Consider the following 113,357-nt stretch of genomic DNA (forward strand, 5'->3'; position numbering starts at 1 on the left):
TCTGAGCCCACGCAGCCGCCCAGAGCCTCCTCCCTCGGCCGCCGCACCCGCAGGACCTGGGGTCCTCTGGGAGGGGCGGGGCGGGGCGGGGCCAGGTGCGCGGCGCCCCGCCCCGGAGGCGGGGCCTCACCTGCGGCCGGCAGGTAGGCGGCTGCCTGGTAACCCGGCCTGGCCCGGGAGGCGCGCAGGTAACCGCGCCGCGCTAGCGACCGAGGGACGCAGCAGGGCGGCCGCCGGCCCGAAGGAGGCCGTGGAGGTGCCCCCGGCCGCTCGCCATGGCCGACAGACGCCTCTCCAAGTTCCTGCAGAAACTCGCCTTCTTGGGCGCCGACCGCAAGTACGAGGTGCTGGAGAGGAGCGAGGAGGAAGCCTTGGTGAGTCCGGGCGCCCCCTGCCCTCCACCGTAATCCCCCAGGACCCCACCTGAGCGGCCTGGGCTCGCCCCGCTGCTGGCCGCCCGGCTGCCCGCAGAGCTGCACCAGCTCGGATGTCCGCTGGCGCCGCGTTTAACCCTCGCTCACAGACGGGAAACTGAGGCCGGCAGCGGCGCTGGACGCTCCTTGGGCGGCCAGGAAGTGCCTGGCTGGGGATTTAGCCTGTTTCCCTGGCTGCAGCGGAGGTGAGAAAAACAGGGTTGCTCCAGCCTCGTAGGGGTAGTAGCAGGAGTCAAGGCTGGAGTCGAGGGGCCGCCAGCTCGGCTGCCCACATCACCAGTGCGCGTTGAAAACCCATGCCGAGTAGTGGCCTGAGACGGCCGGGCAGGGCCCTCTGGAGTAAACCAGCAGGATTCCAGGGACAAGGCGAGGACGGCGTCAGGACAGCCGCCCTGTTGCTCCGGGGAGCGGGCAGGGGTGACCCCACCGCGTCCGTCAGGTCAGCACGCAGGGGCAGGACGCCCTCGTGCAGGGGCTCCGGCCCCAGGGGGGATTGCAGATAAATCAGTGGTTCACAAATGCACTGGTTGAGGTCGGGTCCTGGGGTTGCTCTGGGGACATGGCGCCCTGCCGTGGCCCCTTGAGCAGCAAGGGCAAACTTTTTAGACTTGGGTTTTGTTTTTTTAAAATGCGAAACAAAAAGCCATTCAGAAAGACTTAGAGTCTTGTTCTCACGGAGAACAGCAACAGTTGCAACACTTGAGTGGCATGGTTGTTAAATACTTGTCCCTGGGAAGCCAGAGACACTCAGCTAAGTGGAGAGTTGGGGGTCGGGGCAGCAGGCGGCAGGCGCGTGGAGCTCGCAGGTCCCGGGCCATGTCTGTGTCGGCAGCGCCGTGTGTGACCACGCGGGGGCTGCAGCTGGCGTGGGTCGTGGGAGACCGGGGCACTGCCGCTGCTCTGCCCTCTGCCCAGTGTCTGAAGTGACTTGGCCACCACCGGTCACCCTTCCTGCTTTGCCTGTTTTTGTTTTTTTTTCTCTTTCCATCTCTGGAGTTGTGCATCAGACTGGATACTTTACAGTCGCTCCAGATGTGTCGTTGGTACAGCCAGGTTGTAGGCAGGTGCGCCGCTCAGGTGTGAGGGTGGCGGAACCGGCGCTCTGCCGTCGGCGCAGGTGGAGCTCATTCCTGCAGCCTTCCCGGAGCGCTCGCAAGGTCTCAGGTCTCCACCTGTCTGCAGGTACGCTCTTCCACCTGGCTGGGGACTCGGACTTTCCCAGCAGCCCCCTGGAGGGCCGAGTGAGCCGTGGGCCGTGTGATGACTTAGTGTGGGAGGGCTGCAGAATCGAGGTGTGCGGTCTTCAAGCCCAGGTGAACGGGGAGGACAGCCCAGAGGGGCACCTGCTCCTGCCAGGTCAGCCCTCAGCCCAAACCCTTCCTTTGCATCTTTTGATGTGAGTCCTTTTAAAAACTCTGTGTTTCTGGAAAGTTCTAAAGAGAGGCAGCGTTGGAGGAGGCGAGCTTCCCACCCACTGTGCCCAGGGGCCCCAGACATGGCAGGCGGAATTCTGGAGAACTTCCGGCTCATCTCACAGGGGAGCTTCGTTGGCCTTGTCTGAGCAGTGCGGGGCGGGGGCTCGCAGGTGGGGCCACTTCCGTTTGCTCAGTGAGGGTTGGCGGCCAGGTGCTGAGGATACAGGAGTGTGTACCAAACAAAGTTCACCGGTGGCTAACAGTCATCAACAGGACACAGGTAGTTTATTTTAAGGTTTATTTTATTTGAAAGGCAGAGTTATTTATAGAAGGGGAGAGACTGAAAGATCTGACTGCTGGTTCACTCCCCAAATGGCTGCGATGGTTGGAGCTGGGCCAGGCTGAAGCCGGGAGCCAGGAGCGCCATCCGGTTCTCCCACGTGGGTGGCAGAGGTCCAAGTGCTTGGGCCGTCTGCTGCTGCCTCTCCAGGGGCGTTGACACGGAGCGGGGTCAGAGCAGAATGAGCAGGACTCGAGCCAGCGCTCTGCTACTGGGCACCAGAGTCGCAGGTGCCAGCTTAGCCCCTGGGCCACGTCGCTGGCCCGGAGACGTTTAATATGTGATGCAGTGGTCTTCGGTGTGACGGAAATGAAGACCAGAGTGACCGGGCAGGAGACAGGTGGCTGGGGTGCAGATGGGCTGGCTCCCGAGGGCTCGGGTGGCCGTGGCAGAGCTGGGGTACAGCGAGGATGCTGTCAGAGTGGCAGGTGAGGAAGTTGATGCTGGGCAACAGGCAGGGGTCGGCAGAGAGCTCTAGGCAGACAGAGCAAGGGGTGGGGGCTGGGGAGGTGGCCACAGCGGCTACTCCCTGAGTGTGGCTTAGCTGGGTGCTCGGAGCTCAGGGTCTTGGGAGGTTGTAGCCGGGTGATGCACTGGGGCTGCGGTCTCACCTGAAGACGCAGGGGGGCGGGAGGGGACGGGTGACCTGCAGCTTCACTCTTGGGGGGTGCCCACAGGCCTGGGTCTCCAGCTGCGTGGGGGTCTCTGCAGGGCGAACCATCCCAGAGAGACCCCGAGAGAGCTCGCCAGGGAAGACGGGGCACCACGGGGTTTGAGTCCCCATCCCACGCAGTTGTCCATCGAAGCGTGGAGGCAGCCAGCGCAAAGCCCACTCAGGGACCTCGGAGATCGTGCAGCGTGCTCCGAGCCACCTGCTGGGGTCAGGCGTGGAATAGCACGGCATTGGATGGTGGTCTGAGGGCCACAGACGTGACCAAAGGACGTGTCCAGTGTCGGGAGAGTCAGAGCGCTGGTTTACTTACCAGATGCCTGCGACAGCCAGGGCTGGGCCAGGCTGAAGTCACAGAAGTCGGAGCCTGGGTCCCCCACGGGGGTGGCAGGAACCCGGCCGCCCGAGCCTTACCACTGCTCCCTGGGTCCTGCATCGGCGTAGACAGAGCCCAGGCAGCAGGGTATGGGACGTGGGCATGCAGCTGGCATCTCAACAGCCTACACGCTGGCTTCCAGAAGCAAGGATTTTCAAACAGGGAGTGAGGTGTTGGAAGAAGAACCGCCAGCGAGCTGCCTGTCGCTAGCGGAGACATCTCCACACCACAGGCTCCTCTGCGGGCCCTGTTTGCATCCTACGCGTTTGTGGTCACCGGGTCGCGGCCCCCGGCGCGGTCCTGCCCCCTTCCTCTGCACCTTCCCGGGGGGTGTGGTTTATGAGTCCAGTGGACGGCCCGGGCTGCCCAGGTGCGAATTCTGGTTCTGCCACCTGCCAGCTGGGAGGCCGCGGGCGCTTCCTTGGTTTTCGCACACCTCTGTGTGCTCATGTGTACAATGGGCAGTGTGTGTGTGCCCAGGAGGCGGAGGCGGTGGGATGGACAGGTTGCGGGTGTGTGGGGCACGCGGCGCCTGGTCTCGGCCGTCCGTGCCCCTGGGTGGTCAGCGAGGATCCTGTGCACAGCCTGGAGGTGGTGACGCTGTGGACATGCACACGAGGACCCAGCCTGTGGCTCGGACTCCATGCTTTCCTGACAGAAGCCATCGCACACGCGGCAGAGTCGAGGGGCTGAGCTCAGCCCGGTGCCCTGATTCCGCTGTTGCCCCCGTTGGCTTTGTGAGCTGCAGCGTGAAGCAAGAGCTGGGGCTAGGAGTCTTCGCAGTGTGCAAGGGAAAATTCCAGAAAGACCTCCTTTGTCAACCACGCTTTTATTCTGGGAATAAATATTCCCACAGCGCCCGGTGCAGGAGGAGCCCCTCGGCTGACCCACTCCACAGACGCCCGCCGGGGCCGGGGCTGGGCCAGGCCGAAGAGGGATGACTCTGTGCAGGCCTCCCAGTGGGTGACAGGGACCCAACCACTTGGGCCTAGCAGAGAACGGGATCAGAAGAGGAGCAGCTGAGACTTGAACCGGCGCCCACGTGGGTTGCCGGCACCGCAGCCAGTGGCTTTACTCCACCACAGCTCTGGCCCCATAAGTGTGATTTTTTTTTTTTTAATTAAGAATCCAGCCCTGGCTAGTTTTCTGACCTTGGGTCATGTGCTAGGCTCTGTGGCCGCAGCCAGTGTTCAAGTGGTGGCTGCAGAGCCAGCTGTGCAAGTAGCAGGGCTCGTAGCAAGGCGGCCCCTTCTCGAAGCTCACCGAGAGCTCGGAACAGTGCCAGCAGGCGCCGGCTGAGGCCCGGGCCCATTTAAGCCGGACCAGGAGGGGTCACTGCCGGGCAGTCCGTGGCTGGAGGGACGCCAAGGTCTCCTTGCCTGGGTTCTCCTGTGCCCCTCCCTGTGGGCCATGCCTCTGACCTTCAGGGACTTGGGCTGGTTCTTGGTTTAGAGCAGCCGCCTGCAGGGGGTCTGGGGACGTGTGACAGTGTTGCAGCAAGCTCCCAGGCGCACCTGCTGCTCTCCTGTCTGCCAGACCCTGCTGTAGGCACAGGAGAGTGTGCTGAGCACCCGTCCTGCTGGGTGGAGCTTGCTGTCTGGGGGGGAGGCACACGTCCGCCATGTAATTAGCCCTGTGAGTTAACTGTCACACACTGACGTAAGCCTCATGTCGGAGAGGAGCTGCGCTCAGCCTGGGTCGGGGGACTGCTGGGTGACGTCCAGATGCAGTCCGGGAAGCCTCCCTGGGCGAGGTGGCAGGGCCTCAGAGAAGCGAGAGCCACTCAGCTGCAGCAGCTCCTGTGTTCGTTTTTGTGTTCTCCCTCGGTCACGTTTCACACATGCCCCGGAGCCCGCGGCAGGTTTTGGCGAGGACGAGCTGGCCGCCTCCCCTTGGCTCTGGGCAGTGCCCATCTCCTGGGGGAAATCTGTCGATCCCTCGGCAGCACAGGGTCTGCACAGTTGCAGCCCCTCCCCCGGGCCCAGCAGAGCAGGTGTGGTGCCTCCCGCCCCCGCCCCACCCCTGCCGGACCCTGCGTCGTGCAAGGATTCCGTGCTGTTGGCGCGCTCGATTTGCTTCCGTTTCTGTCCTTGGCGTGTGTCGACTTTCCCAGAAACAGCCAGTAATAAGCGCCAGTACAGCGTTCCTCCTGCTGCCCCCAGCCTCGGACCGTGTTGGTTTTTTTTTTTCCTGCTTGGCTGAGGTCCTGTTCGCGTCCTACGCGTTTGTGGTCACCGGGTTGCGGCCCCCGGCGCGGTCCTGCCCCCTTCCTCTGCACCTTCCCGGAGGGTGTGGTTTATGAGAGTCCAGTGGACAGCCCGGGCTGCCCAGGTGCGAATTCTGGTTCTGCCACCTGCCAGCTGGGAGGCCGCGGGCGCTTCCTTGGTTTTCGCACACCTCTGTGTGCTCATGTGTACAATGGGCAGTGTGTGTGTGCCCAGGAGGCGGAGGCGGTGGGATGGACAGGTCGCGGGTGTGTGGGGCACGCGGCGCCTGGTCTCGGCCGTCTGTGCCCCTGGGTGGTCAGCGAGGATCCTGTGCACAGCCGGGCCCCTGTGGGCCCTGTGGATCCAGCGCGTTCTTGAGTGGCTGCCTTGACGCTCCGTGCGTGTTCTCTGCAGACAGGTTCAGGTGGCTCCTAGAGCTGTGTCCCAGCGACCCTCTATGCTGGACGGCGTCCTCGTGGATCCGTGAAACCCCTGGGAGGGCGCGGCCCGGAGCGTTCAGGCCCTCGGTGCACAGCTCCGCCGGGGGCTCCACCGGGGGCTCAGGCCCGGTCTGCTGAGCGCTCTCTGCCCCTTCCTGCCGTTTGCTCGGTGTTGAAATGCCAGTTACCGCTGTGCCACATGCATCTCCTACAGATACTGTGTTTGTGTGGGAGGCAGGGAGCGCAGAGGGCAGAGAGCGCTTCCATCCACGGTTCACTCCCCAGGTGCCCACAGCAGCCGGGGCTGGGCCAGGCTGGAGCCAGGAGCGGGACTGAGTCTGGGTCTCCGGTGTGGGTGGCAGGGACCCGCGTTCTTGAGCCATCGCCGCCCCCCACGATGCACCTTTAAGACGAAGCTGGAATCCGGGAGAGAGCCAGGACTTGAGCCAGGCACTGCCGGGGCTACATGCACGTCCCAGGAAGCAGCCTCCACGCAGTCCCCAACTCCTCCCTCCTGGCCTCGGGAGGGGCAGCCGGGAGCCTGCAGCCGGCACAGTGCACGGTGTGGTGCTGCCCTGGAGCCACTGTCACCTTGAGCTCAGCTCGGGGACCCTCTGCTCCCCGCCCCCAAACCAAGCCCCACTGCTGCCCAGCTCCATCTGAGAGGCGGGGAGGTGGGCCATGGAGATAGCACCCCCCACCTTGGAATCCTAAAGCTCTCAGCTCTCGGGCCTCAGTTTGTGCATCCAAGAAAATGGGCACAGCACCTGTCGAGTCGGGTTTTGGGTCAGATTGAGGAGCCGACGTCCACGGGAGGATGAGCAGTGTGCCTGGGCCATGGCCGGTGCTCTGCAAATGCGGATGGAGCCTGCACATAGGCGCGACCCTGAGAGAGGGTGCAGTGGAACCGCCGGGGAGAGCCTCGCTCCACGCTGCCCCCTAGCTGCTCGCGCTGTGCCATTGGCGTGTTGGCGGCACCTGCTTGGGCAGGCATGGCAGGCACCTGCTCTGTCACCCCGGGTGCTTCTGCGTCTGCCTGGAGCTCAGGACAGCCTTTCCCAGCTGCAGCAGGGACCCCTGCATCAGGAAAACAGTGCCCCCCCCCCAATCTCACCATCACCCACGGCCTCTGCTCGGAAGTCGCCCTCTGCTGGCTACGGCCGCGATCAGGACACCCCGGCCTCTGGCGGTCAGGTGCCCCGTCTCCCTATCTGTAGAGCCCCCAGCGTTTTGGGGGAACCCAGGCTCACAATTTACAGACGGTCCCTCTGCTTGTTTTGGGCCCAGGCTTCCTCTGGGTGCACTCAGGCTGTGCCCGGCTGCCGGGAACCTGGCGAAGTGACACCGTGTCCCCCCGGGGCATCCTGGCAGGACCACTGCCTCAGAGCCGGCTCTGCCCGCCGTGGCTGTGCGGTGTTTTATGGAGGGACGCGTCGCCACTGCGTCCACACCCACTTCTCGCCCTCTCCACGCCGCGTTTGCCTGCCGAGTAGTCGCTTGCAGCCCCTCCCATCTCCGCACTTGTGCGGTGCTACTGTGCTGGGGGTGGGGAGCTTTCTCCTCCCTCCTGTCATTCATTCGTTCCTTCAGTGTGGACACGCGGCGTCCTGCTGCGTGGGTGTGTGGAGCTCTGGCATCCGTGCTGCTGCTCCGGTCGTCTCCTGCCACGCGGGCAGCCTCTGGGCTGGCGCCAGCGTCCTGGTGGGTGCCGGCACCTGGGAGCGCCCCCTCCCTATGAGCTGAGCGGTGCTCCCAGCCTCGTCCTGCGCTTTCTCTGTGGCCTCCCTAGGCAGGACCCTCACTCTCAAGGGCAGAGCCGCGTTCCCAAGCCAGGTGCTGGCGCTGGGTACGCTCCCGGCTCCTGGTGCCACGGCTCCAGGCCCCTCGGGCTGGCATGTGCACGCTGTGAGGTCTCCCCTGGGCCTTGTATCTGCCTCCCTCTGTGTGGGGATCTCTGGATGCCAGCACAGTGACCCCCAGGGTCCCTAGCGCCCCGTGTGACTCCCTACACCGGCCATGTGGCACCGGCTGCCATCGGCTCCAGGGTGTTTCCTTCTTGCTCAGCCCCCATGAGCACCCAGGCTCCTGACTGCCAGCTGCCGCGGCCCCCACCCCGCCCAGCTGTCTGCTCTTGGCCCTGCCTGCCCTGAGTCACGCCCACGCCCCGTGGACGGCTCTGTGCCGGCCAAGCTTCTTTGTTCTGTGGTCACACGGCTGCACACACGGGGTCTTCGGAAAGTTCGTGGACTAAGTGGGCTCTGCGGAACTCTCCGTGGGTTTTAAAAAAGTCACACCCAAATAAACTTAATTTGTTCTTCCATTTTCCCGTGAACTTTTTAAAGTGCCCTTGTACACACACAGAGAGACACACAGAGACAAACACAGACACACATAAATACACACATACTTGCACCCACAGACACACATGTACGCACAGACACCCACTGACACCCACGCACACACATGCAGACACAGGCATACAGACACAGACACTCACGGACACAGACACTCACAGACCTGCACACACAGACACCCCTAGGTGTGATTTCTGGGACTGGACAACGGCTTTGAAGCCCCCAGGCCTGAGGCTGAAGCTGCAGGTCCCCCTCCCAGCGCCCCTAGGGCCCAGACACAGGACCGCCCAAGGGCACACAGCTGGGGTGGGGGCGTGAAGCAGAACCAGGGCCCAGCACCAGCGGACTGGGCCCGTGACGCCCCCTGTCTCCCATCACCTGCCTTTCGGATTTTTCTTTCGCAGTTCAGAAACGCTGGGCGGGAACAGCACTGTGGTAGGGTAGGGTTAGCCGCCACTCGGGGCGTCCGCGGCACGGATCGGGAGTGCCGGTTCCGTTAGCTGGGAAGGTTTCATCGCCTGATGTTGTCAGGCGGGGTGACCCGTGTGGCACTGAGCAGAGAGGATTCTCCCGGGAGCGCTCCCTGGGGAGGCTGAGGCCGCTGTGAAGTCCCAGGTGCGGGCGGGGCTCTGCCCTGTAGAAGCCAGGGCTGCTTCCGAGGTGGGCGGGTCGTCCCCAGGCCCCTGGACACACACGGGCCGACTTCTGACTTCCTGCCTCGCAGCCCACGAGCCAGCTGCCCCCTTCCGGTACAGCTTCCTGTGAGCGCACATCCTGGGAGGCCCTGCATGGCTGCCCGGGCTCGTGGGTCCCTGCCCCCACGCAGGAGACCTGGACGGAGATCCCGGCTGCTGGCTTGGCTGGCCCAGTGTTGGGGCCATCTGGGGAGTGAACCAGTGGATGGAAGGTTTCTCTCTCTCTCTCTCTCTCTCTCTCTCTGTCTCCTTCAAATCAGTCAGTCTTCAGAAAACCAAGCCCCACCGGGGGAGCCCCCTGACCACGTGCCCGTTCTTCCCTCCGCCTGCCCGTGGGGTCCTCAGCTGTCGGTGGGTGACGAATCCCCCAGGCCCCCACTGTGCTCGGAGCCGCAGTCCACCCCATGGTGCCCTCCCAGGTCCCTGAACCCCGCTGCATTCTGGGCCTTTGGGGCTCCCTCCCTGGAGGATTGTCCTCCTCCGGACCAGTCCGCCGTGGTCCCCTTGGTTGGGACGCTGCTCCCCTTCCACACTGGCTCGGGCCCAGCCTCGGCCAGGGCGGGGTCTCCCTCAGTAGCTCAGGCTCCGGATCCAGGCAGGCATCACATGGCTTCTCCCGCGGTCTCTGTCCTCAGCCACGTGGCTGCTGGCTGCCCGGTTTCTGGTGGGTGCTGCTAGAAGTGCACCTTGCTCCAGCGAGCCCGGCCACTGCCCTCCCTGTCATGTTGCCTGTCTGTTTGCTGGCCACAGTGGTCTCTTGTTTGTGATCCCGCCAGTGGGCTAATGGCCAACAGTGTCCACTGTCCCAGAACACACATGTGCCCCAGGAGCCGGCGGGTCCACTCTGGGTAGGTATTGGCCTCATGTCTGCCACAGGGCTACACGGCCCTGGCCATGGCCAAGGCCAGCTGGCCACTGCCTCGGTGCCGGCCACGCGCAGACAGCTCACAGCACGTCATGCAGCAGGTGCGGGGACGCTAGGTGGCAGGATCGCCAGGTGGCGAGGACGGATGGTGAAGTGTGGTCGCTCGTGTTTGAGACGTGAGTCTCCCTGAGGTGACACTGATCAGGTGGAACCAGACCTGAGCGTACGCACGCGCGGCTTCACTCGTGCCGGCTCCTGTGCCAGGCAGACGGATCCGTGAGGGCGGAGTGGCAGCGACAGGGAGCGTCCACGCTGGAGTCGAAAGTCCTCTGGGTGGTGGCCACCCAGTGTCCACAGATGTCGCTGGGGACACGCTTGGATGTGTGTGCGTGTGTATGTTGTTTCACATATGAACGTGTTCCACGCAGGTGCAGAGAAAGCTTTCCCGCTCGCTCAGGGCAGCACGGCGCCCCCGTCAATCCACGCCCCCTTTCACAGTGGGCGTGGGTGTTCCCCGGTGACTGCAAACGATGGCCTCAACAGATGGCTGCTGCAGCCAGCTCAGCTAAAATGTCGCTAGAACTGAGCGTTTGCAACTTGGATGGTGGCAGGTGGCCCAGCAGCTGGTGGGGGGGTTACAGAGCAGGGGAGCCGCCCCAGGAGGAAGGTAGAGTGGGGCCTGAGGCCTCGGAAGAGCTCGTCTCCTGTTTCGGGTGTGTGTTCCTGCCTTCCGGCAGGTCGGAGTTACCAGCTGTTCCCTTCCCAGGAACTCCTGGTCCAAAGCCTTCTGATGATGTAGTTAGAGAGACCGAGATCTCCCGCCTGCTGGTTCAGTCCCCCGATGCCTGTGGCCGCTGGGAGCCAGGAACTCCATCAACTCCATCCAGGTCTCCCATGTGGGCGGCGGGGACCCAGGTACTTCTGTCAGCCGCCACCTCCTGGAGTGCGCATGACCAGGAAGCTGGGTCAGAGGCAGAGTCGGGACTTGAATCCAGGGACTCCGCTATGGGCTGCAGCCTGTGTCTTAACTGCTACGCCCAACACCCAGCCCTGCCCGTTTCTTAAAAAGATGAGCTGGTGGCATTGTTCCTTCGTTGCGGGTGAGAGCCCCTCGTGTATTTGGGACGTCCCCCGGGTACCCCCTATGGGGGCCACAGGAGTCCTCCTGCTGTGGCTTTATCTGTGGACCCCACAGCCAGGGCCTCCCGCCCTGCCCCAGCCGACCCCGTGTCATTTTGGGCTGTTGTCACCCTATCTTGCCCTCCACGGCGTCCGGCTTCTGTCTTGTGTTCAAAGTCCCTTCTCGCTCTGAGATTTTCTTCAGGCGTAGTCCGTGGTTCTGGAACCTCTGTGGTCTCCAGCACGCTCTGTTGTTGGCAGAGACCTGCTGGTGGGATTCGCTGACCTGGCCGGGGCTGTGTCTGCTCCCCCAGGCACTGGCACAGTTCTTGGCATGCGGGGAGGGGTTGTTTGGGGGGAAAGGGGATGGGGTGAACCAACACGGGGTGCTTCTGTGTGAGGGGACCCTGCAGGCTTGGTCTGCACGTCTCTCCCAGGCCAGGCGTCCTCAGCTCAGCTCTGGGTGAGCCTAACACACACTGGCAGCTTCTACAACTCCCGATGGCCGGGCCCAGCTCCTGGGCTTGTGGGAAGCTCCCAGGCCTCCTGGGAAGAGGCCGTAGCAGGTGCATTTTTCCAAGGAGCCAGCAGCAGTGTGGGCTGCACGGGAACCCCTGGAGAACATGCTAGAACAAGTTCAGCCCCCTCGGGGCCTCTGACATGTGGGGTCCATTTGTGGCCCGAGGGCCTGCATTTCCGGACTCTTCCGGGCGGTGCTGGCCCGAGGACCACACTCTGAGACCCACCGGGCTGGGGTGACAGCAGACAGCTGGGAGGCCGTCTGTGGGGGGAGGGAGGGAGGAGGTGCACTGGTGGCCCTGGTCACCTGCGTTCTCAGATCTTCCCTCCTGCGTGAAGCACACCAGGTTGTGCTTGTGTCGCTTTGAGTCTGGCATTGACCTGACAATGGCGCCTGCCGTTCCTAGAAAGTTCTAGGGAGGTCGGCGCTGCATGGTCCACATGGCCCCTGGCTTCCTCGCTGCCTCGTGTGCCCTGAAACCCGGGGCGTGCGGAGTTCGCAGACGGGCACGGTCGTGCCCTGCAGGCCTGGCCTCCACCCCTCTGGGTACCCGCCCGGTGCTGCCCTCAGGGGCTGGCTCCCTGCTCCTGGGGCCCCTGTGCTGAGCCGGGCGCCCCTCCCGTGGGGTTTGCTGCACCTGCTGGGGGTTCTGTTGCCTGTGAGCTTCAGATCACAAGGAGCAGCTTCCCAGAACACACGAGTCACACGCCACCTTGCACACTCCCGTGCCCCAAGAAACCAGTCGTTACCTGGGAGTCACACGCAAGCTTGCACACTCCTGTGCCCTGAGAAGCCAGTCATTACCTGGGAGTCAGCCTTGCACACTCCCATGCCCCAGGAAACCAGTCGTTACCTGGAGTGCAGGGCACCTGGGCACCTGTGTGTTTGCTCTCCAGGCCCCCAGGGGTCTCTGCTGGAGGACGAGGACCCCTCCCCTCGGCCACCCAAGCCTCTCAGCTCCTTGGCGCATGTCTGGGGTTGGAGCGCCCTGAGCCCCCTCACCCCCAGGGCATCCGTTGATCCTGGGAAGGGGGGAACCCCGGTGGTCTGGACTCCCAGAGGCAGGGGAGTGGCCCCATTGATGCTTTCTTCTTGTATTTTGTTGTTGTGGTGGTGGTAAAACACGCGTAATAAACCGAGCACCGCCAGCTTCTCGGGGGCGTCTTCACCTTCCCGGCTGAAGCCTGCCTCCTGCAATGCTGATGCCTCCCGTCCGCCAGCCCCTGGGGTCCCCCAGCCCCCTTGGTGTCTGGGGGCCTGGCCCTCACAGTGTAAGACCCCTTAAGCAGGCGTCCCACAAACCGGACCCCAGAAACACAAACTCCACTCCAATCGATGCAAAAGGCAAGAGGGAAGTTTATTACATTTGCAAATGGGCCGTCTCAGCAGCACCCTCTGGTAGGGTGCAGAGAGAGAGCGCGGCCCCGAACAATAGCTTTACAGAGTATTTAAAGCTAAAAACCACAACATTAGCATACTTAATTGTGTTACAATCCTATTGGGCAAGCTACAGGTTACTAGCATTTTATTGGGTAAGTTAATGGTTGCTAGGTAAGGGGCTTGGGATGGGGGTCGCGGGCAGTTTCTTGTTACCAGCTGAAGCAAGCAAGGACGAGGATGGCAGTAGAACAGTAAAACCTTAGTATGTCACAAGATAAGGGGTTGGAGACTTTTCGTTCTTCTTTGTTCTCTATAAATAACACATGTTTTACAAGCTTAGCCATTATACAGAAGCAAAAAAAATAGTTCCCCCATCTTGTCTCTTGATTAGCCCTTACAGTCACAGAACCTTATTGTAACTCTTTTCCGGACTCCTGCAAGTGTTATCGCGTGAGACCGTTACACAGACACAGAGCAGTTTCACAAGGCAGTTTCCCAAGGTTATTCTGCAGGCAGGTGGAGACACAGTTATCTTAAGGAATGGCTACTGTCAGCAGCCAAACTTTTTAACCCTTGCTAAAATTATTTTAATATTTACTTTTAGCAGGGGTCTTATAACAGCACCCCCCATAAGGGGGATCCCGGAGGCCTGGGCTCGTGCTGAGGTGGCCGCTTCACTTGGCCTGAGGTCACCTTCAGGTCCATCATGCGGCGGCCTCTTCCCGTTCAGGGCTGCGTAATATTCCACCGCGCGTGCACTACGCGTGTTGCCTATCCATTCATATTGCATGGCCTTCTCCACAAAACTGAAACGTGGAGACGTTACTTGCAAATGCAGATCCGGGAGGTTTTTGGAAAGAGCGCGCACACTTTCCCGCCGGGACGTGGATGCTTGGCGACACACCGAGGATGCAAACACTCTGGCGTCTTTGGGACTCGGTGGGAGGCCCACCCTCGGGGAGCAGCTGGGGGAAGATGGGTCCCCAGTGTGTCCGGGCTGGAGGGTGGCTGGTGCTGCCTGGGTCTGCGACAGCCAGGCCCTCCTGGAACCGTCCGCCTCCTTGGGGCTGCTGGTACTTTCCGGAACGTTTCCTGAACATGCCTGCCGTGTGCAAGGTACAGGCACCCAGCGGCTTTTCTCTTAATCCTGAAAACGCCTGGGAGGCTGGGCTGCCGTGCCTGGTCCCAGGCTCGCCGGGCCCGCAGCAGGATGGAGCCCAGGTCTGTGGCCCTGGCCCCTGGGCTCGCACTCTGCACCTTCCTGCTCTGGAGTCTAAGCGTGGCTCTCCCTCTCCCCGTGACAGCAGCCGAGGCTGAGGCCTGGCCCAGCCGGCGCTGACTCCCCCTGGGTCTGGACCTCACACGCAGCAGGTCTCTCGGTCTGAGGTGGACGTCGCTGTCACCACACGGGCATGCAGGTGGTGTGGCTGGGCTGGCGCTGGGCGGTGTTGGGCGGCGCTGGTGAGCGTGGGCTGAGGCCTGTGTGCGGAGTTTGTGACAGCCACCCAGCCGAGGGAGTGGGGTGGCCGTCCTGAGAGCAACGGGGGGCTCACCAGGGGGCTTCAGGCATGTGTGTATGTATGTGTACATGTGTGTGTTCGTGTGTACACATGTGACACGTGTGACACGTGTGTGTGTGTGCATGCTGGGGGGGCTGGCCCTACCTGTCTCAGACTTGGGTGGAGTCGTGCCCAGGACGGAAGGCCCCGACCGTGAACCCCTCGGGGCTGGGCTGTCCCGGTGCTGTTTGTGGCCTGGGTCTGTGGTGTGAGCCACCGTCCAGTGATGTATTTGGAACAAGGCAGCCGGATCGTAAAAAACGGGAAAAGGAGATCTGGCTGTGTCCTGCGCTTTCTCTTTAAGTTGACAAAGCGCGTGGTGGCGTTGAGAGGGAGCGCCCAGCAGACAGGATGGGCGAGCCTGGAGTGACCTGAGAGGGTGTGGGCACAGCGGGACCCAGCCCCGGGGGCAGCGGCGAGCAGAACCTTGCTCAGCGGAGGCTCTGGGCCAGGGGCGTGGCTGACGAGAGCAGGAAGGGGGCTCGCTTTCTACCTTCCTGCTAAAGGAAACCATTGAGCAACACCTGTGCCTCCTGCCGCCTCCCGCTTCCCAGCAAGCTGCCGGAAACGGAAGATGCTTATCAGTCCTGGGTATCTGAGTACTGGGAAAAGTACCTGGAGTTCTCCTGGTGCCGAGGTCTGTGTTAGCTCAGCCTCTCGGAGCGTCCGGGTGTGGCTTCCCTCCAGGGGTGTGGGGCTCGGCACAGGACGCCCTGCCCCCCACACAGGGCCATGCCCTCTGCCCACAGGGCTCCTCCCTGCACCCACCTTGGTTATTTGAGATGGCCTAGAACAGGGGTGTGATACCACCTGTCAACAGCAGGGGCCGCTCTCCAAAGGTCAAGCCTCTATTTCACTAAGAATCCCCGAAGTGCAGGGTTCTGACAACACACAGCGCCGCCTGCTCCGTGGCCTGGCAGGTCTGGGTCTGCTCAGTGAGTTTGCTGCACAGTGGAAGCGTCCACAGTAGCCCAGACTGGAAGCTGCCTCAGCGCCCTCGGGCAGGAGGACGGAGAAATTAGTTGCGAGGCGCTCGTGCAGGGGGCACCGGGCAGCCCCCATGCCAATTAGGGAGCCTTGCGCCTGCACCTCAGGCGTGGACCTCCCAGCAGTGAGTGGGACAAGCGAGAGATGCAGAATTGTGTGTGTCACCATCTTGGTCCCGTGTAAACCTGACAGCAGTGGGGGTGGGAACCACGCCCCTCAGCGTGGTGGCGCGGGGAGCTTCCCGGCAGTGTGAGGTCTCTCTCGGGCTACAGCTGCACGTCAGCTGCGACCATGGGAGCTGTGCACCTCCCACGTGGCGCTTCCTGCGTGTCTTACGTCCCAAAGGTGCACCTGTTCCAAGCTCCGACTCGCCCCTCCCCTTTCCGCAGATCGATGGATACTCTGAGCTGCGAGCCGTTGAGAAGGAGAAGGCCGTGGTCGCCCTGCCACCTGGGGAGGCGTGCAAGTGCCACCGAGAGGACCTGGCCCGGGCGTTTGACGTGAGAATCCACACCTGCTGCCAGCGAGGCCGGGGTTTTAGGATCGGGAGGAGGCAACGCCCCGCCCCGAGGCTGCTTCATGCATGTGCTGTGGCTTTGTTGTTGTCACCGGGAAATGGCACTGACAGTGAAGTTTCTGATTCCCGGGGGAATCTCCCCCGCACTGTTGTGCCTGCAGCCACCCTCACGCCGCAGGAACCCCGCATCCACACGCGTGTGCTGTTCCTCATGGCGAGGGCAGTGAAGTGCAGGCGCCCACCGAGTTGGATCTGATTTCCGTGTCCCACACTGGGCCATCCGCTGCCAGCGACTTTGCTTTTATGACCCCTGGCGTGGCAGTTACTGAAAATCAAATCCCCAGCAATTTTTAAACAATGTTTATTTTGTTTGTTTGAAAGGCAGAGTGGTGAGGCAGGGGCGGGGCCAGGGAGAGGGAGAGGGAGAGGGAGAGGGAGAGGGAGAGGGAGAGGGAGAGGGAGGGGGAGGTCTTCCATCCGCTGGTTCACTCCTCCGATGGCCGCAACAGCCAGGGCTGGGCCAGGTTGAAGCCTGGAGCTCCATCTGGGTCTCCCACGTGGGTGGCAGGGCCCCAAGCTTGGGCTATCGTCCCTGCTTCCCAGGTGCCTTAGCGGGGAGCTGGGTCAGGATCGGAGCGGCTGGGACTAGAACTGGTGCTCCAGTGTGGGACGCCAGCTCACAGGTGGCTGCTTAACCGGCTGCACCGCAACACCGGCCCTTCCAAAAAGGTTTGCAGGGACTTGGAATTCCCGGCAATGCAAGGGGAAAAACCCCATCCCATGAAGCACCCGTGGACATTGCCTGCTTTGATTTTAATTTACTTAGAAAGCTGGACAGATTGACCCGTGTGTGTCTGTGTGTGTGTGTGCAAGAGCACATGTGTGCACATGCGTGTGGGCACTTAGAACCCTCCAGGCTCAGGAGGAGCGAATAGAAAGGTGCTGGCACCAGGATCTCGGGGAAGCAGGAGTCGGTGCCTCAGGCCGGTCTTGCCTTGAGAGTCCACGGAGTTGCTGTCCGACTTGTGGGCATTCAGAGACGGGGCGGGAACGCTTGTTCCCTGCCTGGGAGATGACCTGGTCTTGCTTCCCTGTTTGGAAGAGTCCAGAAGTCAGGCCAGCGTTCCCCGGCGCCTGCCGCTGACTTGGGGAAAGCCGGATGGTGGCGCTTGTCTCGGGCGCCTGGCCCAGCGCCGGCCCCGCTCACAGTGGCAGCCGCTGCGGTTTCTCAGCCCAGGCCTGCTCCGCCCTGCCGGACAGCCGGCTCTGACGGACACCGCCACATCTTCCCCTCCTGTAAAACCCCGCCCCCGCCTCATCCGGCCCCAGCCTGGAAGTGGACTCGGACACGCGCGTCCTCCTGTGGCTGTTGTATGTGACGTCCTGTGCTCCCGCTTTGCCCGTGCCTGGCACGGCTCGGAATCTGCCTCCTCCTGGGGGCCGAGGGCCGTCCCAGGGCACCGATGCCCCCCCCCCCCCCCCCGCCCAGTGCACTCCCTGCCCGGGGCTTGCCTGGCGAGGTCTCAGAGCCCCACTTTCAGTCCCTAATGGTGCAGCCCCAGCGTTGTTCTCTGTTTAATTTTTTGAGGCGCTGCTGGACCTTTTTACATCCTCAAGGCCTAAGTAAAGAAAAAAAGGGGCCAGCGCTGTGGCGTAGCGGGTGAAGCCACCGCCTGCAGTGCCGCCATCCGTGTGGGCGCTGGCTTGAGTCCCGGCTGCTCCACTTCCAGTCCAGCTCCCTGCTGATGCTCCTGGGAAAGCGGTGGGAGACGGCCCAAGTGCTGGGCCCTGCCACTCACAAGGGAGACCTGGGTAGAGCTCCAGGCTCCTGGCTTCAGCCTGGTCCAGCCCCAGCCAATCTGGCCACTGGGGAGTGACCCGGCGGATGGAAGATCTCTGACTTTCCTGTCTCTCTCTCTCTCTCTCTCTCTCTCTCTCTCTCTAACTCTGCCTTTCCAATAAGTTAATCTGGGGAGGGTGGGAAATGTGTGGTCCTGCATTCCCAGAATTCCGTACTGCAGGTCCACGTGGTGGCCGCCTTAGCGGCTCTGACTGTGGAGAGGCCGTGGGGTCTAAGTCAGAGCTGGCTGCTCTTTTCCCTCCCCCCGCCCCATCTGCCCCAGGGATGTGACCCTGTCGCCGATCCGTGGTGGGCGCGCCTGGTCCCCTGCAGCGGCTGCCTGAGTGGGAATCGGCGACTCGGGCGCCTGCTCCTGGCAGGTGCACCCTGAGCTGGCGCCTGCCCGTGTTCCACCAGGTGGACTTGCGCACTGGGCTGTCCGAGTCCTCGGTGACGCAGCGCAGGCTGGTCCACGGCTGGAACGAGTTTGTCGCCGACAACACCGAACCCATGTGGAAGAAATACCTGGAGCAGGTAAGACCACAGGTGTCGTCGTTGGCATTACCCAGCGGCCGCCAGGAAGAGCAGGGCGGCACTCGCTCTTTCAATATTGACCGAGGGTGTCGTGGGGCAGGTGCGCTGGAGACACAGAGGCTGCCTCCCTCTTCCTGCCAGAGAGAGGAGCCAGGCGCGGGCCGCCCTGGTGACTCAGGGCGCTCGCCACGCGCCCGGCACATTGCCACGTGGTCAGTCAGTGGAGAAGCGTTAACCTTGGCCGGCTCCTACTCCACATCTGCCCGTGAGGAGGAAGCAGGGCATGGAAACGCCTCCCCGGGTGCCCCGGTGCTGCCTGGGCTCCTGATGCCGGCTGCCCTGCCCGCCTGGGTTTCAGGCGAACGAGAAGTGCGTTGTGAGGATGAGTACGGCCCGGTGCTGCCCCGGCATTCAGACTGAGTGCGTCCTGGGTGTTGACTGCAGCCCACGCCCCAGGTCAGGCAGCAGCAGGTGACAGCGCCGGGTGGCGGGCTACAGCCCCCGCCTCCCTTGCACAGCCCGGGGCGCGGCATGCTGTGGAGTGGGCAGCGGACACATCCACTGCCTGGAAGCCGTGCGGAGGAGGAGGGATGGGGCAGTCCCACCCACATGTCAGCACCCCGCCCCGCCCAGGGCCAGTTCACACAGAGAAGTCGCTGGGCAGAATTTCCCGCGTGTAGAGTGCCACGGTTTCCTACCCTGGCTGCCATCCCTCTGTGCCTCTGGCATGCTCCGGTCTCCAGCTGCCTTTCTGTTGACTCCCGGGGTACACTTGGCTGATTGGCCTGTCAGGGACCCATCACCACCCTGCTGAAGCATCCTCTCTGTCCAGTCTCCCTGGTCTCCCTGTCGTCCCTACCCCTCTCTCCTCGGAACCAGCGCCCTGGGGCCTTCTAGAACCAGCGTAGGCATCCAGGCGCATAGGGGGCCCTGGCTGGCCTTGTGGCTTCCTGAAACCCAGTGTTGGGCACAGCCAGTGGAGGCTCCAGCTCTGAGGCCCAGCCCCGCCCCTCACCCTGGATGTCCCCTCCCCCTGCCACCCTTGGTCCTGTTGGAGCTGCTCTGGGGCCTCCCTGTGTGCTGAGGGTTCTTGTCCAGCCCCCAGCCACCGCCTCCCCAGAAGCGCATTCTCCCCAGTGTCTTGTGAGCGGGGGCGAGTTGGTTTGCCTGATGCCTTGTGGGTTTAGCAGGATCGGAAGGGTGCCCCTGGTGGCTGGATCTCCTGGTGCAGGTGTGGACAGGGCTCTGGTCTGCACTGCTCAGCTACTTCCCGGCACTCGGGCCCCTGCCCTGTGCTGGGGGTCCTGACTCTGTGGCTGGCTTGTCCTGTGGTGGCTTGCCACCCGCCCGCGGCGGCCTTACCATCTGCTTCCTGGGTTACCTTCAGGAATGCCACCTCACTCTGAGCCTCAGTCTCGCTCCCCCCCCACACACACACACATACTGCCCGGGTTAGGGTCCGGTGGCCCAGCTGTGTGACCCCGGTGAGGAGCTGACACCCTGGAGCTCAGAGTTTTCTGACCGGCACGTGAGACCAGCAGGTGGCGCTGCTGGAAGCTTGCTCTGCGGAGGACGCTTGGCACCCATGCGGTGCTTAGCCAGCGCCGGCCCCTCCCGCCGTCACCCCCAGTGCCTGCCCTGGGTCCTTGGTGGCGTGCAGCCGCAGGATCTCAGCTTTGGACCCTGCTGACCCGAATGAGGATCTGCGGGCAAAGCTGCCGGCGTCTCGCTCAGCCTTCAGCGGGAGGAGTCGGCGTCCCCGTGGCTCCAGTCTCTTCTCCCGCCTGGCCCCGCGGCTGCTGTGGAGTTTGCACAGCGCAGCCCCTGCTTAGGATCAGGGTGCGAGCACACACGCACACGCACACGATGCAGTGGAGACTCTGAGACGTTGTATCCTAAGCGCTCTCACACGGCAGCTCGCAGACAACTCCAGGGTTGGCCGGTGGTCTCCTTGCCCGTGGGAGCCCCTGCCCTCACGGAGAAGCCCTTGGCGTCCCTGGACCAGCTCTGTCCTGGGGGCTCAGGTGCAGGTTTCAGGGTGGGGCTCTCCTGCAGCCCCCTGGGGTCGACTTCCCCCCCTCCTGTGTCTCACACCCCCCAGGCCTGGCTCCCAACAAGCCAGCTTTGAGCTATGGCTCCTTCTGCATGTGTGACGACTCCCATCCCACTGCCTCTGGCCCCGGAAGGGCGCAGGTGGGAAAAGGCCCCAGGGGACGGGCTGCTGTGTCTCGAACCCTGACACGGCCGCCATCCTCCACTGACGGTGTTCATCTAGTGCCTTCCATGTGCTCCTGGCGCCCACCGACCAAGCACCTGCTGTGTGCCGGCCTGCGCGAGCTGCTTCCCCGTCGTTAGGGCACTGATTGCTCACAAAGGCTTGGAGAAGCTGGGGTCTCCGAGAGCTTTCACAATGCTGGAGACGGAACTGGGATCCCGGTTCCTGAGCTCCTGCCCGTGTGCCCCACGGTGAGGCCAGGACCCCAGGACAGCCACGGTGCGTGTCCTTGGGAAGGTTTAGTTCCAGCCGTCAGGGGAGAGACGTTGACGGAACGTGGCAGAGGTGTAGCTCAGAAGTAGAGCCGCCTCTGGGCTGCTGGGTCTTAGCCGGAGCGACGGCTGTGGCGAACTTGGGGCCAGCGGGTGAGCGCCACGGAGCGCGTGTCCGTCGTTCGTGTGCTGTTTCCTGAGCAGCGTGGTCACGCATCTGACCACATTTCCCTCTTTGCCTTGGTTGCTGGGAAGCTCAGAGCCCCCCACGCAGCCCTGCTTGAAACAGCTGTGACTCGTCTGTTGATACTTTGATTCCGTCCCTCATCCCAACCGATCCGGGTGGGCGCTCCCTGATCCTCCTCCCGTGTGCCCCTCCTTTCAGTTCCCTGTCACTTGAACCGCCAGCAAGTGTGTGTGTGGAATGAACAGGCAGGTGGAGAAAACAAGGCCGTAGACCTCGTTTGCCTCGTTTGGGGGAAGTCGTCCTAAGGGGGGAAACTCGGAGGCCCCGGGGCTGCTGCGGGAGCAGGGGTGTGTCCATGTTTGTGTGGTTGCAGTGCACACGGTTTGAGGGGCCAGCATGGGGAGAGTGAGCCCCGCCTGGGTGGGGCCAGGGCCGGCCTCCCCAGGCGACCTGAGCCGGAGCACATGCAGGTGTGGCCTGGTGGAAGGTCAGTGTCCTGGTGGGAACAGTGCCAGGATGACCGCGGGAGGCGTTGACCCCCTGCGTGAGGACCCACGCCCTGCTTGTCGCCTTGCAGTTTAAGAACCCCCTGATCCTGCTCCTGCTGGGCTCCACCTTGGTGAGCGTCGTCACGGGGGAGTACGAGGACGCCGTGAGCATCGCCCTGGTGAGTGCCCGGGGCTGCCCGTGCCTCTGCTCGCTGCTGCTGTGCCAGGAACAGAGTTCGCTGTAGGGGGAGAAAATGTAGCACTGTGGGGCCGGCGTGGTGGCTCACTTGGTCAATCCTCTGCCTGTGGCGCTGGCATCCCATATGGGCACCGGATTCTGTCCCGGTTGCTCCTCTTGAGTCCAGCTCTCTGCTGTGGCCTGGGAAGGCAGTGGAGGATGGCCCTGCACCCGCATGTGAGACCAGGAGGAAGCGCCTGGCTCCTGGCTTCGGATTGGCGCAGCACTGGCCATAGCGGCCATTTGGGGAGTGAACCAACGGAAGGAAGACCTTTCTCTCTGTCTCTCTCTCTCTTACTAATTCCGCTTGTGAAAAGAAAAAAAAAAAAAAAAAGAAAATGTAGCGCTGAGACAGAAAGTGCGTCCTTGGTGATTGCTGACTGGACCCGAGAGGTGGTGGGACTGAGAGGTCTTGGTCCAGCGCCTCCCTCCCCAGATGCCCACGATAGCCAAGACTGGGCCAGGCCGAACCCAAGAGCTGGCAGCTCACCCTGGTCTCCCACGTGGGTGGCAGCGTCTCGGGCACGGGAAGCCGGCTTGCTGTGCCGGCCGGAGGCAGCGCGGCTGCTGCTCTCGGGGACACCGCTGGCTTCTGCTTGGCTGCACGCAGAGTTGCAGCGAGTTCCTTTCCGGCTCCCGGGACGCGGCGGGCTGTGGTGCGCTGTGCAGATGCACGTGGCGGAGCCCGAGGTCCTTAATGCCTCGCCCAGGGAAAACCCCTCAGCTGGAATGCCCCCATAAGACAGTGACGGCCTTTGGGGCGGCGTTTGGCCTCGCGGTGAAGCACCAAGTCTCCTGGGTTTGAGTCCCAGCTCCGCTGCCCGCTCCAGCTTCCTGCTGTGAGCAGGCTGGGACGCAGCGGCCATGGCTCACGCTGCGGGTGGCTTGGGTGGAGTTTCCTGCTTTGAGCCGGCCCAGCCCTGGCTGCTGGAAGCACCTGGGGTGTGAACCCACAGGCAGGAGCGCGCTCAGTCCTGGCTGGCTCGCGCTCTGCCTCTCAAATGAGCTCATTGACGTGCACAATGCAGTGGAATCTGACAGCCGCTTCTAAAACCCCATCACCCCAGAAGGGAACCCCGTGCCTGTGCAACAGCGGGCGGCCCCCGGCACCCCCATGTCGCCCTCTGCCTGGGACCTGCCTGCTCTGGGAGGTACAGCACGGGGCTCCCAGGGCCCGGCTTCCTCTGAGCACCTGCCGGCGGCTGTGTCCCCTGTGCCCTCCCCTGTCTCGCTGAGCCCCGTGCTCATTCCACACAGCGGGGCTCGCAGCTTCTGCTCCGGGGGTGATGCAGGGGCTGCCTCTGCTGAAGCCGGGTGACACTGCCTGCGAGGGGTTGAGGGCACGCGGCTGATACAAGGACGTGTGTGCACCACACAACGCCACGTGTGCCTGCACGGAAACGGCTCGGCCGGCGCCCACACGTGCGTCTCTGGGGAGGGGAACCTGGGCTGGATTTTCTGCCCCCGGCCTTGGCTGCTTTCAGAGCATCTGTGCCGTGTGCTGCTGTTGCGTGGAGAAGGGAGACAGACCCTCTCACAGGTGCACCCGCCCCCTCCCCAGGCCGTGCTCATCGTGGTCACCGTGGGCTTCATCCAGGTGTGTATTCCCTGGGGTCCCGGGCATGGGAGCTTTGGGGAGCACCCGCCCAGAACCCTGTGTCTGCTGTGCTTCCGCCAGGAGTACCGGTCGGAGAAGTCCCTGGAGGAGCTGAGCAAGCTGGTCCCCCCGGAGTGCAACTGGTAAGGCGCAGCCCCTGGGCTCCCGTGTTCTCCAGACGTGGGCGAGGGTTTGGCTGGAGGGCTGTCCTGGGCGGTGTGCGCACAGGAGTCCCGATTCCTCCTGGTCTCTGAGGGGTCACTCGGTGCTGTGAGTCCTCGGGCCGCCGCTCACCCTCTCTGGGCCTCCATTCTGTCAGCAGGGTCTACATCAGGGCATGGGGTCAGGGGGAGCAGAGCTTCCCGTGGGTCCTCAGAGGGTGTGCTCGGAAGAGGGGCGGAGCCAGGGGTGGCAGGGGCGGAGCCCAGGTCACCAGCAGGTGCCAAGAGAAAGCCGCCAGCAACAACAGCCCGCCCCGCCCCCCCCCCCCCCCAGTGCCGGCTGAGGTGGTCTCCGGCTGGGCTGCCTTTCCCAAGGACGCACTGCTTCAGATAAAGCGACGGGCGGACCCCGCGTCGTGGCCCTCTGAGGGGTGGGAGGGCCGGCGACTCCCCGCAGTCTGCCTGAGGCGCCCCCAGCCCGTGCTGTGCAGGGGGCAGGGGCACAGGGACAGGAAGTGCTGTCCTCAGGGAATCCCAGCCTGGAGGGGCTGTGTGCATGTGTATATGTGTGTCTGTGCTTTTGTGTCTGTGTACGTGTGTATATCTGTGTCTCTGCTTGTGTGTGCACGTGTCTGTGTATCTGCGTGTACACGTGTGTCTATGTGTCTGTGCATCTGTGTGTGTGTCTTTGTGTGTCTGTGTGTTATATATCTGTATATCTCTGTGTTCTGCACAGAGGGGTCTTTGCTCCCGCGTGGCTGCACGTGTGCACACGCTTGGCGGCAGCCTGGGACTGGTGCAGGACCGCGCATGCACGCACAGGTCTGGTGATGCTTTCTCCACACGTGCGCTGAGCCTTCGGCCGTCCTGCGGGGTTCACACCGCCGCCGCGCACAGGCAAACGGGGACCGCGGCCGAGGCGTTCGTAGGCAGGCGGGGACGACCGCACCCCGTCTCCAGGGCCGGCGGCTGGGTCCCGTCTGACTTGGGGAGGCCTCCACCCGGCGGCTTGGTCCCGTCTGTCCTGGGGAGGCCTCCACCGCAGCCTGTCTTGTCGCTGCTGGGGAGGGAGCGGCCCGTGCTGAGCTCCCTGGTTGGGTGGGAGGCGGCAGCTTGACGGACGTGGCCTGAGGAGCCCACCTGCGGCTGCAGTACCGCGCCGGGCCTCGCGGGGGCGCTGTCTGAATCGCTCGTGTCCCCCGGAGCGCCTGCGAAGGAATCACCTGGGTTTGCAGAACTGGGGTGGGCAGCACGCAGAGCTCGGGCCCTGCCACTCCCTGCCGCCCCCACCCTCTTCGGGGTCATCGGCGGGAACCCGGGGAGGTTGGACCCCTGGACCAGTGGGGAAGCTTTGGCCACCTGCAGACTGGAGGTGGTTTTGGGATGCGGCAGGTGCATGAAATCCAAAACTTAAAGCCGCACAAAACTCAGAACGAACAGACCTGACCCCAGCCGGCGGCCAGTGCCGCGAGACAGTGGGGCTCCTGCCTGACATTTCGGCAGGAGCTGAACGTGGAGTGTGTCTGTGACAGGAGCGCTAAGAAAGGGCTAAGGTAATGCAAGATGGCGCCCAGGGCCCGCTCCCATCGCCCCGTACCCTGCCGCCCTCAGCTCGGCGGCTTAGTTCTCTGGTGGCTCCCCTCCCGGTCCCCCGATGGCTGCCACAGCTGCGCGTATCCCAGCCAAACCTGCAGAGAGCCTGCAGAAGAAGTGTGCGTGTGCGCGGACAGCGTGAGGAGACCTTTGTCACACGCCCGCATCTCATAGGCCCACGCTTAGGCCCATCACAGGCGGAGGGCGGGACCATGCTGGTGGTCTTCTCCGGACACGACCACTGCCTGCTGACCCGCGGCTGTGGGTTCAAGGTGGACGCCCGACCGAGGCCGTGTTCCATGGAGGAGGAAGGGAGTGTCCACTCTGGCACTGCAGAGACCCTGAGGCCGGAGGGGGCGGCACGTGGGGTGGGGCAGTGGCAGGAGGCCGGCCCCGCCCTGCAGCGGAGCCTTGGGGTTTGGCTCCAAGGTCACAGAAATCCACCAGGGTCTGCAGTGGCTGAGGCTTGATGTGCTCTGGGTCCTGGCCGCTCGGGCAAGGTGAATCCAAGGAGCCGGCAGGGTCGCAGAAGTCCAGCGGGCATGGACAGGCTGGCACAGAGCCCGTGCCGCTGGGCAGGCTCGAGGGCAGAGGGGTTGCCTTCAGAAAGGGCGTGCCGGCCTTCCTGGGCGTTCCAGACCTGGCAGGCTCTGTCCCCCGGCTTCTGCGGATGGCTCTGCACCCCAGGGCTGCTCCCTGCCACTCCCTTAGGGCCGTCAGAGCCACTGACCTAGGCCTGCAGAAACTTCCAGAAGGCGTGTGGCCCAGCCTTGTGTGCCCAGGCCGGGGACACAGCCTAGCCCTGCTTGTCAGATGAGGCCCAGGTCGCACGCTTACCCTGAGGTCTTGTAGAATGTGTGCGTTGACAAGTAACCCACCCGTGACAGCACAGGGGCTTGTTGGTGATTGCGAGGAAGCAGCGTGTTTTATCTGCGCCCGGGTTTATCCCAGTGCGTAAAGTGGAGGTCAACAGGGCTGCTTTTGCCTTCCATGCCTTCCGGTGCAGCCTAAGAGAGGGGAAGCTCCAGCACCTGCTGGCGCGAGACCTGGTTCCTGGCGACATCGTGTCTCTCTCCGTCGGAGACCGGATCCCTGCGGACATCCGACTCACAGAGGTGAGTGGCCGGGCTGGGTGGGGGCAGGATGTGCACACGGTGCTGGGCTCACTGCAGGTACGCATGGGCACACACGCATGTAAGCATGCACACATATGTGCACACACACGCGCACATACATACACACAGAGTGGCCAGGAAGTTGGCCAGAGCGCTGGATTCACACGTGCAGCCCTTACACAGCATTTCGCACGATTGATTCTTGTGTTCACCGGAAGCCCAGCAGATCTGAGTGTGTGTGTAGAGTGGGTCGCGGCAGCCCCTCAGGCCGGGGGTTCCGTGGCCCAGTTAGCCAGGTCCGGCGGGGCCGTGTGTGACAGTGATCTGCTCTGTGCGCCTTTCCAAGAACACAGCAGTGTCGCTCGGATGCTTAGTGCCGGCCGGCTGAGCCCGGTTCTCCCGCCCGATCAGTGCGGAGGTGAGCCAGGACTGCGGGTCTCTGCTGTGGTGCTCAGGTGATGGCACGGCAGGGGGAGGCAGAGGCGGGGGCCCGAGGGCCGGCGGCGTGCAAACCTGACATCCAAGCCCCAGTCCCGGCTGGCATGTGTCCGCCCGGCCCCTGCCTCCCAGTGTGGGGCGCGTGGACGCAGCTGTGGAGATCCACCTCTGGAGGAAGGCTGGGCAGCCGGCCTGAGGGTCCCCAGGCCTCTGTGGGAAGCCGGGCTCTGCCTGGTCGGGGTTGGGGGTGGTTCTGCAGGCCCAGGCTGCGCTCCAGATGCCGGGTGGGCGGCCGGAGTGATGCAGGCTATGGAGGTAGAGAGGCGGCAGTGCCCCGGGGCCGAGCCTCAGCCTGGGCTTGAGCCCTGGGTCCATCGCTCACTCTGTGGCCTGGGGTGGGTCACTTGTCCCCTGGGTGCCCCAGCTGCTTCATCTGTAAAGTGGAGGTGACAGTGCCCACGGGGAGCTGGTAAGGATTAAACGGCTGCTTGTGTGCCGAGTGCTCAGACCAGCTCCCGGCCTGGTGGGGACGGCGAGTGCCCAGTGTCACGGCCACGGCGTGTGCAGGGCTCTGAGGATCCCCGGTTGGGTGTCCTGGCCCTGCGTCTCCGAGGGCGCGGCTGGGGCAGGGGCTGGCCTGGCGCGAGAGCAGCGGTACAGCCCCGGGTCGCTCCCTTGCAGCCTGCACAGGCTTCCCGTGCCCTCGGCTGCGGTGACGCTGGCGGCGCCCTGGGTGAGGGTTGCACGCATGTGCGGCTTCCCTCCCGTGACTGCAAATGCCGCTGAGTGGTTGCACCTTTGTTTGTGCCCAGGACCCCTGGTCCCTGTTAGGCTCTGGGGCCCAGAGCTCCCTGTGTCCCTTTTAAAACCTCTCGGGTCCAGGAAGCGGCAGATTCGCAGGAAATCTTAAAGTCATCGCCGATGTCCTCAGGGGGGTTGGGCAAGTCAGGAAACATTGTTTTCTCGGCCAGACAGCGGCCTGGCACTGCCATCCTGAAATACCACGCCCTACCGTCCCTGAAGTCCAAGGGGAATCGAGCTGGGGCTGTCGGGGCTGCAGGAAATGCTTTGTCTCGGAGCTGAAGAGGGGTCTGTGCCTCCGCCTCCCTCTGCACGGTGCAGAAAATGCTGGCAGCCCCCACAGGGCGGGGAGTGAGGACCACGGAATGTGCCTAGGGCGAGCCCAGCCCGGGCCTGGCGCTCACAGGCTGATCTCCACACCGGCGCCTCCCTCCTCCTGCCTGGTGGCAGCTCTGGTGCTGCACGGCCCCAGGTGGCTGCTCAGTGACCGAGGCCCAGGCAGGGTCGGCCGGCATCCCCGAGCCGGTCCACGGTGGTGAAGGGGAAGGCGTGGGTGCCGAGAGGCAGACTCCAGAGCGACCCTGGCTGTAGCAGGTGAACTGGGCGTAGACTGATGAGGATGTGGGAAGACGGTGTGAGAGTCTGTGGTTCTCGAGAAGGCCCACACATCGGAAGGTTTGTTCTTTAAAAAAAGATTCATTTATTTATTTGAAAGGCAGGGTGACAGAGGGAGACAGGGATATATAAAGAGACATCTTCCATCTCCTGGTTCACTCCCCAGCTGGCCACAATGGCTCCATCCGCGTCCCCCACGTGGGTAGTGGGGGCCCGAGCACTGGGAACATCTCCTCTGCCTTCCCGGGAGCATTAGCAGGGAGCTGGATGGGAAGTGGCGCAGCCGGGACTGGACCCGGCCCTGCGATCTGGGTGCCAGTGTGGAAAGCAGCCGCTTAGCCAGCTGCACCACGGCGCTGGCCCCAGAAACCAGTCCTGGCGCTCGTTCCGTGATGGCAATGCGGTCCTTGTTTGGTGCCCACAAAAGCTGCCAATGCTCGAGTTCTGTGGCTGAGAGCCCACGCCCGCGGTCTTCCCCCCTCGCCGAGCCAGGTCACCGACCTCCTGGTGGACGAATCCAGCCTCACCGGCGAAGCCGAGCCCTGCAGTAAGACGGACGGCCCCTTGGTGGGCGGGGGCGACCTCAGCTCCCTCAGCAACATCGTCTTCATGGGGACCCTGGTGCAGTACGGGAAGGGCCAGGTGAGCGGGGCGGGGGCTCCCGGGGGTCTGGGCTGCCCGCCGCCTGCAGGCTCCCAGCCCTCAGACCTTGCGCCTGTCTGTGCCGAGCAGGGCGTGGTGATCGGAACGGGCGAGAAGTCTCAGTTCGGAGAAGTGTTCAAGATGATGCAGGCTGAGGAGGTGAGAGCCCGGGGGTCTGAGATCTCCTAGGCCGCGGTCCATCCCCACCCGGCCCACCCCCGTGTTTGCACGCGTGTACTCCGTAAGCCTAGGCTGTTGCTGTCAGCATTTCTCAGTGTCTCATAGAGGCGCAACCCCGGGACAGCAGCACACAGGCACCTCGGGCGTGGCAGTCGGCACTCGGCCTGCTGGTGGCCCCTCACACCGAGCGGGGGGGGGGGGGCATGGCTGGGCTCTTGTCTCACAGGCCCCTCCCCCTCCCCTTCCAGACACCCAAGACCCCTCTTCAGAAAAGCATGGACAGGCTGGGCAAGCAGCTCACCCTCTTCTCGTTCGCCATCATTGGTGAGTGGCCGGCTTCCCGTGGGCTGTGCGGATGGCGGGGAGCCCTGTGCTGGGGCCGCTGCTCCGCTGCGTGAGGAGTGGGGTTGGGGCAGGAGGCTCTGACAGCCGTCGGGGGGCTCTGAGTGAGCCCAGCTGCTGTGAGCAGCAGGCAGTCCCCGCCCTGCGGGGGCTTCCCACAGGACCGCATGCACCTTGCTCACCCCACATCCCGTATGGGATGACGGCATTGCAGGTGGCGGCTTTGCCCACGGTGCCACCACGCTGGCCCCAGCACAGCCTCGAAGACCTCGGGTTGACCTGGGAGCCAGGGCTCTTGACTGTGGAGAGCTGGCGTCGGCCTTGCTGCGCTGGCCCAACCCGGCTGCCACTTCCCACAGTTCCCGCCTCTCATCTCCTTCCCGAAGTTTAGCCCTGGATTTATTGCCCAGTGTTTGCTGAAACGTGAGGTTTAAGCTCTCTGCCCTACCCGGTCCTGGGACAGCACGGGAAGCGGCTCCTCGGAACCCACCCTGCTGGACACAGCTGGTGCAGTCAGTCCAACAAGAGGAGCCCTGCTCTCTCTTACTCTCTGTGATGGATTGCTGATGTCTGCCACGGACGCAAGAGGGCAGTGGCCATGCCTGGCTGCTCATTCACTGTGGTTGGGGCAGCACTGGCGGTGGAAAGAGCCCTGCCTGCCGTGGCCTCCTCTGTGTCCTGGAGCAGGGCCCGCACTGGTGGCTCCCAGCTCATGCCTGGTCCCCAGCCTGGCTTTATATGGCTGACAAGCCAAGAACACTTCTTACTTTTTTTTTTTTAATGGCTTTTTTAAAAACCAATGAGGGTAGTATTCACGTGAAACTTAACCTGAAATTCAGGTACCAGTGTGCGTGAGCTGCGTGTCCCTGTGACACAGGCCTGCCCGTAGCCGTGTCAGCTGCTTTGGAGCTCCAAGGCCGAGTGACACCAGGGAGCAGGGGCCCCAGAGCTGGCACTGGTCGTCCACCACGTGGGCCGGCACCCAGCGGGCTGCTCACCTCTGCCGCGGGCCACTGGGGTTGCTGGAAGGAGGCGGCGCTGTCCTAACTCTGAAACGAGAGCCTGCAGCCCAGGGAGTGTCAGGCCCGTCCGCAGGCCACTTCCCTCCGCGGTGTGAGCCCTGAGGCCTCAGGCTGACCGGGAGTATGGCCAGGGCGAGGCCCAGCCGCACCCCGAAGCCCCCGTGGCAACATTGCAGCACCTGCTCTGAGGGCACATCCCAGCCCAATCCGTCCTGGGGAGGCGCACAGCGCTGGCCCCCCTTTCAGCCTGGCCCCTCGCAGGCGCCCGGGTGGACGGACAGGGCATGGACTTAGGCGGATCCTGTGAGTGGGCCCAGCACCCCACTGCCATGAGGCCGTGGGGGGTGTGGTCCCACTGCCCCGCCCCCAGTTCTCGGGCCCCTCCTCTAACCTGTGTTGTCTGCGTTCACAAGGTTTGCAGCCAAGATTTCATTTGACGGCTGAGTTCTGCGTTGATCACAGTATGCCAATAAGTGAACTAACGGATCAGATATTGTGGCGCCCCCTGGCTGCACACGCCTGCACACGCACCTACACCCACAGGTTCCCCGCAAGGCAGAGCTGCTCTTTTCTGTGTTTGTTTTTAAAGATTTATTTATTTGAAAGAGTTACAGAGAGAGGGAGAGACAGAGAGTTCTTCCATCCACCGGTTCACTCCCCAGGTGGCTGCAGTAGCCAGGACTGGGCCAGGTTGAAGCCAGAAATCTAACTCCATGCGGGTCTCCCACATGGCCACAGGGCCCAAGCACTTGGGCCATCTTCCACTGCTTTCCCAGGCCACAGCAGGGAGCTGGATAAGAAGTGGAGCACGTGGGACTCGAACCAGTGCCCACATGGGATGCTGGTGTGGCCGCTGGCGGCTTTACCCACTGTGCCACGGCAGCGGCCCCATAGCAAATGTGCAGCCTCAGCCCCCTGCCCTCACTCTCGCTGCTTCTGGCAGCGTCGGCAGCCCTGGTTAAGGACTGGGAGTTACAGTTAAGGACTGTGGCACTTCAAACCGTGGGACAGCCCTGGTGATGCCCATTTCACAGATGAGAACATGGAGGCCGCCGGGTGGCCCCGGCATGTGTCCACAGCACTGGGTCATCTCGTGAACTTTCAGGGTCCCAGCACAGTTAGGGCCACTGTCGTCTCAAGGGTCCCTGCGCAACCGCTCCTGGGTACCTGGTGTTTGGTAGACATTTGGTAAATGATTGTTGACAGAGAAAATGCAACACTTGGGAGCACACTAGGCTAAAAGGATTTGAGTGGCAGCTGTCATTGGCCTCATCAGATATGGGGGGGGGGGCTGGTTCCACGGCAGATGGTGACAATTTGGGAATAATACATAAACCCCGGCTGTGAACTGAACTGGGGGCCAGCACTGTGGCGTAGTGGGCTAAGCCTCTGCCTGCAGGCTCAGAATCCCCACGGGTGCTGGTTCGTGTCCCAGCTGCTCCTCTTCTGATCCAGCTCCCTGCTGTGGCCTGGGAAAGCAGAGGAAGATGGCCCAAGTGCTTGGGCCCCTGCACTCATGTGGGAGACCCAGAGGAAGCTCCTGGCTTTGGATCAGCCAAGCTCTGGCCATGGCAGCCATTTGGGGAGTGACCTAGCGGAGGGAAGACCTTTCTCTCTGTCTCTCCCTCTCTCTGCACTCTGCCTCTCAAATAAATGAAATCTTTTTTTTTTTTTTTTTTTTTTTTTTTTTTGACAGGCAGAGTGGACAGTGAGAGAGAGACAGAGAGAAAGGTCTTCCTTTTGCCGTTGGTTCACCCTCCAATGGCCGCCGTGGTAGCACGCTGCGGCCGGCGCACCGCGCTGATCCGATGGCAGGAGCCAGGTGCTTCTCCTGGTCTCCCATGGGGTGCAGGGCCCAAGGGCTTGGGCCATCCTCCACTGCACTCCTGGGCCACAGCAGAGAGCTGGCCTGGAAGAGGGGCAACCGGGACAGGATCGGTGCCCCGACCGGGACTAGAACCTGGGGTGCCGGCGCCGCGAGGCGGAGGATTAGCCTAGTGAGCCGCGGCGCCGGCAGTAAATGAAATCTTTAAAAATATGTAAAGAAATAAGCCGAATTTGGACACAGCTTTAACCTTGCCTGGAAAGCAAGGCCAGGGGTTTTCTTACGGCTCTAGAAGCGTCTTTCCTAAGAAGAAAAGAGCAGTGGGGGGCGCCCTAGGTCTGTGTAGGCCCGTCCTCCTTTCCTGCAGGGGCATCGCCTGTCAGGGCCACGGCACTGCCGGGGCCTGGCTGAGCCTCGCGTCTCCCCCAGGTCTCATCGTGCTCGTGGGCTGGTTGCAGGGGAAGCAGCTGCTCAGCGTGTTCACCATCGGGGTCAGGTAAGGGTGCGTGGCCGGGCCTCACCGTCACCGTCGCCGCAAGCCCTGCAGGGGCCGTGGGGGGGGAAGATGGCGGAAGACACCCAGAGCGCCCCCCCACAGCCAGGGGTCTGAGCAGTCAGTTACTGAATGAATGAAGGCAAGCGGCTGGGAGTCCCCTCTGCCCTGTTGGCCTGCGGGTTTGGCTCTTTCTGGCTAAGAGCCTGGGCCCCCAGCGCACCTGTCCCTGCCGCCTGCTAGCTAAGTGCTGCTTGCGTTAGGCCCGGCTGCACGCCCTGACGACCGGGTTGTCACCTGATTGTCACTGCCGAGAGCCGCTCTCCAAAACAGGTCCCATCTGCACGAGCCAGTGGCTGGGACGGGGCTGTGTCTTGCGGGGCAAGGGGGATACAGTGCAACCCCGAAGCTGCCGTGAGAGGTGGGGCCTGGAAGGCAGGCAGAGTTGAGGTCCAGGAGGTGTGAACCGGTGCATTAGCACAGAGCTGGATCGGAAGTGGCACAGCCAGGATTCGAACCGGCACCCAGATGGGATGCCAGCGTTGTGAGAGGTAGCTTAACTCACTCCACCGCAGCACCAGCCCAGGGCTGTCCCACTTCTAAGATGGGCAGTGCGGGCTGGCCATTGCATCGAGGTGGATGCAGGAGAGATGGGAGCCCTGGAAGGAAGGAAGGAGCCGGCGGACAGGCGTGGGCACCGCAGCAGGAGAGGTCCGCGGTGGCAGAGTGACCTCCTGCACAAGGAGACCACCAGCGAGCCGGCTCTCAGCATGAGGGTCCCCGGGGGAGGGCATTAAACACACGTGGCCAGCTCCTGCCCCAGGGACTCAGGTGGGGGGGTGGGGCTAAGACTGTGTTTCTAAGATGCTCCCAGGGCCACTGATGGGAGCAGTGCCAGGAGCAAGCACACCCTGAACCCTGAGGCTGCCCCAGCGCGAGGCGGGCAGGAACAGAACTAGGGAGGACCCGAGGCAGGCGGACGGCTCGCTCAGGTGGGGGAGGGACCTGAGACAGGCGGATGGCTCGCTGGGGCGGGGGACCTGAGGCAGCTAGATGGCTCGCTCAGGTCGGGAGGGACCTGAGACAGGTGGACCGCTCGCTTGAGGTGTGGGGGGGACCCAAGACAGGTGATGGCTCGCTCAGGTGATGGGACCCGAGAGAGGTGGACAGCATGCTTGGGTGGGGAGAGACCTGAGACAGGCAGATGGCTCACTTGGGTGAGGGGGCGGGAGGACCCGAGACAGGTGTGGCAGTGCGGAGTGAACCTGGAACCTCGGGGAGACACCCAGAGGAAGCCGAGCTCTCGGAAGCCGGAATGTGGGAAAACCTCCCTGAAGTAACACCTGTGTCCCCTCTTGCAGCACGTGACGAGTTCCACAGGCAAGGGAGGGCTGACTATGTGCAGAATAAAGAGCGAGACCTCTCTACCTCCCGCCCTCCCCCATGCTAGCTGTCTCCTGTCCTGACGTTCCTTTTCATCCGCTCTCCCCACTTGACCCGTGGCACACTTGCCCTTGAAAGAAAATACGTGCTCCGTTGAGTTGTTCCAGTTTTTGTCAGGTTAAAGTCACCCCGAAACTGGGGAATCAGAAGGTAGGAATGGCAGGATGGCCAGGAAGATTTTCTAAAATAACTAAAATGAGGGGATTTTTCTTTTTGAAGATTTGTTTATTTGAAAGGTAGAGTTGCAAAGAGAGGGAGAGACAAAGAGGTCTTTCATCCACTGGTTTGCTTCCCAAATGACTGCAATGGCTGAAGCCAGGAGCTTCTTCCGGGTCTCCCACGAGGGTGCAGGGGCCCAAGGACTTGGCCATCTCCCACTGCTTTCCCAGGCGCATTAGCAAGGAGCAGATTGGAAGTGGAGCAGCCGGGATTCCACCCAGGGCCCATACGGGATGCTGGTGCCACAGGTGGCCGCTTAGCACACTCTGCCACAGTGCCAGCCCCGAGAGGATTGTTCTTTTAGAAACTTTGTCCTAATTCCCTGTGATACTGACGATGATCCAAGGGATTTTCCTGGTCATTGGGGATCGGTTTTTACTGCTGTGAGCATAAGGAGGTGCCTGCGGGAGGGGGTACGTGCCCACCCCACACCCCGCGTGTTTGCCAAGCGCATCTGGCCAACCTGTGCCATAAAGCCACGCAGAGGCCTGGAAGCCGGGGACGGCCCCTTGGCCAAACTCTGTAACCTCGGCTTCTAGAGCTCGTCTGCGTGTCCGTGGTCCCGGAGCAAGGCTCAGCATCTGGGCATGGGGTTTCTTCTGGTTCCGAGACGCGCGATCCTGGTCACCTCGTGACTCCTCTGGAATCAGGCTGTGCCCGTGAGCGACGTGGCAGGCAAGCGTGGCACCGCGGGCGAAGTGGCCGTGGTCGTTGGTTGTGTTCTTTCTCAGCGCTGTGCTAAGCGGTGGCGGCTTCCCTGGCCTGCACCCCTGTCTTTGTTGGTCCTGGGGATAGTTACTGAATGCCGACAGCGCCTGGCTGGGTGTCCGAGTGCCCAGGGGCCCCGCGGGGAGCTGTGGCCAGGAAGCAGTAGTCTGAGCTGTGCCACTACTAAAATAATTGGAGTTCGCGTGTGAGAGGTGCTGGGTTTCTGGTTCCTCTGGGTCTCCAAGGAGTGGGGCTCCCCTCTGTGCTGTGGGTGGGGCCTGGGCACAGCCCCGCCCCAGGGCCTTGTGCCGGGCAGGCTTGGTTCTCTGGGACACATCTCGTGGGGCTGCCAGGGTCCCCGTGCACAGCTGGGAGTGGCCCCAGGAGCGGGGGCGGCGTGAGGCCCCTTCTAGCCTCCCAAACAGGTGATCTGTAGAGAGCAAAGTTCTGTGCAGTGAAAACACTGGAGGTTTGGCACCCCCAGACCTGGGCGTGGCCACAGGTCAGAGGCTCGCTGGGGAGCGGGGGTCCAGCAACCTCCCCCCTGCCCACACCTCTCTTCCGGTCCCTGTGTCGCCGGCCAAAGTTTAGGTTCCTTTGGTTTGAGAGAATTCGCGTGCCTCCGACTTGAAGCCTCAGGTGAGCGGTTCTGAGTGTATCCACGGCCTACACGACTTTCGGCTTCGAAGCCTCTTCTTGTTCCCTCTAGAAGAAGCCCCACCCTCTTCCGCGGCAACCCCGTCTACGTGGCTGAGGTCGGGGTCCCACACTGGTGCTGGTGCTCTTGGCCCTGCTTTGTCTCACTCGGCGTCGCGTCTCCAAGGCTCCTCCGTGCCGTGGCGGGTGTCCACGCTTCTGCCCTTTCCACGGCCACGTGATGCGCCGCTGGATGCCTGGCCGCACGTGGCTCAGCCGTGCGTGCACTGATGGACATTTGAGTGCCAGGGGTTTCTTTAAAGAACATTGAAAGGCGATTTTGAGGCACGGAGAAGAGTAGAGAGCGCAGCACAGTGATCGTCCACGTGGTGGACCGCCGTGCTGCAAGCCCCACAGGTCAGCTCACGGCCACGCTGTGTCATCACAGGGACCACGGCCACTCTTGTGACATCACAGGGGTCAGCTTGCACCCCACCCCCATCACTGCAGAGCAGACCCCTGGCCCCGCCCCACCACTTCAGCCACAGCGAGGTCTCAGCCAGAGCTGAGAGGCAGGAGGCCCCTGCTCACCCCACCTCCTGGGATACCCTCCACCCCGGTTCCCAGCCTCGAGAGAGCCTCCCTGGCTTGGCCTGGGTCACCTGTTCTCCTCCAGGCCTTTTCACGTGTTTTTGTGTGTGTGTGTGGGGGGTGTCCTGAAGTACAGGAGGAGCTGGAGGCTGTCGCCCAGGACAGACCACGGGCAGCTGTGCCGATTCCCTCCCTCCTCATTCGTGTCTACGTCTGCTCACGGGAGCATCTGAGCCGGAGACCCCCCTCCCGCTGACCTCCCTCTTTCTGGAAGTTGCTTTCATAGGGCCCAGGCCTTCTGTCTAACAAATGGGAGCGACGGAAACTCCACTTCCAGCAGCAAAACACAGGCGCTAGTTCCCACTGGGTTGTGAATGCCTGGGGGAGGGTCTACGGGGGGGGCAGGTGTACCCCAGGCGGGTGCTGATGGGGGAGGCAGGTGCACCCCAGGCGAGTGCTGATGGGGGAGGCAGGTGCACCCCAGGTGGGTGCTGATGGGGGAGGCAGGTGCACCCCAGGTGGGTACTGACCGGGGAGGCAGGTACACTGCAGATAGGTACTGACTGGGGAGGCAGGTACACCACAGGTGGGTGCTTGCCAGGGAGGCAGGTGCGCCGCAGGTAGGTACTGACCAGGCAGGCAGGTGCGCCACAGGTAGGGGCTCACCAGGGAGGCAGGTGCACTGCAGATAGATACTGACCAGGCAGGCAGGTGTGCCACAGGTAGGGGCTCCCCAAGGAGGCAGGTGCACTGCAGGTGGGCTGTGCAGCCTGGAAGGGGGATACTGGGGGTGCAGCAACATGCTTCACCCCATCGTCCCCGAGTCCATGGTCACGGGGCCCCTCTGACCTCCCCCAGCCTGGCCGTGGCAGCCATTCCTGAGGGTCTGCCCATCGTCGTGACGGTCACCCTGGTCCTGGGAGTGCTGCGGATGGCCAAGCAGAGGGTCATCGTGAAGAAGCTGCCCATCGTGGAGACTTTGGGTAGGGCCCTGCCGAGGGGGCTGCATGGGGGTCCAGGGGCCAGCCTGGGGGTGGCAGTGACCGCCCCCTCTGCCTCCCCCGCCAGGTTGCTGCAGCGTCATCTGCTCTGACAAGACGGGGACCCTGACAGCCAATGAGATGACCGTGACGCAGCTGGTCACCTCCGACGGGCTCCACGCCGAGGCCGGTAGCAAGCGTGTTTGTGAGGGTCGGCCCAGGGGCACCTGCAGAGCCTCTGCTTGCTGGGTGATGAGGAATTAGCTGGGTGGTTGCCCCCCATTACCTGCACAGGGCACAGGGTCCTGCTGGCTTCTGCCCCCCCCCCCCGCCCCATTACCTGCACAGGTCACAGGGTCCTGCTGGCTTCTGCCCCCCCCCCCCCGCCCCATTACCTGCACAGGGCACAGGGTCCCGCTGGCTTCTGCCCCCCCCCCGCCCCATTACCTGCACAGGGCACAGGGTCCTGCTGGCTTCTGCCCCCCCCCCGCCCCATTACCTGCACAGGGCACAGGGTCCTGCTGGCTTCTGGCCCCACCCCACCCCCGTTACCTGCACAGGGCACAGGGTCCTGCTGGCTTCTGCCCCCCCCCCCATTACCTGCACAGGGCACAGGGTCCCGCTGGCTTCTGGCCCCCCCCCCCGCCCCATTACCTGCACAGGGCACAGGGTCCCGCTGGCTTCTGCCCCCCCCACCCCGTTACCTGCACAGGGCACAGGGTCCTGCTGGCTTCTGCTCCCCCCCCCGCCCCATTACCTGCACAGGGCACAGGGTCCCGCTGGCTTCTGGCCCCACCCCCCCATTACCTGCACAGGGCACAGGGTCCCGCTGGCTTCTGCCCCCCCCACCCCATTACCTGCACAGGGCACAGGGTCCCGCTGGCTTCTGGCCCCACCCCCGTTACCTGCCGGTGCTGAACACATGGCACAATTGGAGGGCTCACAGCGCCCCCTCTGCTCCGGGGTGACTTGACCGTGACCTCCCTCTGCATCATTGAGCTGCTGAGTGGTTTTCTGTCCTGGTTGGTTTTTCCCCACCAAACTTTCCGGAGTGAGGGGCCAGCAGACGATGGCCCTGGGCCGGTGCTTATTTGTGGAAACTGCATCTTGTGGGCGCCCTGTGTGGACGCATGGCCGGGGCTGCTTCCCTCTGCTGCTGCGGGGTTGAGCGTCACGGCCCACAGGGGCTGCTCCTGTCTGCCTGCCTCCTGGCTCTGTGAGCAAACGCCGGCCCCACCCTGCTCTGGGACTCTTCCAGGCCGGGTCCTGCTGCTCAAGGCCGCCTGTGCTGCCTGCAATGTCCCGTGGAGTGACCTTGCTGCCGCTCACCAGCGGCCCCTGCTGGCCAGTGAGGGACCCTCCCTGGGCGACGCCTCTGAGCCTCCCAGGCGGGAGGTTGTGGGCCCCACGCGTTGCTGGCTGCTGGTGACCCCGTTTCTCCCACGTGCTCTGCAGGTCAGCGGTGTTGGGTACAGTGGCAAAGGGACCGTCTGTCTTGTACCGTCCAAGGAAGTACTCAAGGAATTTTCCAACATCTCCGTGGGAAGACTGGTGGAGGTAAGTGTGCAGTGCACCATGGGAGGAGGTAGGGCTCCCGCCGGGGTCGCAGGGAGACGCAGTCGGACCCCCTGGACCTGGGCAAGGACTGGACCACCCCCAGAGTTAGGGTGTCAGCGCTGGCTCGTGGCCCCTAAACAGGTGGGAGGGTGGGGGTAGGAGGGGAGCCAGGGCCCCTCTGTCCTCGTCACCACCTGCTGCGGGTGCTGCCGAGTCACCTGCTCAGGAGCTAGGGGACCATGATGGACACTTTTTGTGTGAGCTCCGCCCCCTCCACCCACCCCTGCAGCTCACCAGGGCCCTCCCTTCTGGGCCCCGCCTCTCAGGGCCACTGCACACCCCCAATGCTGCAGGTCAAGATGCAGGGGCTGGGAGAAGGGGTGTGAGTGCCCGCGCCCACCCAGCCAGGGTAGGAGGAAGCTGGAGCCCCCGTTCTCTCACTGTCGCTGTTTTTCATTTTCTGAATGTTGATGGTTAATTGAGATGCACCTTGCGCATCTCAAAACTAGACTGCGCCCTTTTTGAAGTCTGCGGTTGGGAGGGGGGGTTTAGCACAGTCGCCACACGGTGCAGCTAGCACCGCTCTCCGACTCTGGGGGGCTCTGTCCCAGGTGGAGACCCCACCCCACCCCCACACCCAGAACCCCGGCGCAGCTGCCCACAGCCCGAGTGGGAAGTAACTCCCTGCTTCCCGCGGGCACCACGGCTGTCCTCGGTCCCCGGGCCCAGCTCGACAAGCAGGCCCGGCCTATAGATCTGACTTTCCCTGCGCCCCGCGGGCTGCCAGCTCCCCATGCTAACTGCACACGCACTTGGAACATCCCTCCTGCAGGCCGGCTGTGTCGCCAACAACGCCGTCATCAGGGAAAACTGTGTCCTCGGGCAGCCCACGGAGGGTGCCTTGCTGGCCCTGGCCGCAAAGGTAGGGGAGCCGGGGCCTGTGCGGGGTGTGGGGAGTAGGCCGGAAGCTCCCAGCTGAGCCCAGAGAAGGGCGCCCAGGGTGCTCTGTGCTCCCGGAGGCTCTGCAGGGCTCTGCCCCCTGGACCCGGGTTCCAGAAGAATCCCCGGCAGGTATGGGGGAGACAGACGAGGGCACCTGTCCTCACCTGTCCCGAGGACCTGGCTCCTTTGGCACATCGGATGCCTTCCAGCTCTGTGGCCCTGCACCCAGGGCTGGCACCGGCAGGTGGGCGCCCCGTGGTGGGGGCCAGCTACGCTTACAGGAAGAAGGGGTGGGCAGACACTGGGGCGGGGGAACGCAGGGGAGAGAGGGAGAGAGGAGGCAGGGGAGGCACCTTAGGAAGCTCGGTGTCTGTCCACACTGCACCTGTTTCTGTGGCCGGCCTGACACAGACCCTCCTTCAGCCAGGCCTGTGGGCTCCAGAATGCTGGGCTGGGGTGGGGGGTGGCTCAGCTCCCCCTGCCTGGCCCCGCCCCACCCGTCATCCCCGCTGCCCAGTGATTGGTCTCTGGCGCAGCTCCCTCCCCGCCCATTCTCAGGGTCGACCGAAGCCCGGCTCGGGTGCTCGTGCTGAGTTACCTGAGCGCTGGCCAGCGCCCAGCCCAGCGCCCGCCTCGCTCTGTGCTGTGAGCCCTGTGTCCTCTGCCCGGCCACCTCCAGCTCCCTTCAAGTTCACTTCACTGTCCCCTGTCCCTGTTGGAATCAAACCCTTGATTGAGGCCTGGATTCACCTCTGGGCAGTCCTGGGGACCCTCAGGGGAGCCATCGCCGCCAGCCAGGCCACACACAGGTCGTCACCCCGCCCGAACCCCAACAACACTGTGGTGTGTGTGTGTGTGTGTGTGTAACACGTGAGCGTGAGCCAGGCTCGTGTGCACTGCGCCGTCCGGCTACCTGTGGGCACCACGTAGAATGGCAGGTCTCAGGTACAGTGTGTCACTGTGACCTCAGCCCCTGCCCCCAGACCCCAGCGCCCGCCTTGTGCATCACTTCCTCACTTCTGCTCGCTCTGCTGTCCTGGGGCCCTGGGCTCACCTGGCCCTTGGCCCTGGCTCCCTCACCAGACCCCGCCTCCTTCAGCCCCGCCTCCCAGAAGCAGGTGCCGGGTGGGTGGGGACAACGGGGTCGCCCCCCTACTAAGTCCTCACAGGGCACACAGGGCGGGTGCCCCAGAGCGAGGACACAGGAGCAGTCCTTACGGCAGGTTCCTTTCCCTCTGCTGCCTGGAGCTGGGGCAGTGTGCATAGAGCCGACGGCCCCCTGTGTGAGCGCCCCGGGCGAGCCCCACTCAGCGCCCGCCCATGCCCGTGGGGCACCGCTGGCCCTGCGCGTGCGGCAGGATCGCTGCCCTGCCTCGGCCGGCACGCAGCCTGAGAGCACACTTGGAGCCCCGAGCCCTGTGTGCTGTGTGCGTCCGGTGTCCGTCCTGAGGTGCTGGGCTGTACCTGTTGGGATCAGATCGGTGATGGCCGCCGTGACAGACGGGCACTGCGGTGTCTGCTTCTCACCCGTCCTCTGTGGCCCTCAGGCAGGGCCAGGGCTCAGCCTGTCCTACCTCTGCCCCCCATGCTGCTGCCCCCAGGGTGGCCGAGCTGGCACGCCACGCACGGGGGCTGGGGTGACTGCACTCAATGAACCGTGGTGCTGTGGCCAGAGTCACCGTCCGGGCGTGGGCGGGGCCGAGCTCCTGTCCGCTCCTGGTTGTTGGGGGTGCAGCCCAATCCCCTCCTCCTGCTGCAGGGCCAGGCTCGGTCTCCATGTGATGTCTCCCCCTTCTGATGCCTAGGCATTGTGTTAGTGCCCCCTGGTGACTCCATTGTGACCCCAGGGTGACCCCATGACCTCTGTGAAGACCAGGGCTGGGGTTAGGACTTCAGCATGCAAGTGTCTGTGTGGTAGCGCAGCTCAGCTCCCGGCACCCCTGCAGGGCTCTGCTGGACCTGTTGTCCTACCCGCCCCTGGGAACCTCTCATAGCAAGGTGCATGCTGTGTGCGTGCTGTGTGCACAGCACAGGTACATGTGTGTGTGCGTGCTGTGTGCATCCCACAGGTACATTCTGTATGAGTGTGTGTGTGTACAGACTTGTTGTTGACATGTAAGGTTCTCAGAAAGTTCATGGAAAATTCATAGTGTGAAAAAACTGCATGGATTTCAAACCATTTTTGCACTGAATAAATGCATCTCTTCAATTTTTATTTTTAAAGAATTTATGTGCAAGGCAGAGACAGACGTCTCCCACCCACTCGTTTGCTTCCCAGATGCCTGCAGCAGCCAGCCCAGGCCAGGCCAGGTTGAGGCCATGAGCCGGGAGCTCAATCCAGGGCCCCACATACTTGAGCCCTGCAGCCTCTTAGGGTGTGTGTGAGCAGGAAGCTGCATTGGAAGTGGAGCTGGGACTTGAACCAGGTGCTCTTGTGTGGGGTGCAAGCATCAGCTGCTGTACCCGACACCTGCACCCGGCACCCTCACCCGACACCTGTACCCAGCCCCCTCACCCGACACCTGCACCCGGCACCCTCACCCGACACCTGTACTCAGAACCAGCATCTGCACCCAGCACCCGATACCTGCACCCAGCACCTGTCCCCAGCCTCCTCACTGAGTCTTCCTGAGGCACCCTTGTCCGCACAGGATGGTTTCTTGCTCCCTGGAGGCCGTGGGCTGGGTTAGGGCCGGCGACAGTCACGGAAATGGAAGGTCTGAGCTGTTGAGCAGGTGGCCCAGCAGCTGGGAAGGAGCAGAGGCCGGGCCTGGCCAGGTGCCCGGGCTGTGGCCAGCGGGAGCCCCTTGCTGCCCCGGGGTTTCTGTGGACACCTGCCGTCTCCCCCTGCAGACAGCGTACCGCTGTGTGTCACCACGCGACCGTCAGGTCGCAGCCACAGCAGAGACCGTCACTCCGCCCCTCCGCCCCTTGCTCTTTCTGGGCGGGGCATTGGAAAACGGACGGCCTTCTGCTCCAGTGAGCTTGGGTGTCCCGGCCACTGGAGACGGTGTCCGCCGTGGGAGACGTGCGTGGCCACAGACGGGGAGTGGCTTCCGGTGGCTCACGAGCGCCCATTTCCTGACCCAGATGGACCTGGGCGACAGCAGAGACGCGTACGTGAGGAAGCAGGAGATCCCGTTCAGCTCCGAGCAGAAGTGGATGGCAGTGAGGTGCAGCGCCAAGAGCGGGGTGAGCCTGCCCCACCCCCAGGGGACGGGACCCCCCACCCCCAAACCACAGACAGCGGCCATGAGGTCTTTGACTCAGTCGGACCTGTTCTGGGCGGTTCTCAAGTTGGGGTCCCTGGGACCAGACCCAGAGAGTCAGAAACGGGTGCGACCCGGCCACCTGGGTTCCTGGTGCCTGGGCTGTGGGCCCAGGTGTGGCCAGTCTGTGGCCGAGCGTTCAGCTGGGTGGCTCGTGTCCCCACCATCAACCTGACCCAGCCCGAGCTGACCCGGGAGCACTTCCTGTGCCGTCCATGCTGAGTTCCGTCCTTGTCCTATTGGCTCAGTTACCTGTCGCATTGGGGCAGGCTCCTCCCTGCCGACAGGCACCTGCAAGTGGTGTGAACCCTGAGCCCACATGTGCCCCCCACCCACGGTCACAGACACGCGTGTGCATGTGGGCAGTGACTGCTGGCCGCTGTGTCCTCTCCCCCACCCCGGCCGGCTGTGGTCTCGAGTCCCCATGTCGTCGGGAGCGGCCGTCAGCAGCCACGAGCTCCTGCCCCGTGCCTCCTAGGACCAGGACGACATGTACTTCATGAAGGGGGCCTTGGAGGAGGTGCTGGGCTCCTGCGCCGGCTACAACCACGGGGGCATCGCCCTGCCCCTGACGCCACAGCAGCGGGCCTTTTTCCTGCAGGAGGAGACGAGGATGGCATCGCTGGGCCTGCGCGGTCAGTGCGGCCGCGGGCAGCCGGCAGCCCCTGGGGCGGGGAGGGGGCGCTCAGGCAGAGCAGAGCAAGCTCGGGAGCCAGGGTCAGGCAGAGCCCCTCCCCCTATGCACACACACGCACGGGTGCTCAGAAACACCTGTTCATCCCCTGTGGCTTCCGCATGGGAGGGTCTGTGCCCCTTGCCTCCCCCTGCCCCACTAGGGGACCCCCAAGCCCCCAGAAACCAAGGAAGACGATGCCACTCCTGGACCCATGCTCCCCAGGGTGTCATCGTCCCCCTGTTGGCACCGTGGTGATGCTCGCGCCTCCAGGGGAGACGCAGCCACTGGGCTTCCAGATCGGCCAGCCTGCCGCAGGGTGGGTGGGGGCAGCTGCCAACAGCGGCCAGCAGGCTATGGTCCCTTCCCCAGGGTGGGGTCTCCCTGAGGCAGGGGCCCTGAATCGGTCAGTGTAGCGCCAGGTCTCTGCTAGCCCGGGGTGGACACCATGCCTCGGGCTCCTCAGCTGAAAGGCAGGCCCGATGGCCGCTGTGTCAGGGTCAAGGTCGGGACCGTAGCCAGAGTCCTCTCAGCCACGTCGCAGACCTGGGCGATTTCTTCAGGCTCCGAGTAGCGGGCGCATGTCTGTGGGAGATGGCGCCATGAGCGAGCCCTGGCAGTAGTGGGCGCTGCCTGCAGTCTCTCTTGGCTGCCCTGCCGTGGGGCCCGGCTCCCGTACCCGGAGTGGGCAGTGCTGGGTTCTCCCCTGTTCAGCAGCCCGCAGGAGGGATCTCCACGTCCCCTGGTGGCCCAGGAAGGTGACACCCAGGAGGACGTGGGCTCCCCCCACCGGCCCTACCGACCCCTGCTCGGGTCCTGGTCTCTCTGCAGTGCTGGCCCTGGCCTCTGGGCCCGAGCTGGGGGCTCTGACGTTCCTGGGTCTCGTGGGCATCATCGACCCCCCGAGAGCCGGCGTGAAGGAGGCGGTGCAGGCGCTGTCTGCCTCGGGTGTGGCGGTGACCATGATCACGGGGGACGCGCTGGAGACGGCCCTGGCGATAGGTAGGCAGGGCGTGGGCGGGGCTGAGCGAGAGGACCCCCCCCCCCCAACACACACACCAGGGAGCTGCTACAGCCTTAGGGGCCGGGTGAGCCGGGCCCAGAGTGCTGACCCAGGATTCTGAGATTCAAACCCAGACCCCATCCCACCTCCCGGGGTCTTTGTTCCCCACGGGGGTGGTGTTCTCTGCGGCCGATGTCGGGGGTGATGCTGGCAGGTGGAGGGGTGGGCGGGGCGAGCCTGGGGACCACCGTCTCCGCCCGGGGGTGGCCTCAGACCTGCTTCTCCCCGAAGGCAGGAACATCGGGCTGTGCGGCGAGAAGCCACAAGCCATGTCCGGTGAGGAGGTGGCTGGCACGGAGCTGGCCGAGCTGGCCGAGCGCGTCCGGCAGGTGCGGCTCCCGGGGCGGGGTTGGGTGGGTGGGGGACTTAGCAGGGTGGGGCAGGGCCCACTGGGGCAGGGTCCTGACCCTGCCCCTCCTGCGTCCCCGTGTCCAGGTGTCTGTGTTCTTCAGGACCGGCCCGAAGCACAAGCTCAAGATCATCAAGGTGCGCGGGGGAGGCGGGTGCGCCCTGGACACCGTGGTCGCGCCCCGGACGCAGTGGCCGGCTGCTCCATCCTGGTCTGGGTCACGGGCGTGGCTCCCAGGGTCCCCTTCCACCGAGTTGGCAGGAGGCTGAGCAGGGCGGGGTGGGAGCTGCATGGGCCCCTTGGCCCACACCCCGCTGGCCGGAACATCGCCCACGGCCCTCTGTAGCTGCGGGGAGCGCCAGTAAGGCGACCGGGGCCCTGTGAGGAGGGGAGACTGTGACTTCGGCCCCGGCCCATCCCCACTGAAAACGAGGGACAGAAACGGAGAATGGCACACAGCAGCCGAGCTGCCGGCCGAGTGCTCCCCGGTGTTATTGCTGTTGAACTCCCTGCCTCAGCTTCCCCACCTGTGAAATGGGGGTCCTCCTAACGACAGCCGCTCACCCACAAGGCCGGAAGGAGGGCCCCAGGCTTGCATGGCACCTGGCACACAGCTGGGGCCAAGAGCCATGGCGATTTTCCGGCCGCCTGTGGGGGTGCGTGCCCGCGTGCCGGCTGTGCCAGAGTCGGCGTCTACGCCCACTACCTTTTATAAACTGTTGGTGTTTGTTGCGCACTGCCCTGTTCCGGGACGCTCACGGAGGGCAGCGGCCACCACTCAGCCACTCCTGCGTGCAGGGCCTCAGCGGCCCCGTGCCATAGGCACTGCTGCTCCACTTCACAGATGCGGAGACTGAGGGGAGCGGCTCCAGGGCTTCCCGGTCCCGCTCGTGCGGGTGGAGCTGGGGTTCCGCCGGCCCCAGTCTGGCGTCCTCTGGATGGAGCCCCGCTCTCGGCCACTCCGCCTCTCCCCGCACAGGCCCTGCAGGAGTCGGGGGCCGTCGTGGCCATGACGGGCGATGGCGTGAATGACGCGGTGGCCCTCAAGTCGGCCGACATCGGGATCGCCATGGGGAGGACGGGGACGGACGTGAGCAAGGAGGCCGCCAGCATGGTCCTGGTGGACGACGACTTCTCGGCCATCCTGTGAGTGCTCCCGCGGGCCACGCGGGCTCCTGCCAGGACGGTCCCGCGTCCTCCCCGGCCAGCTGCAGGCCGAGACGCGTCTCAGGACAGGGCCGTCCACCCCCGGGACAAGCTGCTCTCGACAGACGCTTGCCGCTCTGTGGTGGGACCTTAGTTTTATTTATATGAAAGGCAGAGCAACGGGGAGAGCGAGCGCGCGAGCGCTTCTGTCCCCTGGGTCACTTCTCAAATGGCCGCCACGGCCAGGGCTTGGCCAGGCTGAATGCAGGAACCGCCCCTGGCTCTCGGTGTGGGTGCGGCGGCCCAAGCACTTGAGCGCTGCCTCCCAGGTGCACTAGCAGGGATCTGGACAGGAAGCGGAGCAGCGGGGACTCGAACCGGCGCCGATACAGACGCCCGCATCACCAGGAGGGGCTTAACCTGCCTGCTGCCTCCGTCCCACCACAGGGGTTTTTGATACATTTTTAGTGCAAGTCGGGGACAGGGCTGAGAAGGTTCTGCATGGGGGAGCCCCCAGGGCAGGGATGCTAACTTGGTGGGGGGGGATCTGCAGCAATCCGGAGACCCCGCAGGCGAGGTTTCGCAGCCCCACTGCCCTGCCCGCTGCTGGCCGCGGGGCTGTTCTGAGCTCACAGGAGTGGCGGCGGGGGTCCGCTTGCAGGCAGGACCAGGGCCCAGCCCCAGCCGCTGACAGTTGGGGTCAGCAGGGGCATCCGGGCCCAGCCCGCCGTGTCCCCTCTCGCGCAGGAACGCGGTGGAAGAAGGCAAGGGCATCTTTCACAATGTCAAGAACTTCGTGCGCTTCCAGCTGAGCACGTGAGTCCGCCGCGTGCCTGCTGTCCCCGGGCCCCAGCCGGCCGGCGGCGCTGACCGGTCCCCGTGTCTGCCCGGCAGGAGCATCTCCGCCCTCAGCCTCATCACCCTGTCCACGGTCTTCAACCTGCCCAGCCCCCTCAACGCCATGCAGATCCTGTGGGTCAACATCCTCATGGACGGGCCGCCGGCCCAGAGGTGAGGCCCACCCAGGTCCCCGGGGGCAGCGATGGGGGGCCAGCACCCTGGGCTCCGGCAGGGCTCATTCCTGCCCTGTACTCAGGTCTCTGCTTCCCAGAAGCCCCCCCGATCACCCCCGATCACCCCTGCTTTGTTTCTCTGGAGGGGAACGGATCCTAACCCTTAGTCTGCCCTCAGCTGCAGAGTTAGGCACTGGTTTGTCCTCTGCTGTACCCCGGCTCCTAGGACGGTCCTGCAGGGGACCAGGCTGCGTGGATGTCACAGCACAGGGGGCTTTGGGCGAGCCCAGGGGTTCAGGAGCAATTGTGGGCTTTGGGGTCAGGGGCAGCGGCAAGACGGAGGGAGGCACGCTCAGTGCGGGGCGTGTGCAGTGGGGCTGGCCAGGGGCGGCCGCCCAGGGAGCGCACGTCACCCCCTCTTACAGGCACCTGTGGGAGGGGTCTTGGCTGTACCGTGCACGGGGGGTGGGCAGAGCCCAGTCCTGATTCTCTGGGCCACTAGGGTGAGGCCAGGCCCAGCTTGGGGCCCCCCTGTGGCAGGTGCCTGAGGAGGACCCAGGGTGGCAGCCGCAGGGGTGGCCTCTCCCCTCGGGCTTCATCTCCCACCCCCGCCTTGTTCTGAGCAGCCTGGGGGTGGAGCCCGTGGACAAGGACGCGCTCGGGCAGCCTCCACGCCGCGTGCAGGACACCATCCTGGGCCGCGGCCTGCTCCTGCGGATCCTGCTGTCGGCCGCCGTCATCATCGGCGGGACTCTCTTCGTCTTCTGGAAGGAGGTGAGCGCTGAGCGCTTGGGGTGTCTGGGCACCGGGGGTGGAGGGGGTGCAGCAGCAGAGGCCGGGGCCAGGGCGTCCCTGCCCACCCCCGGGGCTGACCCTGCAGGGAGCTGGAGCTCCAGGCAGAGGCGAGGCGGGCTGGGGAGCTGCAGCGGAGATGGGCTGCTCTCCAGGGCCACGGTTCCAGGAGCCTCGGAACCTCGGGCTGAGCTGGGAAAGGAGGCACCTGCCCCCCCCCCCCCCAGGCGGCGGCAGCAGACGCCCCCCGGGGCCAAGCCCCCACTTGACCCAGTCTGTGTGCTCAGCCACAGGCCCCTCCCCTGCCCCGAGTCAGACTGCGTGAGCCCACATGTGGGGCACTTGGGCTCCATGGGGGAGGGGGGAGGACACCGGCCCGGACCCCTCCCTGTGGGCCCCTCTCCCCTGCCTCTGCGGCAGCAACCCCGCCGGGGCTGCTCTCCGTGCGCCCACCAAAGCCGCAGCCGCTGCCCCGGCCTCTGTCTTCCCTGCAGGAGGCGGCACCAGGTCACCTCCCGGGGGCTGCTTTCTGCCGGAGGAGGGGCCTCTCCTTGACTGTGCGCCGGCAGCACTGGGGCTGCCTTGTCCCAGCCGCCAGGGCCTTGGGGCAGCCAAGCCGCACGTGGCCAGCACACACTTCGAGCTGGCCTTTCTGTGTGCTTCGAAGGCTGCGAGAGGGAGAGCGCCGAGAGCCTTCTTCCATCCGGATAGCCCCAGGCAGGAGCCAGAACTGGCACCTCCCCACAGGGCTCCCCCACGGGCGGCAGGGACCAGTCCTGCAGTGCCCCTTCCTCCCCGGGGTGGCCTGAGCAGGAAGCTGCACGTGGAGCCAGGGCTGGAACCCAGACATAGGACAGGGGACACAGGGGTCGACAGCGGCAGCAGCCACTGTGCCGGACACTCACCCGGAAGGAAGCCTTTTAAAAAAAAAAGAAAAGTATTTATTTGAAAACCGCAATTGGAGAGGGCTTCCATCCACTGAACGACTCCCTAGTGGTCGCAACAGCCAGGCTGGGCCAGGCAGGAGCCAGGAGCTGCATCCGGGTCCCCCACATGGGTGCAGGCGCCCAAGCACTTGGGTCGTCTGCTGCTGCTGTCCCCGGCGCATTAGCAGGGAGCTGGATCAGAAGGGGAGCAGGACCTAAACCAGTGCCCCTCTGGGATGCCGGCACCGAAGGTGGCAGCTTTACCTGCTGTGCCACAGCGCCGGCCCCGGAAGGAAGCTTTTAACATCAGTTCCTCTCGGCCTCTGGCCTGGCCCGGCCCGTGGCGGGGAGCCCGTGCCACAGCTGCCCCTGCAGGCTGACCAGGAACCGCAGGTGGGGGCGGCCGCGGTGCGCCCTCACCTGGCTGGGTGCTGTGTTGCAGGTGCCTGCGGACGGAGCCAGCACCCCACGCACCACGACCATGACCTTCACCTGCTTTGTGTTCTTCGACCTCTTCAACGCCTTGACTTGCCGCTCCCAGGTGAGACGGCTGCCCCGGCCTGCCCCACCCGGCCCACCCGCGCACCGGGTCAGAGGCAGACTGGCAGCAGCCCACCCACCGCTTCTCCTCCCCGCAGACCAAGCTGATCCTGGAGCTCGGCTTCCTTAGGAACCGCATGTTCCTCTACTCGGTGCTCGGCTCCATCCTGGGGCAGCTGGCCGTCGTCTACGTCCCCCCGCTGCAGCGGGTCTTCCAGACCGAGAACCTGGGGGCGCTCGGTGAGCAGAGGGGGGCAGAGTCTCTGGCCCGCGGGGAGCTCAGGGCGAGCCCCAGGCTCCATCCCCGCTCCTGGTCCGGGAGCTCGGAGGCTGCAGACAGTGCGCTTGCCCTCCTGGCCACAGCAGGCATGGTCAGCTCTCCGTGCGCCGAGGTGGACACTGGTGAATAGCTCCCACCAGCCCTGTGTCCAGCGGTGTCCCCGTCGGGCGGGCGGGCGGCAGCTTCCCAAGTCTCAAGCACCTGGGCTTGATGGACCCGCCCAGGGAGAAGTGACGCCCCCACTGCCACCACGGGAGAGACAGGGCGGAGCCCAGGAATTAACCCCAGGCACTGGTCAGGCAGGGCTGGGAGCCTGAAGCCATGGAGGGTGGGGGTGCCCAGGGCTGGGCCCTGGGACGACCCGCAGGGACACAGCTCCCCTCTGTGGCCAGCACGGGCCCTGAGCCACCCGAGTTTGCTTCTGAAGCCGTGGGCTCCCGGCTGGACCGCCCTCTGCTCCCGGGAGCCCCGTGCCCCGCCGCCTGTGGCTTCCTCGGGACAAGGTGGAGGGAAACGAACGTCACGGTGCGTGTGGGCTCCAGGGCGCTGCAGGCTGGCCCGGGGGGCCGTGGTGCGCTGACCCGCTTCTCTGCTCCCCTTTCGGCAGATCTGCTGCTGTTAACAGGCTTGGCCTCATCCGTGTTCTTCGTGTCGGAGCTCCTCAAACTGTGTGAAAGGTACTTCTCGGCGGCCAGGAAGGGCCCCAAGGACGCCAAGGACGGCAGCCCGCGGCCGGGCCCCTAACTCATCACGTCCCCTGCCCGCTCCGGGACCGGGGGTGGAGCCGTCCTCCCACGCTGTGCTGCTTGTTAAGTCGCTGGGAGGTCTAAGAACTGCGTCCACCCCCCTCTCGCGCACACTGCCCACTCATGCCCAGCCAGGAAGTGGCCACCACGTCCCATGGCGAAACAGGGCTGCCTTGCCAGGAAGACCCCGCGGGGCATGTCTGAACCATTCCACCAGTCACCCAGAGGAAAAGCCAGAAGCAATCGATCAACCCAGAAACAGAGGCAGATGGACACCTATCAGGAGCGAGAGAGCAGCCGGAACATTGTCACCTGGGGAAGGCTCAATCCAGGAAAAGCCAGGAGAGAGGAAGGACGTGCTCAGGATGACAGGGGACACTGTCCCCTTCCCCCGCCCCCAGGGCAGCCTCGATCACAACACCCACCTGCCTTGTACAGCTGGTTCTCCGAAAACCACACCCACCGGGACCCCGAGGCCGGAAAGGGGGTCGCCCACGGCAGGCAGCCCCACCCAGCCTTCCTGCAAACGTCTGAGCCAAGAACCAAGGGGAGGGGGCGTGTTCAGACCAAGCTCGACAAAAACAGCCCCGGCCCGGGCCCCCTTGTGACCGTCAGTATGAAACCCTGAGCGTCGGATCTGGCCCTGGTCACGTGGGGAAGCCGGGCCGGGGCTGGGACCGGGCGCCGCTCACCGTCTGGAGAAGGGAAACCATGGGCTGCAGGGAAGGCACAGCCGAGGCCTCTGCCTGAGAGACTCCTGCCCTCCCTGCTGGGAGGCCCCCACCCCCAAGACCCCGTTCCGCGTCTGCTGGGGCGCCCTCAGCAGAGCCAGTCGGCAGCGGACGCGCCCGCCTCCACAGCGAGCCCCACAGCACCTCCAGCAGGAACAGAGCAGGTGAGGGTAGCCGGCCACCAAGCACACGGGTGACACGCCACGGCAGCACTTCCACACCCCGCGAGGAACCCCCACGGTCAGGTAAAAACTGAAGCCATCTTCCAAGAACCAAAAAATATTCAAAGACGGAGGTAGAACCCATGCAGGGTTCGTGGGCTGAAAATCACCCGCTGCCGGTTTGAAACCTGGAAGACAAACAGAGGGGCAGCTGGGGTCACGAACTGGAGGACGCGACCTCCCCGAGCCGGCCCACGGGGCGGAACACAGCCAGCATCGATGTCCCCGCACGGCTGTGTGCGGCCTCGGATAAGCTTGTTCTGAAACGCGCCTGGAGGCACGGAGAAACAGAGACAGCTCAAACAGCCGTGGCCGGAGGAATGGAACCCAGCGCCGCAGCGTTCTTACAAGCAGGGTGACGGGGGCGCAGGCGCCACGAGGAGCCGTGGGAGAGGACAGGGTCCAGCAGACGCCCGACAAACTCCCAGAAGCGACTCAGGCAAAGACGGATGCTCAGCCAACAGAGCGGGAGCGAGAGGACACCCACAGGAACCAGAATGCCCCGAGCCAAACCTCACGTCTGCAAAAATTAACCCAGCACAGGCCGTCGCGCACAACAGAAGCAAACCCGGAGAGTCCGCGGGACTTGGGAAGCACCGCCCACCCGAGGAACTGCTGACCCGAACTGCCTCAAAATCACGAGATTGAGCCCCGAATTTCTGACTTCGAGAGATGGTTCAGAAATGAGCTGCAGCCTTGGACTGACTCCACCCAGGAGGACGTGCAGACGACGGCAGGCGCAGGCCAAAGTCTGGCCATCAGCCAGGAGGGAAAGGCGCCACCCGCGGCCGCAGTGAGCCGCCTCTCCCCGCGTCGGCAGGGCCACTGGCGGAATGCCAAGCCGGCACGCCCTGGGCACATGGGATTCAGAGGAGACACTGAGATGAGCAGCTCCGATGCCCGCATCCCCTGGGTCAGGTGCCAGCTCAGGCCCCCGCCCCCGGCTTCCCACCAACACAGATGCGGGAGGCAGCAGCGGCTACTCAGGTACTGGACTCCCGTCCGTGGACCGAGTCCCCAGCCCTGGGCTTCTGGGGTGTAGAACAATACCTGGGAGCTCGCTCGCTCGCTCGCTCTCTCTCTCTGCCTCTCACGTGGATAAATAATTTTAAAATAAAAAGTTTATTTTGGTGCAAAAAATTTGGAAATCCACATGTGCTTTTTTTAATGATGTACATTTCCCATGAATCTCTCATAACGCCTTCCACGGGTGAGAGCTAACTCCTAGCAACAGCCCGGCGTCCTCAGGTGGACGAATGGATTAGACAGCCACGTGAGGGCTGGCCCTGTGGCGCAGAGGGTGACGCCACGGCCCGCAGTGCCGGCGTCTCATGTGGCCTAACGAGAGGATTAAAGATCCCTCTAACTCTGCCTTTCAAATAAATCAATGGATGCAGTGGCTGCCGGTCAGCCCCATACAACAGAGCGGGTGACACGGAGTGACAAGAGGCGGCCCTGAGAGGTGGCACGCTGTGCTGCCCACCGCCACTCTGCGGGAGCCGGGGTCAGCAGGAGGGTGTGCCAACGGAGGGGTGACCCGGGCCGCATCTGGGAAGTGATGGCACCATTCTGATGCTGCCCGTGGGGGGCAGTACCCAGACCACCACGTCCCCGCACTTCCTCCTGGACTCCAGGCTGCGGCAGGGGGCTCCCGCACTCAGTCCCGGTGCTGGGTCGACGCCCTCCCCGGCCTCGGCACCGTGCACTCCAGGGGTTCTGTGGGGCTCACAGAGCAAAAGCAGACAGATCAGTGGGCAGTGCCAGCAACACACCAGCGAGGCTGCCCACGCTGACGAGATGGAGCCCAAGCCAGGCGGGCTTCAGGAAGACGGAGAAGGGAATGGAACAGGGAGCAGTCACCGCCCGGCCACGTCCCAGCGCAGCATCCGAAACACAAGCACGAACAGCAGGTGAATCCATGGCAGGCTCCCTGGGAGGCACAGCTCAGGCAGGGCAGGCACGAACAGCAGCCCCGGGGGGAGCAGGCTCCTGCCGCTACCAAGCACCCCGAGTAGAGCCCCGAGTTGCCAGGAGCTGGACAATCGCTGCGCTGCCGGCAAGGCACAGCGGCGCTCAGAGAGGAGGAGCTGTCGCTAACCGTTTGCCTCCACCCTCTTCTATTTAACAACCAACTCCGGCGTTAGAAGAACACACCTAAGACCATGCCGGGCAACCCGATCCGGGGGACGGACCCTCAGGTAGAAGACGTGAAGCAGCCGCACCGATCCCACCCAGGGGCACGGAGGACAAAGCTGGACATGGTCCCAAGAAACAGACTCAACAGACAAGGCAGACGCTTCGGCCCTGCCCGCCACACCCCAAAGTCCCAGTGCGTTCTAGTGAATTCCAGGCCTTCCGCTCATCTCTCCTGGGACATGCAACAAGGGAAGGCCCAGTGTTCATTTTTGAGGCCAGAAAAATGAAACTGAAGCACGATGTACAAACTCGGACAAAAGCAGAGGCTGCAGACCGTCCCTGGCTCCAACAGTGCCCCGCGGGCGGAGGTGACCGAATTCCCACTGCGCCAGGATGGCGGTCAGAGCCCAGAGCCCAGCGCTTAGAAACCTGCTCACTTCCTGTTCCTCATTATGACTCCGGAAGAAAAAACGCAGGTGCTAAGAACACCCAGCACGTTCTGCAGGAATGTCTGTGTCTAGCCCGGCACAGACTCCCCCTAGCATAGACACGAGCAGGCACTTCTCTGCACGGCGAATCCACACGCACCACCCCAAAGCAAGCGCCAGCACGTGCCACCCGGACCACGCTCCCGGCTCCCAGCTTCAGCCCAGCCCAGCCCTGGCCGCTGCAGGCCGCTGGGGAGAGGAGCAGCAAATGGGACTTCGTCTCTCTGCCTCTCAGGTAAAAACTGACGGGGCTGTTTTGGAGTTAGCCAGTTGACGCCGTCACAGCCAGCTGCAAATACGCTGTTGCCTGCCCAGCCGTGGCTGTGCAGTCAGACCTGACCCGGCCTCGCCCTGCGGGGGCTGATCTCCCTCGCCAGGCGCTTGTGTTCCTTTTTAACTTCTAAACTGCTGGGGAGGAAACCGCAGCCCTGTTGGCAACATGGGCCATTTTTTTAACCTCTTCCTTCTAGCACTTTCTGGGGGCCCCATCGGTCTGGCAAGGAGACCTCGTATCCTTGCCCTGCCTTCTTCTGGGTTCACGGAGACCCAGAGTCCCCGTCTTCAGAGGAGCACTGCCAGTCCCCCAGGCCCAGGCCGGGCACCATTTGCCAGGTCCGATGGCCCCAGCCAGGTGTGTGTGCTCCCGCGAGAGAAGCGCCCCGCGGGGCAGCCTCCTTCCCGGGAGGCAGTGGGGGGCCCTCTGCAGCCCGCACTCCTGTTAGAACGAGGAGGGGAAGGCACGCTGCTGCCACAGCCGTCAACAGAGGCAGCCACCAGTGGTGGTCAGGTTCACACGCTGCCGCCGCCTGTAGTGAGGTATTTAATCATAAATATACACACACGTATATATGTAACCCCAAATCAGACTGACGCAGGGGCTCTGACCCTCTGGGTGTAGAATCCTCACTCTCTCTGCAATCCTGTCAGGCAGACGACACGACGTACCCAGGCACTTGTAAAACCCGGCTTCAGGAGCGCAGTCCGTGCTGACCGGGTCCCTGCCGTCACCTCGACCCGACGCACCGAGCGCACGCTTCCCTTCTGCAGGCCGCAGCCTGAGTCGGGCACCGACAGGCGGGAGCTCTGCTGAGCCTCCGGCCCGGATTCCCGGGCTCTGCCCCAGTAAGTCCATGAGAAAAGGCCCAGCTCATCGCCCAAGACGAGGGAGACGCGTGCGGGCGGCTTAGAGCTGACCCAGTGCGCGTGTGACTCGCACAGCCTGCAGGGCCGGGGCAGGCGGGAGGAGGCCCAGCACACACCCCCGCCCCCTTAGCCTCTCAGGAACCATGGCGCTTGTTCACACACAGTCTGCACGGTCCACTTACTCACGACTCCCTGCAAGTGGAGAGACGGTGCGACGGTGCGCCAGGGCTGGGGGCCCGGCTCTGTGTGCGTCACCCGCAGCTCCAGGGACACCTCAGCAGCAGACACAGAACCGCACTCCGCGGCGCCGCAGATCGACCTCCTTTCGCTTTTGCCCGCAGCACAGGTTCTGTAACCACTGCTGACTGCAGGACCACGGCGACACGGCCCTGCCGAGGGCCCGGGTTACGGAGACCATGGCCCTGTCACACGCTGTCCCCACTGGGTATGTACACACACACATCCTACGGGGATCTCAGGCTGCCGGAGCTGTCTCCAAAGCTGTCTAGAGTCCGTCCAGTCGAGAAGAACCATCGAGGCACGCTGCCCACCAGAACGGGTATGGGCGCAGGAACCGTCAGCAGGTGCAGCCCTGCCGACAGGCCTCTCCCAGCCGCAGCATCCTGGCCTTCACTGACAGGAGGCACAGCGAAAGGTTCAGCTGCTAGAGGGACACTGGGGACCTCTTGGGGACACCCCAGTGGCTCCAGCAAGTCTTTCTTGACGCCAGGTGTGCGCTGTTGGAGCACGTTCAGGATGGCCCAGACAGGACCCTGGGGGCCACGTTCAAGTTAAAGCAGCGTGGGAGGAGGAGAGGGTCCACAGGCCAGGTGCACGGTCCCAGGAGTCCACGCGCAGCTCCCTGCAGGCCCCCTCACTGGTCATCCTCGGGGACTTGGCGGAGCCCCTCGCTGTGGCGGGCTCGCCCAGTGATCTCCAGCAGCGCCTGGGCCTCAGGGTCCACGTCCAGGATGCTCTTCTTGCTCTGGGCCTTGGGAGGAAGAGGGGAAGGGGTGACGGGGCCAGGCCAGGCACACAGAGAGGAGCAGCTCCCCGAGGACCTGGGACCAGCAGTGACTCCTGTGAGCTCTCCAGCTGCGCTGTCTACCGGCACACCAAGGAACCAGGCGGGGCATCACTGCCTAAGCCCCGCCCACTGTCAGATGCCATCATGGGGAGGGGTCCAGCGAGAACTCAGCTGCAGGACCAGAGGGGCCCTGGACCCTGGCAGGGAGAGCCTAGGCCTTGCCTACTCTGCCCGGCCATCCTAAGTACCCAGCATGCCGTGCAACCACGGCCATCCCCACCGCCAGCAGCAGCTGCCAGAAACCAACCCGGCACAAAGCTGTTGCAGATGGAGGAACCAAAGGGCGAAGCCCGCAGTGCTGACAAAGCCCCGCCCCAGGGTCCCTGCGCCACTCACCAGCTGCAACTCCTCGGGGTCCCCGACTGCCCACACCTCCATCTTATCAAACTGGAAGTCCTCCTGGGCCGACAGCTGCGGGCTGCTGTACGTGGTGCACGTGGGCTTGGCTTTGCTGTGTCCCTTCCCAAAATCGGTGTCCACCCAAAGCCCAAAGTAGTGGTGCTGCCCGCCCATGCCCTGCAGAGAAGTCGGGACAGCACCGTGTCGGCCGCCACGCCAGGCTGCACGCGGCAGGTGCCCGGGCCTGCGTCTCGCCTTCATGCGTTCCTCTCTGCCTTACCGTGAAGGGGACGGCCGGCTGCAGTGTAGTGACCACAGCAGCCACGGCTCAGCCCACGCCCACCCGGGACTGTTTCCCGCGGCCTATGCTGGCTTGAGGCACAGTGAGAGCCAACAATACGGATCCACGGGAGGGTCAGGGCCCACAGGTAGCTCCAGACCACGAAACCAAGGGAAAAGACAGGGGCCAGCCGCCCCTGCCCCCAGCAGGTCCTCTCATCCTCACACAGGCCGGGTAGCTCAGGGCGTGCAGGTCTCACACCCGGGGCTCCTGGCTGCAAGAACAGAAAACGGAAGTGGACCTGGAGGGGTGACCCCCACACCGCTCAGCTCAGCTCCGGCCGGTGGGGACACGTGAGCAGCTTTGACTCTCCCTCCCCATGCGTGCACGTGGGCACCTTCAAGCCCTCTGTCGCTTGGCCCGTGACCGGGCACCTTAGGGCTCTGCTCGGAGCTGGAGCCCCCACCCTCTCTGGGAGGTGGCCTCAGGTGGCCTGGCCACCTCCTTCTCGCTCCCGTGGCAGCAGCCTGGGAACCCTGGTGTCCACAGGGGCCCGGCATCCCCTGCCTGTGGCTCTGCAAGCCCGGGGTGGCAGGTTCCCAAGTGGGCAGAAGCAGAGAAGAGGGGGTCACAGTTGTCAGGCTGCTCCCCACGGCAGCCTGTCTGCCCCAGCCCCTGCCTGTCCCCTCTTCCTCCAGAGGCCCAGCAGAGCCCTGGGAGCCCCCTCTCCAGCCTCAAGAGCTACCCAGAGACCACCCCAGCAGTCCAGGGACCCCAGCCCGGGACTGCCCCACCATGGTTCATTCCCCAGGGCGGGGCAGGGCAGCGGTGCCTGGTGACAGTCTGCCGCTGGCCATGAGACGGGAGAGGGCCACGTCCGCCACCTGCACACAAACCCCTGAGGGGCCCAGCAGAGGCCACGCCCCTCCCCGCGGGATGCCCAGCCCTGGCCACCATGCTCCCGGCACCGCGTGCCACGCACCCTGCGCCCGCCCTTACCAGTCCGTTCGGGATGGTCTGCTGGCCGTGGTTGAGGTACATGTAGTGGTCGTTGTAGCCCGTGTGCGTGTACACGGCCATGCTGGGGCAGACAGAGAACAGGAAGCACCTGCTGTCCCCTGAAAGTGACCAGAGCAGCACACATGGGGTCTGCGTGGGGCCCAGAGCAGGCCAGGCCTCTGAATAGCTCTGAGCTGCAGCCTAGGGGCCAAGACCCACAGACCCCGTCGCCCCTCCCCCAGGCCCACCCTGAACCCGCCGCACACCCAGCTGCTCCGTCAGCCCGCCCATGGCGCCCCACGGATGGGGGAGGTGGGGGTGGGGGCAGGCGTTGGAGTGGTGCCAGTAGGGACAGCGCCGTCTCTTACACAGATAGCGGTTGAGCTCTGGCTAGGGGAACGGAGATCAGAACTCCGCCCCCTGTGCCTGGATCAGTTCAGGCCGACCAAGGCCATGATGGTGGACAAAGCACGTCTCTACCTTCCCAGGGGGCAGCAGGCTCAGGCAGGCTATGTCACTGTGTGGGGCTGATCCCAACCCACCACCCAGGAGAGAACCTCCAGGTGCAGAGCTGCCCCAAGGCCTGCACCTGGGGCAAGGGGATGGGGGAGGGGCCGCCCGCCTTCCTCCGAGGCACAGGTGTGGGTACATGGGCTGTGGAGGAAAAGGTGCCAGCCGAAGCCGGGCCGTGCCCAGGGTCTGCAGTCTCGGGATTCTTCCGTCCTGAGCTCACTCAGCACCAGGGACCCCACGAGAGCTGCCTTCCAGAGTGAGCCGAGCTCCTGGCCCGGGGGACCGCCTGCCCAGTGCTGCTGGGTACTACGTGCTGCTGGGTACTGTGCAGCCCACAGAAGAGCGAGCTCAGGCAGCGCCGGGGGAGGCTGTGCCCAGGGAGGGAAGGAAGTCACGGGCCGCAGATGGGGCACGGGTGCGGGCGGGACGGAGACGAACGGGCACTGAGGCCAGAGCGGCACGCGCAGTCAGGGCCGAGCCCGCTAGAAGGGCCTGCATGCCCATGACCCCGAATCCACCAAGATCCACTGGGGGGCAGACAGCGCTCCGTGGCCAGGGGCAGGAGTCCTGGAGGCAGCCGTCCGCCAGCACCCGGGTCAGGAAGGCGTCCTGCGACACAGCCACCGGGCAAGAGCCACTCCACCGCGGGAGGACCCACCCAGGGCCTGGCCTGGAGCATGGCGGAACACGGGGGCCCTTCTGTCCTACACGGGGTTGGAGTACGGGGATGGGGTGTGGAAAGCAAACACCAGGGGCTCAACCAGGGCCGAGCAAGAGCAGGGCCTCCCCCGGTGAGGCAGAGGGCGGGGACAGCCCCACCCCAGGCACGGGCATCACTGCCATCCCAGAGCTGTTGTCTGACCCAAAGCCGCTGGGACCCTGGGCTGGGTGAGGTCAGGACAGACTGTGGGCCCCACATCCAAGCCTCCCCCCACCAGGGTCTGCTTGCCGTGGGCAAGGCCAAGTGCAGGGCCGACGCTGCCCACGCAGCCGACGGCTCCTCACACCACACCTTTACTGTTCCTGCAGGGCTGGCAACCCGCGCCCCGGGAGCTCTGCTCCTCGCCCCGGGAGCTCTGCTCCTCGCCCAGGGCCGCAGCAGGGCTCCAGCTCCCATCGGCTCAACCTGAACCTCGGGTCTGCACCCCAGAGAACACAACCAAAAAGGAAGCCGCGGCCGTGGCTGCTGAACTGCTCAGGGTGTGGACACCAGATATCGGAGGCCATTTCCAGGACGAGCAGAGGACCCCAGGCCAGGGACTGGCAGCCCCTGTGGCGCAAGGCTGCCCTCTACTGGAATCCCCAGCCCACGCCTCAGAACGCAGCAAACACTTGTTAAGAAAACTTCAAGACCCAGCAGGGAATCTCAAGTTACAGGAAGATGCTAACGAACCTGGATCCCTGATGCAACCTGCAGGGGAGGGGGGACACTGCACTCGGCCCAAAGCCTGGGCAGCCACGCTAGAGGGGAGGGGCCGCGGCAGGCCTGGGAATGCTGTAGGGGTGCCCCTTCAGCTGGCATGAGAACCTGACCTGGGGAGAGTCCCTGCCATCCCTGGAACTAAACATCCCAGAGATAAGTCAAGCCCTGAAATAATGGGCCCCAGGGGACCGAGCACCCACCCCTGCACCAGCTGCTTCCACCCAGCCCTGCAGGCGCTCCAGAGTGGGGGCCCCCGGACAAGGAGCAGAGAGCTTCTGCATCCCCACGTGGCCACACAGCCAGAAAGGCCACAGCGGCAAAGCACTCGCACACAGCTCCCAGGGAAGGACGCCTGCCGGCAGCACCCGGTCCATTTACCACCCTCGGGCTTCCACGTCCTCACCCGAGCACTGCCAGGGTCAAGCCAGCGATCCCAGACGTGAGAGACGGGAAAGCAGCACCCGCGTCCGGAAGCGGCTGGCGAGGCTGGAGCCCCCGCTCGCTGTCAGTGCAGCTCCCTGCCGGCCCCCAGGTCTTACCTTGGAACTGAGGCTTGACCTCCCAGGAGCAGGAGGCAAAGCCCCCGAACACGTGGCCGCCGTGGTCCTCGAGGACAGCCACACAGGGCCCACGCTGGGTGATGCGCCCGCAGAGCTGGGAGAAGCTGTGCCCGTGAATCTCGGCCGAGAAGAGCAGCCGCCAGCGGCGCTGCCACTCCCGGGGCAGGTGGGAGTTGACGTAGATGACCGACAGGACATCCAGCACGCTCTCGACCTCGCGCCCCTGCTCCACGAAGCGCTCGGGCACCAGCGTGGCCAGAGGGAGCGAGGAGCAGAGGACGAGAAGGCCTTTGTGCACGACCACACTCAGGAACGTGGCCACGTGGGGGACCCTGGACACCCAGTCCTGGATCGCGGCTTGGTCACACTCGCAGTCCAGCCACTGAGGGCTCAGAAATGCCTCGCCACCTGCGGGGGGGGGGGGGGAGTCAGCGTTAGCTGGGCTGCCGGGCACTGCTGCCCACACCTGTGCTGGCCACAGGTCAGGAGCCACAGGGCCCTGGCTACGGAGTCCCGGCACAGTGGCCGGCCTGCAGTGAGATGCGCTCCAAATGTGAAATGCACACCCGAATGCGAAGACTCGCGTTGGAAACGGGATGGATGGACAACAGCTCCATGTTTTTTAAATATCAATTCCATGTTAACAGTTTGGAGGCGGACGCATGAAAGTTCATCTCACTCATTTCTACTATTTTCATGTGGCTGCTGGCAGACGCAAAGCCCTCCCTGGGGAGCCCCATCCAGAGCCCCCTCAGTGGTCGCCACGTGCGATGCCGCACCAGGAGCAGCGGCTGCTGGGGGGGGGGCGGGGGGCGCCTCGAAGTGCTCAGCTCCTCGCACACGGCGGGCTGCGGGCTGCCCACTCACGGGGCCCCCAACTCGCCTGGGAAAGTGAGTTTCATTAGCTACAAATTGCGCGTGCTTTCCACCCACCTGCCACCCCCTTGGCCGTGTCTCAGCCCAGCGAGAACAGGGCGACATCCAGGACTCCAACAGCCCTGGCCTCCCCCGTGGGAGTGGGGCTGACGCGAGGACCCAGCCGTGCAGCTGCTACGGGGCAGGGGAGCTGTCGCTTGGATCTCAGGCTCTCGCAGACACAGGGACGGCTCAGGGAGACACAGGGACGGCTCAGGGACAGCTCCTGCTGCCCTCAGCCCACGGGGATTCTGGCTCTCAGCGCTGACGCCCCCTCGAACCCAGCCGCCCCAGGCACTAACCGGACAGGGACCTGGGTCACCGAGTCTCTGCCTCCCAGCCACTGAGCTGTCTCACACCCTGCCAGCCCAGCCCCCGTCTCCCAGATGCCTCTGTCTCGGGCTGGGCCATCCCGTGGCTGAGTTCTTTCTACCTTTATGATTTGTTTTAAGCACCGACCCACACTAATGAGAGTAGCCACCCACGGTGCAAACCCTCGGTACTCATCTAGTTTTATTCTGCCCAAGTTCCAAATTCCTCACCTACATGTTTGAAGTATAACTTACTTTCAAATGGTGCTTTCAAAACCTGGCTTTATATTAAAATACGTTTATAAGTTTACTGTGTAAAGAGACTTGCCAAAATGTTTTTTAGAATTCCAAATATATTTAAATATACACTTGTCCTCCTCTGATAGCAAACAGGCTCTCCCTCCACTGCACGCGGAACAAGACGCCATATTTTAGGCCTCAGCAAATTTTAAAAGACTGAAAATCGACAAAGCTTGTTCTAATGCAATAAAGTTATGCATCGGTAACAGAAGGCAATTTGAGAAAAATCTCAGGCATGAAAAAATTAAGCAGCACACTTCTAAATGGCCAGAAGCCCCAGTAACACCGTGAGGGCATCGGGTACACAGGTGACCGAGAACGGGAACACGGCCGAGACGCACGCGATGCGGCTCACGCAGGGCTCAGAGGGAATTTACAGCCGTAAAGTGAAAAAGAAAGGTGACCTCAGACTGATGATCTCAACTTGCACTTTAGGAACCAGGGGGACAACAACTAAAACAAGAGCCCGTTTTGTGGTACAGCAGGTAAAGCTGCCGCTGCCGGCATCCCCTATGGGCACCGGTTCAAGTCCAAGCTGCTCCAGTTCCAGTCCAGCTCCCTGCTAATGCACCTGGAATAAAGCAGTAGAAGATGGCCCAAGTGTTTGGGCCCCTGCACCCCTGTGGAAGACCCGGAAGAAGCTCCTGGCTTCAGCGTGACCCAGCTCTACCCATTGGGGCCATTTGGGGAGTGAACCATCAAATGGTAGATTGACCTCTCTCTCTCTCTCTTTCTCTCTCTCTGTCTCTTCTCCCCCTCCCCCTCCTTCTCCCTCAGTAACTCTGCCTTTCAAAAAAAAAAAGTAAAAAACAAATCTTTTTTAAAAAAAAAAAAAAAAGACAACCAAATCAAGTCAAATTGAAAGCAAGCAGAAGGCAGGAAATAAAAAGCCAAGGCCAAAAGAAGAGAAATCAAGAGAAAAACCAGTAAACGCCAAAACCGCTTCTTCGAAAAGACAAGAACAAGAACACACTGAGGAACCCTTTGCTCCACCGACCAAGGCGAAAACGGAGGTGGAGACACCGCTACTGCTCCTGTGGAGCTGGGGAGCTGGGGAACCGGGGAGCTGGAGACGGGGAGACGGGGAGACGGGGAGACATGGAGACGGGGAGATGGGGAGACGGGGAGATGGGGAGACAGGGAGATGGGGAGACGGGGAGATGGGGAGACAGGGAGATGGGGAGATGGAGAGATGGGGAGACAGGGAGACAGGGAGACGGAGATGGGGAGACGGGGAAACAGGGAGATGGGGTGATGGGGAGATGAGAGACGGGGAGATGGAGACAGGGAGATGGGGAGACATGGAGACGGGGAGACGGAGATGGGGAGATGGAGATGGGGAGACGGGGAAACAGGGAGACGGGGAGATGGGGAGATGAGAGACAGGGAGATGGGGAGACGGAGAGATGGGGAGACATGGAGATGGGGAGACGGAGACGGGGAGATGGAGACAGGGAGATGGGGAGACAGGGAGACAGGGAGATGAGAGACCTAGAGATGAGAGATGGGGAGACAGGGAAACAGGGAGACGGAGACGGGGAGACAGAGACGGGGAGACGGGGAGATAGGGACGGGGGGAGACAGGGAGATGGGGGGACCGAGAGACGAGAGATGGGGAGACAGGGAGACTGAGAGACAGGGAGATGGGGAGATGGGGAGACGGAGACAGGGAAACAGGGAGACGGAGACGGGGAGATGGGCAGACGCCAGAACAGGGGCCAAGCAGGGCGGGGGCTGACACTGCGGGGGGGAGGCTGACACTGCGGGGGGGGGGGGCTGACACTGTGGGGGGGCTGACACTGCAGGGCTGGGGGGCTGACACTGTAGGGGGGGCTGACACTGAGGGGGGCTGACACTGCAGGGCTGGGGGGCTGACACTGTGGGGGGGGCTGACACTGAGGGGGGGCTGACACTGCGGGGGGGGCTGACACTGCAGGGCTGGGGGGCTGACACTGCGGGGGGGCTGACACTGAGGGGGGGCTGACACTGCAGGGCTGGGGGGCTGACACTGCGGGGGGGGCTGACACTGAGGGGGGGCTGACACTGCAGGGCTGGGGGGCTGACACTGAGAGGGGGCTGACACTGCAGGGGGCTGATACTGCAGGGGGGCTGACACTTGCCCGCGGGAGCGATGGCCGGGGCCAGGCCGGGGCCCACTTGCCTGGAAGCTTCAGCTCAGAGAGCAGCCGTGCAGCCAGCGCCCGGACCCTGGGCGAGGCCCCCGAGGCCTCCTTCGCTGACCAGCCTCTCAGCTCCTGCCTGTGAGCCAGCACATGCGCCACGGAGCCCACCAGGTCCTCTGTGAACTTCAAGAGCAACACTCGATGTCAGACAGCCCCCCGGCGGCAGGAGCCCCGGGCACTGCGGCACAGCCCCGGCAGTCTCTCAGACAGACCCGTGGGAAAACACACCGCCCAGCACACAAGGCCATGGGTTCCAAGCAGACACCCTGCTGGCTTCGAAGCCCAGCAGCTGTGCGGTGTGGGGTTCCCCACAGTGGGCGTCCCCGCCACTCCACCATCAGCCGCACAGCTGTCCCAGGTTCCCCCCCGCCCCCAGGGTCTGCTCAGGAAACCTGCCCGGGGCCCAGCCTGCCCACCTTGAGGACCTCTCGGGCCCTCACGGGACCGCCTGCCTCAGACAACATCTTCAGGATCATGGCGCTCTTCTCCTCGGAGTCTCCCTTCAACAGGTGCGACAGCGACACAGTGAACTGCTCCTGGGAGACGCGCTGGCTGGGCGCCTGCGCCTTCCCGGTCAGGTCAACCCTGCGCATGCCCTCGTACAGCCTGGCCACCATCCCTGCGGGCAGCGCTTCCCCGACGTGGCTCTGTGGGAGACAAGGCCGGCAGAGAGGCAGGGTCGAGTCAGCAGGGCCAGAGAAACAAGCCGGCCGCAGCCGGCTCCTTACCTGTCTCACACCCCCGAGGGCCTCCCCGCCCCCACCGCAGGGCCGCACGCTCCCCAAGGACCTCCCAGAAGCATCCTGGTCAGGCCCACTTGGGCCACGGGACGCCTTCCCCCTGCCACCATCCTGCCCCGTGCACTGTCCACTCTCCCCGCGTGGCCGTGTCCCTCCGGCCCCTGCCGTCACCTACGCATCACACCTTCGTTCCAGGTCCCAACAGCCACCGGGCGCGGGTCTGAATGTGTCGGCAACCGCGCCACGCGTCTGTACAGCTGCGGGGTCTCCCGGGCATTCCCAAATGCTCGCCCGTGCTTCTGCTGCTTACCCGAGCGCGCAAGGCTCCAGCACATCTTAATGAATTTGTATGTTTCCAATTGTTTTTACAGAAAGGCGTGCTTTCTTATTTACTCATTAGAAAGCCAGAGAGGTACAGACAGGTCTTCCACCTGCCAGGCCGCAACCCTCCAAACGCCTGCAAGCGCCCGGGCTGGGCCAAGCTGGTGCCAGGAGCGAGGGGCTCCACCCAGGTCTCCTGTGTGAGTGCGGGGACCCGAGTGCGGGAGGCATCCCTGCTGCCCCCACCCTAGGGTGCACCAGCAGGGAGCTGGACAGGAGGCAAAGGCGGACTCGATCCAGGCTGGAGTGCAGGGTGCGTCTCCCTCTTCCTAAGTCTGACCCTCCTAACGCCTTGTCCGTGACCTTCTGTGAAGACTGTTTTTTCTTTTTGACTCCAGCATGAAATCTGATTTGAGGTGGGATTACAAGTAATGGAGGGAGGGGCCAGCGCCGTGGCTCACTTGGTTAATCCTCTGCCTGCGGCACCAACATCCCATGTGGGCGCCAGGTTCTAGTCCCGGTCGGGGTGCCGGATTCTGTCCTGGTTGCTCCTCTTCCAGGCCAGCTCTCTGCTGTGGCCCGGGAGGGCAGTGGAGGATGGCCCAAGTGCTTGGGCCCTGCGCCCACATGGGAGACCAGGAGGAAGCACCTGGCTCCTGGCTTCGGATCGGCGCAGCTCACCGGCCGTAGTGGCCATTTGGGGGGTGAACCAACGGAAGACCTTTCTGTCTGTCTCTCTCACTGTCTGTAACTCTACCTATCAAAAAATAAATTTAAAAAAAAAAAAAAAGAAGTCATGGGAGCCAGACAGGCTCCATGGGGGGAGAGTGCACGTTGTGAACCAATCGCAGGCTGCCAGGGCGAGGTCCGAGAGCTGGATTCTGACATAGCGGCGCTGAGCAGGCCGCCTGACGTCGACGCCGCAGTCCCTGTAAGGCAGTGCTGCTCGGCCACCTTCTGCGGCGCCTCTGAGCTTCCACAGAAAGCAGCCTCCAGTTCCTCCCAGGGAGGCCCGAATCCAGCCGCTCAGGTCCCTGACCAATGTTTAACCACCTTTATCTTGATGATGCGGGAACAAGGCGGCCTCCCATTACACACAGCAGTCACCTGTCTGCTTCCGCTGGCTCCAGCCCAGCCCAGCCCCGGCCAACTCGGGGCAGACACACAGGCACGCACCACACACGTGTGCCACCCCACCCCCACCCCCACTCCCAGGGCTGTGACCGCCACCACACACAGCCCCTCCCAGGAGTTCTAGAGGAGGCTGGCAGAAGTCCCCACAGCCACGTCCCTCCCCGCCTCCCAACCAACGCTGTCACTCCACCAGGGTCCCACCTCATGCCGCCCCCGAACCTGCCCAAGAGCCCCCAAGGGACAGGGCAGAGGGCGAGGCAATGGGCGGTTTAACTCCTCCAGATGACCTTGAGCTCGGAGCGCCACTGTTCTGTTCGGAGCACTGTGACGCTCCTCGGCCATCAACGCCACTGGCACAAAGGCGCCCTTGAGGCGTCCTGGGCAGTGGACCCGAGTGCCGCAGGCCGCCCCCTCCTGCACGTGGGGCCCCTGGTGTCAACCTCAAGATGGCAGCGTTCCCAGAACAGCGTGCGAGTCGCTCATGATCCAGTCCCAGCTCCCCTCTTAACACAGAAGATTCTTCTCAAAGATTCATGTGTTTCATTTAAAAGGCGAGAGAGAGAGAGAGAGAGAGAGAGAGAGAGAGAGAGAGAGGTAGCTCTGTCTTCCATCCACTGGTTCACTTCCCCAATGCCGCAATGGCTGGAGCTGGGCCAGTCCGAAGCCAGGCGCTTTTTCCCAGTCTCTCACACAGATGTGCAAGGGGGCAAGGACCTGAATGATTGCCACTGCCCTCCCAGGCCACTGCAGAGAGCCAGATTGGTGAGAGGCAGCCGGGACTCAACCCGGTGCCCCTATGGGATGCCAGCACTGCAGGCGGTAGCCTTACCCCCTGTGCCACAGCACCGGACCCATTATTGATTTTAAAAAGGAAGGTTGGGGCCAGTGCTGTAGTACAGAAAGTTAAAGCCTACAGCCGGCAATGCCAGTACCCTAGATGGGCACTGGTTTGAGTCCCGCCTGCTCCACTTCTGCTCCAGCTCTCTGCTATGGCCTGGGAAAGCAGCAGATGATGGCCCAAGTCCCCGGACCCCTGGACCCAGGTGGGAGACCTGGAGGAAGCTCCTGGCTTCAACCTGGAGCAGGCCTGGCTATTGCTGCCACTTGGGGAGTGAACCAGCAGATGGAGGATCTGTGTGTGTGTGTGTGTGTGACTCCTCTTTCTCTGTAACTCTACCTTTCAAATAAAAAAATAAATCTTTTTGTAAAAAAGGAGGGCAGAGGGTTGGGGCCTGCGCTGTGCGCAGCGGGTTAACACCCTGGCCTGAAGCATCGGCATCCCATATGGGCGCTGGTTTGTGACCTGGCTGCTCCACTTCCGATCCAGCTCTCTGCTGGGGCCTGGGAAAGCAGCAGAAGATGGCCCAAGTCCTTGGGCCCCTGCACCCGTGTTGGAGTCCCAGAAGAAGCTCCTGACTCCTGGCTTCGGATCGGCGCAGCTCCGGCCGTTGCAGCCAACTGGGGAGTGAACCAACTGATGGAAGACCTCTCTCTCTCTCTGCCTCTCCTCTCTATGTAACTGTGACTTTCAAATAAAAATAAATAAATATTAAAAAAAAAAAAAGAGCAGTAGCTCTGTCTAAAAAAAGCAGGGCTGTTTAGCTTTGTCTCCGGCTACTTTTCCCACCAGAACCGCAGGCAGAGCAGCCGCCTCAAGGCACCGCCATGTACTCCCCAGCCCTTTGCAGGCAGCAAACCTGCCCGCGGCCCAAACTCAGCCCATGGGCCACCATCTCCAGACCCCACTCCCACCGCGCAGAAGCCGCGGCTGCCACACTTGCCTGCAGCACCTGCAGAGAGAAGGCTCGGGCTGAGCCGCCCAGGCCGCTCGCCTCGGACGCCAGAGCATCGAACAGCCGGTCGACCTCAGCCTGCTCCTCGCCAAGAAGCTGCCAGCGGCCCCTCGGCCCCGCGCGGCTCCTGCTGTTGCCCATCCCGGCTCCTGCCTGGCCAGACTCTGCAGAGGGAGGAGGCGCGGGGCTGGGGAGAGAAGCCGGGGCGTGATCAGCACGGAGAATAAACGTGACAACCCCAAGGGCAGCTCTCGTCAACGCCGCTTTACTGGGAAAGGCCGCTACACCGCGTCGGAACCGTGTGCGGAACAGTGCTCCAGCATGGCGGGCCCCACGTCCACGCAAATCCAGTGCCAAAGCCCCATCCGACCCCCAGGACCCGCCCAGGTGCCTCACAACGGCCAAGCGACTGATCGGGTCTATCTGAAAACCTAACCCCCAAGCTACTGGTAACTAGGTGCTCGGGAGAAATCGCTCGTCCATTTAGATAAAGCACACTGTTTGAGACCCTTTTCCTTTGTGATCCTGGTCCCGGCTACCAGCTGTGCAACCTCGGGCCAGCGACGCACACTCTCCGTGCCTCAGTCTGCTCCTCTGTAAAATGGAACAATCAGCCCTGCCACAGGGGCTCAGTGATAGATCAACAGAGAGAGCCCAGCAGCCCGCTGGGCACTGCCCGGTGCCGGCCCTGCCCTGCCGGCCAGCCCGCTGGGCACTGCCCGGTGCCAGCCCTGCCCTACCGAGTAGCCCACTGGACACTGCCCGGTGCCGGCCCTGCCCTGCCGGCCAGCCCGCTGGGCACTGCCCGGTGCCGGCCCTGCCCTACCGAGTAGCCCGCTGGGCACTGCCCGGTGCCGGCCCTGCCCTACCGAGTAGCCCACTGGACACTGCCCGGTACCGGCCCTGCCCTGCCGGCCAGCCTGCTGGGCACTGCCCGGTGCCGGCCCTGCCCTGCCGGCCAGCCCGCTGGGCACTGCCTGGTCCTGCCCTGTCTGCCTGAGCAGCGGGAGGGGCAGTGACAGTTCTCCTCTCCTCTCCTCCAGGAGGCAGCAGCGCCAGGGCCCAGGAACAAGCCTGGGCTGTGGCCGGAATACAGGAGGGGACCCCACCTCCAGTCTGGACAGCAGGGCGACCCCGGGAAGGCACCTGCGGGCACAGACAGACTGACAGGAAGGGGCGACTCTGAGTGACTCCTCCCTTCCCCCCTCCCCTGTCGGGTGCCACTCCCGCCCCAGTTGCCCCCTATCCTGGAGCACAGATGGGCGGGGAGGGGCAGAGCCGGGGCCACTGGGACACAGTCGGCTCCAGTCCCCACCCGAGCCGGGCCTGCTCCCCGCCCAGCCGCTGCGTCCCGTCCAGCTCACCGCAGCCCTGGCCCCAGCACCAACCCAGAGCCGCCTTCCGGTCCGGTCCGGCAGCGCCAAGGATTTTCCCCCGGGAGCCGCCTCTGCCCAGGTCCCAGGCGACGGCGCTGACGGATGGTCCCTTGGCCCAATTGCGGAAGCAGAAGCCTGGGGCGGAGCCTAGCGAGAAGTCAGCCAATGGCGATGCCCTCGCGGAGAGTGGGCAGGGCCCGGCAGGAGGGGGCGGAGCTGGGGACCCGCAGGCAGGAGCTGCTGGGCGCCCGGGTCCTGCCAGCAGCCAGAAGGGAATAGCTGGGGGCGTGGGGGAGGCGGGGCCTGCGGGAGTGCCTGGGGGCGGGGCCGTCTGGGCCGGGGCTACCGCGGAGTAGCTGGGCTGTGGGAGAAGCTGGGAGAAGCTGGGGGCGTGGGGGAGGCAGGGCCTGGGCCTGCGGGAGTGCCTGGGGGCGGGACCGTCTGGGCCGGGGGCTATGGCGGAGTAGCTGGGCTGCGGGAGAAGCTGGGAGAGGCTGGGGGTGGGCTTGAAGCCCACCAGGGGAGAAAGTGAGTGGGAGACCATGCTCTGGGCACCCGGCCCTGCTCTGGACGCCCCTAACCTGGGGCCTCAGACCACCCCCTACACATCTACAGCCTGTGGCCCACCCTCAGCTTCCTGGGGTGACCGTGGCTCACCCCTCCTGGAGCCCACACCCCCCTCACCTTCTGATCACCCCTCAACCCCTCAAAAACCCGGTCTGGGCCCCCCGGGGAAAAGGCCAGCGGCACTGTCAGCCCCGGCACGTGCGGCTGACCAGGCCTCCGCCTCCTCCTAGCCCTCTTTCCTGGGCTTCTAGGGGTGCCCCTCGGGGTTCTGCCTCCCAGGCCTGCCCTGGAGTTCTTCCCTCTCCCTTAGACGACACCCTTCTCTCTTCTACCTTGGATTCCCACCATCGGCTGAGCCGACCCCGAGCATCCTAGCCTGGACCATCGTGACCTGCGTTGTCCTCTGGGTCCTCAGGGGTCTCCACCAGCACCTCAGCCCCACCCCTTCCCTGCAAACCCCCCTCCTCATGCACCCTCCCTCCGCACCCCTCAGCGCCTCCTGTGGCCGTGGCCGGGAACGGTTGCTCTGGAAGCCTCCCCAGGCTTGGACCCCGCGTCTGCTCTGCCCCTCGGATGTGCTGCAGGTCCTTGGGTGCCTGTGCCCCAGCCGGGTGGAAGTGAGGGCCTCCAACCCCCAGAACCATCTCCCACCCAGGGCCGACAGGCTACTGGGCACACCAAATCGGAGATCCCTTTCCTGTCCCCCAGACCACAGTAGCACCAGCCAGGACTGTCAGAGCCTGGCCACTCGCCAAACTGAGATGACGGACGACAGAATCAGCCACTGATTCCATGAGGAGCCGCACCCCCAGGACACGCGGCGGCAGGCCCAGCGAGCGCAGCAAACTCCCTCAGCAAGGACGACGCCGCTCACTCCCACGCAGGACTGCAGCGGCTCATGCAGCAGCCTGGGTCTCCCACCCAGGTGTGGGGCGGCACAGGTGCACTGGGCAGGCCCTCCCTGCTCCCGCGACCCTCAGGGAGCACGGCCAGGCCCATGCTCAGTCCAGGCCAGAGGCTGGGCCTCGCACCCAGCGCCCTGCCGTGAGCCAGGGAGAGCCCCGCCTCCTTGCACCGCCGCCCTCCCCTGGTCCTCAGAAGACTCTGTACCTGCGCCAGGTGAGCCTCGCAGGGTGAGACTGCAGGATCGGTCTGGGGGGCGCCCTGTCGGCTGGGTCTGAGCCTGTGGACTGCACACCTTTTCAGTGCCAGGCGCGGTGCAGGGCACATGAACCAGCAGGGAGCCAGGGGGTCCCTGCCCCCAGCACACACATCCCCGAGTCCCTGCCGGCTCAGAGATGGGGTGACTGAGGAGAGGGGCTGGTACGGAGGGAGCGAGTGGCTGGGGATCGGTGGAGGCTGGCAGGAGTCCAGGGCGAGAGGCTCCAAGGCTAAGGCAGACGGGACACAGACGCTGGCGGCCACCACCGGGCACGGAAAGCACGCCGAGGCCATCTGCGCGTCTTCTGTCCTCGTGTCAAGGTTGCCTCTCCAAACCCGCTCACACCGCTAACCCCCGTCAGGGAGGCCACACCCCATCTCAGAGCCCGGGGTTCAGAGAAGCGACTGTCCTGGGGCACCCCGTGGACACTGGGACTCCAGATGCCCAGTCAAGGGCTCTCTCCGGCGGGTGCACCTGCCCGGGGGAGGAGCCTGTGTGCCCTTCACAGCAGTCACCTGGGGGGGGGGGGTGGATTCCCAGCCCACAGTGGGCTCTGCACCTGCAGGAAAGAGCTGGAACCCGCAGGGCAGAACTCGTTTCTGAGCAAGTCTGGAGCCTGGCGTGGCCCCCGATGCTTACTCCGCACAGAAAGGCAGTGACTCGGCGCACGCCGTCCTCCTGCCGGCATGCCCTGGAGAGGGGGACTCTGTCTGTAGGCGACCACGGCACAGGGCTTCAGAGCTGCTCTAAGACAGCCATGAGGAACAGGGTCCTTGTCCTCACGCCCCTCCTCTGCCCTGCCTGGACCACCCACCACGGCCCGGCCCTGGCCGCCATCTGCACTGGACCTGCGGCTCAGCACCCAGAGCCATGTTCCCCGGCACCAGTCAGTCACTCACTTCTGACAACTCCTCACAGCCCCTGGGAGCCCCCACACTGGCCTGGCAGGATCCGGGGAGGGGGCACAGCCAGAGAACTGTGCTGTTTTGGCTCCCCCAGGCCTGATTTCTCAGCAAGACGGGTGCCTGCCAGCAGAGCTTTGCAGCCGATGGGGCCACACTCGGGCATAGAGTGCCAGCCGGGACAGACCAGGGGCACAGGCCAGCTGCCTCTGCTGGCTGCCCACCCCCCGGCCCACCTCAGGACACCTACATGCCCTGCCCAACAGGCGCTCCCTGGCTACTTTTTCAGTTGAAACGAAGAGAGAAGCCATTCGGGCCGAGCGTAAGAGAAGCTGACCTGTTAGTGACGAGTCCGAAGTCCGCCCACGTCCCAGAGCAGAAACCACTGGACAGCTGTGCTGCCGAGAAAGCACGGGTGTTGGCGAGGCAGCGGACAAACCGGGACCGTGTGCTGCTGATGCAGGGGGGCGCGTGGTGCAGGCACCGTGGGACACAGTCTTCAACTTCCCCAAGCACTCAGCTACACGGCCCCTGGACACGGCGCAGCCCCTGGACACGGCGCAGCCCCTGGACACACGCACCCTCCAACAGGAAACACACATTTGAGCCAACGCTGGCTTGATCACGCAGCACCGTTCATAGACAAACACGGTCTGACCCTCTGGTGGTGGGAAGGTTGGGAAGTACCAGAACACTCCTTGAGACCACGATGCCTGGGCCAATATCCACGTGAACCACAGGCAGGGGGCAGACCGGGCAGATGCCAGGAGGAGAGAGAGGGAGCGGCTGCTCGTCACACCACGGCAGGTGCTCATCTTCCCGGACGTGAGCCAGACAGAGCAGTCAGCACGGCTTCACCAGGCAGGGCACCCCGCAGAATGACGGGCACCCGTGCAGCCAGATGTGGGAGAGCGCCCAGCCACTGAGCGGGACAGCAAGGTTTCAGGGAGTGCACACAGCTGTCGGGCAGGTGGGCGGTCAGGGGGGCGGGAGCCGTCTGCCTTCAGCCCAGGCATCTAAGTGGGGTCCACTCTTTCCTCCGTGTCTCCTTCCCCCAGCCTCTCCCGGACAAACGGCTTGCCGGGTGTGCAGCAGGTCAGAATCCTGCCGGGAGGCCGCTGCCCAGTGCCATCCGCCAGGGTAGCCCAGGCGCGGGGCAGGAGGGTTCTCCTGGGAGCCCTCCCTGGGTGGGGGAAGGCGGAGACCACCGGGAGTGGGCGGGACTTTGTAGCGTGAAACCCCGGGCGGCTGCCAGGCTGCGCTCCCAAGGCTGCTACCTTCCTCTGCACGTTCTTTTTGTTAGGCCACACACACATACACACACACACACACTTCTATCTTCCCACCTAACACTAGCAGGGACAGGGCCTCCTGGGGAGGGATTGGCGTGTTTCAGAACCAGACGACGGGACCAGCGCTGTAGCGGGGAAGATTAAGCCTCCGTCTGCAGTGCCAGCATCCCTGTGGGTGCCAGTGTGAGTCCGGCTGCTCCTCTTCTGAGCAGCTCCCTGCTCATCCCCCGGGATAGCAGTGTAAAATGGCCCGCGTGCTTAGGCCCCTGCACCTGCGTAGGAGACCTGGAGGAGGCTCCTGGCTCTGGATCGGCCCAGCTCCGACCACTGCAGCCATTTGGGGAATGAGCCAGCTGATGAGGGATCTCTTTCTCTATCTCTGCTTTTCAAAGAGACAAATCTTAAAAAACTAGACATGACAGGGGCATAAGTGGTGAACATCACTGAATGGCATACTTTAAATTGGTTAATTTTAGGTGATTTTTCCAAAAAACATTTAAAGAGTACATAGCCCTTGGAACCCTCATCCAGTGGTGTAGCAAGGTCAAGGTCATGGGGTTGCGTGCAGCCTTGCTGGAGGGCCAAGTTCCATCTCCCCTGAGGGCAGGCGGGTGTCTGTCTCTCACCTCAGGCCAAGCAGGAGCCTGGTGGCCCCTGTCGGAGCTTCAGTCGATGTTCATGTCCCAGGGAAGGCAGCAGAGGGGCAGGGCCTGCTCCTGGGAAGTCCCCCCACCCCCCCCCCAGCAGCAGGACTGAGGTGTGGAGCTGGGGCAGGTGGGCAGAGGGGATGCTCTGTAGGGTCCAGCAGGGAGCAGGTCCAGCAGGGAGCAGGGTCCAGCAGGGAGAAGGGCCCCTGCAGGGAGCAGCAGCACCGCCCGGCCAGGCAGCTGCACAGGCCAGGCCCACCAGGGAGGTCTCCACGGATGCACAAACACGGCTACAAGACCAAAGTCAGCTGGGAACATGGGTCCAGTCATACAGGCCAAACCCACACTGCCACCCGTGGCAGACGTCCACATCCTACTCCGCAGAACCTGTGACTCCGTGACCGCCCCAGCCAGACTTGATTGAACGAAGGACCCTGAAATGGGAGAGGACCCCGGCTTCTCCAGGTGGCCAGGGGAATCCCAGGGGCCTTGTAGGAGGGAGGAAGCAAGGGAAGCAAGGGGCTGGCATCGAGGCCCCGTGAGCTCAGCCACCACCTGCCACGGAGCAGACCACGCAGACACTGCTTCCAGGCCACCTCGGCCCAGCTCCCTGCTAACGTGCCTGGGAAGGCAGCGGATGACAGCCTGCGCCACCCACGTGGGAGACCCAGGTAGAGCTCCAGGCTCGTGGCTTTGCCTGGCCCAGCCCAGACCACTGCAGCCATTCGGAGAAGATCTATCTCCCCTTCTCTGTCACTCTGCCTTTCAAATAAAAAAAAAATTTTTTTTAAAGGGGTGGGGGGAGTGAAGGAAGCAACAGAAGATGGAGCAGGAAGGGATGAGAGGATGCTTGGTGGGGCCGGTGCTGTGGCGCCGCGGGTTAACGCCCTGGCCTGAAGCTCCAGCATCCCGTGTGGATGCTGGTTCGAGACCAGGCTGCTCCACTTCTGATCCAGCTCTCTGCTATGGCCTGGGAAAGCAGAAAGCGTCCTTGGGCACCTGCACCTGCATGGGAGACCTGGAGGAAGCTCCTGGCTTCAGATCAGCTCAGCTCTGGCTGTTGTGGCCATTTAGGGAATGAACCAGTGGATGGAAGATCTCTCTCTCCATCTGCCTCTCTGTAACTCCCCCTTTCAAATAAAATAAATAAGGGAGGAGGAGGGGGAGGAGGGGAAGGGGAGGGGAGGGGGGAGGGGGGGACGGGGGAGGTGGAGAGGAGGAGGGGCAGGAGAGGGGAGGAGGGGGAGGGGAGGGGGAGGCGGAAGGGAGGAGGGGGAGGGGAGGAGGGGGAGAGGGGGATGGGGAGAGGAGGATGGGGAGGAGGGGGATGGGGAGAGGGGGATGGGGAGGAGGGGGAGGGGACGGGGGAGGGGGAGGGGCGGGGGAGGGGGAGGGGGAGGAGGGGGAGGGGGAGGGGGCGGGGGAGGAGGGGGAGGGGGGAGGAGGGGGGAGCCCCAGAATCCAGTAAAGAGGAGGGCTCTCTCTGTAGGATCCTGAGAGAACCCGCCCTGCTGACCCTTCGACTCTGGACTTCCAGCACATGGCGCTCTAAGAGAACTGTGTAACATGTCTTGTTTTTATTTTTAAAGTTTAACTTGTAAATTAATATGAAACACAGAGAGATCTTGCATCTGCTGGTTGGCTCCCCACTTCTGCCACAGCCAAGGCCGGGCCAGCTCAAGCCAGGAAGTCCAACCTGGGCTCCCCCGGGGTGGCAGGGGCGCAGGTCTCTGGGTCAGCCCCTGCTGCCTCACAGGGTACACATAGCAGGAAGCTGGCATCGGCAGCAGAGCTGGGAGTGGAAGCCGGGCCCTTCCTAGGGGTGCGGGCATCCCAAGCGCGGCTCAGCGGCTGTGCCCGCCACCTGCCCGTTAACGCGCCTGCAGCCACTCCGGCGGAAGGGCAGCGGCAGTGGCAACCTCCCACACCACGGACCGGGCAAGGGGAAGGGCTCTGCCTCCACCTCCTCCCTCCTGAGCCCACAGGGCCAGCAACTGGGCGTCAGACACAGCAAACGCAGAGACAGGACGCCCAATGAGGTGTGATGTTAACATAAAAACCCCCAATCCTGCATGTGGGAAATGAGCCCGCCTGAGAGCCCTGCCCCCCGAAGGATGGACTCAGACATGTCCCAGCCGGGACAGCTGGGAAGTCAGAACCCAGCCTTTGTGCAAGTGAGGGCCTGAAGACACATCTCCTCCAACAGGGCGGCAGCAGCCTGGCAGCAGCCCGGGTTTTACCTCGGCAGTCCTGCCCGAGCCCCGGGAGCTCTGCAGGAGGTCCCCGGCCTCCCCTCCCCAAAGGGGGCACTTCTGCCCCCAGCAGAAGATGAGGAATTCCACCCAATTCACACTCAGCAAATCCTTCATCCAGGAGGTGGGGGGAGAAACAGCGGGAAGAACAGGACCCCCATTCTCTCAGAAACCCTGGGCCCCCGCTCTCAGACCCTGACCTGCTAGACCTCGCACCTTGCACAAAGACAAGCTCCTGGCTCACTGATCGCTTCATCAGCTTGGGGGTTTGGGGTTTCCCCCACTCAGTGCCCCTGCAGCTGGGGACCAGGCCCGGCACGTGGCTGTACTCTCGCTAAGTTCTTAGGAAAACATTCAGGTCACTTCTAACGCTGCATTAAGCATAAAAGCGCTTTAAAAATGACTGTTCCCCTGAAATTCAAACAACTGGGCATCCAGGCCTTGCCTGGAAACACTGGGCCAGGACAGCAGCTGCCGGAGAGGCCAGGAGCCCTGACGACAGCGGTCCCCAGTGCCACCCCCACGCCTGTCCACAGCAGGCTCCAAGGGACAGGAGGGTTCCCGGGAAACTGAGGCCCACATGTGGTCAGCCGGTTTCTGTCCCAGCAGCCCAGGGGCCTCTCCTCCTAAGAGTGCGCAGGAAGAAGCCGGGAGCTGGTCTGAGCTCTTCCCAGCCATCAGCCAGGGGAGGCCTCCCTGCCTGTCACCCAGACAGCAGGGCCAACGCCGCCCACTCCCCACCCCGTGTTCCCCCAGCCCAGGGACAGCAGAGGACAAGGCTCGGATCAGGAACCCTAGATTGGGATACCCCACCCCCACCCGCAGGGCAGGAAACCTGCTGCTTCCCCCGCCTCAGCCCGGAACTTCCACAGCTCCGGGGTCAGAGGTCACTGGTGAGCAAGTTCCTCCCAGGAGACGCCGCACAGCCAGTGTAGCCATCTGCCCACAAGGTGGCGCTCACCGTCGCCGCAGCCAGTTACCACAGTCCAGTTTTACACAAAAACTTAATTTCAGAATAGTTTTAGATTTGCTTGATTGCTGAGGACATGATACAGAGTGCACCCGTGTGACCACGCCCTCTTTCACCTCTCCGTGTCCATCACTCAGGGGCACTGGTCAGCCAACACTGACGTGCTGTTGCTAAGTTTTCCACCAATTTCCTCAGTTTCCCTTCCTGGTCCTTTGCCTTCCAAAACACCCGGCGACATCTGATCACCGCATCACCTCAGGCTCCTCTGGGCTCTGACGGCTTGTGAGAACTTCCATCTGCGCCGGCGCTGCGGCTCAACAGGCTAATCCTCCGCCTTGCAGCGCCGGCACACAGGGTTCTAGTCCCGGTCGGGGTGCTGGATTCTGTCCCGGTTGCTCCTCTTCCAGGCCAGCTCTCTGCTGTGGCCCGGGAGTGCAGTGGAGGATGGCCCAAGTGCTTGGGCCCTGCACCCCATGGGAGACCAGGAGAAGCACCTGGCTCCTGGCTTCAGATCAGCGCGGTGCGCCGGCCGCAGCGGCTGTTGGAGGGTGAACCAGTGGAAAAAAGGAAGACCTTTGTCTCTCTCTCTCTCTCTCTCTCACTGTCCACTCTGCCTGTCAAAAAAAAAAAAAAAAAAAAAAGAACTTCCATCTGAAAGCAGAGTGAGAAAGAGAGTCCCCCATGTGCTGGTTCCCTCCACACATGCCCACAGTGGCCGGGGCAGGGCCAGGCAGGAGCTGGGAGCTCCATCTGGGTCTCCCCTGCAGGTGGCAGCTAAAGCTCTGGGCCGGCGCCCACTGCCTTCCCAGGCACACTCGCAGGAAGAGGGACTGGAAGCGGTGTCGCGAGGGCAGCACAGCATGCTGGGCCACGACGCGGGCGCCTCGCTGCCTCATTCCTGCCGACCTGCACGGCTGTGGGACGCACCGACCAGGTGCTTTGCAAAGGGATCCGTGAGATGTTTCTCTCACAGCCAGACCAGGTTCTGGGGTCGGGAGGGGACCAAGGCCGCTGAGATGGAGAGCCTTGGGCTGGTCACCCCCACGGGAGCCGCCGCACTGCCGCCTGCCAGCTTCCCCATGCGCTGGAGCGGCTCCCTCGTCCCTCCCTTCTGTGCCATGGCCTTTGCTTTGGAGGTTTTACATTTGCTCCAATCCCCTTCCTGTCCCCTTGGCCAGCAGAGCCCACTTGGTTCAGCAACGGCAGCATGGGAAGGAGGAGGGGAAGCTCTCGACCCAGAGAGGGCCCCTGGGTCTGACCCTCACAGGTCACCGAGGCACAGCCTACCCAGCATGCCTCTCGTGGCCTAGGAGCAAAGGCGGGGGAGGCAGGGCCAAGGGCAAGGTCGCAGCATCCCGAAGGCACCCCAGCTGCAAAGCTCAGGGAACGCCCTCTGTGCCTGTGCCAGCCCCAGCAGGTGCTCCAGACGCTGTCCACACCTGCCCAGTTCTGCCAAGCCATCAGATCCCACCTGGTGCGGGCCTGCCCACCCTCTGGTCGCTGCCCAGTGTCCAGGGCACAGCCCTTCCTTGGGTCCTGGAGATCTGGGCCTGACCTCCCCTCCCCTCTCTCCGCCCTCCCCCCCCCACACTTCCCTCGGCCTTTCCACTGTGCCTGGAACAAGCTTCCCCCCTCTGTCCCACTTGCCCTCGGTCAGCTGCAACTCCACCTCCCAGGAGACCGCCAGCCCACTCTCCACCCTCAGCTCCGATTCAGGGCCCCTGACCCAGCCTGAGAGGAAGAGACGGGCAGGGAGACTGGCGAAGCACAGGGTTCAAGGCCAGTGTGGGACGCTCACCGCGGGAAGCAGGGGAGCCCCTGCAGCCGAGCCCTGAGGCTGGGGAGGGCGTGGTGAGGGGCCCCACCCAAAAGCAGCAGCATCTGACTTTCCCACGGTGACCCCTGCGCACACAGCTGACTTCTGGGCACCAGGTGCCCCTGGGTGTCGCCACACCTGGGCTCCGCGGCGGAGGTGGGTTTTGTGGTTAGTGTCACTGCGCGTCCAACCCGCCAGCGAGGCCACCCTCCCAGAACGCAGCTCTGTCTGCTTTTTTCTCCTCCTAACACCACAAAAGGCGCCAACATCTCCCAGTTGCTCAAGGCCCCGGTGCAGGGGCTGGGCTGGAGGAACCCCTGCGGTTTCCCTGCGGGCAGGCCGCCTGCTCACCTGCCCCTGCCTGTGCAGGGATCGCCTTATATGGTCAAAAGCAGCCACCAGCCACAAGGCATAACCGGCCTCGGGAGGAAGTCCCCTTGCACAAGAGGCTGTGCGGGCCCTGCAGAAGGCCTGTGCCCTGGCACGCAGCCAGCAGGGGTCAGAGCACCAGGAGGGGCGCCCACACCGCTTCCCACGCTGCAGTGAAAACGAGAAGCGAAGCCCGTGAACTTGGTGTTGGGAGAGTAACAGGGCAAGGCAGAGGGGCCATAGCATCCGCGGCCAAAGCCGTGGCCTTCGAGTTCAAGCACGGTGAATTCTAGTCAGAGCCGGCCACCAGGCCCACGCCAGGATGCAGGATCCCACGGAGCGCCCCGGCTCGGTGTGGTGGGGACACTGTTATCCCCACCTAGCAGAGAAGAGAGCCGAAGCTCGGAGCAGTGACCGCCCTAAGCCCAGTGGCTGACCACGGCCCCCAGCAGGTGAGGAAGGCCGTGCTGGAGGCACAGAGACCGGCCCCGTGTGGTGCCGGGCTCTGCAGGTGTGGGTGATCTGAAGTAAGCCAAGACCAAGCGTGACCCTGACACCACGAGTCCAGAACGCGGTGGGCTTGCTTTATTCAGAATGTAAAATATGTCAACTTCTTCAGCTACTCTGCAGTAAGTGTAGGTTCACAGAAGTCACAAAGACAAAGACAGCACCCAGAGGTCTCACCCACCCCTCATCCGGCTCTCCAACAGCCCCACCAGCAGTGACACGGCCACCGTGAGCGTGTCCAGTTCCATGTCCATCCTCCACGCAAGATCAGGTGTGTCACCACCACCGCCCTTCCACCTGTGCCCACCACACAGCCCGCCCCTCGCTCTAAGATCTCAGCCGCGGGTCCCCGGTCCAGCTACGGCCCCGGCTGCTTTGAAAGCACACAATATGATGCTAACAGTGACGTCGCTCACTTCTTTTTCCTTTAGACAATCTGAGTCCCGGCAAGTCTGGGTTCCACGCGGGGTTTCTCTACCGGGCAGCACCGGCTTCCGAGTGCGCACCCCAGCTCGGCTCCCTGAGAGTGGCCGGGGCCTTGGCAGTCACCGCACAACTGATCGGTGCCCGCTGAGTGCTGGGCACAGGGGGTCGTGAGCTTCACAGGCAGCAGAGATGCCCGGGGAGTCACACACAGGCTGGCACCAAGCAGGGGCCCTGGGAGGGAGAGCGCCTGGGGGCAGAGAGCGGGTTCACCCAGAGCGAGAACAGAGAAACGAGGAGACGCATCCTCAGTACGTACCGAGTGGAGACAGCCAGCACCGTGGGAAACCTCGGGCGTCCTCGCGGCCCCAGAGCAGGCGAGCCAGGCAGGGGAGCCCCGCGGGACCCCAGAACCCCTCCTTGATCCCTCCCAGCGCTCACTCAGGGGCCAGCAGAACAAAGTGACTGGGAGAGAAAAGAGCAAGCGCCCAGGGGCAGGTGTGTGGCCTCACAGGTTAACGCCCACGCCCAACTTCAGCACCTGGGTCCCCGAGACAGCAGCGGGGCTCAGGTAGCCGGGCCCGGCCACCCACACAGGAAACCCGGACTGAGTTCCCAGGGGCAGGCTTTGGCCCTGGCCCAGCCCCAGCCATGGCAAGCATTTGCTACGAGAACCAGCAGATGGGGGCTTCCTGTTTTTCAAATAACAATAAAAAATAAGATAAAGCGCCCGACACACAGCCACTATCGCCGGTGTAGACCCTGGAGGGTCTGCAACCCTGCACCCACCCCAGAGCAACGCTGTCACGGGGGTGCCCAGCCTCATCGGTGCCCCAGGCTCACTGCAGAGCTGTGCTTCAAGCTTCTGTTTATTGGGGAAATCCTCACGTGACAAACACGCACGTCCCCGCCCTGGGGTGCCCTCTGCATTTTGCCAGGAAGGGGGATCTTCAAGACACTTCAGCCGTCAGTGGGCTCCCTGCATGGCTTTTTAAAACCAACACTTCCTGGGGCTGGCGTTGTGCAGTAGTAGGTCAAGCCTCAGCCTGCAGCACCAGCAGCCCCTGTGGGCACCAGTTTGAGTCCCGGCTGCTCCACTTCCAATCCAGCTCCCTGCTGATGCACCTGGGGAAGTAATGAAGATGTCCTGAGTGCTTGGCCCCTGCACCCTTGTGGGAGACCCGGAAGGAGCTCCTGGACACAAATGGACTCAGGGTCACCTGCCGTGCTCTCGAGAGCGTAACACCTTGGCCGAGCCCACGCCGGGAGGCCCTAACAGGAGCATCTGGGCAGGGCTCAGGGGTGGCAGCTTTTAGACCCCCTCTCCCCCTAAGGGACCCTAAGCCATAGCCAGAGCGGCAATTTGCACTCGGCTTCCTGGTCAACCATGAGACGCCAGGGCCACTGCATCTCCCAGCTGCCACCTGCTGGTTGGCGGACAAGGGCTAGTGATGTGGACAAACACCCAAGCCCAGGACCCTCAGCGTGAGATCCTGGACCAACAGCACCTGGAAGTGTGTTAGAAACGCAGGTCCTGCGCCCCACCCCCACCGTCCTGGGTCAGAGACGCTGGGAGGAAACCTCCTGGGCCTGAGCGGTGTTGCTCCCTGTCTTTCTCCTGCACTCAGCAGTGTCTGGAGGGCACACAGCGCTACCCTCTCCTAACTCGCCATCGTCTGGGGGCCACGACCTAGGGGCCGCTCCCCAGCTTTCGCTCTCTGCACACAACGCTGTGTTGAACAGCCTGGTACTGCTGGCACTTCCTAAGTTCACAGGAAACAAAAAGTGCATTTTGGGGTCCGGCACTGTGGCGCAGGTTAAGCCAACGCTGCATTGCTGGTGTCCCACATGGGCGCTCGTTCAAGTCCCAGCTGCTCCACTTCTGATCCAGCTCCCTGCTAATAGCCTGGGGAAGCAGCAGAAAATGGTCCAAGTGCTTGGGCCTCTGCACCCATGTGGGAGACCAGGCAGATGCTCTGGACTCCTGGCTTTGGCCAGGCACAGCCTTGGCCATTGCAGTCATTTAGGGATGAACCAGCGGATAAAAGACCTCTCTCTCTCCCCCCGCCCCCTCAACTCCCATCTCTCTCTGCAAAAGCCTTTCAAATAAATAAATTTTTTTAAGAAAAATACATCTTTTTGCCAAAAAACCCTCTGAAATCCATGTGTCCTTTTTTTCGTAATACATTGTTTTAATAAACTTTCTGGAAACCCCGCGCACACCTTTAAGCACCCAGGACCAAATGTGCAGCTGTCAGGCGCACACCACACGTCCCAGCAATGGGGCAGCGCTGCCTGCTACTCCCCGGCAAAGGACGAGTAAAGAAACAAAGAGGGGACGCCCCTGATCGGCGCTGCACGCGCCTTCTCCCTCCCCCCACCCCCCGTCCCTCCAAGGCAAGGTGAGCAGAGGCAAACCCATCGACACGTGGGCTGGGGACACCTGCGCCTCTAGCACCCCCACAGGCCTGCATCAGCTGCTTCACCGACCACGCCTACGCAGCTCTCCAAGGGAGAGTCAGCGCAGGTCATTCCCACCAGCTGCTGACGAAACCTGCAGGGCACCTGGGCAGCTGTTGGGTGTCCTAGAAACCCGTCAGCAGGCGCACTGCCCACGAGGCGAGTACAGATCGCAACTCTGCTGACTGTGCCGCGGTTCCACTGCCACGTGCTCCGCATTAGCCGTGTCTGAGCGGCTGTAGGCAAAACAGAAGCCACGCCGTGGCACTCTCTCCACGTGTCTCACGGCAGGCAGGTGGGCCCTTGCCCCTAACCTGTGCCCACCAGTGCCCAGTCTGAGAGCATCCGTGCGGCATCCCCAGGGCAGCTCTGCATCTGAACAGCTCCACGTGCGTATGAAACTTAGAGACGCACTGGCCTCATGGGAACACACTGGCCTCGCGGGAACGCACTGGCCTCATGGGAACGCACTGGCCTCATGGGAACGCACTGGCCTCATTGGAACCCACTGGCCTCGCGGGAGCCTCACCGAGAACGGGGCTGCGGGCGGCCGCCGTGCACTTGGGGCCGCGTGTGGTCAGACGGAACATCTGGCTCTGCGGCCCCTAACTCCGGGGACACTGAGCAAGACGCTTAGTCTTGTTGGACCCCAGTTACCCCATCTGTAAAATGGGTCTATGCATAGGCCCTGACTCACAGGGGTTGTTAGGAGCATTAAACGCACTCATAGGCCTGGCCCAGAGGCGGGGCTCAGAAACTGTGGGGGCCCTGCCCCGCCCCAGTGAGAGCCCCAACTACACGGGGACCCACAAAGACACACTGTGTCCACTGCATTGGGCAAGCACACACTGTCCCAGGGAGGTGGCTGCACACACGTTTCTGGGGTCTGGCCCCCCAATCCCTGATGTTGGAGATTGGGAATTTATTCCTGGATTTCCCAGTTTTCCCACCGACATCCCAGGTGGCCTTGCTGCTCCTGGTCCAGAGGACGTGCACAGAGAACCACCACCCCCAGGCCCTGCGAAGCAGCGGGGGTCCACAGCCCAGCTACGCTGCCCAGCCAGGAGCCTGTACCACAGCTCCCAGGCCAGCCTGGCACAGGGGCTAAGTCACTGCTTGGGACGCCCGGGCTCAGGTCCTGGCTTCCCCACTTCCACTCCAGCTTCCTGCTGACGCACGCCCGTGAGGCAGCAGGTGACAGCTCAGGCACTCGGCCCCTGCCATCCCCATGGGAGACCCCGATGGAGCTCCTGGCTCCTGGCTTCAGCCTGGCCCAAGCCTGACTGTGGTAGACATTTGTGGAGTCAGCGGGGGATGGGCAATCTCCATCTCCAGCTCTCTCTGCCCTGCAAATAAATAAGTAAATAAAAATAAAAAGTAAAAAGGGATAAAAACAGGTACTAATGAAAAATAAAAGACGGAAAAGTGGGCTCGGGTCCTCCTCCCCGACTGACTGAGGATGTGCGCTTTAACAAAATCTCGGCGGTAAAGTTTGCCGGACAGCGCCCCAGGGTGGCCCACAGGCCGGGGCGAGTGAAAGGCGGAACGGGGGCGATGTGAGATGTGCCCAGGCTCTGGGGGCCACCACTGAACCCAGGGCAGAGCTGCTCTGGAAGCCCACCCTCCGGGGAGCCAGGCCACGCTCACACGGGGTCCACGCCCCCCTCGCCTCTGCGCTGGGAACCAGAGATTTCCTCCCCCTGAGCCTTTCCCACAGGGGCGCCCCCATCACAGCGCCACGTGGGCTGTTCACTCACCAGGAAGCCAAGGGCTGGAGAGGGGCACCCAGGTGGCTGCCAGGCCCAGCATCCCCCACGGTGGGGACGCCACGTGGGGTGCCACAGCCAGACCACCCTTGAGGCACAACCCCACCTGCCAGCCTGCAAACACACTGCAGTAATCTGGGGTCCCAGCACACAGGGAGGCCCTGGGGAGCAACCTGGCCCCCCATGAAAAGCTGTTCACCTGGCCGAGACTTTCAAACACCTGACCCCTGACACTGAAGGGGCAGGGAGTTGGCTTGGGGAGGCCCGCCGGAAGTGGGCACCCCAAGTCCCTGGGGCTCAGGCTTCGTCACAGCCCTGGAGGCCCCCTGGGCTGACCCACGTGACCCACGCACTTGGCCAGTGCACGCTGCCTATCACATCCAGCAGGCAGCAGAGCGCAGACAGCAGCGTCCACCCTGGGAAGCTGGGAAGCTCCTGGAACTCAAGCTGCACCCGGACCCACTGGGCTGGAAGCTGTGGGAGACAGGGCCCAGGCGCCCGGGTTCCTCACGCCCACCAGTGGCCACTGCTGCCAGGCTGCCTGGGGCTCCCGGGGCACACGGGGCTTTATAGAATCTGCAGGTTCAGGGGCTCGCCCGTGGACCACCTGCTTGAAGTGGCACCGAGACTGGCCCTACCCCCAGGCCCCCTGTCCCTCCCACCAGGCCCCCTCCTCCCGGCTACCCTGGAAGAGCCCCCTCTCAGGGGTGCTGGCCTTGGAGCTGTGAGGCTCAGGCGCAGCGTGGGCACAAGCTGGCTGGGCCCCTGCTCCCAGCCAACAGCTGGGCACACGCAGAGCCCAGCAGGGGCTGTCTCAGCTCCGGGTTCCCATGGCCTGGCTCACTCTGGCTGCCACTGTGCAGCCGAGCCTCCTCCCGCTCTGCTCTTGGGGCAGCCGGCCCCCCACACACGCAGATCACACCATCACAGATCACAGCCAGTGAATCGGGCACGCCTCCCTCCACCTGCGGCTCGGACTCCGCCTGCCATGCGACCAGGACAGGCAGAGCTCAGCGCGGCTTCTAACTCAGGACGTGTGTGATCCCCAAATACGGAGAACAAGAGTCAAGGGACAGTGGCCTGAGACAGGACACCGTCCTCAGCTCGCATGCACGGCCCCAAAGGCCCCCAAGCTCTCTCCTTCAGGTCCCCTCCCCCCACAGGCTCTCCTTTCTCCCAGAGTTACCTGAGCCCCAAAATGACACAGATGCAACCCATCCCCCTGAGCAGAAAGACAAGCACCCGCGAGCGTGCCCAGTGACGGACGCGCCCACAAGGACCCGCGAGCAGGCCCAGTGACGGATGTACCCACAAGGACCCGCGAGCAGGCCCAGTGACCCACCCACCCACCCAGCCAGCCAGGAGGGCAGAGGGACGTGCGAGCTTCCTCGTGGACGCCCCTTATAGGAGGCAGAGAGGGAGTGGACGCCCCTTACAGGAGGGCACAGTGATGCCAGCTCTTGTGGACGCCCCTTACAGGAGGGCACAGGGACGCGAGCTCTCGTGGACGCCCCTTATAGGAGGCAGAGAGGGAGTGGACGCCCCTTACAGGAGGGCAGGGGGAGGCGTGCTTCCTCGTGGACGCCCCTACACCAGGCTCGCTCCCTGCTGCTCCCAGGCTCCCTCAGGAGTCTGCAGACTCGGAGTCCAGGAAGCTGCAGGTCGTTTGCACAGGGAAACTGGAGGAAGGAAGCTCTGACACACCCCAGCCCACACCCCACTTCACATGCCTCGGGGCTCCCCGCTCACACGGCCTGCCCTGGACAGCCCCCACCCAGCTACCCGGCCCCAGCGCCCATCCTGGGACGTCGGACAAAGGCAGTGGCCGGATGCGTGCCAAGGGCATCCCTCCCCCGGCCCCCTTCCCCGCCTCCCCACAGCCCAGCAGCCCCACGCCTCTGCCTCTGCCTCGTCTTTTGTTCAGCTGCACAAGCAGACTGCACAAATCCCCGCGGGGCATCTCCAATCCACGCCCAGGCCGCCCCTGCACGGTGACAAGGCCTCCAGGAGGGGCTGAGCGGGCGGGGCCCTGCGCCAGCTCGGTGGAGGCTGCGGGCACGTGGGCTTCTCTCCCTGCCGATCCCACTGTAGACCCCACAATCCCAGCCCCACATCCGCCTGCCCGGCGAGGCGGACAGCAGCCAATGACCGTGGCTGCTATGCAGGACCCCAAGGCTTCCCGGGGGCCACATGCGCAGAAGCACAGCTCTGTCCGAGCGCTCTCAGCTCCCGCCTAAGCCTCCGATTCATTGGTCTTGAGAGAAGAGACTCCGATGCCGCTACTGGCTTGGAGGCGGGACTGGTTTTCTCTGCATGCCTGTGGGAGTCTCGTGGACAAAGATTTCACAGCCGTGAGAACTGGGGCTCAGGGCGTCCAGCAGCTCTCCTGGGGGCACATGCAGTGCCAGCGGGGCAACACCACACCCTGGGCTTCGTCTTCCCTACGCACAGCTCACTGCCTGGCCTCCCAGGAGCAAATGGCGAGGATTCCCGCACGGCTGTGCAGTTATGTTAAGGCAGAATACAGCAGGCACACAGACCACGCTCCCTCCACGCCGAGCACGCGGCCAAGCCTGGCACGGGCTGCACAATCCCACGGTCAAGCGCAGGGGCTACACAGAAAGGTTAACCGGCTCACCTGAAGCACAGGCAGGGCTGAGGCGGGATTCTCACCTTGGCTTCGGATTCCACAATCCAGGTACTCAGCCCCACCCCGGGTTACAGAGGAAAGAAAGGAGGTGCAGAGAAGTGAAGCAGGCTGGGGTACCAGCGCAGGACCAAAGCTCGGTGCATGGAAGGGGACGCGTCCCACAGCCTGCTGAAGGGAGCGGCTGGGGTGACACGCCCACCGCGACCAGAGGCAGCAGAGCCTGGGGTCACCAGGCCTCCTGGGCCGGTGGGTGTGCACCTGGGAACGTGGAGAGTTCCATCCAGATGGGACAGGGGGAGGAACAGGTGTTAGCTCTGCACTTCCTGTCGGTGTAGACGCTGCCGAGTCCACAGCCGGCAGAGGCGGCCAAAGCTGCGGACACAGCCCTTCAGTGTGCACTTCCTCCACCTTCCCGGTGCGGGGGCGGGCGCTGGGCTGGAGGCCACATTCCCCCGAGACTGAGAGCGCAGAGCTCCAGTGTGGGCTGCTAACACGCCCAGGGGCCCCCGGGCTGCGCCCGCCCTCTTGCCGGACCGCCAGACCTCGCCCTGAGTTGCTTCAGTCGCTCCTGCATCCCTCCGCCTCGGGGCCCACTGTCTGACCTACGTCCTGTCACGCGCCCGTCAGAAGCCATCAGGCTGGGAGCAGAGCAGGGCTCTGGAGCCACGCCGCCTGGGCTGCCTCTCGGCCTCATCTGTGAAACAGGCACAGGCGCGTCGCCTGCCTTCTCCCTGTCGGGGCCCAGCCGCACTGGCACCACCCGGAGACGCTGCCGGGAATTGGGGTTCCCGCCCCACCCCCACCCCTACCTGCTGAATCGCAACCTGCATTTTCCCAGACCACGAGGAGCTCGTGGGCACGGCACAGTGCGGAACACCCTGCCCACCCCCAGAGGACACTAGGGCTAACAAGACGGAACGTTCCTGGCGCCTTACCCATTCCTGCCCGTCTGCCCCCACCCCGCGCCCCTGGTGCACCCTGCCAGCCAGCACACACAGCTGCCCGAGCGCACGCAGGCTGCACGCGTTGTCTCCGCTGGTGCTCCTGCCCGCTGAAGGGGAAAATCTCACAGCAACAGCAGACAAGCAAACGGAGGCTCAGAGGAAGCCAAGGTCACGGTGCCAGGGCAGGGCTGGGGCGGAGGCCATGTGACGCGGCAGCCCCCTGCCTGTCCCCATCTCTCCTGAGGTCTGTGCTGCTGGGATGCCAGCGTGGCTCGCTGTGTCCCTGAGAACCGCGCCCACGTGTGCGTCCATTCAGCCGCTGTCCGTTCACCACCTCCAGAGTCTGGATGTGGCCACCTCCCCCACTCCCACGGACAGAGGCCCCCAGGGCTGTCTGTGACACTCCGGCCAGACCGGAACCCACACGGGAAGCACAGATGTGGGCAGGCTCGGCTGTCGGGTTGGCGTCAGCTAAGTCCTTCTGTCCACTCTGCTGCCCGAAGCCACTTTATCCTCAGTCACTCCCGGGTCTGGCCGGCCGGTGGGCCGGGGCACGGGTGACCCGGGCGCTCACGCCTGGGCTTCTGCAGGAAGCCGGCGCCTCTCCTGAGGTGCACTCCTGGCCGCTCAGGGGCCCACGTCTGCACCGGGCAGCTTTGTTCCGTGTGGCGCTCACGGTCAGTTCCCTTTCAGGGACGCAGCCTCGGCTCCCGGACATCCCAGCCATTTCCTGCCCGCGGCCCAGGGGGCAGAGAAGAGGGGATGGAGTCTCCCTTTGCATCCGGAGGGGACACGGGAGCCCAGGGCGCGGGCAGGAAAGAAGCCACAGCGAAGCAGCTGCCGGAAACCCTTGCTGACCCGCGGCACCAGGACCAGCCCTCCCCCCATCCTGACTCGGGCTGCAGCCACGTGGGGCCACAGAGAGGGGCGGCTCCATCTGTCCCCAGAAAGCCACACGAGCCCCCCGAGGAAAGACGCCGTAACGGCACATGGCCACGCTGCGTGCTGGGTGCCCCAACCACCCACGTGAGCCGTGAGCACTTGAGGGCCTCGGCTCAGGGGCTTTCACGCTCCTGAGGTCATTTTAGGGCAAAGTGCGGAAGACACGCACCGGAAGCAGGAAGCCGTGAGCGAGGCCTGCAGGACCCACCCGGGCCCTCCTGCGTCCCTTTCTCCAAGCAGCGGAAGTCGACGTCACTGGGCACTCGCCCTGTGAGCATCCCCTGCCCAGCACCTGCTGGATCCCTGACGCGTGCAGGAAGACACACGTGTGGCAGGAGCCTCACGTCTGTGGTCGAGGCCTGGGAGCCACCCTCATCACCCAGGCCGAGCTCCCAGACGCCAGCCCAGGCCAGCCCAGCGGGCCGCGCACTCGAGGGGCAGGCCCAGGGCTGTGGCATGAACTGTGGCCTGTGCTTGCACACGCATCGCCAGCAGCCCGGCCACCGTCTTCCTTCTCTGCACCTGGGATACTGACTCATCTTAACCATCGTCTTGTGGCATGAAGGGAACGACATCAAATTATACAGCTTGGCATCCTGCCTTCCTCCCCTGACACCCGAATGTTAGCGGGTCTGCGACGGCTGAATGCACGCCCTCACCCCCCCATTGCCTACTACACAGCAGTCCCTCCACTGCAAGTCCTGTGGCTTCGGACGGTGCTGGCTTCTCTCCTGAACAATCACTCCTTAGGCACCAACTGTTTACTCTTTCAAATAAATAAATAAATAAATAAATCTTTTTAAAAATAGCCAAGGAAAAAAAGGGCTGGTTCAGTGGTGTAGCGAATAAAGCCGTCTGCAGTGCTGGCATCCCTTCCGGACGCCAGTTCGAGTCCCGGCTGCTCCACTTTCCATCCAGCTGCCTGCTAATGTGCCTGGGAAAGCAGTGGAGGAGTGCTTGGGCCCCCACACCCCTGTGGGAGACCCAGAGGAAGCTCTTGGCTTTGGTCTGGCCCAGCCCTGGCCGTTGTGGCCATGTGGGGAGATGGAAGATCTGCCAGTCTCTGTCTCTCTCCGCCCTGCCTCGCCCTCTCTGTAACTCTTTCAAACATATAAATCTCTAAAGATAAATAAATAAAAGTTGAGGAAAATGGTATCATTTTTGTGTGCAATTAACAAACCAGCTTGATTCAAACAGGATTTGAACAGGGGGTCTGGAAACAATTTAAGTACTGTCCACCAAGAAGTAGTGTAGCCGATCAGTAACAGTCCTCTCACCACCCACGCACAGCTAGCACCTCGTCTCCTGTAACCTCCCCACCCTGCGGGAGGGAAATGTTATTCCCGTTTGACAGCTGAGGGAAAGCGAGGCCCAGCACGGGTCAGCGATGTTCCCGGGGCCACACGGCTGGGGGCTCACACCCACACACGTCCACACCTGCGGCCTAGGCTCCCACCCCTCGGGGCCCCGAGCCGGCTCCACCCTGCTCCCTGCTTCCTCAGAGCCCAGCAACGTGCAAAGGGGAGCGTGAAGGGGTGACCGCGACAGCTGTCAAGGTCTCGTGATTGGCATTTCCTCCAACCAGGCAGACTCCAAAGTGTCGCCCGGGAGTAGGGCCGACGGCGACTCCAGGGGGCCCAAGTGGCAGGGCTGTGGCTTGGCACGGTCCAGGCCGACCAACAGCCTGGCAAGTGACCTGGAAGAAAGCAGCGAGGGGGCCGCTCCCTCGACCCCCATGGGATCCCAGGATGGTGCCGGCCTGTGAGCCCACACCCTGACCTCTCCGAGCCCACCAGGGCCCAGCAGCTCAACTGCCACACACAGGCGGCTCTGCCCACACGGGGAGGGGAGGGGAGGGGAGGGGAGGGGCAGGGAGGGGGCGGGACGGGGAGGGGGGGCGGGGCGGGGAGGGACCTCTTCTTTCTCCACATTTCTGTTATTTATATTTGACAGAGAAAGAGCTCCCGTCTGCTGGTTCACTCCTCAAATGCTGGCTGGGCCAGGCCAAAACCAGGAAGCCGGGAACTCCATCCGGGTCTCCCATGTGAATGGCAGGCACCAAGCACCTGAACGACCACCTGCTGCCTCCCGGGGTTCACACTGGCAGGAAGATGGGATGGAGAGCAGAGCCGGGACTGGAACCCAGGAACTCCCATGGCCCAACCAGCGTCGCATCCACCAGGCCAAAGGCCCACCCCCTTCTCTCAATTTCACTCGGATTTTTATAAAGGACTGAATGGGGATGAAGAATGAAAACAGTAAATGTAGCTGCAGCCTGGATCCCCCCCCCCCCACACACACACACACACTCACTGTGTCTGGCGGAGAGAAAGCCTCCCGCGGCACCCAGCCCCACCGCCAGGCACCGTGTCCGTCCCTGCTGGGCTCTCAGGCTGTACTGCCTCCCCCGTGATGGCCTCTCCCTGGACCTCCAGCTCCGCGCTTGCAGCAGCAACGAGGGATCCACAGGGGGTCACGCCCAGCCCGGGCCCCGGGGGCTCTCCCTGAGACTGCCCAGGGCGCCTCTCCTCTCCTTTTACTCAGTGTCTCGGCCTTGACCTGCCCTGGAAACTCCCCGTCCGGTGGCTTCCCCTCGGGTGCGGCTCTGGGCAGGACTGGGAAGGCCCTCGCCCGAGTGGGAAGGTCGGGCTGACCACGAGGCCACGGCTGACCACGAGGCCACTGCTGCCCAGGGGCTGTGTGGCGGCCTGAGCCCGGACACCCAGGCCTGGCGCCTGCACGGGGTCCACGCAGAGGCTCAGTCCTGCTGCACCGCGCTGGAACTCTCGCCCAAACCTGAGCCGGGCCTCAGCCCTGCCTTCTGCACTGAACCCCCAGATGGCGTCGCTGCCCCGTGTGAGGCTGCACTGACCACAGCCAAGGGGGCATTTGCTACAAGGACATGGGGGTGACAGGATCCAAATGCAGGGGTGTGGCTGGGCTGCACAGGCCTGGGAACAGGACCTGGAAAACCCACCGAGCCCAGGCTGCCTCTCCCCTCCTCCCCCCTTCTTGCGCGCGCGCACGCACACACACACACATGTGTATTTTCCAAGACTCTCTAAGCAAGCTATACTTCACAAGCCCTCCAGCGTCTGGCCCTGTGCCACGCTCCGGGCCCTCGGTGCTCCCCCGCAGAGGAAGCCCGCCAGACTGTGGGGATCAACCCTCCCACTTCCTTCCTCGCCGCGGTCCGTGGCCCGCGCAGTCCAGGGAACAAAGGCCCTGTGTCCCACGGCGCCCACAGGCCTCGCATGCATTATGGATGGCCATCTCCTGACCGCCCCACGAGCCTTCTGCCTGCAGCTGCTCCCCACCCGGGGGCGCCCCAGCTGCAGGAGAGCCCTGGGCCCCTCAGGGCTGCTGTGCCCCACCCTGTGTCCCTTCTCCCCAGCCCCAGGGGCCCGCCAGCCTCCTGGCCACCAATGCCAGCCAAGCCGTCTGCTGAAGCTGCCCCGGACGGGGACAGAGTCCAGTGTCCCACTGGTGAGATAATAAAGAGTCCCAGGATGGTGGCCAGTGAACAGAAAATGCCCGGCACAGGTGCAGAGCCCTGGTGACAGCCACGACGGTGCCTGTGGCTTCAACACATGCATCACCCCGATTCTGTGACTCGGGAAAGGTGTTCGTCACACGAATGTTTTCACTCCCAAAGCTGACGGACAGCCGTCACCCAGATCCCCTCTCCTCAGCAGACACCCCCCTGTGATGCTGGCATGCACTGGAATGTTCTGGAATGTTCTGGTAGCGTGTTCACAGCGGCCCCTTGCTGGAAGCTGCCCAAATGCCCATCTGGGATGGAAGAGCACACAGCAAACGAGTGTCCTGGTGCACGTGCCCGGCTGCGTGGCTGGCCCCAGCACGGCGACAACAGGAAGGTGCCACGGCCGCGCTGGAAAACACAGCACTGACCTGCACTCTGACGTCAGGACAACGCTCACCGCGGGGCCACTCACAGGGCACATGGTGGCCGTCCTCGGCCGGGGGCCGGCATTCCACATGCCAATGCCCGCCAAGCCACGCACCTGGGATGCGTGCATGCCTCTGTGAGCTCCTGTCTCAGTAGGGAGCGGAAGTACAAGACTGTAAGCAGCATTTCCCGAAGGCCCCCGCGGGGGCAGGGGTGAGGAGGGAAGGGGCCGACTCTGCGCCCTTCCCCTGGGCAGCCCCTCTGAGGGGCTTTGACCTGTTGTTCCTGAGGGTGAAGGGGATTCTGCAGCCTTGGAGCACACTTGGAGAGCAGCAGGCCCAACGCCGTGAGACATGGGGGCTTGGTTTCCTCCTGCTTTGATTTACGGTCCCCGTCAGGAGCAACCAAGTGTGCGCGGGCTCCTGCCACACTGCCAGGTCCCAGAGGTGCAACGTCCAAGACCCCGCCTCCGAGCTCAGGGTCTACAGCTGGGCGCCAGGTGGCTGGGGGGTGTCTGGGGAGGTTCAAATGAGAGGGGGCGAGAACTCTCGGGGGCCCCTCACGCCGCCCCCCGGCAGGTCTGATTTCCGGAGCGGGAAGGCTTCTCTACAAGGCCCCTTGTCTGAAACTGAAAATGCCGTGGCGACCTCTGCTTCCTGCAGAAAGGTTGGCCAAGGACTGGACGAAGAGCCCCAGGAGGACAACCACGCAGCGCCTGGGGACTCCGCCCCAGAAGCCAGCTTCAAGCTCCCTCGAGTTCCCTCTCCTGCACGCCAACGAGGAAGCCCGCCATTGCGCCACGGTTGCCGGCAGCAGAGCCGTGACTCCTGGCGCAGAGACAAAGGACCTGGTTGCTCCCCGCCAGCAGGCAGCACACACCGCCTGTGGGCCTCAGCTCCCCCTGCACCCAGGGCCCCCCCCCGGGGGGGGGGCTGACAGATGCTGCGCACAGCAGGCCCTGCACAGGGCGGGCTGGAAACCTGACCCTTGCCCTGGAGGGAGCTGTCTGGGCCCATCTGGCAGAAAACAAGTGTGCCCTTTGCTCCCGAGGGGGACGCTATCTGCAGAAGCTGTTTGCTCTACCAAGATCCTTGAGAGAAGGCTGACGTGGGGGATGGTGGAGGACTGTCCCCAACCACGGCCCAGGAGGAAACTGCCGTGTCCCCGGGAAACAGGTTACAAAGCACGGTGAACGTGATCCTGACTACTGGGTGGGCGTGTGTGCAGACTGCCTAAGCACTAAGACGAGATGGGTGGCGCACGGCCCTACGAGTTCCTAGAGGCTCTCTCTGTGTGTCCTAAAGAACAAATACAGGGCTGGCGCTGTGGCATAGCAGGTAAAGCCAATGGAAGACCAGCAGATGGAAGTCCTCTGTCTCTCTCTGCCTCTCTGCCTCTCTGTAACTCTGTAACTCTGCCTTCCAAATAAACACATAAACCTTTTTTTAAAAAGAAAACTACTTTTATAGAGAAAAATAAACAAAAATAATGATCACTGCACCCAAGAATAAACAGCCCTTGCTATATAGGAGGGGTCTTCAAAAAAGTTTGTGGAAAATGTGCATTCTGGAAAAACTATCCAGAGATTTCAAAAACTTCTGCACCAAAATAAATTCATCTTTTTTAAAAAAAAAAAGATCTATTTTATTTGAACGGCAGAGTTATAGGGCACGGGAGGAGAGAGAGAAAGATAACCTTCCATCCTCTGGTTCGTTCCACACAGCTGGGGCTGGGCCAGGCGGAAGCTAGGAGCCAGGAGTTTCCTCCCGGTCTCTCTTGTGGGTGCAGGGGTCCAAGCACCCGGACCATCTTCTGTTGTTTTCCCAGGCCATTAGCAGGGAGCTGGATTGGAAGTGGAGCAGCCAGGACTCAAACTGACGTCCATGTGGGATGCCGGCACCGCAGGCGGCTTTGCCTGCTGCACCACAGCGCGGGCCCCAGATAAACCTACGTTTCCATTCCAGTTTCCAATGAGCTGTTTGAGGTTTCCTGTTAGTTTCATAAAATGCCAAGCATTTGTGCCACCTCATCGAATCCTCACAGCAAGCAGTGAGCCAGGGCTGTGTACACCCCCATTGCTCGGATGAAGCAAACTGAGGGCAAGAGTGCTTGCCTATCGGGGAATGAGCACAGCTGGATTCCGAATCCGAGTATAAGGCTGAAGACACTGTGTTCTTAAAGCCACCTCCTTGGGGCCGGGGCTGTGGTGCATCTATGGGCACTGGTGCAAGTCCGGCTGCTCCACTTCCCATCTAGCTCCCTAATGTCCTGGGAAATCGTGAAGGACGGTCCAAGTCCTTGGGCCCCTGCACCCACATAGGAAACCTGGAAGGAGCTCCTGGCTCCTGGCCAAGCCCCAGCCATTGCGGCTATTTGGGGAATGAACCAGAGATGGAGGACCTCTCTCCGTCTGTCCCTCCCTGTAACTGCCTTTCAAATAAATAAAATAAATCTTAAAAAAAAAAACTCGTTTCCTTTATGCATTGACTAAAGCCATATCGTAGGAGGAAAAAACCCTCCTACCAGGAACTTTTTGTTTATAGATTCAATGATAAATCTAAAAATACAGAAAGGGCTCCTTTTCTCTAAGAAAACTAAACGAATCTGGAACCGCCTACAGTGGGACACACAGACGGCGAGACTACATGCAAGAACGATTCCGCTAAGAGGCAGGAGTTCTAACTGAACACGGTCACTACTGCAACGCCGTTACTACGGCCCAGAGACACACGGCAAGCACACCCAGGATGAGACACCCCGGCACCGCCGTGCGATCGCTCCGGGGCTGCACTCCGGGGCCAGGATTTCCGTTTCTCCACGTTCTGGGTTCTCTGCAGCATGGTGGTCTCTCAGGGCTAGCAGGGAACACAAGGGCCCACCTGGGCCCCAGCCAGGCTCCCCGGAGCAATGAAGGCCTTCCCTGGCTGAAAACCTGCTTAAAAATACGAGGACTGGCGCTGTGGTGTAGCGCACGGGGCCATCGATGGTGACCAGCATCCTGTATGGGCGCTGGTTCAAGTCCTGGCTGCTCCAACTTCCGATCCAGCTCCCTGCTGATGGCCTGGGAGGGGCAGCAGAGGATGGCCCCAGTCTTTGGGCCCCTGCCACCCACAGGGGAGACCTGGATGAAGCTCCTAGATCCTGGTTTCAGCCTGGCCCAGCCCTAGCTGTTGTGTTCATCTGGGGAGTGAACCAGCGGATAAAGGATCTCTGTCTCCCCTTCTCTGGGACTTTTAACTGAAAATAAATGAGGAAAAATGCAACGGGGCCCTGCTGTGTCTCGGTGGGCTGCGGCTTGGGGGCTGGTTCAAGCGCCAGCTACTCTGCTTGCAACCCAGCTCCCTGCTCACGTATCTGGGAAGCACCGACTACTCGTCCAAGCGCTCAGTCCTTGTCACCCACGTGGAAGACTTGCTCTGTCCTTGTCACCCACGGGGAAGACAACACGGATGGAGTTCCCGGCTACTGCTTTGGCCTAGCACAGGCCCAACCACCGTGGGATTCTGGGGAGGGAACCAACGAATGAAAGCTCGCTCTCCCCCTCTCTGTCCAATTCTACCTTGCAAAAAAAATTATTTGGAAAATAAGCGCTGGGGCCTGCACTGTGGCATAGCGAGTAAAGCCGTGGCCTGCGATGCCAGCGTCCCCTGTCAGCAACAATTCGAGTCCCACCTGCTCCACTTCCCAGCCAGCTCCCTGCGAGTAAAGCTGTGGCCTGCGATGCCAGCGTCCCCTATCAGCAACAATTCGAGTCCCACCTGCTCCACTTCCCAGCCAACTCCCTGCGAGTAAAGCCGTGGCCTGCGATGCCAGCATCCCCTATCAGCAACAATTCGAGTCCCACCTGCTCCACTTCCCAGCCAGCTCCCTGCGAGTAAAGCCGTGGCCTGCGATGCCAGCGTCCCCTATCAGCAACAATTCGAGTCCCACCTGCTCTACTTCCCAGCCAGCTCCCTGCGAGTAAAGCCGTGGCCTGCGATGCCAGCGTCCCCTATCAGCAACAATTCGAGTCCCACCTGCTCCACTTCCCAGCCAGCTCTCTGCTATGGCCCGGGAAAGCAGTGGAGGATGGCCCAAGGGCTTGGGCCCCTGCACCCACATGGGAGACCCAGAAGTAGCTCCTGGTTCTGGGCTTCAGCCTGGCCCAGCCCTGGCGGTTGTTGTCATTTGGGAAGTGAACTAGCAGGTAAATCTCTCTTTTTTTTATAAAGATTTTTATTTATTTGAAAGTCAAGAGTTACACACAGAGAGGAGAGGCAGAGAGAGAGAAAGGTCTTTCATCCGCTGGTTCGCTCCCCAGTTGGCCACAATGGCCAGAGCTGCGCTGATCCAAAGTCAGGAGCTTCTTCCGGGTCTCCCACGTGGGTGCAGGGGCCCTAGGACTTGGGTCATCTTCTGCTGCTTTCCCAGGCCATAGCAGAGAGCTGGGTAGGAAGAGGGGCAGCCGGGTCTCGAACTGGCGCCCATATGGGATGCCAGCGCTTCAGGCCAGGGCATTAACCCGCTGTGCCACAGCATCGGCACATATCTGTTTTCTCTCTGTCCCTCCATCCCTCTAACTCTGCCTGTCAAATAAAAAATCTTAAAGAATAAAAACAAAGCAACAAAAAAGGCAGCATAGAAATGAGAATGATGGACACAGCTACACCCAAACCCGCGTGGTTTTCAGGCAGAATGGGAAGGCGAGACGGCAGAAGCACAGCCCACACTGTGAGCAGAGGGACCACGAGCCCCCAGGCTGGGCTCCAGGGTTTCAGGGCTCACAGCAACCAGTGGGGGTGGGCACTGGGCAGTGACACGGGCACCGGGAGGGGAAAGGCAGGACACGGCGTGTTCACGCTGCAGAAATCCATCTACCAACACACTAAGACTTTTAAATATTTATTTATTTATTTGAAAGGCAGAGCAACAGAGTACGATGGAGAGAGCTGCTCTCTGCTGGTTCACTCCCCAAACAGCCCCGCAGCCAGAGCTGGGCCAGGCCGAAGTCAGGGGCCAGGAGCTTCACCCAGTCTCCCACATGGGTGCAGGGGCCCACGCCCTGGGCCCTCCCCCACTGCCTTCCCAGGCGCATTAACAGGGAGCTGGACCAGAATTGGAGCAGCCAGGACTCAAACTAGCATCTGACATGGGATGCCAGTGTTGCCAACAATGCCGGACCCTACCCTATGCTTCCGATCTGCACACACATTTTGGCCTGGGTGTTACAGTTCTGTAATTTACAATGAAAGGATGACAAACTTGTGACATTAAAACCGCCCGAAGGTCTGGATTCCTGTGAAAAATCAGCGGCTCTGGAAACCTGAGTCCCGGCTCCTGCGGGGTCGGAGCGGCCCAGCCTCCCGCTCCCAGCCGCCTGACCCTGCCTCCTCACGGGGCTGTGAACACGGCCATGCTTGGCCATGCAGCTGGAGAAGACAGCAGTAGATGGGCAGGGGCAGATGGGGCAGGGACACCAGGGGCTCTGACGCCCCTCCCCCGCGTCAGCATCACCCGAGGGACGGCGGGTCGTACCACCAGCACCCCTGTGCCTCCCACGCTCCTCAGGGGGCTCCCAGAACCCAGACTCTCGTCACACTCAGCAGGCGGCCGGATTCCAAGTTGTCCTGGGCAGCTGCCCGGGGCCTTCCCACGGGCACCAGGTTCTTGTTTGCTACCTGGCAGGCTGAGGGGCTCACACTGCCCAGGAACCCGAGGCCTTGGACAGAAAGAGCAGAGAGGGGCCAGGAGGAAGAGGGGCCAGGATCAGGTTGGCAGGGGGAGGGGCAGGTGGACTGCGGGCTGTGTGGCCTTGGACCTCACCGTCCCACTCTGGGCCTACCGGGAAGTGAGGGGTGGTGCTAGGGGGACACTTCTGTTGGTACCGCGGTCCCAGAGGAAGGCCATCCTCAGCCACGCTCCTCCTGGCACCCACAGGCAGCCTTGAGCCCCTGGGCAAAGGGAGAAAGGGCAAGGGGCAAGCCCGTCCGCCCCAAGTCCCACTCGCCCGGCCTCGGGGGCTCCTCCTCACCCAAGTCACAGCCGCCGAGTGTCGACATCACAGCCGTCCCTGTCACCTGACAGTGTCGGACCCACGTGGGGCTCGTGTAGTGTGGGCTCATTCAGAATTGGGAATCTCCTACCGACACAAGATGAGCTGGCAAAGTGAAGCCACACCCCTGCACAGTGGAGTCCACCAAGCTAGCTGGTGATGGTCACCCGCCCTACACCTGCCACCGTCCCCAGAGAGCACCAGCTGTCCTAAGACACAGACCCTTCAGCCTTCCAACCACAGTCCTGAGCAACGCTGGACCCACCCCCGCCCCAGGCCCAATGGCCCATTTGGTCCCATCTGGCTGCAGAGTTAAGGCCTGGGCTATTAATTATTAATTCTGTGTTAATTATATGCTAGCCCCTTCCCCCATCTCTCTTTCCCCAGTGCAGCCCCTGCCCCCTCCCTGCACCCCAGCACCTGCAGCCTGTGCCTGTGCCCGTCTGTGCGGTCAGCCTCCTGCAGTGTGTGCGTGGCCTCGCTGCTCCCGTGCCGGCCCAGCACCCCGTCCCTCACTCAAGGACCCCGAGCCAGGCTTTCCCACTGGCAGGCCTTTCCAGGGGCAGATTCTTTCAATCTCCTTGTTTTTTCAATTCACATATTGGTAAGCCCTGCAAGGAAGGCACAGGCCAGGGTGCAGGCCCAGGGTGCAGGCCCAGGGGTGCAGGTCCAGGGTGCAGGTCCAGGGGTGCAGGTCCAGGGGTGCTGGCATCCCTGCCTGCCTCCAAGTCACCACCATAACATCCATGCACACATCAAGAAGCCTCCTCCGAAGGTGCGGACCCTGTCCCCGAGCAAGCACTGCGACCCCTGACCTCCAGGGAAGGGCACAGGGTCCCTTCTCCAAAGGAGGGGGCCCCGGCCTCACAGAGAAGCCCCCTGGAGCCACACACGCTGTTCCTCAGTGTGCGTCTGCGAAGTTGACCTACAGAGGCTGTTCCCACGGCCAGCGTCCCCCGAGGCGTAACACCCATGCCATCGGGTTTTGACGGGCCCTGGGGCTCACTGGTTAGCAGCAGACCACGGACCCAGAACGGTCCTCTGTGGCCGTGTGACCCTGGGCCTCAGTTTCCTCACGGTGGAGCATCACAGGGCAGCTGCACGGGTTACAGGAGCTAACAGGTGTGCTCCCCAGCGTGGGGCTGCGAGGGGCGGGCAGAGGCGGCTCTGGGAGCCAATCTGTGCCTCCAAGCGCGGTGAGTGCCACGGCAGCCAGCGATTCTCGGACCACCCGCGGGGACTACTCAGAAAGGCAATTCGGGGGCCTCGCCCCGTCTCCTGTCACAGGACTGACCAGCCTCCCTGGGCTCTGCACGCCCACAGAAGCATCGGCGCCGTGTACTGCGGTCATCACACAGCGGCTCCAGCAGCTGCCTTCCCTCCCGGCCCCACAGCAGTCTGTCCCTGTGGGAACCACGACCTGGTCTCAGGGCAGCGGGAGCCAGGAGTGGGGAGGGACCACCCCAGGTCCACGTACCCCCAGCCCTGGAACCTTCTCTGTGGGTGAGTGGGTGGGGCTGGGTGTTCCCAGAAGCCTGGGGTGATGCGGGTGTGCTGGGACCAGACAGGCGGCGTTCCTCCTGCCAGTCCCAGCGGGGCCGGTGTGGCCACCAGCAGGAGCCTGGCTCCTCACGCAGCAGGATTCCCCACAGAGAAAGCAGCCAAGGTGACCCCGGGGTGAAATGGGAAACCAGAGCCCAGGTGAGGCTCGGAGCACAGACAGGGGATCCCCACGTGCACGGCTGCTGGAGTTGGCTTCTCAGAGACCCAAATCACAGGCTGGCCAGCCTGTCCTGTCCTCAGGACGGACGCCCCGAGTCCCCCAGGCACGGGGCACTCACTGTTAGGGTCCCAGGCATCCGACACCAGTTCCTCCTATGGGAAGTCAGGGGGGCTCGTTAAAGACCGCAGAAATCTCCACGCCACCCATTTCAGTGTCCCCAGTGTTTATGTCACACAGCCAAGCTCTCCCCAGTCCCTCTCGGGCACTGTCCCACCACCAGCATTTCGCAACGAAAACAGCACCGGGTTAGGCATTTGGCTGGTGGTTAAGACACCAGCGGGACACTTGCACCCCGCGTTACAGGGCCGGGCTCCCAACACCACAGTCCTGCTAACGTCAGCCGCTGACGGCTCAAGTGGCCGCGTCCCTGCCGCCCAGGTGGAGACCCGGACTGAGTTCCCGGCTCCCGACTGGCCTGGCTGAGCCCTGGCCACTGTGGGCATTTGCAGAGTGAACCAGCACATGGGGGCACTGTGTCTCTCTCAAATACATTCAGGAAAGGGCCGGCGCTGTGGCTCACTTGGTCAATCCTCCACCTGTGGCACCAGCATCCCATGTGGGCGCCGGGTTCTAGTCCCGGCTGTTCCTCTTCCAGTCCAGCTCTCTGCTGTGGCCCGGGAAGGCAGTGGAGGATGGCCCAAGTGCTTGGGCCCTACACCTGTATTGGAGACCAGGATAAGCATCTGGCTCCTGGCTTTAGTTCAGCACGGTGTGCCGGCTGCAGCAGCCATTGGGGGGTGAACCAATGGAAAAGGAAGACCTTTCTCTGTGTGCCGGCTGCAGCAGCCATTGGGGGGTGAACCAATGGAAAAGGAAGACCTTTCTCTGTGTCTAACTCTGCCTGTCAAAAAAAAAAAAAAAAAAAGTGTGGGCTGGCGCCACAGCTCACTAGGCTAACCTTCCGCCTGCGGCGCCGGCACCCCAGGTTCTAGTCCCGGTTGCTCCTCTTCCAGTCCAGCTCTCTGCTGTGGCCCGGGAAGGCAGTGGAGTATGGCCCAACTACTTGGGCCCTATACCCGCATGGGAAACCAGGAGGAAGCACCTGGCTCCTGGCTTTGGATTGGCGCAGCGCCGGCCGAGGTGGTCATTTGGGGGTGAACCAATGGAAGGAAGACCTTTCTCTTGGTCTCTCTCTATCTAACTCTGTCAAATAAAAAAAATACATTTAGGAAAACAACAAAAACAAAACCGACCGGCCAGTGACAACTGGTATCCCTGCAGCTCGGAAGAAGCTCCTGGCTCCTGGCTCCTGGCTCCGGATCAGACCGGCTCTGGCCACTGCAGTCACCTGGGGAGTGAACCAGCAGATGGAAGACTTCTGTGTGTGTGTCTGGTTCTGCCTCTAACTGTGCCTTTCAATTAACTAAATCTTTAAAAAAAAGATCCTCGCTTCAGGCGCCGGTGCTGTGGGGCAGCAGCAGGTGTGACATCACGTGTGACACCAGCGTCCCATGCGGGTGCCCATTCAAGTCCAGGCTGCTCCGCTTCCCATCCAGCTCCCTGTGCACGCGCCTGGGAGAAGGGCAGATGGCAGTGCACGTCCTCTGGCCCCTGCCACCCACGTGGGAGACGTGGATGGAATGCCAAGCTACTGGCTTCAGCCCGGGGCACCCCAGCCATTGTATTCATGTTGGGGGGTGAACCCACAGATGGAAGATCTCCGTCTGTCACTCAGCCTTTCAGAAAAATCCATCTTTACAAAGAGAGGGGCCACCTGCTGTCTGTGCCCAAGCTGAGAGCCCGTGGGAAGGAAAGGTGAGACCCCAGGCAGGGCCCCCGTCAGCGGAGGCCTGTGAGAACACACTGCACTTCCTCTGTCCCACGGGCGCCCCTGCACTCCCCCGGCACCCTGGTCCCCTCCCCGGCAGCTGGTGGCCCCAGCTGCTCCCAGAAGCCCGGCTTTCTCACTCGCTCTCTCCTCCCTCCCCCCATCCCCAGGGCCATCACCACCCAAACAGCAAGGCTGGGGCAGCCAGGCCTCCCACGACCTCTGCACCCACAGAGACAATCACAGGCCGAGGGCGTCTCCAAGGCACTCGGGGTGGGGGCCTCGCCATGCACAGAGGGGGACAGCCAGGCTCACTCAGACCTCCGCAGTGCCATGGAAACCGGCACAGGGGCTCAGGCAGCTGAAGAGAATGTTCCAGCATCAGAGAGGCCTGGCAGGAACGCGTGGGCCTGGAGGGTGGGTCTGTCTCGGGCTTGTCGGGCTCCAGCACCCTGGAGCCCAGTGGCCTCTGTCCCTCTTGCTATGCCGAGCAGAGGGGGGCCAGCATGGGGCCCACAGCCCCCCATCCTGGGTCCCCACCGCCTCAGCTCCTGCTCACCGGCCAGTGAGAAGGTGCTTTCTACATGGGACGCCCGCCATTTTACACAGAGCCACGTCAGATCCTCTGTGGAAAACCAGGAGACCCGGGGCCTGGGAAAGCGGCCCCTGCCACTCCTCCCCTCAGGGCCCTGGAGGGCTGGGGCGGCCCAAGCCCACAGCACAGGAGGGCCTGGGGACGGGGAGGGGCACTCTGAGGGCTCCACGCAGAGACAGGACGGGGGTTGACAGAGGCGGGGTACAGGAGCCGCCGAGCCTGTGCTCAGGGGGACAGCCGGTGCTGCCTGCCAAGCACATGTGACATCAGTTGTCTGTACCCGCACCGGCACGAGCAGCAGGGTGGGTGCCAGGGGAGGGGGAGTGGCTGCCTGGCCCGCTCGAGGCCTGCTTCGAGAGATGGGGGCCTCGGGGGGCCGACACGCGCTGTAGGACACTGGAGCTGTGCAGAATCCCACCCACTCGATGGCTGAATCGGACAAGACGGTAACTTTAAGATTTGGCTATTTTCATGTTACTGAAGTGGCAGACAGAAGTCTGCGTCCACTGACCCACTCCCCGGACGCCTGCAATTGCAAGGCCTGGCCCCGGCTCCGTCTGCTCTCCCACGAGGGTGCCAGGAACCCAAGTCCTTGAGCCGTCGCCTGCTGCCCCTGGGATGCACGTGAGCAGGGAGCCGGATCACAGGCACAGCAGCCAGGACTCAAGCCAGGGGCTCCAAGGGGGGCTGCAGGCTCCCCAACCTGCTGCGCCACAATGCCCACCCCTGCTGTGGTCACTCACAAAGGACAAACAGCACCCAATGGTGGGCGGGGCAGGGGACCAAGCAGAGCGCGCCTCAGCCCGCGGCTTCCAGCATTCTGGGAACCCAGGTGGGCCACTCAAATGGCCAGTCCAAAAATGACACTGAGACCCGCCCCCCCCCCAAACCAGGAACAGAGCATGCGTGCCAGGGGTACAGAGCAGCAGTGGCCACCACAGCAAGTGGCGAGGGCTGGGGACACTCACCGCTGCTCCGGCCTGCTGTCGCTGCCTACCAAACTCCACAGTGTGACAATCACAGCCTACGCCTCCCTGCACCCACCGTCCCACCACGCACCCGGGAGTCCCGGCCTGCAGCTCCCAAGTCCGCGCAGGCTCTGCCAGGCCCGCGCCCGGGGCTCACCATGCATGTGTCACAGCGGCTCTCCCGCTCCATGCGTTCATCCACACAAAGCCGTTCCTTGTGTGTCCGCCGACTGTCCCCGGGAGCACCCCCAGCCCCTTCCCGGTGCCCTCCCGCTGCAGTCAGACCTCTCATCCTGCGATCCGCCTGCTAGGAGGAAGCCCTCTCCCAAGAAGCCGGCCAGACCACCGAGAGCCCCCATCACAGTGCAGGCCCCTCCGGCACCCACCGAGAGGCTGTGGCGAGGGGAGACCTGGGGGTCGGCAGGGAGGCCTGCCCACAGCAGGCCCCTCAAGGGGGGACTGATGAAATGGACCGCCATCCCGCCAGCATCTCCCACACAGGCTGAGCGCCCTTATCCTGAGAATTCCAAACCATCTCAGTGTGGCACCACACCCGACCCCGCGGACGGTCACGGCCCAAACACAAGCACTCCAGAAGTTTGTGTCAAACAACCTCCAGGCCCTGTGTGGCACAAGAGTGAATTTCATGGCCAGAAAGTGTCGGGGCCACTGCTGTGTCACAGTGGAGAAGCTGCCGCCTGGGTGCTAGCACACCACGTGGGCACCAGCTCGTCCTGGCTGCCCCACTGCTGATCCAGCTCTCCGCTAATGGCCTGGGAGAGCAGTGGACGATGGCTGAAGTCCTTGGGCCCCTGCACCCACCTGGGAGACCCGGAAGGAGCTCCTGGCTCCTGGCTCCTGGCTTCAGCCTAGCCCAGCCTTGGCCATTGAAGCCATTTGGGGAGTGAGCCAGCAGATGGAAGACCTCTCTCTCTCTGCCTCTCCTTCTCTGTAACTCAGTAACTCTTTCAAATAAATAAATAAATCTAAAAAAAAGAAACACACGCACACAGTGTCATGGCCAAATATTCCAAGGACTGAAAGAAGTCTGGAGCCAAAAACCTCTCTGGTGTCGCCCAGTTTGGGGTTTTCAGCAACATGAGAGAGGTCTACATGAACTCCGCCCTCCGTGTGTGAGCAGAGTGGCACACCGTGATACCCTATCTGTTCCCGTACAGAATTTTCCTCTTACACGTGTCATACATACAACCTCACGCATGTAGTTTCTTTCCTTGTGTACCTGTGTACGTGTGTGTGCGAGCACAAAGCAAGGAAAGTTCTGGAAGAACAGACGCATCCAGAGATGGGGGCATCCCGAGGAGAGCAGCTGGGGGAGGGGACGGCCCTGGCGCTACGGCAGCGAAGCTGGCTGTGGACCGAGTTTACATCTTGATTTCTTGATTTCCTTCAAAGACAGAAACAGAGCCCTCCCACCTGCTGCTTCAGGCTCCAAACACCTGCAACAGCGGGGGCTGGGCCAGGCCGAAGCCGAGAGACTGAGCTCAGGGTGGCAGGGACCCAATTACAAGAGCCATCACCCGCTGCCTCCAGGTGTGCACTGGGACCCAAACCCAGGCACGTGCTTGGGGGTGCAGGCGTCCAAAGCAGCATCTTAGCCACTCGGCCAAGCCCCTGCTCCTAGTAGATGGTACCCTTAAGGTGGGGGAAAAAAAGAATTAAAGCAACCACTCTGGGAGCAACCCCTGAGGCAGACCGGTCGTTTCCAGTGTGACAACGTTTCTGGGTGATGCTAGGACTCACTGAGTCCCGGGCCCACAGCTCGTTCTCCAGGAGAGCCCAACACCCCGACCTGGGCAGCCGCAGCGTGGGGGTGCCATCCGCATGGGAGGCTAGCGGTCCCGCTGAGGTGCAGGGCCAGGCAGGCACACAGGGGCAGCAGCAGGTTCAGGCAGCCAGGTAGCCGGGCTCAGGGTGGGAGCAGAGACAGCCGACCCACGTACGCCCAGGGTAGCAGACGGCGCCACTGTGACGTATGACTTACTATGAGCTGCAGGCAGCGGGCAGCGGCAGACCCCGGGGAAGCTCCGCACACCTCCCATTGCTAACACCAGGACTCAAATTCAGAAATTGTCTGCTCTCCCCTCTGTCCCTGGAGGACGGTGAGCAATGGCTGCACGAAACCCCAGACCTCAGGAGGCCCCGGGGCGTCTCTGGAGCGGGCTCCATCTGCTAGCCCCATTCTCCATCCTCAGTGTTCGTCTCCCACCGTCAGCCACCCTACAAACTCCGTCTGGGCCCCTCTCAGCAGGTGCACAGCCTTGCCGAACCGCCCTGTGTCAGCCACCTTTCCTCCCCTGCACGAACACTCCGGGGGGGGGGGGGGCTGTCTGAGTGGGTGGGAGGAGCCAGTCTGCTGCCCTGCCCCACCACTTGCTGAACTGTCACTCAGGTAGACAATCAACAAGGTCGCGCTCTACAGCTGCTCTGCTCCTGCCTCAGAGGGCTGAGGGGGGGCCCCAGCGCGCCCCCAGCCCAGCTAGTTGACGGACAGCCACTGCCCCTGCCCACCTCGGGGGAAGGCAGCTAGGAGAGGGGCCCAACCCAAGGGAGTGTGGGGTCGTGCTGAACTTCCCAGCATCCCCAGCACTAAGAGGAAGGGGGAACAGACTCTGAGCACCGAGGTCACTGCCCAGGACCGGCTGGCCTGGGAGAGGAGGCGGAACGCAGCCACAAGGTCCGAGACCCAGGAGAGCCCCGCGTGGCCGGCGCTGTCTGGGTTTCTTGGGTGAGCCAGGGGGTCCTCCAGTGTGGTCCTGGGGGTCGAGTTTCCCTGCTTTCACCCTCCAGCGGCCATGAGTCACGCTCTGAGTGCCACCTACAACCACAAGCCCAGCAGCCATCCACCCGGGGTGGCCGCCACCAGCCAACCCGATCGGCACAGGCAGCGGGCGCCACACCAGGGGGCGACCTCACCGAGGGGCAGCCGTTGTTACAGGAACCAAGGCTGCCCGAAGTCACTCAGCAAGGCAGGGTCCGAGCTGGCACCGGGAGGCACCAACTCGGCCACCACAGAACCTCATCTGCCACTGCTCACGTGAGGCGAGTGTGTGCAATCACAGGGGGACCCTCGGTGGGCGGGGCCAAGGCTGCCTGCCCGTCCCCACCCCAGCAACCACAGGCCAGCTGGAAGCTGCCCCGAGGAGTGGGGACTGGGGCGGGGGAGGGGCCGCCTCTTGAGGATGCTCTGGGATGCTCCCCAGGTTGCCATAGCAACTCCCCATCTGGTGACTGACAGGCACTAAAGAGATCTGTTTCTCCAGACTGAACAGTGTGGGCCAAGGGCCGGCGCTGGGGAGCAGCCGGTAAAGCCGCCGCCTGCGGAGCCAGCATCCTGTATGGGCACCGGTTCAAGACCCGGCGGCTGCACTTCCAATCCAGCTCCCTACTAATGCACGTGGGGAAGCAGGGAAGACGGCCCCAGGGCTTGGGCCTGTGCCCACGTCAGGCGTCCGAGACGGGGGCTTGGGCCCTGTGCCCACGTCGGGCGTCCGAGACGGGGCTCCTGTCTCCCGCGTGGCCCTGTCCACTCACTGCGGCCACCTGGGCAGTGAACCAGCAGACGGAAGATCTGTCTCTCCATCTCTCAATCTAACTCCTCCAAATAAGCAGGAAAAACAAAAAGTGTGGTCCGGGGGTGGTCAGCATGAAGCAGACCGGGTGGACTCGGACCCCCTTCCGCACGGCCACAGCTCAGTTCTGGCCCCTCGAAGCGGTGCAAACTCCAGAGCTAGCTCTTCAGTGAAGTCTTTCTGTTCTTCCTGGCGGGCCACCAACTCAGAATCTGGCCCGCGGCCTCGGGCATGGTTGTTCAGGCCCCGCACTGCACGCCTGGGGGGCTATGCAGGGGGCCCGATCTGCCTGTCAGTCACCCGCCTGCCGATCCCAGGTCTACATGCACCCGCGGAAGGCGGGGTCGCCCCCAGAATCGCGTGAGCCGCAGACGCACGGTTCGCAGGCCCCGAGCTGTGACCAGAGCGGCCCCGGTGACCCACCTGCCTCACTCCGTGTTTCCTGCGCTGACTTCCGACACCCCGTCCCTGCATCACCCGGGGATGCCCAGCCCGCGCCCCGTCCCACGCCCTCCCAGCCTTCCTGCTTCTCGGTTGACCCCGGTACGGCGACGCTCGGTAAATGACAGCCACGCTGCGAGGTGTGGGGACAAAGACGGGAGAGTCTGCACATGCGCAGTGCGGACACGCGGCCTTACCGGAGCTTTGCGTCCACCGCTGAGCGCTTGGCAGAGGCGGCCGCCGGGTCTTGTCGAAAGAAAAAAAAAATTTTGAGCTCACTCAAAAGAGCTCTTCCAAAAATGGAGCCACAGTTTCTTTCCCAGCAAAAAGGAGGAGAGTGGGCTGTGGTCCCCAGCAGCTGCCCCCGGCCTGGGCTGGGAGCGGGTGTGGCCGCAGGCTGGACCCCGAGAACCCGGGGAACGCCGCCAGGCCCCATCCGCGGGCAGCCCGGGGCCCGGGAGAAGCCGGCGCCCCCCGCTCATGCTGGCCTGTGGCCTGCAAGCCGTCGGGTCTGCCTGCCGGGCCGGGAGCGCCCAGGTGCAGGAGGTGGGCCCGGGGCCTGCGGGGGCTCCCGGGGACACCCCGACTCCTAGCCACCCAGCCCCGCAGGCTCTGACCGGGCCCCAAGCGGGGGGGGGGGGGGGGGGGGGCGCCTGTCCGGGCTTCACCTTCCTCCCGCCGGGCGCTGCCTGCTCTCGGGAGTCCCTGTTAGAGAGGGAGAAGCCTCCACTGGTAGTCGAGGCCCTCGTGGAAATAATCGCACACAGGTGTGAAGCTTTCACGTCCTCTGGCCCGGGATTGGCCGGAAGTGCGGTCCCTGGTGCAGTCCCGGCTCCCGGCTCCTGGCTCCCGGCTCCCAGCTCCTGGCTCCGGCTTGGCCCAGCGCGGCTGTTTGTGGTGTTTAGAGGGTGAAGTGGGCCAAACGGAGGTAGCCAGAGCCCCCACTCAGGCACCCCCTCCCCCGGCTGCTTCTCACAGCACGGGCTGTGTTTCTGCTCAGGTGTGCACGCTCACTGCAGGGCCAGAAGATTCTGTTTGCAAACCTAGCCCAGGTGTTAATGCTGCGCCCGTGTGGTCTGTGAGCTGCCTTACCACCCCACCCCACCCCAGGGAGGGGAAGCAGCACACAGGCCGAGAAAGCCAGGAGAGCAGGCTCCCTCCCTCTCTCCCTCCCTCTCTCTCCTCTCTCTCTCTCTCTCTCTCTCTCTCTCTCTCTCTCTCTCTCTCCCCCTCCCTTCCTCCCTCTCTCTCCCTCCCCCTCCCTCCCTCCCTCTTTCTCCCCCTCTCTCTCCCTCCCTCCCTCTTTCTCCCCCTCTCTCTCCCTCCCTCCCTCTTTCTCCCCCTCTCTCCTTCCCCTTTCCCCCCTCCCCCACCCTTCCCAAGTCTCCCTCTGACAGCACTCATGGGATAGATTCAGGGTCCACTCTAAATCCAGGATTAAATTTAATTGCACCCAGGAAGACCCTTACTCCAAACAAGACAGCACAGGCAGAGCCGCGTTCAGCCCACTCCCCAGGGCACGGGGAACAATCTGGAAGACTCGGGTCTGAGACGAGACCGGTTTCTTTGCAGAGGGGGAGACAGGTCTTCAGACAAGGGAAGAGAGGACGGCGAGCCCGGGGCAGGGGAGGCGGGAGGCAACGGAGGGCCAGGCAGGGCCCTGCTGCACCTGCCAGGCTGAACCTGACCCAGGCCGTGAGGCGCCCCTGGCTCGCGCTTAAGATTTGCAGGTGAAATTCCCTTCTCAGCTTAGGGTGGATGTTCTGCTGGGCGTGACCTCGAAGGGCAACCTCTAACACGCGTCCCGTGGCTCAGTCTCATGACTGAGGAGTCGGTGGTCTGTCTGGCTCCGGGGGGGGGGGGGGCCTCGGGCTTGCAGGTGCCGCTCAGACAGAGGCAGGCGGGGCGGGAGTCCCTGCTTTGACTCTTGGACCGGGGTGGAGTCTCCCACCATGCCCCATAAGCACAGAGCCACCCCCCAAGGTTTGGGGGCGGAGTGGTGATAGCCTTCCCCTCTGGTCAGCCTTGGAAGTTCTTGCAGAACGCCCCAGGCCAGGCCAAGGCCAGGGGTGCACACTCACTGCCCACCCGCGGCTCATGTCGGCTTCCTTCCCCCTTGAGGCCGCCAGGAAGGGTCACATTGCACCTGTTCCGTGTGCCATCTTCGTGCCTGGCCTCCAGCCACTTTCTTGGGCTTTTCTCTGGGGTCATGGTTCCAGGGCTGTGACCAAGGCAGAAGAATCACGCCCAGGGCTTCCTGGGAGGGGGCGCTGTCAGAGTCCCGCGTGTCCCAGAGGTACCACTGTGGTACCACGTGGCTCCCCGCCTCCAGGAGATGCATTCAGGGCTTTTCTTTGCTGTGGCCCAGGCTGGGGGGACGATGCTTTGTGGTCCTCATGCTGCCGTGGCCCCATGGCCACGGGGCTCTGCTGCCCACCACTTGACCCTCTTTGGGCAGCAGCCCAATTGCTGCAATGTCCACATTGCCCTCCCGCAGCCTGGAAGGGCCGCCCACCAAGGGGGCTTGTCCTTGCCATGAGGTAAGGCCACTCAATCACTTCCTGCTGCGTGCAATGTTGGCGCTCACTCACTCATTCCTGTGCGATTCCAGCAGCCTGGGCTAGCAAACATGCTTGAGCCAGACGCCACGTGGCTTCAGTCCCGGTCTGGCAACCTCCGAGGTGTGCACAGTGGCCTATGTTCAGCGCGAGAGCCCCTCCTCGCCAGAGGATGGCACAGCCCTGCCCCTCTGAACTTCGCCAGGGCCGGCTACTCGGCCTGGGTACCCCGGGGAGGCCGAGCGTCCTCCCCAGCCCCACAGTCTGGACACGTGGAGCTGGCATTTTCCTCTCGCTCTATGCTGGCTCCCAGGCCAGCCCTGCTCCCCACACCCCTCTGACCCAGCAGGGGTCTAAGAGCCCCACTATTTGCTCTCTTTCAAGCCCCTCCCCTCCCCAGCCGTCAGCTCTGGCAAAAATACAGAGGGAGGCGAGTCCTCAGCGCCACGTCTTCTTGCCACACAGCCGAAGTGTGCGGCCGGGGCCGTGGCGTGGGCAGAGACGGAAGGGTCTAGACTCCGTCTGTCTGCCACACGCCCAGCCCGAGCTGCTCACGGCCACGGCCCTTTCCTTGCATGGGGGCCGGGCCCCCTGGGACCCCCAAAACCATCCTGTAACAGCGCTCAGCACTCCCCAGGGCTGGCCTCGTTTTGTCCACATAGTAAACGTGTCTGGTGAGCAGGATCATCAGAGAGGAGGAGACCGAGGCTGGGGGAGGTGAAGGAGCCAGCCTGAGCCTCACACCGGAGCTGGTTCGGAGCTCCCGTTGCCTAACGAGGCCTCTCTGGCTGACCTCCTTCGCTTCTTGTTTTCTGCCTCTTACACGGTTCTCAAAGGGACAGGGAGGAGGGAGGCTGGGAGGCCCGCCGGTCCTCAGGGCCCGGCCTCTGGAGAGCCCCCCTCCCCCGCCAGCCGGCCCCATCACCAGAGCCCCTCCGGAGACCTGGCCAAGGTTGTAGAAGCAGACACATCCCCCAGGGCAGATGAGAAAGGAACTCGGCCCAGGGGACACCCAGTTGGCAGCCTGGGCTGTAAGCCCCGCCCCTGAGCAGAAGGGCAGGGGCAGGGCCTGGGACCTTTGGAAAAAGCTGCAACTTTCTTAGCACACCTCCCACAGGAGCCAGGTCGCTGTGCCCTGCCCCTCTAGCCTCAGGGCTCCAAACTACCGCCCCCAACACGGTGCAGGGAAGATGGTGCCACGAGGCTGCTTTCAATAAACTTTTTCTAATATTTATTTATTTAGAGATGGAGAGAGCTCCCATCCTCTGGTTCACTCCCCCAGATGCCTGCACAGATGCCAGGAGCCAGGAACTCCATCCAGGTCTCCCACGCGGGTGGCAGGGAGACCTCGGCGGCCTCACGGGGTCTGTACTAGCTGGAGCTGCAGTCGGGAGCAGCGGCCAGGCCTCAATCCGGGGCCAAAATGCGACACAGGTGTCTCAACCAGCGTCTTCCCCGCCAGGCCAACACCTGTTCTCCACGAGCCCTCAGACCTGCAGGCCAGGAAAGCCTGCACCTGCCTCCACGCTCACTCAGGGGAGCTGGCCTCTCTGCCGGAAGCCAAAGCCCGGAGGCCCCAGGCTGGAGGGGTCTTGGGTGGGGCTCTGATCCTCGGGTGGCAGCTGCTCCAGCCACAAGGGAGGCCAGTGTTCTGAGCGTCCAGCCCAGCTGATCCATCCACAACCAAATGAGAGGCCCCTGGGAAAGAGAAACCGCCCAGCTGAGCCCTTCCTGAAAGCCTGCCCCCCAGATCCAAGGAAACTAAAACTGGCTGCTGCTCTACGCACCGAACAGCTGCTGAATCATGGGTGTAAATGAATTCAGGCGCGTGTAGGCGAGGAGCCTGAGGACGCAGGCGCCGCTTGGCCTCATCAGCCCAGATCGGGGCAGGAGCGGGTGGGGCGGCCCCAGGCAGCGTTACCTACCTGGCAGGAGGCACAGGGGACAAGGGCAAAACCCCTGTGCCTTGGAAGGCGTCACAGCACCACGCAGGCTCCCGCCAGGCCCCTCCCTCGGGACCCCCAGCGGAGGCCCAAGCTCTAGCCCCCTGGGATTCTCCTTCCCAGCCAGGGGTGAGAGAGGGCCCTGTACTCTTGCTCCTCCTCCTAACGTGAGGGTGGGGCGGGGTCAGCCGTTGTCCAGAAGGCCTGGCAGTGCCTAGGACCTACCGAGCCCAAGTTCTCTGCCATGGCCGAAAGCCCGAGTGCCATCAACCAAAAGACCCGGATCAGCAGCCCCTGTTCTCTGCGTGCCAAAAAAGAAGTGCACGGCACTCCCAGCCCCGGTGACGGCAGTGACCGGGTCCTGTGCCTATGGAAACTGGTGCCCATTTAGCCGGCGAGGAAGCTGAGGTTCCAGGAGATTGCCTACTGTGCCAAAACCCACACAGCTGGGAACAGATGAGCGAGGAGGAGAGCCCCGGTGAGGCTGGGCCAGGTGGGGGCTGGAGGTGACCTCCAGCCGCACACCTCTGGGCAGCACGGCCGTGGCCCTGCCCATGCCGTGTTCCGAGGGCGGCTTCTGGCCTGCTTCCGGCAGCCGCTGTCTGTGGCTGCCCTGGCCTGATTCCGAGCCCCCCCAGGGAACTGGGGCGCGGCAAGTCCGCGTCACTCAGCTTGGAAACGGTGTCACGGCCACGTCTGGGGAGATGCGTTCTGCCTTTTCCTGAAAAGCCAGCGAGGAGGGTTGTGGGCCCTCGAGCA

The 113,357-nt window shown here is 63.3% G+C and overlaps 2 protein-coding genes across 7 annotated transcripts; one reads left to right on the forward strand and one right to left on the reverse strand.

The window, feature by feature from the left end:
- The first annotated feature begins 275 nt into the window (after positions 1-275).
- Positions 276-55,736, forward strand: ATP2C2 (ATPase secretory pathway Ca2+ transporting 2). The gene is made up of 28 exons (XM_062176046.1): positions 276-374; positions 15,751-15,861; positions 18,136-18,252; positions 21,504-21,593; positions 23,214-23,249; positions 23,331-23,392; positions 26,010-26,118; positions 28,465-28,614; positions 28,705-28,773; positions 29,043-29,118; positions 32,413-32,479; positions 36,932-37,056; positions 37,142-37,239; positions 38,509-38,610; positions 39,443-39,532; positions 42,643-42,744; positions 43,300-43,456; positions 44,326-44,496; positions 44,789-44,886; positions 44,993-45,043; positions 45,886-46,052; positions 46,800-46,868; positions 46,947-47,063; positions 47,692-47,839; positions 49,226-49,324; positions 49,422-49,563; positions 50,211-50,280; positions 55,640-55,736. The coding sequence occupies exons 1-28, from the start codon at positions 276-278 to the stop codon at positions 55,734-55,736; spliced, it is 2,889 nt and encodes a 962-aa protein (XP_062032030.1).
- On the reverse strand, positions 49,358-69,438 carry MEAK7 (MTOR associated protein, eak-7 homolog). Of its 6 annotated transcripts, none has more exons than XM_062176078.1 (8): positions 69,355-69,438; positions 67,955-68,153; positions 64,395-64,625; positions 63,957-64,101; positions 60,249-60,677; positions 57,774-57,892; positions 56,492-56,671; positions 49,358-56,059 (listed from the first exon to the last, which is right to left on the reverse strand). In XM_062176078.1, exons 2-8 carry the CDS (start codon positions 68,105-68,107, stop codon positions 55,943-55,945), a joined length of 1,374 nt encoding a protein of 457 aa, XP_062032062.1. In that variant the 5' UTR covers positions 68,108-68,153; positions 69,355-69,438; the 3' UTR covers positions 49,358-55,942. The 6 variants fall into 6 exon arrangements, with proteins under 6 accessions (XP_062032062.1, XP_062032063.1, XP_062032061.1 ...); XM_062176079.1 differs by having other exon boundaries at positions 67,964-68,153; positions 69,331-69,436; XM_062176077.1 differs by having other exon boundaries at positions 69,331-69,435.
- Positions 69,439-113,357: the final 43,919 nt, after the last annotated feature.

This window comes from Lepus europaeus, chromosome 19, assembly GCF_033115175.1.
Source record: "Lepus europaeus isolate LE1 chromosome 19, mLepTim1.pri, whole genome shotgun sequence".
NCBI classification, from domain to species: domain Eukaryota; kingdom Metazoa; phylum Chordata; class Mammalia; order Lagomorpha; family Leporidae; genus Lepus; species Lepus europaeus.

What these genes read in the sequence shown, in the direction of transcription:
- ATP2C2 (XM_062176046.1), top strand. Translation starts at nt 276, where the DNA reads ATGGCCGACAGACGCCTCTCCAAGTTCCTGCAGAAACTCGCCTTCTTG. An exon ending in CCGACGGGCTCCACGCCGAG is followed by an intron (nt 37,240 to 38,508) that starts GCCGGTAGCAAG and finishes CGTGCTCTGCAG; the next exon opens with GTCAGCGGTGTTGGGTACAG. An exon ending in GTGCGCTTCCAGCTGAGCAC is followed by an intron (nt 46,869 to 46,946) that starts GTGAGTCCGCCG and finishes TCTGCCCGGCAG; the next exon opens with GAGCATCTCCGCCCTCAGCC.
- MEAK7 (XM_062176078.1), bottom strand. Translation starts at nt 68,107, where the DNA reads ATGGGCAACAGCAGGAGCCGCGCGGGGCCGAGGGGCCGCTGGCAGCTT. An exon ending in GGGCCCGAGAGGTCCTCAAG is followed by an intron (nt 64,102 to 64,394) that starts GTGGGCAGGCTG and finishes TTGCTCTTGAAG; the next exon opens with TTCACAGAGGACCTGGTGGG. An exon ending in GGTCAAGCCTCAGTTCCAAG is followed by an intron (nt 57,893 to 60,248) that starts GTAAGACCTGGG and finishes GGTCACTTTCAG; the next exon opens with GGGACAGCAGGTGCTTCCTG.